At 30.4% G+C, this 119,118-nt stretch overlaps 5 protein-coding genes and 1 non-coding gene across 9 annotated transcripts; 5 read left to right on the top strand and 1 right to left on the bottom strand.

Annotated features, from left to right (window-relative positions):
- The first annotated feature begins 4,708 nt into the window (after positions 1-4,708).
- On the top strand, positions 4,709-9,888 carry Atac2 (Ada2a-containing complex component 2). Of its 2 annotated transcripts, XM_067265394.1 has the most exons (3): positions 4,709-4,868; positions 6,992-9,181; positions 9,731-9,888. In XM_067265394.1, the coding sequence occupies exons 2-3, from the start codon at positions 7,213-7,215 to the stop codon at positions 9,739-9,741; spliced, it is 1,980 nt and encodes a 659-aa protein (XP_067121495.1). In that variant the 5' UTR covers positions 4,709-4,868; positions 6,992-7,212; the 3' UTR covers positions 9,742-9,888. The 2 variants fall into 2 exon arrangements, with proteins under 2 accessions (XP_067121495.1, XP_067121489.1); XM_067265388.1 differs by having other exon boundaries at positions 6,992-9,888.
- A 6,284-nt stretch (positions 9,889-16,172) lies between these two features.
- LOC136971188 (uncharacterized) lies at positions 16,173-17,147 on the top strand. Its single transcript, XM_067265665.1, has one exon. It carries the CDS (start codon positions 16,173-16,175, stop codon positions 17,145-17,147), a length of 975 nt encoding a protein of 324 aa, XP_067121766.1.
- A 19,057-nt stretch (positions 17,148-36,204) lies between these two features.
- On the top strand, positions 36,205-62,839 carry LOC136970867 (uncharacterized). 2 transcript variants are annotated; one of them, XM_067265379.1, is made up of 15 exons: positions 36,205-36,383; positions 36,548-36,730; positions 40,350-40,593; positions 49,181-49,396; positions 51,647-51,771; positions 51,846-52,703; positions 53,402-57,952; positions 58,850-58,986; positions 59,061-59,183; positions 59,267-59,451; positions 60,530-60,632; positions 60,722-60,883; positions 60,950-61,149; positions 61,248-61,456; positions 61,526-62,839. In XM_067265379.1, the coding sequence occupies exons 3-15, from the start codon at positions 40,481-40,483 to the stop codon at positions 61,669-61,671; spliced, it is 7,128 nt and encodes a 2,375-aa protein (XP_067121480.1). In that variant the 5' UTR covers positions 36,205-36,383; positions 36,548-36,730; positions 40,350-40,480; the 3' UTR covers positions 61,672-62,839. The 2 variants fall into 2 exon arrangements, with proteins under 2 accessions (XP_067121480.1, XP_067121472.1); XM_067265371.1 differs by lacking the exon at positions 36,548-36,730.
- An 869-nt stretch (positions 62,840-63,708) lies between these two features.
- LOC136970860 (putative uncharacterized protein DDB_G0277255) lies at positions 63,709-69,107 on the top strand. Its single transcript, XM_067265359.1, has 5 exons — positions 63,709-64,260; positions 65,376-65,596; positions 66,005-66,166; positions 66,238-66,722; positions 66,820-69,107. The coding sequence occupies exons 1-5, from the start codon at positions 64,020-64,022 to the stop codon at positions 68,846-68,848; spliced, it is 3,138 nt and encodes a 1,045-aa protein (XP_067121460.1). The 5' UTR covers positions 63,709-64,019; the 3' UTR covers positions 68,849-69,107.
- An 8,923-nt stretch (positions 69,108-78,030) lies between these two features.
- On the bottom strand, positions 78,031-104,702 carry S2P (membrane-bound transcription factor site-2 protease). Of its 2 annotated transcripts, none has more exons than XM_067265347.1 (9): positions 99,000-99,112; positions 98,834-98,904; positions 98,643-98,746; positions 97,561-97,807; positions 97,236-97,416; positions 89,926-90,014; positions 87,764-87,959; positions 78,417-78,492; positions 78,031-78,331 (listed from the first exon to the last, which is right to left on the bottom strand). In XM_067265347.1, exons 2-9 carry the CDS (start codon positions 98,885-98,887, stop codon positions 78,097-78,099), a joined length of 1,182 nt encoding a protein of 393 aa, XP_067121448.1. In that variant the 5' UTR covers positions 98,888-98,904; positions 99,000-99,112; the 3' UTR covers positions 78,031-78,096. The 2 variants fall into 2 exon arrangements, with proteins under 2 accessions (XP_067121448.1, XP_067121438.1); XM_067265337.1 differs by adding an exon at positions 104,461-104,702 and having other exon boundaries at positions 78,033-78,331; positions 98,834-99,106.
- A 520-nt stretch (positions 104,703-105,222) lies between these two features.
- LOC136971260 (U6 spliceosomal RNA) lies at positions 105,223-105,329 on the top strand. Its single transcript, XR_010880129.1, has one exon. It is a non-coding gene; the product is annotated as a U6 spliceosomal RNA (small nuclear RNA).
- The last annotated feature ends 13,789 nt before the right edge of the window (positions 105,330-119,118 follow it).

Genomic DNA, 119,118 nt, shown 5'->3' with positions numbered 1-119,118 from the left:
GAGTTTTGACACGTAGGATTCGAGCCCACCGGTGGATAAAACTACTGAACACTTGTAGTTGGTCGTGGGTTCGCGTTTCACCAAGGACTTCCTATTTCCCATAGAAAGTCCTTCCAGGAGGCATTGTCCTTTCGTAAGATCACCCATTTGTTGCGTTGCCGTAAACAAATACATCAAACCAAACCGGATTCTATCCTGGTCCCTCAGCACGAGGAGGGACTGCCACTTTCATCGCTTGGTCTTAACTATACGGTAAACTTTGCAGCGTTTGCACACAAGAGATATTAGATTAAGCTTTCCACTATACTAATCATAAATTCCCATCAGATTAGGACAACGTCCCATTAGATTTTTTCAATGATCAAGTTTTCTCGTTCTTCAATATTACAACCTTATGGGACAGATATACAGCTAGAGGTGGGTCAGGTATGGCTGGGAAATTTTGAATCACTCTTTTTTAGAGTTCCAAATAACGAAATCCAGTTTATATATTTATCTAAAAAATATAAACAATAAATTTTAACGTTTAAGTTTGGCACAACAGTACATTTTGTACAGACATTATTTAAGAGTATTACGTTATACTTAAAAAATTTCAGAAATGAATACCTTCTCTCTGTGAAGTACTGTACATGCCCCAAGACCCCCCGGTAAGGCCATCTCAAAATTTGCTAGAGCCACCGTTAGCATAGTCGGCCTAGCTACATCCTCGTTATGGGCCCATTGACGTCTGCGCGGCCGGATGTTATTCGGTTTATGACGTTTTTCACTCTTTCCACTTTGTGGGCAATAAGAGAAAGTCCATTATGGGCTCGACCAGACCCACTATGGGCGGCTGGGTGGTGAGGGACGAAGACCGACATATCCGGACGGACCACCCCCCGAAAAATTCCTGCGGATTTTTCGACCCGTCCGAATTCGATCAGGGTCCCCCAGAGCGGTGGGCTGCCACCTTCACCGCTCGGCCATCCGGCCGTCCTAATTGCGAAGCCCGGAAATAGCCCCCCCAAAAAAGGGATATGTACAAATTTGTTAAGTTAAACCCCAAGATTATAACTTTTATAAGTGTCGAGTCGGAGACACCGGACTTTGACGTCGACGCTCATAAAGAGTAACGGGAAAAACAAAATTTTAGGTAAAGAAAATTTAGAAAGGAAAATATTAAAAATTTAAGACGCAGTTTAGAAAGCAAAACGAAACTAGTGTAAGTTCGCCGACCTTTAGCCCCCGGGGGGATCGTTAATCCCGCGACAGGATGGTCTAGGGTCGTTCGCGTGTGGGTGTGAGGGAGGATGACACAGACAATAAGTGTCTCACAAAGAAACCCGTTTATTTAAATATAAAACAACTCACACTATGCACAGATCGTTACAAAGGTAAACGTTCCAACGTTTTTGTGCCGATGTGTTTCCTATCGTCGCTCGATAGAAGGCCCCGGGGCAGCGGCAGGTGCAGCGACTCGTCGGTTGGCGTCGGCGGACCTTTCGATGGACACCTTGGAACACCTCTTGTCTCCCTTGAAACCTCTCGGAAAAAGTCTCTTGTCCTTCCAATTCGGCGATTACTCCTATCTCTCTTTTTCGTATTGTTCATGTTGATTGGCTCCACGTCCTTCCTTTCTCTTTTCTCGATTGGTCCCTCGCTTGTTTCCAAGCGAAAAACGACCCCTGTTCGAGTCACGAGAAAGAACCGCCTATACAAATCTACTTGACACCCTCCGTTTACTCAGGATAGAAAGAATTGATGGAACTTTGAAACTTGCGCTCATATTTTCCCAATTGTCGTCTAGTCTGAGAGATTTTTGAAATTCAATGCTTTGATATGAAGTTCCTTTTTATTGAAAACTTTTCCCTTTTTCGAATATTAATTGATCTAAATTTCGTATACGAGCGACTTGTCAAAGGTCCATCTATACTGGAGGACATTCGTCTACAATCATTACTCATTACAATTATTGCGTTTTATTTTACATTAGGCCTTTTTGTCTTTCGACATCTTTCTCCTTTTTTTCATGCGTCGCGGTTTCAAATGACTAACGCGTCAAATACGATCTTTGATCGGCTTTTGTCCCTTTTAACAATGGACGATTTTCTACATTCGTTTTAACAATCTTCTAATATAAATAATTAATGTTAACTCGTTTTTGGGACTTCACACTAGAAAGAAAAAAAAAATATCAAAATGAGCCTAGGTGTCATAGTCAATTAAACGCGATCATAGTCTAAAAGATGGTGTCGAGTAAACCTTCTCTAGCCGACCTTTCCCGTGACCTATACGAAGCTCCATTCACACCTGGAGACAGGTGGGAGACCAATTAGGAAGCGCAGAAGAATAATCTGCCCAATTAGCTCCAAGTTAAGCTCGAAAAACTTATAAAAACTCCGACTGCAAGAAAAGAAGACTTCCTCCATAACATAGTCATCCTTAGGAATCGTCGTCCTCTACGCTCCGTGCTTCTGCTCGCCGCTATCTTGTGTTACGTATCTGTGCCGAACTTTAATACGCCGTCACCCCGGGGTCCGTCATCGCTGGACGAAAGAAAACATCTGAAGACATCTAACGGACTGGATGGTGCCTGTAAGGACCTTGTCAACTATATGTAAACATTTTTAGACAAAAATAAACGGTTTCTTTCTGATACGCTTGTCTTTTCTGCCTCCTCAAAATCGCCACCCACATACGTATAATCCTTAGCCATCCCGACGGTTGGGAATAAAACTCCCCCCCCCCCATTTCGGCGAGCTTACATAATCGAGTGGCTGGATAAGGTACAGTACGTAATATTAGGAAGTAGATAGACGACCTCCATTTTATTATTTGCAAACTCGTTTGTATCACTTGAGTGGGCTAGAGCATTGTTTAGCACAAGGAGGACTTTAAATGGAAACAATTTTCGGTTAATGTTACTAATGGTAGCGAACAGGGAGGCTCGTCTCTGAAACAGTGGAGACGTACTGTACGTTCTAACCTAATCTAACATATTCTAATAAATTACTCCTACTCTAATAATTTGGTTGGCAATAATTATAGCAATTTATTAGAATAGGTTAAATTAGAACGTGCGTCCCCACTGTTTCAGAGATGAGCCGCCATGTTCGCTACCATAGGTAACATTAACCCAATTTTCCTTCCGGATATTATTTAACTTTTGGAATAAAGCAATGATGGAAGCAATCCAGAAAGAATTTCTTCGTCACCAAGCTTTCAATATACAATACATAAGCATCATATCAAATTGTCTAAGAGCTTTTGGATTTTATGTTGGAATACTATATTATTATTACGCTTCATGTCGTAATGCTAAAATTTTAATGTTTATTTTATTTATTAGTTTAATTTATCCGCTAGTTGGCAACATTTAATCCTTCCATCTTTTTGTCTTTTAAGAAGCGATACGTTGTAACGGTTGTTATAATAAAAGTTCTTTCTCAATATCTTTTTTTTTTTGTTGTTTATTTCACAAGTGCGAGCTTCTTATCACTCATCCAACATTTCATGCTCGATAAATTAGGCCAGGCTTTATGCAAGCACGTGTCCGGCATTGATGCAAAGTAGCAGTATAATCGGATTTCTTTTTGCTTTAAAGCCTAAGGCCTAGATCTTTTTTCGATGGCTAAATATATGCACTTAATTATCTTCTTGGACAATGCTGTCTTATAGTGCACCTTATTCAATTGCATAGAGGAAACCTCAGCCTCATGATGAGCTGAAAAAACACTCACTATTTTTTAATTTTGTCTTTTTCCGCCCTGTGAGTACAGGAAGACTTTTTTCAATCATTCCTGTCGGGGGTTCAGTCAAGTTCACAATGAGGGGGACCTAATGGCGATGGGTGAGAGCCAGCATATCTAGGACAGACCACACTCCGAAAAATTTCTCTGTTTTTTAAACTGCCCGGATTCGATTCCAGTTCCATACAGCGTTAGGCTGATGTCTTAACTTCTGATCGGCTTCTGGCTATCAAACACTATTGGCCGCTCGAATAGCTGACAGGCAAATAAAAAACCCAGAAATATTTTAAAGATTATCTGTCCCGAATATGTCGGACCCGTTCCTTATCACAAGCCACCCCATTGTGGGCCTGGCTGAATTTACAAACCGGCTTAAAAAAAGAGTTTTCTTAGTGCAGATAGGAAGAGTAAAAAAAAAAAAAAAAAACTCATTATTATAAAAATAGAAAAATAATCAGTGTTGATAGCTTGCATAGGACGGCCGGATGGCCGAGCGGTAAAGGTGGCAGACTACCGCTCTGGGGGACCCGGGATCGAATCCGAACGGGTCGAATAATCCCCAGGAATTTTTCGGGGGGTGGTCCGTTCGGATATGTCGGGCCCCGTCCCTCACCACCCGGTCGCCCCATTGTGGGTCTGGCCGAACCCATAATGGGCCTACTAAAAGAGGCCCTCTTAGTGCCCACAGGGCGGAAAGAGTTAAAAAAAAAAAAAAAAAAAAAAGATAGCTTGCATAGACTTATTCTTTAAATCTATCGAATTTTTAAACCGTAGAAAATTACATTAATTTTAATTTAATTTAATATTTTTTAACATCATAATTTAATTAATTAATTAATTAATTAGTGAATTTTTTCGTTTTTATTAAAAAAATCCTAATTTTTGAAATATCGTTAGAGGGCACTAAGAATAAAGCGTGGTTTATTCCCATTGTAAATTGCCGTGTGTCGTTGGTGTAGTGATATATAATGTATCATATTCCCATTATAGCATAATCTTATTTAAAAGTATACAAAAAATCATAAATTTTGATATTAATAAGATTATTGAACAATTTATTATAACATTTGTTAAAGATTTATAACCTAATAATAATCAATGAGTAAATTACCTAAAAATGTAATGTCTTTGTCAAGGGTATGTATATATATATAATCATTTTTGATAAATAACGGTAAATAACTTATTTTAATATTATGCATAAACTGATTCAAATGGTAAATTTAACATAAATATTTAAACTTCTTAAATTACAAAGTTTACTGTATTTAAAAATTCAATTATAAAGTGCAAAATTCATAAAAGTATAGATATAAATCAATCATTTATTATGAAAAACAAAAAGAAATCTAACTCAGATGATTTGCTCAAGTAGAGTGAAAAAGAAGATTAATTAAAGGGATTGTTCAGAGAAAACAGAGGGAAGTCAATCAATAAAATGTCATAAAAAAAATGAATGAAAAAAAAGTCGTCTGATTTGAACTGGTGGTAATGGTTACAGTAATAGAAAGAATGAAAAAGACTGATATGACTGATAAAGTTTTGCAGATAAATGCTTGAGATGATATTAAATGATATAAGTTTAGCATTGTCCTATTAAATTCTTAGAGCTCTGTAATGGATAACTAATGTATAAAATATATTTTTTCCTGTTATAATTTATTTTTTAGTAAAATCTCCCTCTGATTAATTTTTATATTTCTTTACCTATTATTTATAATTAAAGCTAAAATACAAATTGCATTTTTGTTCCTTCAAAATTTTAATATATAAAATTTTGGTAATGTAGTTTATGTTTGTAAAATAAAAAGAAATGTTTTTTGGTAATACAGTAGAGCATCGATTATCCGACTTAATTGGGGACTGGGGTTGGTCGGATATCCGAAAAGTATGAAAAAATACATTATTAGTATAGTGTATTAGGCATGGTTTAAATACTAGCCTCCCTTTCATGGCAAGCCAGTGCTGCCAGCTAAAACATGCAAAAATTTAACAAAAATAATATTAAAGTAGCCAAGACATAACCAAATATTGTAGCACCACATCACTAGTGGACATTTGAATTTGCCGACTAGAATGCGGTCGGATAATCGATGCTCTACTGTATTTAGGTCTATCAATTATTGAGTCTTTTTAAAATTGTCACATAAGTATTTACTATTATAATTTTTTTTATCAATGTAAAGTATTATGAAAGTAGTTTTAGTAAAAAGAGCTAAAGTAATAATGCATTATAATTTTGGGTTAATGTTACCTATGGTTCCAAGATGGCGGCTTGTCTCTGATTCCAGCAAATAGAAGGGAAACAGTGGGGACGCACATTCTAACCTAACCTATTCTAATAAATTACCATAATTATTACCAACAAAATTATTAGAATAGGTTAGGTTAGGTTAGAATGTGCGTCCCCACTGTTTCCTTGCTGGAATCAGATGAACCGCCATCTTGGAATCATAAGTAACATTAACCTAATTTTGTATAATAATGTAATTCATTAATTTGTATTATAAAAATAAATATAATTTAATATACATACTGACATAAACGACATCCACAATGAAAGGGGGTTAAGCCAAGTCAGACTAAGGGGGTGGGAGGGATTAAGATTGAGCTGCTTATTTCATTAAATTTTATACAGCTCATACATTTTATTATATTTATTTCAGAATTTCTTGTATGTTTCATTTCTGCTTATGGTATCTATCATTCATAAAGTGATAAAGGATTTAAGGTGGGGTCAAGTTTTGTTGGACATCTGAAAAGGGGAGGATTGTTACAGAAACTTGGACAAACTAGGACAAGATGGTGAGAAGAGTAAAAATTTCAAGAAAAATGGAGATGTAATTTATGGACAGTCTCTAATAACAAGTTTGATGTTATGTGATTACCTTCCAGTCTGCTTGTGCAAGAGAAATAGTGAGTGACTGTGTACACGAGCACAAAGAAAGAACACCAGTTTTTGAAGATAGTATCCTTCAAAAAAAGTATATAGAATAGTAACAGTATAGATTAGAAAGGAAAGTGACAATTTTAAAAGGACCCAATAATTGATAGACCATCTAAATATTACTAAAAACATTTCTTTTTGTTTTACAAACTTAAACTACAACATTACCAAAATTTTTTTATTCAATTGATTTATTTAATTTGGTATTTAATAAGTGTACATCTATAAAGATTTGTTATAATTGTTGTTAATGTCAGTTTTAAATAATAGATTTGTATACAACATACTTATGTAGGAATGTCATTTTTTTCAGTTCATTCTAAGACAACAAACTTTAAAGTTATATAAAGATTTTATGAAAGCATTGAAATTAGTAGAAGATAAAGAACAAAGAAAAGAACTTCATATGTGGATTAGAGAAGATTTTGAAAAGAATAAACATCATGCAGATGAGGTAAATTTAAATGAGAAAAATATACGTTTTAAATAAAGTAAAAGTGGCTTGAATTTTATTTGCTACATTTTAAACTCACAATGAGTATGAATCAATCAACTCTAAGTGGCCATTGTTATTGTGGAGCATTGGAAGCTGAACAGTATATGTTGGATTGTCAGAAATGCCGAAAATTATTTCATCTTGGTTGTTTAATATCTGGTCGACCAAGTAATATAATGGGAGATACATACTTTAATTTTACTTGTTCTCTTTGCTCTCCAACTGGCAATGAAGTTGTGGAAAGGAGTAGATTGCTTTGGATACATGCAATATTATTAACTTTATATAATCTTCAGTTAAAAGGTGGTGGAAAATGTGGGTTTTATCGATGGAGAGAGCATATTTGTAATTTTATTGATCGGAATTGGACTACATTTTTTGGAAATACAAGAACAAAAAAAAAGACTTCTACATGGCATGGAACAGTTGCTGGAACATTATCAGCAAATTGTCCACAACTGTTTAGATCTGGTTCATCTGTACTCAAGGAGAATGGCTGGTGGGCACTTGCTGATTCTTCTTTACCAACGCCTACTGAACTTGAAATATTGTTAGCAAATCAAAAAATTGGTCGTAAGAACAAATGTTCAGTTCAAGAGGTATCACCAAAAGTGGAAGGACTTCGTCATAGATCCACTAAAACTGCTATTCAGGCTGCAATGGAATTAAAAGAAAGGAGATCAGTTCTGCAAGAAGCTAAAGAGATCCGAAAAACAAAACAGTTATTTTCATGTCAAGATAATGATATTCCATCTTTGAATGTAAATGAAACTGAAGAAAGAAAAATGGATGATTGCAAAATTGAGACATTGGATAGTTATAGTGGTGCAATTTCTAAAAATGATTCAAATTTTAATTTAGACTTCAATATTATGCAAGATGAAAGTATTTCTGATTTGAATAATGAAATACATATATCTGGCAAAAATATTATTGAGAAAAGTACTGAGCAAAAATTAATTTTTAATAAGGAAAGAACTATAGAAGAAGCTATACAAGAAAATTTATTTAAAGATAATGATATTCCCTCAACAAAAGAAGAAACTGTGGAAGGAAATGTTTTAACTGATTTTTCTTACTTATTACAAACAGATGAAAATGATGATTTTGATATAGATCCAACGTCTATATCTTCTCCATTGTTACATCATCCTGAATTACCAGCTGTTGAAGATTTATTATCTACATTTTCTTGTTCAGATGAAAAAACAATTTCATTAACTGAAGGAGTTGACATTAAGGAAGAACCTGAATCAGATGAAGATAAACAACTAGATGAACCTGATGATCAAATATTTGAAAGTGATGAAGAGGTTGTTACCAATAATCATCCATGTGCATCAACTGTTCCAGAAGTTGGTCGAAAAAGAAAAGCAGTTTTTAAAGAAGAACCAACAAATGTTTCAAAACCATCTAAAACAAAATGTGAATTGATGACTATTTATGATGAGCAGCTTCTTTTAAAAAAGTTAGATGCAATGTATGATACTATTCAAAAATGTCCAACTGCAAGGAGACTTAGGCGTAAATTAATTATTCGTAAATTGAAAAGAGAGAAAAATTTACCTATATTTAATTTAGACACAGAAGTTCAATTGCACTGTGGTCTTATTCAACAAGAAAATGTTGAAAAACCAGTATTTAAATGCCTACCATCTGTGCAAAGTAAACCTGGAAGTCATATTTTAGATCGTTATCAAACTGGTCATTACATTGTATGTGGAACTTCTCATCATCATCCAAATTTTGTAACTAGATTGATGGGTTTTGAAGAAGATCAAGAATGCATCATTAGTCCATACACAGCAAGAATTCTGAAACCTTATATATTTCGAGATTATGAAACAACTCCATTGAAATTAAAATTAATGAATGAAATTATAGCACATTATCATAGATATGATAAGGATTGGAAACCATTACAGCAACATCCAATTGATTATTGTTATGTAAGACCTCAACATATTGCTGTTGTGAATTCCCTTTGTAGGGAATACTTTTGGCCAGGTATTGATCTTTCAGAATGTTTACAGTATCCAGATTTTAGTTGTGTTGCTTTATATCGAAAAGTAGTGATTGGATTTGCATTTATGGTTCCAGACGTAAAATATAATGAAGCTTACATCTCATTTATTTTTACTCATCCTGAGTGGCGAAATGCTGGTATAGCAACATTTATGCTATACCATCTTATTCAAACTTGTATGGGTAAAGATGTCACTTTACATGTATCTGCAACAAATCCAGCATTATTTTTATATCAGAAATTTGGTTTTAAAGTGGAAGAATTTATTTTGGATTTTTATGAAAAATATTTTCCTCCTAATACTAAAGAATGTCGACATGCCATGTTTCTTCGACTGAGTCGATAGCAATTATCATTAGTTAATAATAATTTTTTAAATATTTATTTTTTCAATCTCATAATTTGTAAAAGTAAAGCATATTTTTGAGTGAAATATTTGAAATAAAATTGCATCATCATTAATATTAAATCATAAATTATTGTTTTGATAATGGGATAGTCAAGTTTAACTTCATTCATTTGACTTTCAGGTGGTTATTAGGATGTTGTTGTCTCAGGGACGACTTCAGCTCAGAGAATTGCAGACCACAATTCATTTGGTTAAATAATTTTTTTGTACAGTTTTGTGTAGTTTTGTTATAGTTATTGTATAGTACAAATTACAATAAATATTCAATTATTATTTTTATATTTTTAAGCTAAAATATTAATATTAGAAGAAATTATTTTTATTAAATTTTTACTTTAATATTTTATTTTTGTTAAAAACTAATTTAATAAAACAGTACTTTAAATAAATTGGTAATAATACTGTTTTTTATTTACATATTTATAATGCATATTAAAAAAATTTAGTGATTATTACCCAATTTTAATTGGCTCTGTTCATGTTTTTAATAATTTTACAAATTATTCAAAAATATTTAAATAAAAAAATATCAAATAAAAATGTCATAATTTGGTCTAAATTATAATTCAAAATATTAATATGAAATTTATATATTTTCTATACACTTAATTGGTTTAATTAACTCTGTTCATCTGTTGCATTTACACTATTTTAGCTTTCTTTTCTTTATGCTTTAACATTATAGTCAACATCAAGCATATAGTCATATGCAACAATCAATATTTTGATTGTTTTGGATGTATTATTTTAAATTAAGCTAAATGTAGAGTGCTATTTCTTTACAAAATATTCATTATTAGTAATAATTTATAATTTTCACTTTTAATATTGCTAAAATGGTAGTTGAATTATTTTTAGTGAGAACTCAATTATGACAAAAATTAAGAAAACTATCTCTGTTGTAATATCTTGCCATAAACATATTTTTCTTTGTAACATATATAGGCCAACAGTATTTTTTGATTATTTTTATTTTGACTGTTAATGATTGGAATACATATTTATTGAAATAGAAACACTCAAATAACCTCTAAATGAAAAATATGACGTTCAAGTAAAATGCCAAGTAAAAGTAATTTTTCATCCTGTGTCAAAATATACAAGAGTTAAATTTATAAAAAATGTATTTAATACTGTATATTTATTAAATAGGTATATTTTTTGACAATATTTATTTTATAGAACTTTAATTCAATAATTCTTGTCTTTATCAGATGATAACATCCAACTGAAATTTGAAGAATTCAGTATTTTTTAACTAAACAAAATAAACATTTCTTAATTAAATTTTGATTACTTTAAAAACAGTATACTTAACTATACTAATGAAATAATTAACTACAATTTTATAAATGTTATGGAAGATAAAAGATATATTTCCAAAGATGATGAGACTTCATTGATACAATATACTTCTACTACAAATAAATACAAGGTTTTTTCTAAATAAAAAAAAACTGCCACAATTATACACTCAAACCTGTTTTTGTGCGGTCTTTTTTCTGCGATTTTTTATATGTGCAATGTGTTTTGTGCAATTATTTTTGTGCAGTATACCAATTTGATTGAAATTCATATACCGCACACAAAAAATCACACAAAACAAATCGCACAAAAACAGGTTTGAGTGTATAAGACAATAATTGTAACAGACATGAAGTATTCTTCATTGAATCTACATACAGCTAATCTGATCATAGGGAGAAGCACTACAGATTAAAAACATAGAGACTCTGAAATAGTTGTAGGACAGAAGGAGCTCTGTGTAAGCATGTGTATAACTTCAGTCAGAATTATGTTGATAAAATTTTATCGAGCTGATAGCTACTCAGGGATGTCTTTTTAAGAAATTGAAGATTACAATATGAACTCAGATTATAAATTATGAAATTCTTACAAATATATATATATATTATATAAAGTCATATCTTACAAAATAATATATGTCATATCTCAGACAAGACATGCACAGAAAATGGCATATTTTGCCTGAAACAATACATTATGGATGCTCTTAATACTTACAAATTACTTCATAATCAAGTAACAAAAATTATACATCTAATGTATAAGCACATTATTATATATTCAATACCATACTATAAATATAAACCATAACTAAAAAGCAGGTGATATGAGGAATTTCGGCTTTAATGCCATCATGATTTACATAACTACTATACTAAAAAAAATTATACAAATTGTTTTATTAAGCTATGTAGAGCTCAGATAAAAGAATCTATTACAATAAATCAGACATTATATTCATTGTCAAATAAAATAGAATTATATACATCATAACCATCCCAAACATTTATGTAAAAAATACTTATACTGATAAAATCAATATACCTAAGTTCTCCTTTCATAACTAGTTTGTGATATAGCTAGATGTCATAATATTTCTAGAAGTAATAGATCTTAATTACAACAATCCATAAAACCTTATTTTTAAGTAATGCCAAATGATTGCCAAAATATCAGGCTATTATAATGCTAATTTAATAATTAGATGTAAGTAATTTGACTAGAGGCATGCAGTTAGGCTGCCATTTTGTGATAATTTTAATAATTATAATTATTATTTCAGTTAGTCTTATTACATCCAAATATTTCAACAGATCATTTGGCATTAATTACTACATTTGCATCATAGAAAGATCAATTACAGAGGCAGCAATATTAAACTTGTATTGTATGTTTGAAACTTAAATCCAAATATATACACTAATGGCTCATAAACATTTATTTTTAGCAGCTGTTTTCACTTTGATTCAGCATAGAATTTGTTACTAGTATTAATTTTAAGTATTACATTCACATCATCACTTTAAAAATGCACTTAAAAGTACTAGTTGAAGGTAGCTACAAGATAGACATTAGTGAACAATTTATATATATTTTGTGTGTCCAAATACTTGCATATAAAATAAGAATTTAGTTGCAAACATTTAATATATTTTTTTCTATTTTAAGTTCTGTTGGGATGGAAGAGAGATTTAAAAATAGTAAAAATCCTTATTTTTAAAATCTCAGTTTTAATCCAATATATAACATAAACATTTAATTTTTTTTATTGTAATTATTTTATGAGTTGTAAAATAACAAGTTTAAGAAAGAATATTATAATTTCTAATGAAAGCATATAAGAGTTTTTGTCACTTGGTGCCATACACTATTGTCTCACTAAATTTAGGTATAAATTACGGATATAAGATCAGTTAATCTGCATTTATATGAATATAAACAATTTAAACATTTATATAATGACTATAATAAAAGTTTTATGCATTAGTTAAGAACATAAAATATAACATGAAATTCACAAATTATAAATTGGGTTATAATAATGATTAATCCAAAAATACTTTGTAAATTTAGGAAACTAAATAACATATTTTTCAATTCCCAATGTAAACAGTCACATTTTTTCTGAATGACAAGGAGTAAGCAGGCAAGAATATCATCCAATATATTTTATTACCATTCTTGATATATATGCATTTTGGGCTTTAGCCCCCCTCCTACACTGGTATATGTTTTACACAACATATTTAGTAAAATTGCCTAGGCTTTGTAACTGTTACGTCTGTTATCAGTTTATAGTAAAGGAAGTATGGTATAGTAAACAAGATCAATGTTATATAAAGCATGTACAGTACTGTAGAGCCAAAGCCTGAAATGAATATATGTTAAGAATGGGAATAAAATATATTGGATGTTATTCTTGCCTGCTTAGTCCTTGTCATTCAGAAGAAATGTGGTTGTTTACATCAGGAATTGAAAAATACATTATTTAGTTTTCTAAATTTATGAAGTATTTCTGAATTAATAATAAAAAATATATGTATTAATTATTTTATATTAATCTAGTGAATTTTTAAAAATTATAATATTGACATAAGTGTGATATGATATTAAAATAGAAATCTGCCAACAGATAGATAGCAATGACAGTAAAGGTGCCAGCCTTCTTGCTCTGGGGACTTGGTTTTTAGTTTGGATTAGCAATTTTTCATAAGTAATCTGTCCTGGCTATATCAGGCCCATCTCTCATCACACACTGCCCCATCTCTCAACACAATTGTGAGTTGGCCAAGGCCAAGATTGGTATGATTAAAGGTCTTCCTTAGTACTTAGAGAGCAGAGCTGAAAAATAATAATAATCTAATTACTGGTATATTTTTACTAATTTTTTCTCAAAAGATTTTCTCTTAAAAATTGAAGACAAAGTATAAAAAAGAATTTTAAATTAAAAATATACTATAAATAAATGCATTATAATTTGAATTTGATAGATCTGAATTCCACTAATTAAACTTTCTATACTCCAAATTGTCTTTACATACCTTGTGACAAGTTAAAATCTCATATGTTAATTTTAATGAAATTTTTAAATGAGATGATCGTTTTCAAATATTTTACAAATTGCAGTATAAAATGTATATTCACTATAGTATAACTTAATAAAAGATTAATTTTTATGTTCTATTGGAAATTAATCAAAATGGTACTTTTAATGTATTTATATGCTATACTATTTATTATCCTTCTCATAATTTGTTAATATGAATATTGATATATTTCATATCCATTTATTTATTAAATTAGACAGATTTAATTGCATTATAAGTTTTTTATTTTAAGCTTTTAAAATTTATATTTATTGTATGTATGAACCAATTTTTCTTTTATTATTATTACTACTATAATGTAATTCTACAGTTTTTATCTAGTAAAATACTTTAATTTGTTAACATATTAATTGATTTGTAAATTAACATAAAATTATTTTAATACGTTCTCATAAGAGAGAATATTTATATTCTCATAAAAAAATTACTATAAATATATATATTTTATAACAGTTATATTAAAAAAATGATTTTCTGTGAAGCTAATGAAAAATTTAATTTCTCAAAGTTTTGGAATATAAAAATTAAAATTTGACAGTTTTTGAATACCTAGGCTTATTTTTTTTTTAAATTGCTTTTTAATATGTAGTAATAATAAATTAATTCAAATTTTATCCAATTAATTTAATTTTTTCCAATTGAAATTATTATATAATTTCAAAAGTTGAAGGAAAAATTTAAAAATTTTTACAAATTCTGATTTCCATTTATTATTACTGCAGAATATAATATATGACATAACTATGATTCTAATATGATATAAATATGATCCTAAAGATAAATTGTATGCAATAATTTTTGATATGAAATGTGTAATCAGTCAGTCTATATATATAAAACAATGGTTCTTACTGCTTATAAGTAATGAGTTATCAAAAATTTAATTAAAATGCTACACAATAAACAACTATTCTTTGTTTCATTGTGTTATATGAAGGGTTCAGGTATAAAAGATGATAATTGCAATTTCCATTAGTGTGTAGCTCACATAATGTGAGCTAAGAGCTAAGCAGCAATGTATTTCAATTTGAATATTATATGTGTGTTTTAACTATGACATGCACTTTATTCTGATTAAAGTAAACAAAGCAGGAAACTTTATAAGACATTTTTCCATTTTCTCTAAACTTTCATTATGGTGCTTATCATCTTTTACATGCAAGTTTTTCATATACAGGTACTAAACAGATTTAAATAAAATAATTATATGGATAATAACTATTATTCTCAAATAAATGCTATTTTTATAAATAATTAAATATAAGTAAGGGTGTACTATAGATTACTCCCTATGGAATTTCAGTACTTTGATTATATATTTGAACTCAGGGGACCGAGACGAGTTCAACGGTACCCTATTTTTGGACCGGAGACGAAAAATAAAAAAGTTATCACACTTTTTAAGTTACCATACTTTTTTAATGCTCTCATGCAGACGGCACCATAGTTGCTAGTATTGCCATCTTGCGGTAAAGTCTGCAAACCGTGACGTCGAACTACGGTCATCTCCCGGAGCGTTAAACACGCGATACGAGAGCGGAGAGAGCGACGCGACTTCCGATTCTCGCGCGATCGCCATTTCGGTTAATGTTACTTATGGCAGCGAACATGGCGGCCCGACTGACCTCTCGTATGGGCGCCACCACACGCCACCATGTGCTAAACTAGTGATCGATTCACGGTAGTTCTTGAACAAAGTAAAAAAAGGGGAGAAACGTCTACTAGAGGCAATTTTAACGGCAAGCCACGCGACTCCCGATCGCGATAGCGAGGCCGACTTAGCGACTCCCTATCATCGCGCGATCGCCGGAAAAAGTATGATAACTTTTTTATTTTTCGTCTCCGGTCCAAAAGTAAAGTACCGTTGAACTCGTCTCGGTCCCCTGAGTTCAGATATATACCCAAACACACGAAATTCCATAGGGAGTAATCTATAGTATACCCATAAGTAAAATTTATAATAATATAAATATTCAATAAAGTTTTTTCATAAAATATTAAAATTTTTAATTTGATTACTTATGCTTATTACAAGTACTTTGAAATAATTTAGGAAAAATCTGATAATTGCTTAAAAAAAGAATTAAAAATTCTGCATGTTAATTATACAATAAATGAATTAGTAATACTAAATTAGCAGAATTAGTAATGATCGATATAGACGAAGAAATCAGCAAGATACAAGGAATTAAATTTTACAAACGCTACGTAGACGACATTTTAATAATATATGATGACCAAGAAATTATGATTAATAACATAAAAACCATCATAAACAACATAAACGAAGAAATACAGTTTACTGCCGAAGAAAAGAACAAAACCAATAAGAGTATAAATTACTTAGACGTTACAATTAAAAGGAACGATTACAGCCTTGAATTTAAACCTTATAAAAAACCATGCTCCATAGTTGTAACAATCAGATACGACTCTAATATCCCTTCGTATATAAAACAAAACATCTTCAAAATGGAGTATACAAAAATTATCACTAGAACCAGCAACCCGACAGACATACATACCCATACAAATGAATTAAAAAAGAAATTCGTCCTCAACGGTTACCCCAACAGTTTGATTAATCACTGGGAAAATAAGATAAACAGCAATATGATTAACAATAAAGTAAAGAAGCTAAATACGGATACAAAATATATCAGCTTTCCATATATAAAGGAACTATACGAAGACATCAACAGAGATCTACAAAAAATGAGCATAAAGCTGGCTCCGAAATACGAAAAATTACAAAATAGATTGAGACCCACAAAACCCAACAGAAAACCAGAGAAAAAAGAAGAAACAAGAAACGTAGTGTACAAGATACCGTGCACCTGCAACACGACTAATTTCTACATAGGAGAGACGAAGCGAAAACTAGGCATAAGATTAAAAGAACACATTGCAGACCTCAAATACCACAGACTAAACTCCGTTTTCCACGATCACTGTTTACTTAACGACTGCAACATAGACGAAAATAACGTTCAAATCCTATACAAGGAAAAAGATATGTATAACAGAAAATTTAAAGAAAGTGTTTCCATCCTAACCGCCAATAATTGCATTAATAAAAATCTAAGCATAAAAATAAGCGAAAACTGGTTTAAAATACTGTAAAATACACTGTACGTATTAATATAAGTTGTGATTATCGCAAAAAACTACATCGCTGCTAACCATTTATAATAACTTTGAAAATATGCAAATTTGTACCACGCCGCAGAGCAGAAAACGAGGCCGAAACAGCCATACGACATTAACGAGAAAGAATTTTTATGTTCCCGTGAAAAATCACTTATTATACTTCGTAATACGAATACAACTATAGTTTACACCTTCTAGATATTGTAATAACTGGATATCGCAAAATAAGCAAAAAATTATGTACAGTATAACAGGTAATCAATTAATTTACTTCCTGTCAGTGTTTTTAAAGAATTTTCCATTTTTGGAATATTTTAAAAATATTTTATTATTTATCGCTTATACTCTTATGCATTGTTTTATACCAGATATAAATATCGTGTGTAAAAGAGATTACCCAGTTTATAAAAAATGAGATACATGTGTCGTCTGGGTTTAAACCTTGTATACATAGCATAAATATGTTAATGGTAAGAACCATACCTTGCGTTATTTTGTTTTTGTTTTTATTTTTGTTTGGTAAAATACCTTGTATAATATTTTAATTGTTGTATTATTTAGTTGACTGATGAGGGGCTCTACGCCCGAAACGTGCAAATGCCACGTATCAACTAAATAACGATGGAAATAAAGCCAAGTGTTTAAATAAATACTCAACTTTGAGTTCATAGTCCAACAATTAACAAAACACGGTTTCAAAGAAGAAATATACAATAAATTTAAAATATATAAAAGAAAAATAATAACTAATCAATCAAGAGCAGATTCAAATCTTTTCTTCAAAATGAAATTATTTTTTATTGATATTAAAGTGCAGTCAGCATTGAAATTGAAAATTTCCTTACGATAGAAACTTATATAAGATATGATATGATAAATTGACTCTGATCAATAGGAGAGTTGAATTCATCATGACTTATGTCAACATTTGAGATTTATGCTTTACAACAATTTTACAGAATCAATATAATAAAATTTGTTGATGTTATATTTTATTAAGTTATGTAATTTTGTAAAATGCCTATATATAAACATATTAAAGTTTTCTAATAAATAGATATTTTGTGAACAACTTATTTAGGAAAAATTTTTATTTTAAAAGTTTTAAATATCCATGTAACAAATATGTTATAATTTATTTAAAATATAATTTTTAACTTAAATATCTTTAAAATCTAGATGGCCGAGGTGATAAAATGAATCAGGCTGCTATAGGAGACCTGGGATTGAATCTGGGCAAGCAGTCCCAGGAATTTGTTTTGGGTAGTCTGTCCCAGATATGTTGGCCATCCTTCACAATCCTGCTGTCTCCATTGTTAACCTGGCTAAACTCACAATGGTTATGGATTAAAAATTTGCTTAGTGCCTAGAGGTGGAAAGAGTCAAAAATAAAATAAATTTACTTAAATATCTCAACTATCAAATATAATAAATGCTGCAAGAGTAATCTATTATTACATTAAGCAATTGTAAGTATATACAGTGGACCCCCGATATAATGCGCATGTCCGGCGGGAAACAACATCCGCGTTATACCGAGCGGCGCGATGTAACACGATTCACCTCTTTACTTTAGCAATAATGTCAAGCTTTTCTTTCACACTGTAAGCTTTTCTTTTACTCATCATGCATACAATAGTTAAACACTATTCAAAATACATTCAGGAACTCAATACATACACAATTACTCAATACTCAGTAACAATAAAATGCGCTACTCACTAACGCCGCATGGATCTGTATAAACATGTTTATCGCGTTGTGAACATCGCCCGCGCTATAACCGAGTGCGCGATATAGTGAGCAGCGCTATAACGAAGGTCCACTGAATTAACATTGTTATAATTTAATAATAATAATGTGTAGTTTTTGCAAATTTCACAAAAAAATTTGTTGACAAACTTAAAAATTATAACTTAACAAGTGGCTTGCATTAACCCCAAACTACATTGTTTCAACTTGGAATTGATCAGGAAATCAGATGACTTGCGAAATCTCAAAAGTACCATACATAATAAATTATTAGAATTTATTTTAAATTAAAATACAGTAGAGAACCGAAAATCGGAATCAATTGGGGACTGGGGTTGTTCAGATTAGTGATTTGTTCCGGACCGATTATGTACGAATAAATATATTAACCTGTCCGATGTTCAAATTTTTCTCCGTTGCGTGTCGCTTCGTGTTGAATTTTCGTCGATTTTAAGCCTAACGAAAATTTTTATAATAATAATCGAGGCTATCGTATCGTTAAAAATCATTTCTGCATTTTGTACAAACAAATATATTGAATAATATAAAAACATGACAATTATACATTAGAAGTAAATTTAGTATCAAAAATGTTCGATTCAGCACGACACAGTTCGACTGAAAATCGTTCCGATTACCGGGGTTCCGATTAACGAGTCTCTACTATATATATTTTAAGAGAGATTATTATACTGTTTTATTTTACAAAATAGTTTTTTCTGTTAAAATATAGAAACATGCTTTTTTTCATATTTTTGTAATTGAAAAACATGCTTCAAATTTATTTTACTACTTAAATCATAATACAAGTATTCAAAAATATTCACTATATAAAATGATTAGTCATTCCCATAATAGATTTAATCTTTTTAATGACATTTTTTATACATGTGACAGTATGATTTTAGATGAAAGCAGTTATAACTTTTTATAAATTTCTGTATTATATAAATGTAAGAATAGAACTTTCTTTTTATAATAAATGCAAAAGAGTAATTGTGACATCTTGACGTCTTGAATGCATTTCTATTGTGATTCTGTTTGAAAAAATATTGTGAGATTTTGTGTTATAAGCTTTGAAATAACATAATCTTATACTACAAATTTTGATAGTAAGTAATATTAGGATGCGATTTTAATTATTACATATATACTTTTATATTTATGCATCATATAAAAACAAAAATTAACTTCTATCTCAAAATAAAATCCAGCAACGAGTTGCGTAACTTTCCCGGCAAAAACTTAAAATTGTTTGTGGCGCCATCTGTAATGAGATTTTAAAATAATTTTTATACTAATTATTGTAAAATGGCAAAAAGCTTAATTTTGAGGATAGAGATGAATTTTGCAAAAAATTGTAAATGCTAATAATTAAAATTTTAAGTCCAATCTCACAAGTGATATGACAGGTATGAGCCCTCTATTTTCCCACCAAAATTTAATAGCATCAATGCCTCTAACACACACCTCCCTGCAAAATTTCAGAAATTTTCGATAAAAGGTACAGTAGTTATTAGGCTTCAAAATACTCGTAGGTGAACGAAATCGTGTCACCGCACGCCAGATGTGGCAAACTCATTTAAACAACGGGCCATTAATGCGACTAGTAAGATTCACGCGGGCCACATCACATTTACAAATTTTCTTAAAATTATATTTTGAAGTAAGAATGCAGGAATAGGGCAATTAAAACACATTATGTAGTTAAATACAGTAGAGAGTCGTTTATCCGAACGCTTTCCAGTCGGACTGTCGTGCTGAATCGAACGTTTTTGATACTAGATTTACTTCTAAAGTATAATTTTTGTTTTTATATTTTTCAATATATTTATTTTGTTTGTACAAAATAAAGAAATAATTTTTAACGATACAATAGCCTCGATTATTAAAAAAATTTTCGTTAGGCTTAAAATCGACGAAAATTCAACACGAAGCGACACGCAACGGAGAAAAATTTGAACATCAGACAGGTTAATATATTTTTTCGCACATAATCGGTTATCCGAACAACCCCAGTCCCCAATTGATTCGGATAAACGACTCTACTGTAAATTCAACTCAACAATATACAATTGCTATAGTATTGCTTTTATTTAAACATTTATTTTACTTAATGTACATATTTATAAAACTAAAATTAATTGTTTTCACTGGAAACTTGACAGCGCTATCTTCCTCTTCCTATTTTCCAATATCTGGATTCAAAGACTGAGAACAAACAGATGTTTATCAGTTAATCTTGATCTCTAAGCCGTTTTATTTATTTTCAGAACATCGTGGCCGTGGGCCACGAAAAATCACATCGGGGGTCGCCAGTTTGACACTCCTGACAACGGCCGGATGGCCGAGCGGTCAAGGTGGCAGCCTACCGCTCTGGGGGACCCGGGATCGAATCCGAACGGGTCGAATAATCCCCAGGAATTTTTCGGGGGGTGGTCCGTTCGGATACGTCGGGCCCCGTCCCTCACCACCCGGTCGCCCCATTGTGGGCCTGGCCGAACCCATAATGGGCCTTCTAAAAGAGGCCCTCTTAGTGCCCACAGGGCGGAAAGAGTTAAAAAAAGACACTCCTGACATACGCGCATACATCCATACGTAAAGAAAAAACCCAACTTTTTTTTTTGCATATTTCGATTTTTCAAGGTCTCGAGTTCAAAAATGACAATGATTCTTACAGTTAATCTTGGAATGGCCATTTTTGATCGATTGCTATACTTTCCCTCTGTTATATTTATTTAACTACCGGAAAGTAAAATTAAGAAAACTATATTAAATTTGAAGTGAAGGGTTTTTTTTTTTTTTAAACTCTTTCCGCCCTGTGGGCACTAAGAGGGCCTCTTTTAGTAGGCCCATTATGGGTTCGGCTAGGCCCACAATGGGGCGACCGGGTGGTGAAGTGATGCTTATAGATTACCTGCATTTTTTTATTATATTTACAGGTATCTTTAAGTTGAATTCTATTAAAATTTTTTCGCAATAGATATAAATTTTCATTATAAATTTTATTTTATCTATTTATGTTAGTTATTAAAATAATTCTCGTAATTTCAATTTATCCCATAAAATAATCGAAAAATTAAGTTGACTACTGAAATTTACGAAACATTTCTTCGAATTTTATGATCCAATTTCTTCAGAAATATATTTAGGATATTTGTGCGAGTTTTCATTTGTACCCGCTGCAAATATTTTCAGCTTAAACTATAATTGCATCGTATTGTAAAAAAATGAAGTTTATTTTATTCTACGATTAAAAAGCTTTAGGAAAATAATACGTTTAATTATAATTTTAAAGTTATACTAAAAATTGCTATTGCTTCCTTGTTTAAAATTAAATAGAAAGTTCTTTGGAGTTTTTTTTTAAATGCATCATTGGTTATATCAGTATCAAATTTGTCCATTACCGAACGATTCGAACTGTAGCGGGATCGACAATTCTGAAGGCAAATGAATCTATTGACATAGCTATATAAACTATTTACATTTGAAAAATTTGGTATAATTATTATTAAAAATAGTTAATTAGACATTTTTCATTTGAATCATTTAGGTAAAATTATATACAGTATTGATAGCAATTAAAAGAGCATGTATTTCTGCATTTCATGTTTAAAAACGGACATATTATTATTATGATTTTTACTAAAAATAGAGAGAGAATATAAATTTATAATGGTATAATGTTAATAAATTTAAATTGAAATATATTATTTAAAATTTATTTTGTATACTAGTACTTTCTATATATTAACAGGACTTATTATACTGGAAATTATGGATGCAGATATTTAGTTTTGCAGATCAAAAATAATGTTCTTTATTTAGTTCACCTGAAATTTAATTTATCCTTTAAATATTTTTCTAAATTATAATATACGTAATTTTTAACATCTATTAAAGGTCTATACTTAATAGGATTTTTATGTTTTTACCCTTATGTTAAATTTTGGTGTTCTCTTGTCTTCTCTTTTTATGTAGTTGATGTCTTCTTCTGTTACATGCTGTTGTATTTTTAAATTTTTTAATTCCTTTTCTAACGATTTTATTAGACCATTTACTGGATCTTTGTTGAGCTGTTTATAACTTCCTTCTTGGATTAATTCCTTAATGACTTTATTTTTCTTTTCTTTTTCCATAATTATTATTTGTTTGGTTTTATCCCCTTGAATTATTTCTAAATTACTTTGTGTTAAAAACAATTTAACATTATTTAAATTTCTCTTAAAATTTTTAATCTTATTTTTCGTTTTTTTATTTAATTTCTTATTTTTAATTATATTTTGTATACCTGTTCTTATTTGCTATCTCTTTTCTTCTAAAAACTTCCATAATAAATGTTCTGTAAAGACTGCCATATCTTCAGTTTTCAATGTTTCCGGTCCATTATAGTCTAATCCTTGATTTAATTTTCTTCTGACAGGTTCTGGTATCTTTACGTCTGTCATGTTTAATATTAATTTCCTTTCATATTCTTCTTTTTCTTTTAAGGTTGGATATCCTATTTTTTAAACCAATTTGTTATATTTATTTAAGAAAAACTTACCGGAAGAGTCCTTCTGTTCTTGTTTCTGTGTGTCTGTTCTGCTGCCAGAATTTTCACTTCTTGTTTCTTCGTTATTTCTTTTGTTTTTTCTTCGTAATTTCTTTAATTTGTATTAGATTTTATTATTAATTAATTTATTTTTTCTACATCATGTCGTAAATTTTTGCTGATACTCAACGTTGGTAATTTTATGGCTTCTATTTTACATTTCTGTAAATACCATATTTCTGTTTTTAAATTTGTTATTTCTTCAGCTGTATTCCCCATTCTCTGCGTTCTCCATAGTTTCCAGTATAATAAGTCCTGTTAATATATAGAAAGTACTAGTATACAAAATAAATTTTAAATAGAGTTAAAAAGGACACAAAGGCATAATAATTAATAAATGAAATATATTATGGTTAAAAGTATTTATAACCATAATACATTTACCGGTAGTTTTGTTGTGCGATTTTCAAGATTAATAGTTTTCTGACATTTCCGCGTTGCTATAAAAACCAGCTTTGTGTTCAACATGATTATAAAATAACAGCTATAGCGATCATTCTTGGAAACCGTTTACCAACATTTTATAGAAAATTTATAGGAATTCGCGTCAGGAGGAAATCAAAAATGGGGAGAGAATTAGATACTGCAATTTTTCGGAAATTGTATGTATTTTATAATATTAATTATATATATATATATGTTTAAGAATAATTTACTTTAAATATCAATTTTAAGGATATTTTTAAATATTAGAAATAATAATTTTAATCATTATGTTGGATAATTTGTTTTTGCAACAATGAACAGTTGGATATGGAGTTTTATTAATTAACAAAGTTATTGCGCTGAGTTAATGTAACTATTACGTTAATTAGGCGTTATTTTTACATTTTCAAATGTGTAGACAAGTCGTCAAGTTGATTTAAAAGGAATACATGTTTCTAACAAAACCATATCTATTTCCGATTTGTTAATGTTTAATTCCATCATCGTCACTAACCCATTTTTTCGTGCACAGTTTACCAGTTTGCAAAATCATATTTCATGATGTCAATATGTTATCCCACAGTACATATAACAGTCTGCGTGAAAAATTTTCTGTTCACAAACTTTGTTCGATTATACAAAATAATCAGATAATTCCTATATACGATAGTACCCTATTTGGCGCACCGTTTTATAATAAATTTCAGTTAGCTTTTAAAACTAATCTTATTACTATAAATAACAAAGTTCATAATACAGTAGTCCTATATAATTTTATTAAACAATAATGCTGTTTTAGACATTGTTATTTGTGTACGCAGATTTTAAAGTAATAGGAAATTGGAACGTTTCTGTTAAATTAGCTACAAAAAAAGTCAGGAATTTAGACCAGATTGAATTTGGGATTCCATTTTTTAATATTTTATCTCTATTATTGTCAGTAGTACTTTTTATGCGTAAATACACCATTATATGTATATAAAACTGTAGGAAAATAATTTTAATATCTGTTGTAGAATATTGCATAGGGAAAATTTGGTGATTGGTCAAATTTTGACCTCCCGGATTTTTTGCATTTGTATGTGATGGCGTCTATTTTGCAATATAGGAGTATCTCAGGGCCAGATGAACAAGGCCCCAAAAATTTTGAAAGTTGACAGGGTTATTTCTATATATGGGGTATTGATGCTTTTAAATTTTCATAAAGGTCAAAGATGTATCATAGTATCGATTGGGGTCAGATGAAAATTTTACTTATTACGGATATTTAACATTTTTGTTTTTTAAAACTCATCTCGTGTCAAAATTAAATCTTTTGCCTTTTTTATAATATAAAAATTATTTTTAAAATGAAATCTCAACAGACGGCGTTACGTACAATTTTAATTTTGTGCTAATGTGTCTTGGTGTTTATTTTTAAAAACTACAGTAGAGCATCGATTATCCGACTTAATTGGGGACTGGGGTTGGTCAGATAACTGAAAAGTCGGATAACCGAAAAGTATGAAAAAATACATTATTAGTATAGTGTATTAGGCCTGGTTTAAATACTAGCCTCTTTTTCATGGTCGAGCCAGTGCTGCCAGCTAAAACATGCAAAAATTTAACAAAAATAATATTAAAGTAGCTAAGACATAACCAAATATTGTAGCGCCACATCACTAGCGGACATTTGAATTTGCCGACTAGAACGCGGTCGGTTAACCGATAAGTCGGATAATCGGTGCTCTACTGTATTTAAAAGAGAAATTTATAAAAATTCAAGAAAATTACTCACTGTAAGGTTTTGCTAGTATTTAAATTTTATATCATACTACAAATGAAAATTATAGTACTTTCTGGCAGCGGCTTAGCTAGGGTTCTCCGGGTCGGCGCGGAACCAGATTTGTGCGCCCCCCAAAAATATTTTTCGGCAGGGGTATGCTTTTTTCGTAATGTAATCGGGAACGTTCAAACAAAAACAAGTAATTTTTTCTGTAAATTTCGGCTTTTGAATTTATTTATTCCGTTTTGTGCGTGCTAAAACAAATAATATTAGGATACATTTAAATTTTAAAAACTTACTTTACTAGCTTTCTGACTAGCAAAATCAGAAATTACAGAATTGAAATCGATGGAATCAGTAACTTCACGTTCAATGGATGAAATGGCAAGGTTCGTCAATCTCAGGTTGCTCATTGTCCATCTCAGGTAGTTTTTAATTGGCTTCAGCTTGGAAAAAAATCTCTCACAAGTTGCAACACTAACTCCGATCGTTAAGAAGATTCGGAGACCGATTTCTATATTCGGTACCGAATCGATCAATTTGTATCGATGAATAAAATTCAGAAGTTCCATTGGTCCATCTTGACAAATCAGTTCCAAAGATAGAACAGCAAAGTCTTGAAGCCGTTTTCGTTCAAGAGCAAATTCTTTTTTGTCTATTTCTTCCGGAGTGTTTTCAAGGATCCAGAAAATTGCGGGCGTTATAAAGGCGTATTTCTTTCGTTTGATGAATCATGCGTTAGGTATTTTTTGTTTTGTTTACGTATACGGATTAAAATATTTTTGTGTAGTGGTTTATATAGTGTATAACTAGATTAGAGTTGAGTTGCTGGTTTTCCTGTGTAATAGGGACCCCAGCAGCTCGAGCAGCCAAATGCCAAATTTTGCTTTGTTGTGATTGTCGTGAAAAATTTTTCGGGTCTTTTTTCCCTGTGATTTTGGAGCCCCCATGGGCCTATCGCTTTCCAAAAGTCCAGTACGGACCGTACCTACCGTATCCCACTGCTTCCTGATCGTCTTAATTTTCTGTTCGAGTGCCGGGAAAGTCCGACAATAGTCGTTGTCAGCTTTTTAAATAATAATTTATCTAAAATCACAGTAAATTTTGTAATTTTTTTTAAAAATCATCATAATATATTGATTACTTTGAGAAATGATGAAAGAAAAAATTCTGGTTTCTGCAGCGAAATTTTTGATAAAAACTATTGATATCACAAATTACCGATGATATACCACAAAAATTTTCTGCTTATTTCTTATATTACCATGTTGGTAATGTGTTGATATAAAACCACAAATTTTACTATGTATATCAAAATAAGCTTTAGATTGATGCTGTTATAAAATGGATTATTATTTATTTTTATCAATTTGTTCTATAATCATCTAGACAATCTTTTTTTTATGTCCAGTGGCAGTTTGGCGAATAGAAATGCCAAGTGGCAAATTACAGATTTCAGCATATCCGGGTTATGTGGTAACCATGAAATAGTTTTCAAATCCTCGGATTTTAACAAGATTTTTCAGAGATGCATTTTCTGCTTCGGTTATCTAACTGGAAGAAATGGAACGGTAGATTAGTCAAATTTGCATTATCTTTAGTGTATTTCTACCAAATCTGTTGTTATTAAAATAAACTAAAATAATGATAATGGAGTTACGTACACGTATCAGTACATCTAATTTATAAAGAAAGTTTGTTAATTTGTTCTTTACACATTTCGACACGGTTTGAACAAATACAATAAAACTTAAGGGACCCTCCTCTCATCCAAGAGGAAGTGAACGATTGCTTTTGGTCGAATAACCTTAACACCCCTCCCGGAATATGCTATCTTCCTATATGACCAGCGTGATGTTGGCCTTTGAACAGGAAAATAAGTTAATACAAAGTTACCAGCGAGCACAAATTATGTTTTTAGGAGTTTCGAGGGTATCGAGTTTAAATATTTGGCCCATTTTTTCGAGAAATTCGTTTGTTTGGCCGATTACCGTTTCATATTCGGCTGTGAATAGGATGTTAGAGTTAACATTAGAAAAAAGTTGGATGCCTTGAACTATCTTCTCGTGCGGCGGAAGTCAACAAATAGTTTCTGTTGAAAAACATCAATTCTTGTCTACCTGACTAATGAAATTGCGCCATTCTCTACCATCCGAGTATTGCCATAAACACGATAATGGTAGGTTAAAATAATCAAACTCTTAATATGATTTTTATTTTAATGTTTGTTGTTTTTTGTTTTTTCCCGGATATACCTACGTATCTACTTACTACTAATGTGTATATATATATATAGTCAAACCTGTTTTTATGCGCTCTTTTTATGTGCGATTTTTATTTGTGCGGATTTTTTTGTGCGATTTTTTATTTGTGCGGTATAGTTGGCGACTAGTCTCGTGCGATTCGTCATGTCTCACGTTGACTTATTATAGCATAAATGCACTTATTATAGTAATATTATTGCATGAATATGCGAAAAATGAAATAATTTACTTTTTAAGTCAACAAAACACCACCTGGACAAAAATATGTAAAACAGACGATAGACCAGACGATGCAGTCAAGTGCTGACATCTGTTGTCAATAAATTCTATTTCGTACGGTTTTGAGTTATTTTCTATGTGAGACTTTTTTTATGCGGTCAACAGGGACCGCATAAAAAAAAATTTTTTAATTGTGTTGCGAAAACTATTATTTACAGCCATTCGTGAAGTTTCGTGAGATTTTTTTTATGCGTTTTTTTTAATGCGGTCCCTATCCCCCGCATAAAAACAGGTTTGACTGTATATATATATATATATATATGTCGTATTATTTTGCAGTCGTAGTCGTGGGGTCGAGTGTAGGGTTAGCAAGACAAAAGAAAATTGGAGACCATAAAAACACGTCCGTTCACTTTCAGGTCCTCACTCGAACTCTCCTTTATTCTTTATTGGTGTTGTTAACCTCATTCCAAAAGGGGCGAGATTAACAAAGTAAATTACAGAAAAATATACAAAAATATATACAAAATTTAAAATATGTTAAATGCCCCCCTCCTGAAAAGGCGACATCATGGAGCCTCAGGGAGGTTGGGCTGGGTGTTATACAATTTATCGGCTTGAACTCTAAAGTTGGTTGGATTATAATACGGTATAATTTTATCTACATTTACAATATCAGTTAATTTATTTAATGATTGGACAGGTCTGTCTATTTCTACGTTACAAGGAGATACTATCTTTAATATGGTGAAAGGTCCATGATACTTTGGAGCAAGTTTTCCTTGGTCGGGATGGAAAAAGGTTTGTAGTAGTATTTGGTCTCCTACTTTGAAGTTTGGAGTTTGGTGTTGACTATTATATTTATCTCTGTTTCTTTCATGAGCTATTTCGGTTCTTTCAGTGGCAATCTTACGTGCTTCACTGAGAGGGGGATAATTCAAGTTGTCAGGTGAATCGGGGATTTCTCCGTACATTAAAAACATTGGAGGGAATCCTGTTATAGTATGAGGCGTTTGATTGTATTCTTTCACAACGTCACGTAACATTTGAGTCCAGGATCGTTTTGGATTCTCTGAATATTTTATTCTTAGTCTAGAGACAAGTGTGGCGTTTAGTCTCTCAACTATCCCGTTGTGCTGAGGTCGCTGAGTACTTGTTAGATGTTGTTTGATTCCATTCTTTTCTAAATATCTTCTGAATCTAGAGGAGGTAAATGAAGGTGCTCTATCTGTTAGTAGACGTTTCGGGCTGCCTGTCTGTAATATTTTGCCTAGACAATCTATGTAGGCGTTTATAGAAGTAGATTTGGATGGAAAACACCAAGCAAACCTAGAAAAGTGATCGATGGCAACATGAAGGTAGCCTTTAGTAGATCCGTATCTTTGCATTCCAGAGACAGTGTCCATAGATAACATGTCAAATGGAGCTTTTGATGAAGGTAAATCACCTAACAAGCCAAACCTTTTATGGTTGTATGTCTTTGCTTTCTGACAAGCATCACAATGTTTAACAAACTCTACAACATCGTTGATGACATTCGGCCAATAGTAACGTGGACTAATTAGTTTCAGCATCTGTGTTATACCTGGGTGACCATAGTGTGCATGTGCCCTGGATAGCACCTTGTATTGAAGCGATGGAGGTATGACTTTCTTTGTAAATCCCTTCTTTCTGATACAGATTACATCTTCACGATCTCGGAAGAATTTGGGTGAGGTGAGTAATGAGGTATCCTGGTTGGAAAGGACTTCCTCAGTGGTAACAAAATGGCTCACGGGGGCTCTGGATAAATAATCAGCTTCTACATTCTGGCTTCCCTTCTGATGTTTAATATCATACTGATACATGCTTAGTTTCAAAGACCATCTAAATAACCTTCCAGATGGGTTTTTTATACCTTTCAGCCACTGTAAAGCCTGATGATCAGTGTGTATGGTGAAATAGATATCATGAAGATAAAAGTGAAACTTTTCAATAGATGCTACAATTGCAAGGCATTCTCTCTCACTAATGGTGTAGCTTTTTTCATATTCACGTAAGGACCTGGAGAAATAGGCAATAGGAAGTAATCCTTTAACAGGGTGTTCCTGTTTCAAGATACTCCCTATACCATCTCCGCTAGCATCTGTATAAAGATGTGTAGGAAGCAAAGGGTTATACATGTTTAAGATGGGTCTGGTGATAAGTGCTCGTTTTAATTTCTCAAAAGATTCTTGACATTTAGTCGTCCAAACCCAGTTTTGATTTTTCTTTAGGAGCTTATTTAGAGGAGCTCTTAAATTTGCATAATTTGGAATAAATCGATGGTAATGGTTTATGGACCCTAAAAAGCCCTGTAATTGTTTGATATTGGTTGGACATTTTAACTTTTGTATTGTTTCTATATTTGGTAATGAGGGGGAGTAACTTTCTGGTTGGATGTTGAACCCAAGGTAATTGATTTCAGATCTAACAAACTGACATTTTTTAAGATTTAAGTAGAGACCCTCCCTTGAACATAATTCAAATACTTGTGTTAAATGTTTTAGGTGTTCGTCCACGTTCTGACTAAAAATTAACAAGTCATCAAAATAATTGATGAGAAAAGGAAATCTATATTTATTTAGGATATTTTTTAGAACTAGCTGAAAAATCTGGGGTGAAGTCTTTAGGCCAAATGGTAAACGATTCCACTGGAAATGACCAGAATTCGTTACAAAGGCAGTTAGTTCTTTGTCTTCAGAATGGAGAGGAACCTGCCAATAGGCTGACAGAATATCTACCGTAGAAAATATTTTCGCACCTATAAGTCTATCCAGTAGCTCATCTATTCTGGGAATAGGTTCATTGTTAACTTTAATCCTCTCGTTTAATTTCCTATAGTCCATACATAATCTAGTTTTTCCCTCATCTCTTTTCTTGGCTAATGTGACTGGGGCAGCGTAAGGGGACGACGATGGTTCAATCAATCCCGACTTTAGCAATAGTTCCACCTGTCTATCAATCTCTTCCCTATCACGGTAAGATGCTCTGTAAGGTTTTAAAGTTATGGGTCTTTCGTCTTTAAGTAATATTCTAGGGGAAGCTATTTTTAGGGCTGGCACTGAAAACTTCTCAGCAGAAAAAACTTCCCGAAATCCTAAAACAATGCTCTTTAGCTTCTGCTTCTGATCATCCTTCAGATTAGGGTTAACAACATCCCTAATGTTAAAAATATTTAACAGAGATTCCTTTAAGGAAGTAGAACTATTCCTACCCCTACAAGTTCCTGCTGCATTTTGAGCCAAAGGAGGTGGGAAGACAAGGTTAGGAGCCTGAGGGGTCTCCTTCTGATCTATCTTATATAAGCTATTACTATTTTTACTTATTCTATTACAAAAATGATTAATGTCTCTACTATAGTAACTATTTGTGGAACTAGAGTGATTTGAACGTACTTCAAAAGTATTAGGATCTAATGCTAGGATAGTCTGATTTTGGGAGATCTGATTAAGACTAGAATCTATGACAAGACTAAATTTTCTAATGTCTGGATAAGATAAAATTAAATAAGGGAAATACCTGGATACTACATGTAAAGTAATGTTTTTTGTCAGGTTTCCAATCTTAAGAGGGATTGATACATTAGCCATGCTTGTGGTAGATCCTGCAGCTGTAGTGATAATCTTCACATCCGATTGGTATTGAAAGTATTTGGATAAAGTATCTAATAGTTTTTGGGATATAAGGCTGATGGAACTTCCTGTATCGATGAGCGCAGGCATCGTCTTGTTCTCCATTGAAACAGTTAGTAGTAGTCAAGATGGTGAAGTTGGTTCTGCCTCATTTGCTTCAGATACCTTGTGGACGTCTCTGTGAATAGGAGCTGAATATCTTTGGGGACAGTCTCTTCTCCAGTGCTGTGCTGGTAATCCCTGCTGATAGCAAAAACGGCAAGGGGATGGCGGTCTGCTCATGTGATGTACCAAATTTCTGTACTGGGGTTGACCCCGTGGTGGAATCCAAGATGGCGTCGTTTTCTTTGTGTGCGGCCATGACAGTATCTGGTTTTTGGCAAAGTGTTGGGATCCTGTGTAATTTTCTCGATTCGGTTTAGTTGCCGGATGATTTTCTTTCTGGGTCTTCGGCGGATGATCTGCTTCTTCTTGAATTTTTATTAATTTAGTAGCCTTCTGAAGCCATTCGACAGCGGTGGCTGGCGGTGCGGCTATCATATATTTTCTAATTCCTGCATTTATGCCGGCATTGAGACCTGTAATGGTCTGTTGCATGTTTAACTTAGCTTTTTCCGCCAAGGAGGTTTTTTCCCTATAGTAAGTTAAGACGTCTTCATCTCGCTGGTGTTGTCGATTTACAAAATCGGTGAAGTAATCTTCTTCTTCCTGTGGAAAGTACTCGAGTAATTTTTGTTTAATTTTGTTCCAATCCGTTTCCTCCACTAAATTTTCACAAAAATAGTCGAAAGCTTCATGCTGTAAATACTCTGGTATGTAAAAGTGGAGCTCTTGTTCGTCAATCCTTTGTCTCGCCGCTTGCTTCTCAAACAGTCTCATCCACGAAGTTAGACTTAGCTTTCCACGTGGGTTAAACGGAATAAGATTTAGTTTAGGAGGAGAGGTAGAACTACCTGTTTCTGGGATGGATTTGTCTCTAGATTTACTCATTGCTGGATAAGGTAATCCTGTCGACTCTTATAAATTGTCGTATTATTTTGCAGTCGTAGTCGTGGGGTCGAGTGTAGGGTTAGCAAGACAAAAGAAAATTGGAGACCATAAAAACACGTCCGTTCACTTTCAGGTCCTCACTCGAACTCTCCTTTATTCTTTATTGGTGTTGTTAACCTCATTCCAAAAGGGGCGAGATTAACAAAGTAAATTACAGAAAAATATACAAAAATATATACAAAATTTAAAATATGTTATATATATATACACACATGCATATACGTGCCGCACAGTGTTGGTTTTACCACTAAGCATCACAAATAATTGCCTAGAAACGCCTCCCCGTCCCTAAAAAAAAATATTGATCAAGGAATAACGAAAGATTTTTTTATAGGCTCTAAGGAGTCATTACCACTACTCGTGTAATGTGCATGCACCATACAAATGCATTTATTACAGTGACAAAAATTTTATTTATTTTATACCTATTCATCTTAAATTAAAACAGACATGCAGTGGGAACACCGAAATAATTACCTAGAGGAGAACTGTTTCTAAACGGTACCTACACCGTATTTAAAAATAGCAACATATGGTTCTATCGTGAAGATCAATTTCATTTGGTACTATTTTTCCCCTTCCTGACGTTTGTATAACCTCTTAGAGATATATAGAAACATAAAGTTATTGTCATTATAGCAATTTCATAATATCCTGCCAAAGTTGAAATATATTAAGTCAAAATTTATTGAACTATTCGCAATGTGATTTGTCTGTTCAATGAAAACCAAATAGAAGATAGAGGCAATTCAGCATGGTAACTAGAGTTTCTCAAACGAGATTCCGGCATCCCGGTTGTTTTTTTAACCCGGGATATATCCCGGGAAATTTTTCTTATCCCAGGAAATCCCGCAAATTTCTTAAAATTCACTTTTTTCTTATTTTGTGTTAAGGTTGAGGAAATTTTACAAATAAAAAGTATAATTAACTCATAAACTGTCAGAATACATTTGTATTTATTAATTTTAAACCTACTTATTAGTTTTTTAAATTTTTGCTCGTTATGGCATGTCACAAATGGTCAATAATCAATATGTAGCTTATTTGTGGCAGGACTCTCAAAATTCTTTACTTGTCAGAACCTGTAATATCTGGAATAATTGTGCTTATGCTGCCTTAATTTTTAACCATGCCCAGTAGCTTCAATAACTGTATTATGCCAGATTGTGCAAATTGGACAAGGATACAAACGAGTACGAAGTCTGCAAGTATGAAGTTTTTCTTCATAAACCTGATTATTAAAGACAAACGAACTGCCGAATTATTGGGCTATGATGTTTCTATTAAAGCAGTCGAGGTAGACAGATCAAGAATACTAGAGAGCAAAAGAAGTACTACAATCTCGAAAACGAACTAGAAATCTTCCAGGCTACAGGTGAAAAAACACATAACATCTGTCTTCTCTTAAATGCATTAAACACGATTCCATTCACATCAATTGAATCGGAAAGGGCATTCTCAGTAGCGGGATTTTTCATGACTAAAATAAGAATCAGATTGAGTGATCGGAGTATCGACCATCTTTGCTTTTAAAAATCTTATTATAAAAATTTACAATAATATTTTGTATTATGTTTTATTTAAAAAACGAAAATTACCTTTTAAGTTAGACGTTTGATCTAAGTTCATTTTTTTTAATTTTTAACTCAATTCAAAGCAATTTCTTTTTGTTGTTGTATGCAATTTCCAGCAAACTTTAATAATTTTTTTCTATTTGTGAAAATTTCTACGTAATTCAAAGGCAATTTTTAATATATATCTTACACAGCATTATTAATATGATTTTGGAGGTTGCAAAACGTATTAAATTTCTTTAAAAAATGAAAAATAATTATATCACTTGATTTCAAGATATTTTGTATATCTTAATCATAATTAATTCTATCCAGGAAAACAGTTTACTTTTATCCCGAAATCCCGGGACAAGCAAGAAACCGAGAAATGAGAAAGCCTACTTTCCTCGCCTAAACCAGCTGGACGCATGGTTTATGAATGAATCTTTAAGAGAAATCTTAAAAAAATTTAAGTTAAATTTTAAAATTACTTTAAAAAATATTCATTTTCACGACTTTCAGAAAACTTTGAATTATAAAATGTGATTGGTGTGTTTAAATTATAATATACCAATCGCATTTTATGATTCCTTACGTCATATTTACGGATATGAACAAACTTATTTTCCACTTTATTTTTGTCTCATTTGCACTTGCTTTTGTATTTAAAGCGTAATTTCGTAAATGATATTTCATAGAATAGAATTAAATACACATCAGCAAATGATTAATAAAAATATACAAAATACCAATTATAGTATTCGTGAGATTGGAAATTCGTAAACCGAAACCCATAGATTCGGTATATTAGAAATTAATGAACATGGGATTTAAAAGTCATTTAGAAAGTTTAACGGCTATTTTAATATGGTACAGTATCTGTCCGAATCTCTCGCATGTAAAATTTTGATTGGCTTATACGATTTATTAATTATTAATTAATTAATTTAATAATTTCGATTGACTTATGTGTCATATTTTATTTCTAAAGATATACTTAAATTTTTTAAGTTAAGATATTTATTTAATCCTTAAGATTAAAATATTCCGTAATTAATTTCTTTCTTCTTTCATTGTAATTGCAAGCATTAATTTTATTAATATAATTAATATTTACTAAAACTAACCAAATATAATTAATAATGTCATAATATTATTATAAATTATATTAGCCGAAACGTTGGAGTAAAAATGCTATTTGTTTAATGTAAAGTATTATCCGAATTTTTGTTTAATAATTATGTATATATTTATGTTTCGTATTATTAATAAATTATGTAAAAAAACATTAAAAATTGGTTTTCTAGCTTATGAAAGCGTTTATTTTGCTTAATCATACGCATGATGTATTTTGATAATATAATTAAGCAGAAATTCTACATCGCAAATGAAGTTCAACTTTAAATAAATTATACCTTGCGGAATACACACAAATAAATTAAACCAAAACACATCAGTAAGCAATTAAATTGCAGAGACTCTTAACAATTTCCTGTTTCCATTATCGCAAAAATTAATTCGGAAACGACGTTTGTTTATCTTTTTAAAAATCGATCACGTGACATTCAATTAGTGACTTTTCTTCTAAGTATATCAGCATTAAATAGATAATTATTTCTGAAAGTTTTAATATATTTTAAAACAAGCGACGTTTTATTAATTTAATTAAATTAATAATTAAGAAAGCTATTATTATTATTATTATTATTATTATTATTTTAAAATTAAATTGAAATTTACATTTTTCTCAATTATACTTTAATACTAATATTCAATTTTAAATTTTAAGAAAACAAAAAAATATTTTAAACAGTTTTATTTGTACGATTATCGTTTACGTTTAAACATATGTAGAAAGTGAAGACAAGATGGCGGACGAGTTGCATGGCTACCACGTCGGTCCTACGGGAGAGGACTGGTAGTTGAGTATAAGGTAAGTTAACTTTTTATTAATAGTCAAAACTAAGTAAATGAGTATTTAATTTAGGTCAGATCTATTTGCACCAGTCTCTTATAGCAATATTAACTGATTAATGGCTGATGTGATTTGTAAACAGTACCTTTCTACACTGGAGTTTTTTTTTTATTTTTTGACAGATGGAATGTGGTTTTAGAATATCTGAAAAATTTTCTAGTTAACAACTTTATTATTATTATAAAATTTTAACGTATACACTATATGAAAACCAGTTATTACATCCTCAGGCTGTAGTCAACTCCTCCTCCCAATATCTAGTATAAACTTCTCTGTAATTGGAACGTAATGATCATCCATGCTAAGTAATAATCATTATTTCATGTTTTTCTCAATATAGTTTAAAATCTGATCTTAATCTTTCCCTTTACATAACTAAATTCTCTTAAAGTGGATTATTACTTTGCTTAATGGTTAATTTGATAAATATAATTTTTCTAGTTTGTTTTTCAGTTTATATTTTTTTTAAAGGTACATATTAAAAATTTATTTTATTTTGTAGGCTAGAGCAGTGATTCTCAAAGTGTGGGTCGCGACCCCCAAGGGGGTCGTGAATAATATTTGCGGGGTCGCTGAAAAATTGATGCCAGATCAATTTTTTCAAATATTTTATAAATTTACTATGGATTCATGTTTAGAAATAATAGAAATAAAAAATATATAAAATAATTTTTACTTAAATAAATTGCACGTAATAAATAATATAAATATTTAAATACGAGCCTAACCCCCTCCCTCCGGGATGTTTTTCGACACATTCTTCGGGGGTCCTTTGAAATTTTTAAGTGCAGAAGGGGGGTCGCGGTCCAAAAAGTTTGAGAAACACTGGGCTAGAGTATATGATTTCATGATAATGAATAACACTAACAAGTTGTTGTGAGGTTCATAATAATGGTTTTATCATTAAATATAAATTGTTACATGTTTGATTTAATTAAAGGAATTTTTCTATACACAATATACAAAAAAAAAATATTTTCTTATTTTAAGATAAAGTAAAATAGTCAAAACTTGATATTAAATATTTTTTACTTTAAGTTAGTGCTATTTATTAAAATAAAACAATTATCAAGGGTGTAATTATCAATTTTAATATTCTTAGTTGCTTTAATTCAATATAACAAATATATTTTAAAGATATTAAAATCACTAAAGTTTTGAACATTTTTAAGAGTAGCATCCACAAAATAAAAAAATAAGAAGCAATAAGGAAGCTATTACAGTTTTTAAAGTTATAAATCGTAATATAATTTTTATTTGCAAAAATCACATATGTCTGATATTTCTGATTTCTTAAAAACTTTGTTACAAAGATGCTGTGAAGAAATAAAAATTTTCATCTGATATTAAATATGATGCTAAAACATACTTATTTTTCTTATTTTTATCTATTTATTCCTTTTTATTTAGATTATATTTCATATATAATACCTTCATAAAAATGATATTAAAAATAATTTTTTTATTTATTCAATAGGGAAAACATAGCAATTTTATAGTTTATTATAAAAGATGAATATTAATGATAGATTATATAAAATACAGTATGTCTTTTTCATATCAGATAAAAGAAGTATATTATCAATGCTAAAAGTAAAATAAAAGTTCATCGACGACAGTTTTGTTTGAGTTTGAAAATTATTTTTGTAGCGAATATAATTAATAAATTATATTTAATTAAATACTAATTGTATCTGTTAATTTATAAAAAATTTAAATGTGTTAATATCAGATCATCATCCAATTTATCCAAATACAGTATCAAGAGCTAATATATTAATATTTACTAATGACTTTAAAATTTAGTTTTATTAGTAAATAAATTTAAAATTACTTTCTGATATATATTTAAGAGTTAGAACATTTAATGTTAACATTACTAAATTATTTACTTCAATCATTTGATTACTAGAATTTAAAAAAATATTATTTTCAGTATTATTCAGTGAATAATAATACTATCAATGATTAAATATATTTGTAGTATAAATTAATTTCCAAACAAAAATAAAAACAATAATAAAATGATTGAACCAGATATTGTTAAAACCTGTAAAGTGTGATTAATACATGATGCTTTTTATATTTAAATTATCTTGGAGATATTTTTATTTTAAAATTTTTTAGCTTTACTGTAATAATGAATTTTGACAAGATAGATAATCAGTTATTTATGTATATACAGTAACATTGTTGTAGTAAATATGTTAATGAAAAATAATAAAAATAAAATACTAGCATTTAACTAGTCATGACATGAAAATTATCCATTGTTATTATATCTTAAGTATTTTATCAAGTGGTGTAATAATAACCAATTAGGTAATATAATATGAGTAATTAAATTTAATAACAGAAATTTGAGGTGTTTAAATGTAAAAATATTACAAAATAACTTTTTTTTATTTTAAATAATTTTATAATAACTTAAAATAATAATTATAAATATTTATTACAAACAGAATATTTTCCCTCATAACAGCATTAATTAGACGAAATAGATTGTATTATTTAGTATTATATCAAATGGCAGGTGAGTCCTAATTAAAAAAGAAAACATGTTTTTAACTTAAAAGTATACAAAAGTTTTATAAAAATATTTAAAAATTTAAAAACTTGTTTCACTTAATTTTTTAATAAAGTAATCTCAGTTATACATTTCTTTATTATAATTTCTTTTCACAAAGGAAAATTTTCCATGAAAAGAAATATTAATATAGCTTGTTTATTTTGATTATGTTGGTTTTTTTTTATATTAAATAAAATAATATAAATTCTACATTAAAATATATATAGATTGGAAAACAGTTGTAAAGAAAGTGAATTTACATTTCTCATAAATGAATAATCATTTTAAATATGTACTTTTATAAAATAAAAATCCTTAAAGTATAAAAATTATTAAATTAAAATAATTTCAATTCCTTATGTTATATATAGTTTATTTTATTTTAATATAAATAAAAGCATTTAAGTTTTTTTTATAGTTTATTTCTTTAGTCAAATTTTATCTATTTGAAATTATTTTTAACATCATCTATATTGTCATTAATACTATCTAGAAACAACCCACATTGTAATTTTAAATTGTCTTCAATTATACATTAACATCTTTAATTCTTATATTAATTAATTTTTTAGTTATGAATGTTAAATTGGAATGCATATTAACATGTTTGTTTAATTAGAAAAATTTATGTGGGTACAATTTACTTAATAATAATTATATAAAAATAATTTTTTTATAAGTCACAAATAATTGCTACAATTGTAATCTGTTCTTTCAATCAATAATTGTTTTCTTGAACTGAAAACAACAAATATTGATTGCATCATCTAACATATGATAGTTTTATTTTTATTTAAGTTTGTTGAGGTAAATTTTAAAAATGATTTATGTTATTCATCCTTTGATTTCAATTATTCATGATAAAAATTTATTTTTCATATAACTAATATTCAGAAATGTAAAAAATGGGAGAAAATAAGCAAAAGAAACTTTTTTCAAGCTTTTGTTTACTTGAAATATTTCTTAGGTGTCTATACTGAATGGTTTAGTACCATTTTGTTGAAGTTGAAAAGAAATTTCTTGTTCAAGAAAAATTGTAAATTTTTAACCTTTGAATTATTTATTTTGAAATATTCAATTAAAATAATTATTTAACAATTTGCTTTATATTAACTATTTAGCAAAAATACAAAATATTTACTATTATAATATTAAAACAAATTTAAAATGAATCAATCATTACTTAAAAATTGGAGAATATTTAATAGCAAAATTAATTTAATTTTGTATCATATACTGTATTACAAGTTTGTGAACTGCTTAATGTAAATTAGCATTTAAATTAATATATATTTTTCTTAATATTTTGAAAAGAAATAATGCAATATTTGATGAAAGTTTTCACTTTACTATAGATATAAAGAAAAAGAAGAATGTGAACTTGAAACTGGTTTTTTATCTTCCACTTCTGTGCCTTATCTATTTGATATTTTTGTAAAGATATATTTTTTGCAAAGCAAATATTCTGTTTAAAAAATTTATTACAATGGCAATACCAGAGATAGATCTGACCAATTTAGACGAAAAAGAAGTTAGAACAATTTCTAGAGTTTTACAAAGAGACAGAACTTTAAGGATTATTGAAGAGAATAGATTATTGTGAGTATTAAATATTTTACTCATTCAAATTTAAATTTATATTAATTAAATGTAAAGATAAAACTTTTAATGTCTTTTCAAGTGATGTAACTTGTTTAAAAATGCAATTAGCTATCTTATTTTTTGTATAATAATAATAATAATTATTATTATTATAATTATAAAGAATATGACCAAACATATTTATTATTACTAAGGTTTCTGACATACAGTCTTATTTAAAAATACTTTAAAAAATTAATAAAATAATTAATATCAATTAACCATAACAATTTATATTGATATATATTTTTAAAGTACTGTAAATAAATTTTATTAAAAATTAACAGAAAATATGTGTTTTAAAATTTTCTTAATAAATCAATATTATAAATATAATGTATAAGTTTATTGAAGCAATGTTTTCATTTTTTTTTTGCTGTAGTATCTAAATTTATTCTTTTTACAGAAATTTAAATATCAATATTGATTATAGTATAGGAACTGCAGTTACACATGTCAGTTTCACAATGGTAGTTTTATGCCTCAATATTTATACAAGTACACAGTAAGAAATAAACTATAAATAACTACTGTAGCAAAAAGATAAAGGAAAACACAAAATAACAATTTGTTTTCACTTGAATTTCAAACTCTCTCATTACAGAAAGATGTAAAAAGGAAAAAGTTTGCAGTATTTTTAATTTTTTTTCAACAAAAATAATTTTTGTTATTAATTAAATATGATTTGAATTAAAATATAATATTATTGTTACATTATAATTAAATTGAGGTAAAATGAAGATAATTCATTAATAAGTTATCTTCATTTATTTTGCCTTGGTAAACTTTGGTAATCTTTTACTAATTGTAACTATAATCTCAATAATTAGAATTGAAGCTAACAGAGTTTTTAAAAACTTTTTACAATAATAAAGCAAGCATATATTTTTAAATTTAAAATGAGAAGTCTTTTTAATTTTATTAAGTAAAATAAACTTATTTTTGTAAGTAGTTTTTCTTTATTGAGTACAAAAAGAATAACAAATTATCATACATGATTTATTCATTAATATTTGTTGATAAAATTACTGAAAATTTTAATATTTCTGTTTTCTAAAATATGAATAAAATATGAACTTTTCTAATGAAGAATTTAAATGATATTAATAATTAATGATCATAATTCACAAATTTAATGCATTTGTACTAAAATAAAACTCATGACAATTCATAAAGTTGTTATGTTGATATCTTACAATTAAAATGTTAGGAATTTTCATAACTAATTTAGTTATTAAATATTTTTACAGTTTTAGTTATCTTAAATTTTTCGTAATCTTAAATTTTTTATGTAATCAGAATGTAATTTTATTTTCCTAAAAAAATAAAATAAAACAAAGTTTACTGAGTGTAAGAAATTATAAAATAATTTTGTAATGTTAAGCTCTTTCCAAAAACTTTTCTTTTTGGAAAGAGCTTAATATTACAAAATTATTTCGAAAAACTGTTTTTGGAAAGAGTTTAACTTTTATTAAAATTTTATTGAAAAGAGATCTTATTTGAATTAATCTGAAATTTAAGTATAATTAAATATAAAATTTATAAAATGCAGTTATTTATAAGAGAAAGAATTTTAAATAATATGCTCACATAATAATTCTATGTAAGAATATTGTCTATAGTAGTATGATTTAATCTATGTCCTAATATATTGGTTTATTGCCAAACAGCAAACAAAATTTTTCTCTAAAGTTATAATGATAAATAAATAATAATTGTTATAATAACTTTTATTATAAATCTGTACTTGGTTCTAATTTATATCTGGAACAAATATTTTAAGATATATATTAATTTCATATATTTTCATAAATACATTTAATTAATCATGCTTTTAAAAATTTATTAAATAAAATAAAAATGTTACTCTTTGGTTTATTGAATGTATTTTGTAATTTATAAGAAGAATTATCAAATTGATTTCCCATTTTAATGTTTAAAATACAATAATCATATCATGAATAATTTCAAGAAAAAAGTTTTAAGTCTTTAAGAACTATTTTCTTGCAAAAACTTTCAGAAATTTAAGTTATTTATATTATATTTGAAAAAAGAATTTTAGTTAACTGATTAAAATCAAGTTTCTCATATATATTTGTAGATTCAAGAATTACTCACTTAATCATTCTAAAAACAATTCAACAATTATAAGGATGATCCTTAGGATTATTAACTGTTTATTAACTGATTATTAACTGTTTATAACTGATTAATAAGTTATGTCAGTGATGTCAAGTTTATTAACAAAACTAAAATAATTAAAAGTATTTTGCAACTCATAATTTGATGTTATCATTGTTAAATTGTAAACATAAAATTTTCATTGAAAATTCTCAAAAATTCAAAACAACTTTTTTGAAAAAATATGAAATATATAAGGATAGGATAAATATTAAGAAACAAACTTTGGCATGGTAACTTTGTGTACAAAGGTTGTATGTACCTGTACTTTGGAATTTAGCATAAAGTTGCTATTGAGAACAAATCATACAGGAACATTCCTTTTGATGGAAAAAGTAGATTTATTTTCTATAATTTACAACAGAATAAATAATAATTGTTGTAATTACTTTATAACAGTTTGAAAATAAATCTACTTTTTCCATCAGAAGAAGAGTTTCTGTATGATTTATTCTCAATAACAACTTTATGCTAAGTTTCAAAGAACATACAACTAATTGAGAGAACAGCAAGCAATCAAGTATTTATATACAATGGGTATTCATGCTATTAAATTTTGATGGTTAAAATTTGATGGAAAGTGGGGAAATAGAGGAAGGTCATGTGTCATATCTCAGATGGGGTCAGATTAATGAAAATTATAATCATTATTGGCATTTACAACATTTTTAAAAACTTGTTACCCTCAAAATTAAGTGTTTTGTCTTTTTATTATAATTATTATAATTATTTTTTAAATAAAATCTCATAACATATGGTGCTACACACAATTTTAAACTTTGGTAATGTGTTTCTTAAACATAAATATTGTTCACCAGGAAAATTATTCAACCTGTTTCTGGATTTTCTTAACCATATTTTAAAACTATTTTTTTCCTTTTATGTAATCCTGTAATATATCTATGTTAAATGGAAAATATCTTGATTTTAATGATTTAGAGTTAATATGAAAGGTATGAGAATGCATGAATTTTATAACTTAAAGAACTTTGTCTCAATTTGATTTTAAAAAGTAATAAAAGTATTTAAACTCAAATATAAGTTAACCTTAAAAATTATTTTATCCTACCATGGAAATAATGAGAAATTTTTTCTTAAAATTGTTAAAAATAGCAAAATCAAGACAAAATGAAAATTCTTATGGTAATTAGTTCAATCTATATTATAATAAACATTTTTGGGATGCAATTTGAAAAAATTGTAGACCTATAAATTCCCACTGTCGTCAGTCTGTCTTTCCTTAATCTTGAGAACGGAGTTAGATAGATGTAATCTGAGAAACCTTAACATATTAGAAAATTATAACATTTCAAATCAGAAAGAAGTGCTTTATTGGAGTAGGATCTTTAACTCAAATATCCAAGTGCTTTCAGACTTCTTTGGTCAGTCCTCAGGGATTAAGACACTGTTGTTTCTAAATTATCCAAAAAAAACCTTCTTAAATAAGTTTAACCAAAAACTTGTGAACATGTTTTATCTGATATTTGTGTTAAATATTGTACCCTAATAAAGAAGTTTTCTGATTTATTATTAGACTTTTGGAGTGTTAATGAATTTATATAACGTTTGTGATTTAATATGTTTACCAGGAATGACATTTGTAATTAACTGGATATAAAGTGTGATTTATTCCAAAATCTGTAGCTATTTGTGGCCTACAAAAATTTTTTGTAATTTTTTCCCTTCAATTTTATCTAAAGGTATAAAGCAGTGATTTAAAAAAAAAATCAAACTATGGAGGTTATCAAAACACATGATTCAAGTATTATTCTCTTTAAACAATAAAGTTTAGAGACACTTCAGACTTTTGAAGAAATTGATGCTAAAGGTGATGAAATTCATATCTGTTCTGATATCTGATATCAATAAAGTACTATTTTTCTGATGTTTCATGTTAGTATTGATACATTTATTATTGTTATTACTTCAAGTTGATTGAGATTTGGTTATTTGAATACGATACAAATATACGTAGTATTATACAGTAGAGTTTAATTTATTTATTCAAAGTTAAAATGAGATAAATATTTAGGGAATGAATAATTAAGTTGAAGATACAGGTTCATCTTGGTCAGGATAATGTATTTAAATTCAATTTACAATAACATATAAAGGAATTATGTTTGTTTATATTCTTTGAAATCTGCAAGCATTATTAGATCAATGTGGGAGCAGAATTCAAAATAAAAGGTTCACAAATATACAAATTCAGTTATTTTAAATTGAATTTTATTGCAGTGTAGATTAAGCATCTGAATTGAAAATCGCCTTTATGCTAATGTAGTAATTTGAGTTCAGTGTAATTTAAGCAAGCTATCATTGAACTCAGTATGTAGATGTTGAATCATTTTCCATAAATAAATGAATGAAAATTGAATAATGGAAATGAGAAAATTGAATTTAAAAAAAATTGATTTTTATTCTTTTTATAAAATATTAAATGTTTTATATCACAATTTGATATAAATGTTTGTAAATTTTTATTTTGTCAATATTTACCCTCTTTATATAGATAAGAGATTCAGAAAGAAAAATAATAATTTTTTTTTTTTTCTGAAATTTAGTTTTCTTTATATTGTCAAAGTATTTTTAGTTCTAATAAACCTTTTTAATATTTGTTAAATTGGTAAAAATAAATTTGTAAATAGTCAAAATGTGTTGTACATTTATTTTGAAATGGCTACTGAAATATATTCATCCCTAATATTCATCCCTAATGTTCATGAATATTTACAATTTCTTATTTGTTATATATTCTTTAAAATCTTTATTTGGTAGAATTAATAAGCCAATTACTGTATTTTATATTGCCAAATTTCATTTAAATAAAGTAAAATAAATAATTAATCCTAAGTTGCTTGTTATATAATAATAATAATAATTAATATATACTTACTTAACAACATAATAATGTTATATAAATAAGATACCAATATTCGTTATAGAGAACAAGTTACAAAATTAAAGAACAGTTCATATGAATTATATAAAGGATGATTTTTGTTTAGATCACGGAAAAAGAAACACTAGTATCATTAATTTTTACTGTATGGCAAGCAATTTAAAATTCTTAATTATTATATAATAAAAGTGACAATTGTTTTAATGATAACAGAGAATATATTTCAGTTAAAAAATTGGTGAATTTGCTGTCTGTTAATAAAATAATTGATAATGTTATCTTTGTAGTAACAACATAAATTTATATTTCTATATCAATATGTTAACAAATTATAAATTATTTGAGCACTCTTAATAATATATTTTCAAGATAATTGTTATTTTAGATCATTGACTAGATGAATTTAGACTTTTACTATTAGCAATTATATAACATTTTTGGTTTATAGTACAAATTTTATATTTTAAAACATTTTGTTCTCTCTGCTCTCAATTTTAAATAAGATTGTTTTTTTAATAATAATTTTGATTTTTTAATATATTATTAATGAATAATGGATGGTTGTGTTTATTTTTAAATAAGTTTTTTTATCCACTTTTTTTCTCTTTTGTAAATAGACTGTTAATTTCAAATTGATCTATTTCAACTAAATGATAAAGTTTTAATATATATTCAATAGATTATAAAAATTTACTTAATTTAATGATAATTAAGTAAATTTTTATAATCTATTCAATATATATTAAAACTTTATCATTTAACATTAAAACTTCATTAGTAAAATGATAATAAATCAAGTAAATAACTGTAAATTTGCTATTTTTAACAATGAAAAAAATTCAAAAATTATTGTTTTTGCTAGTAAATATATATAAATTTATATAATTATTATTATTATTTATCAATTAAGATTGTTCTTTTAAATATAATGTTTGATATTTTTAGCATACTGTATATATTTTAGTTTAAAGTTTCTAATAATTTACTATCATTTGTATTTAAGTAATTATTTTAAGAAAATGATCATACCTGTTTGCTTTCTACAATTATAGGAATGATCATAAAAAATTATTTTTATTAAGCAAAATAAATATACCTTTTTTTTTTTTTTTAAGGATTATGGTTGAATAAATGTCAAACTTGAATTGCTTTTACAAGTTGATTAATTACTGAAAAGTTTTAAAAACTGTTGCTAATTTTTTTTTAATTATAATCATAAAACATTGATTTTTGACTGAATTCTATATGTAATAACTTAAGAACTAAATGAGTATGTAGCAGCTGGCTGTGACATTTGTTGTTAACTTTGTACAAGTTTTGGTTTTTATCTAACTTGTAAGAAATTTTAATTTAGATAAACCTGCATTCTACAAGAGGAAACAGCTGAAAACTTTGATAATTGAAAGAAGTAATACAATTATTTTTAAAATAAACTTCCTTTGGTAAGAAAGGAAGTTTATTTTAAAAATAATAATAGTTTCAAGAATATTTAAATTTGAATTATTTGTTTTATTTAAATTCTAAAATACATGTATTTTAAATATATATGTTAAAGTTTTAATTATTAAAATAAAAATTTAAGAAGCATACGTTACATAAAATTATATATTTTAATGTAATATTTAAAGTTTTAAAACTAGAAGTTTTTAACGGAAATGTTTGTCATTTTGATCATTAGAATATAGGATCATCAATTAAGACAGCTGTTAACTCAACTTTAATGTTTAGAATTTAAAATTAGTGATATATAATAATTTATTACTTTTTGTGCTTTTTAAAGTATAGAAGTAAGCTGAAGTAAGTGTGTAAAGGAATATATAGGAAATATATAAAATAATAAATGCTTAAGGGTATATAATAATGAATTGAGTTTAGGAAATTCACTAGATTTAACATAAGTACAGTATATTATTGTTTAAATTAGAACTTCAAATAAATTTTGTATAGTAGGCTTAAAGCAAACTTTTACACTTTGTTTTCTCTGAGTTTTTTAAACATTTATTTGGGAGCTAGTATAGAAATGAACATGACAGCAATTTTGGACACAAGTATCAGAACACTGTTACTAATGATTGTTGTTATAAGAATAGGTATTGTCATTGGAAACATTAGTCATTAAATTACATATGAGGGTAAATCCTTCATTATTAATTTGAAAAATTGCAAAGATTTTCTCCCATGATTTTTCTGTATTTTATCTATGATAAACTCTCTTGCAGTTGAGAAACGAAAAATTTTCTCTAATTGCAAAATTGGCTATTTCCTTTTGTAAATTAGTATTTTTATGTCAAGTGCAAAACATTCGATTTTATTGCCAATAATTATTTCAATGTACTGTACAATCTGAGATAAGTAAATGTTTTCCGCGCTCATTGTATTTATACACCTCCTTTACACACCTCCTTTAACAATTCTGATAAAGTTGCGTGTTATTCACTAGAAGTTCTAACTCAAAAGTCCGTATAATCTGAGAGCTACTATATTACATAATATAATAAATCGTTCTCCAGAATAATCCAGTTACAGATGAGAATTTTATGCTATTTTCGGAAAGTAGTAGTATTTTTTTTCTAACCTAATTTTATTCACGTATTGAAATATTTGTGGGTTGTTTTTCATTTTCTGTTTGAATAATTACCACAATTATCATTTTCCTGTCCGTAATGATTGGGCAGACTTAATGGATCCGGGTATTAAATCACGTTCTATTTACACAAATCAATATTTACAGCACTCATTTTCTTTGGAATTTTTGGAATTTTAAGATATAATTTATTTATTACATTTTACTTGTGAACTTAGATTTTCTAATTTATAATTTAAATAGAAAACTGTTCATATATATTACTTCAAAGACGTGAATTGTGTTTATCCATACCGACAACGCAAATTGCATCAGTTGTCATTCTTGAGTAAACATAACTAAATTAATGCCGTATTGCGTTTTTATTTACCAAAGAAAATTTTTTTTTTTTTTTTTATACATTTGCATAAATAAATTAGATTTTATATTTTCGAATCTACACAATTTAAAGACTGCTAATGGAAGAATTTCACAAAATAATAATGAAGAAAATTTTCAAAACAATAATCACTAGAAAGAGAAACGGTCTTTTATTAATTATTATATCGCATAATTATGAAGGTAGAAGAGTTTTTTTTTAAAATAATAAACTGCAAACATAAGTGTTTTGTGCCGTTAGGGTAACTTTTACGATCTCAGTTTATATGTATAACTTTTAGACAGCAATCTATAATAAAGTAATTGATTAAAACATTCCATAAGAAACGTAGTGCATATGTATAAAAAAATGCATTTCTTGTGTCATGATACAATTAATCTTAAACCAGTTTAGTAAAGCGACACTAGCTGCTCCATTAAAGCAAATCTACAAGTTGCTTTCTGCATATTTGTACTTGTATTTTTTATGTTTTCATTATTTCTTCTCTCTTTCTTTGCAGGCCACTAAAAATGGAACTCCAGTCGCTCCGCAGGCGCGGCGCGCTACGCCAGGGAATCGACACTAGCAGGTGTTGCGCCCGCTGCACAAGTGAACTGGGCCGTCTGATCAACCGCGGTGCACTGTGTGCCGTCTGTCGCAAGAAGGTCTGTAAGGCATGCAGGCAGTATGGCGACGTCGACAAGCAGTGGGTGTGCGTTGTCTGTCGAAAACAAATGTAAGTAACAATTTTAGATCAATACCCGGCGGGCTTACGGAACAAAAAATATTATAATAAAATAAGCGGAGTCGGGGCTAAAATTGCCGTCTTCATTCCCGAACGCGTGGTCTCGACCTATGAAAGAATATTTATTTATTTATTTATTTTTATTTAATTAAAAGAAATCATCATCATCCTTTGATGATTTTTAAACACTAGGGGGCGTAATAAAAACATCATCGAGTGTGACGTAGAAACTAGTGTACTATTGTCTGGTTTCTTATTACACTAAAGTGAACGATTAAATTGTCAGATTTGTTATGTCGATCGATTAAATAATCCTCCGGTTTCATTTCCCGAACGAATGCTATTATCAATATTATAGTTATGATTGATTGGAATTTTGGAGGGAGAGTTCGCATCGTCTGCTTTACCTGTTTATCGATCTTTGTACCTGTTGAATCCGTCATTCACCCCAGAAAACAAAACCTTCGATATATATATATAACATTGAAATCGAACAGTTTTTTAAATGTCTTACAACAGTTTATCGATAATCGATTATTTTTATGATTTAATGACTAAACTGTTCAAATGCGTTTTAAGATAATTTAAAGGTTGACTTTGTTATAAAAATTCGATCATTTCAAGAAGTATTTTATGTTTAAATTTGATTAATAAAAGACAAAACAAATTTAACGTATCCGTTTTCTTAAATTTTGGTTTTAATGAGAAATTATTTTTCTTTTTATTAGAATGCATTAGTTGATTTTTCTTTCTTTCATTTGAGACCGGCTTAAATTTTGTAAAAACAAAATTATATTTGTTAACGACGATTTTGTTATGGTGATATCCAGAATCGAATAAGCTAGAACTTTAGCTTAGGCCCTAAGCCTTAGGGCCTCTAGTAGAGGCCCCTCGTAGCGTGTAGAGAAAGGGCGCTCTTTTATATTGCAGCGCAGGACCGTAAGTCTAATCCTGCTCTGGTGATGTCGGTGAACTATCCAGAATGATCTTATATTAATCTAGATACGAGATAAGTCTAATTATCGAAATAAATAAGTTTTATTGTAAAAATATAATAAATTTTTTTTTCAAGAAGTCATTACTCTTAAATACGAATCTCATTACGTTAAAAATAAATAAAATGAAATTCGAAACAATTTTCTTTGTTTTTAAACTTTCGTCTGTACAATTGCGTTACTCAATCGTTACTAAAGGCAAAGTTAAAACGATTTTTTTTATTTAAAACTTGAATAAAAAATCGTTTAAAATTATGAATTATATCGAGTTTTGCGTAGTCTTTCTTTCGATGAATTGGGCTCTATTGTAGTGATGATCCCGTAGATACAATTTTAGCACATTATTGGATTATTTCTAATAAGTATGATTAACAAAATATTTAAAATTTGGCAGAAATATCTTAGTTCTTACAGTAATTTTTATTACGGGTGTAGTAGCATAACTGTAACCTGTCGGTTGCAGTACACGTTTTAAATCGTTAATTATAAATTTTTGATAGTGTGTAGTGACGTTTTAAAAATTCATATTTTTTATTTGAATTTGGTGTTTAAAAGCCGAAAAAAATTTTTTTTTGCCTTCAATTATCGTAGCGGTTTCGATTACTTAATAGGAAACCATTACTTAATTAAATATTGAAAATGCAATCGTACTATTTCGTTTATGGAGTTATGCCTAATTGTAAGTAAGTTTTCGCCATAAAATAATTTCATTTCGAACAAATAACCCATTGTTTTGTTCGGTTGAGTGGGTAAGTCGATACCTGGAAGGCGAGATTATGACGGAAAATTAAATAGAGATTAAAGATGATGAGATTGCCATTTATGAATTACATTTTTCGACGGAAAAATATCAAGCTTAAGGCATTTTGTAAAGGTTAAGATTAAATTGCTTGTTAATTAGAAAATCATCTTATTTGGTTATTTTAACTTCGTAGCTGATTTCATTAGCTAGAAACAAGTTTCGTTTATACACAGATTTTTTTTTTGTTTTGTTTTTAATACGCAGAATGTTGGGAGAAAATATATTACGGGGATTTGTAATTAGAATCAGTTTTTGCGGGTTAGAGAAAAAATTATTTTGCGAAAAAGTTCTCGAGCGAATAGTAAATATTTGCATTTTACTGAAGAATAAATTAAGACCGATTTCAATGAAAGGTTGGTTATTTACTTAAGGCGAAAAAATTTTCGGTGGTGCTGTCGATTTGATTGGTATATATTTCTTTTTTCCCCTCGGATTCATAAAAAGGGAATTTAAAGCTGCTTCGGGAGAATGGATGCAAGAATTCTGTCGTCGATCGAGTAAAAGAAGAGTGCGACACGCTCCCGCCGGTGACTTGTTACTCAGGGCAATCCTCGAAGCACGTCAAAAAGGTAGGTCTTACGACGGTTGCTTTTATTGAAGATTTGTGTATAGGAAATAATCTCTTACCGAGGATTCCAAACAGGTTCTATAAATAGAGATCGCCATCGAGTTAGAAACGCAGTCAACTTAAAATCGGCTGATCTCGAAGAAGCAAAAGTTGGAGAATCCGTTCGGGATCAGGTGGCAGACGGAAAGAAACAATCGGAATTGCCTTTTACCATCGACATCCGCAAACAATTCAAGAAATTGGAACTACTGCCGTTAGACGGCAGATTGTTTAGTAATTTGAAGCGATCCGAATCGCAGCCGGCCCTAGATGAAAAGACTGGATTCCTGCCGATAAACGAGATTACGAGCCACTGGAAGGGTGCGGATAGCAACCTGGTTCAGGAAATCAGACGTCGCTTCGGGCATAACGAACCGGAATCTGAGCCGGTGGAGCCGATTCCCGAGTCCGCGCGTTTAAAGAAAATCAGTAGGTCGGTCGAGACGTTAGCGGAAATCAGCAGGAATTATCATTCGGAAGAGATGGAGAAGACGAATCTTATCAGGAAACTATCGAAACCGGAAAGCGGTAGCTCGTCCAGTTCAGTGTCGCCCGACGGCGCGCGCAAAGCGACGCGTCGACGCAATAGTCCGAACGCCAGGTCTCGCTCGGCCAGTAGCGAAATCGAGGAAAGATGGTGCGGATCTCCCACTGCCTCTTCGACCACTAAACGCAGTCCCACGCTTAAAGAGAAATCGGGAGGAGATACGGATTCGGCTTATTCGACGTCACCCAGGGCGACTCATCTGAAACCCGTTGACGTACGACCCGCCAGCGGTTCCACCTCGAGTATCAGCGAATCGGAAGTGGAGAAATCGACCGGGGTCATATTCAGAAAGGTCACTCTAAAGAAGAGAAAGTCGAACGAAGAAGAGAGGGAAAGGGCGCACAGCGGTAAGTTTTTGCTATACGCTATATAAATGTAACTCTCGCTCGCGATAATGCCGATCGATAACAAAGTTTGCACGTTAGTCTATATAGTACCGCAGCACTGCTTTAATTATGTTGTTCGTGTGCGGTGGTGGATAACAATGCACGCAACACGCTACTGGTATTTCTTTTTTACTTTTTTATTTATGTTCTTATTTTTTTTACAAATCCGGTCAAGTTTGTTATCGTCTATAATACAAATGACACCGCGATGCGGGGGAAGATTAAAAGTGTTGTTGTGTTTTTCTTACATTTGAAGTAACCGTAGCAGTTCCGCCTGACAGGTCGAGTAGGGCCTACATTGATTTATAGATAAGACTACAGAAACGGAATACTAAACAGAACCTTTTCAGTTCCTCTTTTCAAATTTACTACTCCCATTTTGGCGTGTTAGACCTTAATTTCGGTTCCGCCCGTTTTCTGAAGTGCCATGTCCGCCCTGTTTGTAACCAAACAATGCCCTTTCTGACTTTTATGCAGACCTAGTTCGTTCGGGGGTATATATATATATATATATATATATATATAAACAGTATATAAGTATATTGGGCGTTTTATGTTAGCGAAACGCAATTGGATCGGCATTCTCGCTTTAGTTACAAGTACGTTTCTCTCGTTCATAAGTTTTTATAGTTTGTATGTATTTATTTTTTAATATGCAGCACTAGATAGTCCCTATAATGCAGGCTGTGCCATTAACCATTCTACCCCCATTAACGAACGAATCCCTCTAACCATCCCATTCCCCGGTGAAGGTTATGTCTTTTTAACATTCTCCCATACTGACACACAGCTTGAGGGGACAGAAGACTTGGAAAGATACAGATTAAATCTGGATTACTACAGAATTGTTTACATCGAAGACGAAAACGAAGACGAAGAGACCGAGAGCCCGAAAACGCTGCGTGTGACGTCACGATTCCAAATGTACGGCAGCACGCTGTGTATCGAAGATAGCGATTGGGAGTTGTGTAGTGACTGCGACAACGAGTTTTCTCATTACAAGAAGCGGAATTGTCAAATTACAGCTATAAATCTCTCCAAGAACCACTTAGATGCAAGTCTATTGTTTAATGGCGCCGCCGCCGCCAACCGGTTTCACTCTCGTATCGAGTCTTACTCGTCGAAGGAAAACGGAAGTAATAGCGCTCTTTCACTTACAAATGCGCGGGAAATGAAAGGTATCGAATTAATCAGACCAGATCAGGAAATAAGAGTAGCTGCGAGCGAAGGGAGTAGTCCGTCGAACGTCCTAAATTCGGATGAGAATAGGACTATTATAGAACAAAGTCGGCAGCTATTGGCCGGAAATCTTAACCAAACGACCTGTAACGTGGGATCTATATTGCCATCTGACGAAGCTAACGTAAATAATGACGAAGAGACGACAAAGAATGAGGAGGCACTGCCCTTTGTTGTTAGTCACGGATTGGACCAAGCCAATAGCGTGTCCGTGGCGTGTAGAGGGGAAAACGACGTTGTGATGTGTGAACAGAGCCCGGTGGAGAGCAGTACACGTGAGGTCGACAGACTTAACTCTGGGGAAGCCAGATATGAACTACAAAAACGATTGAATGCCACATGGGAAACTGCAGCTGTTATGGAAGTTGTTAAACATTCTAGGAAGACTTGTGGGTCATGGGAAGATTCAAAACAAGATTTAGAAATACAGTCTGGTGGAGAGGAGTTGGATAAACCCGAGTCAGACACTGATTCTCAGGACACTGTTATAGAGAGTGAATCTTATGGCCGCATGAGGAGTCTAGCTCTCAGAGAAAGAATTCTTCAGGCTAATGAGGAATTGATGAAAATGGATAATTATCAAGATGAAGATTCTAAATTTAAAATGGAAGGTGTTACAGAAGAAACCTGGTCATTTCCTTCGGGGTGTGAATCTACTTCCCGTGAAAAGGAAGACGTAAACGACGGTGTAATGAACTCTATGCATGAGTTGATTAGTTATGTAAAGGCAGAAAACTGTGAAAAAAGTTGGCATTTTAGCAATGATGATTTTCGAATTGTAGAAGCAGACAATTTAGAAGTGGATCGTTTTAATGACGAGTTTTGTGGAGTTTCTGACTCATTAGCAAGTGAACCAAAGTTGCCATATGAAAACAAAGAACAGGTTATTATTTCAACAACTATCACTGAAGTAGAACAGTCATTAGATCAGCATGCTGTTGAAAGTTTACAAGGAAATAATGAACAAGAAATAAATGCTGCATTTTGTACAAAATCAAGTGAGAGTAACAGTGAAGAAGATGTGTTTCTCACAGATTCATCTTCAGATGAATTTACATATAGTTCCTATGCATATAGTAATTATGATTGTCATCCACTGCCACATATTTTACATACAATTACAGAGGAGAGCTGTGAAGAAAGTGAGAAATGTTCTCCACACATTGTAACTACTAGTAATTTAAAGAGATTAAAAGATGATAATTTAGAAGAGCCAAAATTATTGTTAACAGCAAGGAAAAATGAACAGGATTTAGATGAAATTGATACCAATTCAGAAACCTCTGAATCAACTTATAATGAAAATAACAACAGTAATAATAATAGGAGTAGAGAAAATCTTAAAACTCTGGCAATTTCTAGACTAGAAAAATATTTTTCTTCAGGATTATCAGAGGCTGGCCATTTCTGCTATCCTGATGATTCAGAATTAACTGATGAGAGTGGAGGTGTCAGTAGTGATGATGAAACTTCTATAAATAAAAGGACACGCACAGATTCAGTTAGTTCAATAGGAACAGAATTGTCTGAAGGTGAATTCTGTAACCAAAATTTACTTCAAAACCCTACAGAAATGCCCTATAAAGAGACATTATCAGATAATGAAGTGACAGAAAAAAATAAATTGGATAAATCTCCAAATAATCCTCCAAATAAGTTAACGTGTTTGCCAGAACAGAAGAAATTAATTATCGAGAAGGAAACAAATCAGATTAACAAGACAGAATTACCAGTTAATTTTTTAAGTACAGGTAATCATTTTAATTATGAAAAAGAAGAAATTTTAAATGATGTTCAAACTTTATTTAAAGAACTGTTTGAAAATGAAACTAATCAAGTAAGTAATTCATTGATAATGGATTATAAATATCAAAAGAATGTTAATAGAAATTTAAGTTCCAGTATGCTTAATAAATCTTATGAAACTAACTTAGATGATGTAAAATATAAATCAGATGTTATGAACAGATCTAATAATTGTCTAGCAAAATTTAATTCTACAAAATTAATTGGAAATTTATCTGAAAATGATTCTTTAAACTGTAATAACAATGGTTTAGATAATTGGAAATTGTTAGAATTACAAATTGCAAAGTTAATGCAGACAGTATCTCCTCTATCCTTATCAGCTGAAGAACCAAGTAGTAGTAGCTGTAGTAGCACTATTGGAAGTAATAACAGTGATTATGGTAGTGATACATTAGAATCAGAAGAAGAATTGACAGATGCAGAAAATAACCTCTCTGGCTACAAAAATTCATTGCTGCATCCTGAATTTGATTCAAATAAAACATCACTTCAAAATAATTTAATGGGTTTGACAGAATTTAATAATGAGTCTACAATCTCAGAAGAAACTCTGTACATATGTAAACAACTGATGGCATCTTTGAAGAAAATAACTTCAGAATCAATATTTGATTCTAGTGGAAATAGCCAAAATCAAGAAAGTGATATGATTCATGCTAGACAATACATTAAAAATCAAATAATAGCTCTTATGCATACTGTTAGCGTTAGTCGAAATAATTCTCCTTTAAGAGAAAGGCGAGAGCGTCAACTTTTGAATAATGTTGAGATGTTAAACAATCCTAGCGACACTCAAGATAGTTCTGATGTAGAATGTTCTAAACCTGTAGAAAGAAAGAGTTCCATCAAGAGCAAAACACCTTCTGAATCTGGATCAGAAACAACAGTATCAGCTAGTATCAGCATTCCTAGTTTTGATGATTCAGACAATACTCCTACTGAATCAGAAATTTCTCATGAAATGGATGAACTATTTGCCCTTTTAGAAAGTTCAAATGGTAACTTACCTGAATCACTTGTTATGAAACCCCACATAAACTCAGAAATTTCTACAATAGAAGAAGATATATCATTTAGCAGTAGCAATACTTTGGTAAATTCCAAGAATAAGCCAACAGCTTTAACAGAACAATTGATTTTAGAAAGGGATCATACAAATAGTGAGAAGTGCAATAATTTTTTATTATATCTGGATAGTAATTATGATCCAAATGAATACTCAAAACATCAAGTTCCTATATGGAGGGATAACATGTGCAATAGTCTTAAATCACAAGAGAATAAACATCAAAATATTGAGGTTACCTTTATTAGTTCTGCAAATGCAAATAGTGAAACTTCTGAACAAGATAATAAGTTTGATTATTTATCAAAAACTGAAGAAACAAATAAAATAAGATCTCAAAATATGGATTCTTGTTCAAATATTTTCACTGCCAATATATCTAGACAATCATCATCCAATTTTACTTTTATGCCAGAAAAATCATCCAGTATTCAAATTAGCGTTCCTACAGATAGAGTAGAAAGTGTTGAGAGTATTGATGCTCTAGAGGAAAATAGTGATGCATCATATGATATTAGCAGGCAGTCTTTTGAATCTGTAAGAGAGATGCCTATGAGTGAAACACATGAAAATAAACAATGTACCAGGATTTCTGTTTCACTTAATAATAAAGAAAAAGCATGTAGTGAAAATGATTTATTATCTGTAAATTACAGAATAGCTAAAAAGAATGCAAAAGTGTTAGCAACAAAATCCACTGGAAATATATCGGAACTAGAGACAGGAAGTAACAAAAGTGCATTCCGTGACACTGGTTATTATTCTTTTAAATCTTCAGAAGAAAGTATTTTAAGTCTTGATGATCTTCCTAACAGTCCAACATCATCCACTTCTCTCACATTTTATAGATCACTCACATCTACTGAAGCTATTCCTGAAGTAGATGAAGAATCTTCCACTTCCAAATCAATGCCATCTATGTCATTAAGTTCTGGTAATATTCCAAGAGAAGTTTGCTCCTCGTCCAGTAAGTCCAGCACGCTCCCACTAAGCATTCGTGCAAAGCTTTACATGCCTCCCGCAACTCGACCCCGACCTTTCACTTCTTCATTCTTTTCAACATCAGGAGTTCTTAGAAAATTGACTGCACTTAGAGGTACTTCATTTTTTTTTATATATATTTAATAATTAAGTTATATATTATCATCAGCTTTTAAAACATTATTCCCTGATTTGTTAATGGTTTATCCCAATTTCCTTTAAACTGTTAGATAATTTCCTGTACTAAAGGGCAAGTTTAGTGATATAGTCATTATCTCAGTTTAACACAGACTGTAGAAAGTAACATATTGATTAAGCTGTCTTAGCAACAAAATGCAACCTAAGGATTGTATCAACCAAAATACAGTTTCAAAATTTAATTGGTTTCTTTTTTGCTGTCCTTGTTTGATGCTTATTAACAGAAAAAAAAATGCAGGTAATTTTTTAGAACTAAAAATAACAGTAATAATTGAAGTCTGATTGATATGAAAAAATAAAATTTATTTTGAAAAGTTTGAATTTTAACTTAGATATAAATGTTATTGAATAAATCTAAGCAAAAAGAAATTGAACAGTAAATAATTATTTAAATAATAATTAAAAATATCAATTTAGTAGTAAGTATATATCTAATTTAATATTTTTATGCAATTTATTTTTTGATCATTAAACTTATCCAAAGAGATGTCAAATTTTTTATTAGTTTCTTCTTAAAGGGATAAAAATAGCATTATTGATTAGTATGTATATAGTTAATAGGCAAATAAATGAGCGTTGTCGGTTTTTATTAAAAAATAAGGTTGCTTTTGACATTTTTAATTAGATTAAATTAATTTTTTATAGAAACTCATTTAAAAAAAATATATATATATATACACACATATATAAGTAAATATATAAAGTATTTGTTATATTATGTTACCATCAGTATTTGTTACTCATGAAATTCTTCTATTATTATTATTATTGTTTTAAATTATTAAAACAATGACATAATTATTCTCAATTTTAGATGAAAGTAGTCTATCACATAAACCATCTCCACATGGAAGATTAAGAGCAAGGGGAAGATCATCATCTGGTGGTAGTGATGATTGTAAGCAAGAAAATGTCAACCTTCCTCAAATATCAGTCTGTGATTATGCAAAGGTAATTTTATACTCGGTAGAGATGATATAGAATGAAGATTTTGCTAGCATAACTGATAAATTTTAAAATTTAAGAATGCATCAAGGCAGAATAGTGGTGCAAGTTCTGATAAAGATAGTATTGGCATTCAAGATGATGATGTTGATCAAGTATTCAGCTATCATAGTAAGAGTCAACTTTCTCTGTCTTCATTTGTGGTAAGACAATAAAAAAAATCATTTTTAAGTTTTGGCTTATATATATTTAAAAATTTTTTACAAATTATTGTTAACTTACCCAGGCAAGAAGTGAGAGTATGACTAGTGTGTACAGTGCAGCTGGAGGAGGGCGATATGGAACAGTAGTGGTCAGTGGAGAAGTTTTATTTGGGTTGAATTACAATTATAAGGCCTCGTGTCTAGAAGTACACATAAAAGAATGTCGCAACATAGCTGCTGTTGACACAAAGAAAAACAGATCTGACCCGTGAGTTCGACATTACAGTACTCTTATTACAATAATTATTTTAATTTATAAAATTATATAAGAAATGATTCTTGACATGTTTATCAATGTTTTAATTGTTGCATGACTGGTTTTGATTTAATTATGTTAATCTTTTATGCAATAAATGACATTAGATATGATTCAGATCTGATCCATCATATTTAAGTTAAATTTTCTTGATAGTGGTTATCTTGTTAAAAATAATCATTTGATATACTCTTATCTATTAATTTTAACATTGGAACATATATAAAAACTGTAACAATAATTTTTTTGTTTATTATTATTATTATTATTATTATTTTTTTTATAACAACTTTGATTTGCATCTAATACTATAAGATAATTGCAGAATATACTAGTAAGATGACTTAATCAATTGAGATAAATACTGATACAGATATTTGAGATGTTATCTGTAAACTTTTGTGATGATGTTATTGTCTTGTTAAAACTAAATTAACCATTTAAAAACAAATAAGAAGACATAATTTAAAGATGTTTTATTTCTCATTTTACTTTCATGGCTCTGTTATATATAACAGAGGAAAAGAATGGCAATTGATCAAAAAATGACCTCCCAAGATTTTTCAAGGTTCCAAGTCCAAAAAATGTAAACATCAAGAAATGCAAAAAGATTTTGTGTTTTTTTTCTGTATGTATTGATGTTAGTGTGTGGGGAGAAATGATTTTGTTCACCCTCTTTGAAGCTTAATAACTCCAGTGCTTTTTGTGCTATTAAATTTTGGTAGTTAAAGGTTGGTGGGGTGGGGAGATAAAGGGAGTTGTGTGTCATATCCAGTAAGGTCAGACTTAATAATGATTTTACTTGTTATTAGCATTTGCAATTTTTTATAAAACCCGTCCCTACCCTCAAAATTAAACTTTTTAATAATGAAACATCATAACAGATGGTGCCACGTGCACAATAAGTGTTGCTGGGGAAAGTTAAGCAACTTGCTACTGGATTTCTTTCTATTATCTTGTTATTTAATTATCAAACTTTGATATTAAAAAATGTCTATAATCATTATTAAATTCTGAATTTTTTTTATAGCTATACCAAAGTTTATTTATTGCCGGATAGAACGAAGAGTGGTAAAAGAAAAACTAAGGTGAAGAAACATACATTAAATCCAAATTTTGATGAAGTTTTAAAGGTAAATTGAAATTTTCAGAAAATCAATCAATATTTTTAATGAAATTTGAAAAACTTTATGTTATAATTAATAATGTGATTTAAATATAGTTTCCAATGACAATCAGTGAACTTGAAACACGCACATTATGGCTTTCTATCTGGCACAGTGATATGTTTGGGAGAAATGATTTCTTAGGTGAAGTAATGTTGCCTCTAGGTTATGAAGTTTTTGACAATCCTGGTTTAAGATGGTATCCTCTTCAAGAGAGAGTTAGTATTTTACAAATATATTTAAACTTACTAATTAAATTACTAAAGTTTATTATATCATTGTAGTTGGAATCATTAGATTCTCCAATTAGTTATAAAGGAGACTTAAACCTTGCTCTTAAATATGTTCCATTTGATGTTACAACACAAAAACCAAGCAAACGTTCTGGAAGGCCTGCGAAAGGATCATTACATGTTCTGGTTAAAGAAGCAAGAAATCTAATGGCAGTTCGTTCTAATGGAACATCAGATCCATTTTGTAAAAGGTATTTAGTCCATGGAAAAAGATATATATATATAAATTTTTATTTCTAAGTAGAAACTGAAAGTGATTTTAAAATATTTATTTATTTGCTTTTTCTAGTTATTTACTACCAGATAAAAGCAAATCAGGAAAACAAAAAACCCATGTGATAAAGAAAACATGCAATCCAAAATGGAATCATACTTTTGTATATGACGATGTGTCTATTGAAGATCTTCACGACAGATGTCTAGAACTGACAATTTGGGATTATGACAAAATCACCAGTAATGATTTTCTTGGAGGAGTGAGGCTGAATCTTGGAACAGGTAACAAATTTATACAATTCATCAAATATATTTATAGGATATAAATTAATTTATTATAATTTTTAATAGGTAAATACGAAGGTCGAGACGTCGAATGGATGGATTCTCAAGGAGAAGAAATAATTGTTTGGCGTTCAGTATTAGAGAAACCAAATATGTGGATAGACTGTTCACTTCTATTACGTTCTTCGATGCAATCTCGAAGAACATTATGATTGTCAATATGATATAAAACATTCCATCTCAATTAAACCATCATTAATTCTACAAGATCTCTTTTACAATTTTAATGGAAAATTATAGATTAGAAGTCCTTTACGAAAAGTGAAGATGGAAAAAAAATCAAAAGTCATTTTCTCGTGTTAATATCAAAACTCATATCTTTTACTAGCATAATATCATTATTTAATTTTTTAAACAATACATATTACATTAAAGAATATTTTTTGTATGCCAAGTAAGATCATGCCATCTAAAGATTTTTTAGATTTACTATGGAATCATTTTGTTTTCACATTGTGCTTAAAATTTTTATAAGCTTCAAAGATATCTAATTTAAACATCATGAATATTAAACATGTCTATAATTTAAAGGTTTGCAATTTTGCATGAACAGTACAAATATTATCAACTAATTCTCAAAATAATTGATACTTAAGGTATCAAACATGATAAAAAAAAATACTTTAAATCTTTTGATCTCTAGCTCATGCATACTGTGTGTGTATGTTCAGTATTATTTTTGAAACAATTTGGAAAGAATGCCATCCAATATTAATCCCGATATTCTGCGAGATGGATACACTTTTTCGCACTCTTAAACAGGAGTAAATTGATGCCATTTCCCACCGGCCACATTAATTTGTATGGGAATAAAATAAGTGACCATATCACTAGTTAGATTGCGGTTAAATGTTGTACATACACACACATTCTATGCATGTTGTTTATGTTCCTAAGTAAAGAATAAACACGTAATGTGTGTCGTTGTACAGTCTAAAGATAACATATCACAAAAATTTCAGTGGTGCCTTTTTACTGTATGATTCTGGATATTCTGTACAAAAGATAACTAAAATAATATCACAAGTATTAAAATTTTTTTATTCTTTGTCTTCCATTCCAATCATTAATGCACCAAACTCTATCATTTGTGATCGGAGCCAGATCGGACCAAATCTCGCACGACTGGAATGAGAGAGAGAGAGAGAGAGAGAGAGACGTTCCTCTGGGTGGCCAATGCGATTTGGCGATAATTTTCTCATTCTTTATTGTATGCCTTATATTATACATGTACTGTACAATGTTTTGAATATATATTTACTTTTATTCTATGGAAAATTGCTGCTGGTTAGCAATTAAAATATTTAATATTCACAGGAATTTTGAGTATGTGTGATTTATTTAGAGCATTCATGCACTTTTTCAGCTTCTATGAACTATATGTTAGGGATACCTATAATAAACAACATAATTCCAATTAAATAACAAGTAAGGTGCATATAGTTATATATACAGGAAATTATAGTCAGCTAAAATGTAATATAGACACAATTGGAACTAACATATTAACTACAGTAAGGAATACAACTTATAAGTCTGGATTTATTCCAGAATTTCAGATTTAATTCTACAACTTAATTAATAATGCACATCTACAAACATGTTGATATAATATCCAGTGTTATTAATTAGCTATTATTATTAGTTATAATAAAATCCCGATCATTTATATCAGCACCGATTAATTATGAATAAATTATTAAAATAATTTTAATCCAAATAAAGATTATTAATATATTCAAAATATACTGTACATTAACTGAAAAATAAGAGTTTGATTGATAAATAAATAAAAATGAAACGACGCTAATTTTTAAGTAATCGTATCTTTAATTTTAGTAGGAAACCAAGAAAAGTAATTTTAAGTTCCAGTTCAATTAGTAATAATTATGATGTTGGTAGATTTTTTAATGCGGCAAACAAGATAGGCAGAAAATTGTCTAAATGGTGTAACAAATTTATAAAATTGCAGGACGTTGTTTCACAATAAACGTAATCAGTCTGAAGAATAGGGGAAAAAATTCGGAAATTATAGATGCTTACCGTGTAATCGCGATTAACTTCGTATAAAAACTACGTTAAAAAATAGCATATCGAATTTAAACATTTTTTTTTTTTCCGTTTTAAAATTCATAGGAGGATCAGATAAAAGTTCCTATAAATATTCAAAAGACTAACAGGAAATGTTGAAAACGCGTTCGTGACGCGAAATTTATCACGTCGATGGTTTTACTTTATTTATTTATTTATTTGTTTTTAAGAAAATTTTAAAGGCGGAGAAAATCGAGAGAGCGAAAATATCCGACATCTGGCAAAGTTGTGCTTTAGTCAGAGAGTCTCACTCTCCCTTTAGTGAAGTTAGCCGGAGGGGTCTCAACAGGACGGGGTCACATTGCCTCACACGCTACTACCCACCTGTCTGCCTTCTTAAAGAGGATAAAAATGGCGTTTTCTAACTACTACACAGGTGATAGTCGATAAAGTTAAGTCGACCGGAGAGATGCCGGACGTGGTTAAGACCAAAATCGAAAGGAACAGGGATGCTTTAGAAGATAGAACCAGTGCTAGATTGATATCTGTTATCCAACAACTAGCTTATGTAGTGTACATCGCCGAACGCGTGTTCGCTGGTATCTGTTTAGAGTGCAAAGACATCAACAGGCGTACTGATAGGTTGAGAAGGAAAATACAAGAATGCAACGAGTACAGCAAGTCTATCAACGCTAAAACCGTTCCAGTCCGTAAGTTTATATACCTTTTTTTTCGATTATAAGTGTAAATTATATATATAAATCAACGCTATAATGATTAGAAAGAATGCTATTATAATAACAAAACTAGTTGGGAATGCGTTTTACAAAAAATTAAATAGTTGAGATGCCGTTAAAAATGAATTTAACACTATAAGGTATATTTAAGTGCCGTTTTAATTAAAGTATCTTTTAAGTCAAAATTTGAATTAAAGATAAATAGTTCCGTTTTCTAGAATAGATTTGAAAATAATACGAATTTTTATTTTTTATTTCCGTGTTAAAACTTTGGTTTAAATTACGGCATCGACCTTGTGTAGTACTAGTAGATTAACAACTCTATTTAGTTTCTCAGGTAATGGGACAGGTGTAAAGTTTTGAATAGAAACTTGAATAAAACTCGTCTCGGATGGGGAATTATAAAGGAAAGGAATCGGATTGTCTTTATAATAAAATTTTATTAACTGTTTCCTTTGTTATAACGAAGACGACGACAAAGAAGATTGGTGTACAGTCGAAAAGCACGTGACCTACTTGCACACTTGTAGCATTAAATCACGTTTCCCGTCTGGATCGTGAGCGGCGTTAAAAATATTATTAGTTTATTAAATAATTCTCGAAATATGAAGTATTTTTAACTGAATTCAAACAACAACAAAAAAAAAAAAAAATCTAGATTTAAACTGGTTTAGGGTGAGGTTAATCGATGGCAGTTATTCGACAAATATGTGATATTTGTAAGTTCGCTGGCCATCTGTCGTTTTGGAACACGTGATAATGGTAATAATGGGAATGTATGCGATGTCCCGTTCCCACTGGCGCTCCTCTTACTCGCGGCAGATCACGCTCTTCGTCACGCGCTGCGAGTCACCCATTCTGAAAAATTAATTCTTAAAATGGTTATTATCCGATTTCAAGGTTTCTGTCAATTTTTAATAATGTGTCATATGATTTTTTTGTATGTATAAAAAACATTTTGACCTTTTTCGTGAAAGCAGTTAACCCACTTATGTATTTTTTTTCTGTTTTTTATTACGTAACATAAACGTTAACCTTGTTAGATTGTATGACTGTGCAGTTTAATTTGATGATTTGTATTTTTCTAGCCGTCGGAGATCTGACGGGGACGAGGTTGGATCGGCATTTTCGGACCGTCTATCCGGAAGAGCGGAATTTTTTCGCCCCGCCTTCCAGATCCGAGCACATTCGAACTCTCTATCGTGGAGCCGACAGCATTCCCGGTCATTTTAGGAAGCTAGAAGATGGGTTCGGTGCCGGTTCTTCTCTGCTGGCAGACGAAGCAAAAGACGACACCAAACAGGATGGTGTAAGTCTGTTTTTGTCGGGAAATGTACTGGCAATTGATATGATGAGTAGTGATTTATCGTGTCTGTATTACTTAGTTAACAACAATACTTTCCACCCGGTTAAAGAATTAAAGATGGGTGAAACTAATATAAAATGTAATAAAATGAAATCAATTAATTTAAGCTCAATTCTGATGTCAAACTTTAACAAGTTACTAGTTAAGCCAATAAATTTTGGTAAATTAAAGTTTGATATTTGCTCTAAAATATTTCAATAGCTACATAAATTAAACAAGTCTGGCTTAGAATTAAAAACTATTCAAATAATCCATAAATAATAATTACAAAATAAAATTAATGGATAATAAAACAGTATTCATTCATTAAATTGATAATTTAGTTTTTAATTTTGCCTTTATTTTTTCCAGAAGAAGAAAGGCAAAGATATATATAATAAAAGATCACGAGACGTGGGAAGCCATCGACAGAAACAAATTTCGTCGTTAGATTGTCCGTCCAGTCTTGTTCCAATTGATGTCTCCGGTTCCAATTTTCAAAAGATGTCAGCTTTTAGACGATCTCTCATTCATGTAAACAACTATTTTTTTTTTATGGTATGCTTATGTCTCAGAAAATATTTATTTGGACTTTATTCTTACAGTTTGATTTCCTCATTAAGAGAAAAAAGAAACGAAAAAATAAAAGAAACATTATCATCATTAATCAGGAAAATAATGTAATAGGGGACAATGAGAAACCGAGTTTGAATTTGGAATTAAATACCGAGTGTAATAGCTGTAATGGCAAGAATGAGGAGCAATCGAACAAAACAGTAAAGAGTAATCAAGAAATTAAAAAAGTAAAAACCAGTACGGAATTAAGTAGCTCGAAGATGGCTTCTAGTAACCTGACCAACAAATTGGGTACGAGAAAAGGACGCAGTTTTCTGCCGATATCGACCCTATCTGCGGCAATGACCGTTGCGGTAAAGCTGAGAGAGACTTCGACGACCAAGAGTGCCGAGCACTCGACAAATGAAGATTTGGATGCAGAAACCACTAATGGTATTTGTTTACGCCATTTTAAAAATTCCTCAAAAAGTTCTCTGGGAAGAGATTCTGTGTCTTCGGAAACTCAAACTGATAGGTTAGTTATTTTTTACAATTATAATAATGATTAAGAGAAGACAAATTTTTTATATTCTGCATAATATTATACAATTTTCTGTGCTTACCTTTTGTAGATCTCAAGATGGAACATTGACTGGTTACACATCAGATGATTCTGCAGCTACTGCTACTTTAACAAGCCAAAAAAGATCAATAACTTCAAAAAATTCCAGTTGTGGCACAGATAACAGCAACAATAACTTGGATACACTGACTTCTGGGAATGATTCAAATTATTATAAGAATTATTCGAGAGACCAAACTATTAGTGAGTCTGGAGATTCTTTAAAAAGTTTCCATACAGGTTGGACAATTAACAGAACATCGTCGGAAAGTAACAGCTTGAACAGTTTTGGCTCGACAAAAACATATGGATCCTGCAGTTCTTTGGACACAATAGGTAATAACAGCATAAACAGCTTATTATCACAAAGTGCTACGGAAATCTCATCCGATTCAACGAGTTTATTTGGAATAACAAAACTTCCACCTCTTCCTCCGCTACGAGTTTCTAGTATAAAGAGAGAACAAAGTGAAGAATATAATCAAAAATCGTCTAATATTTACGACACTCCTCAAGATATACATAAAAATGCACAAGATGATAAACCCAACAGAAATTATGAAAATTATTATCTTTCACCTATTGTAAATAACTACCAGAATGGTTTAAGTGATTCATTTCACAAAGTTGTAAGTGACTATAAGCCATCATTATCGTCATTTTTATCTAATAAAAAAGTAATGAATGCAGATCGTACAGAAAAGAATTGTGAACATAGAAAAAACAATATAAACAACTATGCTTCTGAAGATGCAACTAATCAAATAATTCAACACAAAGTGCCTTTATATGAAGAAAATTCTAAAGTTCCTTTAAAATATGTTCATCATGTCACTGTTACACCAATTGTTAGAAGTAATCAGAATAAAACATTAATTGGTGGAAGCATTGGTCACTCTGATTTAAAAACAAGAAACTATGGTAATTTCCGATCCTTGAATTTCCCAAAATCAAAATTATACCCAAAAGGAAGAATTATTTTCAGTTCAAATTCATTAGGAAGACGAAGGGATGGTCATCCGATGAATTACTTATCATCAACGTCTTGTGCTCCCGAACATAAATTTGCTACTTTACCATTTCGGCATTCCACCTCACCCATGTCTTCTTACGGTGCTTATGTAAAATTGAATCCCGACGGAAAAGTTAATTATTGTAATACAGTGCCACGTATAAGACACGTATCACAAAATCATTCCAACTCTATAATTTCTAATGCAAACAACAATTCAATTTATCAAGAAAATAAATCAAAAGATATTAATGATAATAATTCTGATTATTCTCACTCACAATTAATTGTAAAAACTTCACTTGCAAATCATGCACTTCAAGCATCAAACTTCCATCAAATAAATTACACAAATAAAAATTCTTTATTGAACAGTGATAAAAATCGATCAATGTCTCCAGAAAACCTATTTGCAGTTATCCACAGTAGCAAAAAACGTCATAATATTAAAACGGATACAGATATATCTCCGTCAAATAATTTAATACCTAAAAAGGGTGGCTATGTTAAAACTGGATGTCACAATTCTGAAAACACAATTATCAATAGAACTAATCAAATGAATGAACCTACTAGTGTACAAAATAGCATGCACAATGGAATTCTAAATCCATCGAAATCAACAAGTATACAGAAATTCAAAATGCTTCTACTGCAAACAAATAATAATCTCCAAACTGGCCGCCACAAATCTGCTGTCGAACAGTTAAAAACTTTACCTTGGTACCATAAACCAAGTGAATACAGTTCCACCATTTCATCCTTAGACTGTGCTACTCCTATGTTCCAAAATCAAATGACGCACGTCTCTTCTACGATGCCGTTTAGGAGAAATTCGAGAATGAGAGCTTCGTTGCCCAATCATCATATATGTCCTCCCATCTGGGAAGACCACTTAGAAGAATCAGAAATTGTTAATTGTAAAAAATATCTAAACTGCTTGCAGTCGGAATTGTCTCATAACAGGACCGAAGAAGGCAAAAAGAATCCGTGGATTCCACCGCACAGTGCCAGTGCATGGGTTTGATCTTTTTGTTAATTAACTTATTGATAAATTTTTCTAATGAATGTAAAAACTTCTAAATGTTTGAAAAATTATCATATTCATTTTACAATGTTACAAGTTAAATTTTTGTTTGTTGAAATCGTTTGTTGTATTATGGATTCAAAAATCATAAAATAATTGTGCATATTAAAATGCAATTGTAATTTGATTGTATGACATCAATAAGAATGGATGCAATTCAGATAATTAAACAGTAGTTATATTAGAAAAGAAGTTATAATAGTTTATAGAAAATTTTATAATATAAAATTTTAAGATTCTTTTTAAATGTATATTTATATACTGGTTTCAAAAACTATCATCTCTCTTTTTTGTGTGATATTGCTGAAATTCTCTATCATGTTATAACTCAGAGAAATGGAAGTTTCTAGTATATATCAAAATACATAGATTATAGGTATAAAAATGCATTTCCATTGACAAATTATTAAAATAATTTTTTGTACATTTTCAAAACTTGTATTTGGGCTTAGTTGCCAATTCTCTTAGACTTGGGAGATTTTGAAGTTTGTCCTTCCCATATTTACTAAGCATAATGATCAACTTTTTGGTTATTTTATTAAATCAGATCAAAGCTTAGATGACATTTTATTTTGATATTGGCGAGAGTAAAAAGATCAAATCTGAAATTGAAAACTCCTGGAACCAACTTTTCAGAAAATGGCTAACTTAGTCTAAATACTGACGACGAACTTTTCAGAGAAGAAAAAAGAACAATTTTCAATTTTAAAATTTACAAATTTAAATTATTTAATTTTTTAAGTAAAAATCAAACTATTAACAATAACTAAATGATTATAAGTTAAAACTTTTGTTAAGAAAATAAAAAAACTTAATTTTTATTTTGCCAACTTTTCTGATAATCAATTGTTTACGGTGTCCCATGTAAAATTGGTTCCTCTCACTGGAAATAATACAAATGAATTCAGATAAAGTTTCTGACAGGTTTCCTTTAATATTATCTAAACATACAGAAATTTACAGATGATGCTGAAACTGTCCTTGTGTATCATGCACCTTTGTATATGCATAATCATGTTCAGACTGACCTTATATTAAATACTGATAGCCACAGCTTTAGTACTTCTGAGAATGCTTTCCTTCAGTTTACTTCTATTTCCGGAATTTGTATTATACACTTTCTCTTTTAAATATCCTTTATAAAATTTACATCACTAATGTTTCATCATCTCAGTTGGACTGATTTTAAGTGGGACACACTGTATGTATATTTTGTTATAATGACAAATTTGTAAACTTTAACAATTATGATGACATTTTTAATGATAGAATTATGCACTAAAGTTACACTTATTTTCATTCAATTATATTCTTCATTTACAACTTGTGTCATGTTTATGTTAAATTTACTTTGCTATTACAGTATTTACGCAATATTTTTAATATAAAAACTTTCTATTCTACTCATTCATTAGTTCTACTTATACATGCTTATTTAATTAAAAAAGATCAAACTAATCTTGAAGTTGTATATTTAATCAAAAACTCTTAACTTCTTCCATATAATTTTACATCTTTAGACTGCAATACTTTATCTACACTTTTCTTTTTGTTCTCTATTACTACTATCCTTTTTATTGACCATTAACTTGATAGCAGTAATATTATAGGAAACAATACTGATAGCCATAGCTTTAGTGCTTCTGAGAATGCTTTTTGAGCAGTTCACATTAGAAATTAATGCCATCCTTAACAAGATCTTTTCTGTTTGCACATTTATATATCAAACAAATTATTTGTGTTAATAAAGTCCCAAAATCTGTTTATAATGCTGGAAACAGAATAACAATGAATCGATAATAGAATGTTTTAATTTTTTACAAAAATTTAAATATGGAGATGTATAGTTTAATTTTATATGAAATAAAAGATGTATATTACGTTATGATCATAATATAATTTAATCAATTTTTTTAATGGTTTAAATTATATTATTTATATAATTTAAACCATTTATATATTGTATAATTATATACAAATGACTCTAACAAATGCATTTTGAGCAGTTCTTTTTTCTTTAAATTGATTTTGATAATTCAAAAGTAACTATATTAAAACAATAATAATGTATTCTGTTCTTTGATAGTTGATGATGACCTAATAAAAGCAAAATGTTTCTAGGTTAATGAATGGTTTCAATGTCCTTAATAAGTAGATATGGTGACTATATTTAAAATGATTAAACATAAGTTTTTTTAAAATAAATTTTATATTTAGTTACTTTTTACAGTAAACTTTTGGTATTTCTTTATTGAAATATGAAATTTTTTTAATATGCCTTTATTATAGAGTTAAGTTATAGAGCAATGAAGACAGAATTCTGAATGAGAATATCCAGAAGTTTATGACAAAAATGGAATAAACTTTGTGCAATCACTCAGACTTGTCTTCATTAAATGATATCTCAGCTGCAATATGTATCAATACATTGTTGTTATATATATATATATATAAAATTAATCATCATCAAAATTGGCATTTATTTTTTCCATAATAATTAATATTAAATATTTATCACATAGTAACCATAATCTATTACATAAAAATAATATGTTTAATTCATAATAATTGGTTAAGTAAAAACTAGTCATAGCCACTCCACTGTAATGAAGCCAATGTAACAGAATAACTATAGTATATAATTATGATACATTTCTAAAAACTATCACATTGCTATATAAATTTATAATTGACATTTCATAGTTAACAAGAAAATATTAGTAATACTCAACTACTAATTAGCGTGACTATTATTGAATTTGATAGCTGAATTCCACATAAAATTATGCTGTTTTTGTATTTTGATTTCTTTAGAAGCTATCTGATATCAAAAGGACTTTTAACTTATTCTGCATGGTTAAGTTTTCACAATTATTAATCACTAAACTTTACAATTTTTGCTCAATTATTCCTTTTGAAATACTTATTAATAAATATCACAATATTAAATTAAATATCTTAGAAAAAGCAGTCAAAGGTTATAATATAATTATTTATTTTAATAAATAGTTAGAACAATGAATAAAGGAAACAAATTATTTATTAAAATATCAATTAGTTTGATTATTTATAACTAAATTTTAATGGGTACACAAAATTTTTCATTATATATAAGTTATTTATTGAAAACATTGAGATGAAATGCTAAATTAATGTTTATCATAATTACTAAATTAACCATTTCATTTTATGATATAATTTAGCATTTCTTATACTGTATAAAATAACGAAAATTTGGCTATTAAATGATTTAAAAAATTTATTATATGTGAAGGTATTATTGATTTACTAGTCACAAGCTAGATTGCCATCAGCTATGACAATTTTGATGGTGGTTTTCTCTTGATCAATTAATGGCAAATGCTTGTACTTAGTAAATTTATTATTGATTGAAAATTTTTACTAACAAAAGTTCCTGACTAGTATAAAATATCTTTATATTGTTCCATTCTGATTAATGAAAACAAGCATTTGAGAGAAAGAATAGCATTTTTCTTTGAATTAGATTCTCCATGTAGAAGGACAACACGTTTCTCAGGAAATAAAAAAAGTGAATGTTTTTTTTAATCCATTGGAAATCTTTCCAAGCAAATTTTAAATGCTCTAAACATTGAAAAAACAATATATTATACTTACTAGACTCACAACAACCTTTGTTTATAATTAAATATTTTACTGGCGACATAAACGTTTTCGACCGTAAAATTTCCGGTCTTCATCAGGTTAAAAGCTCTGAGATTCAAATAGCCGTTGTGCTTGAAGATTTAAAAATTTTTTTTAGAACGTATGTAACGTTGAACACATTTGTTTATAATTAAATATTTTACTGGTGACATAAAGGTTGTTGTGAGTCTAGTGTATAATATACCAGTACCTATAAAGTAGTGTGGATGACCTGGTTACAAGATATTATACTTATTTGTTAAAGCAGAATGATGTATAGTAAAACCAATTTTTATCATAAACAAAATGATATAAATGAGTTAAGTTTCCTATTGGATAGTGTTTCAAACTTCCAGCATTTAATTCCACTTCTTAAAATCAATTTTACTGTTTATAAAGAAAATTCAACAGTAATAATTGTAAATGATACTTGTGTGCACTTTGGACATTCTTGTGAACTAGGACCTGTTATACTGAAGGAAGAGAAACATACAATTTCCAATTAAAATATATTTATTGTAATGTTATCTTGTTACAATAAATACAACATTCAAGTGAAATTTAAAATATTTCCATCACTACTATCAAAAATTTTAAATTATGCATCCTTTATTACTTTTTTCATATATACTGCAGACAAACTGCAAGTAACAAAATATTCTTAGAAATCATTTTTGTGATACTACTGAAAATTAATTTTATTCAGAAATATTTGCAATACAGTAAATTATAACATTTCATTTTATCTGTACATTTAACAGCAAAAAAATAAAGTGATGATTTCCAAAATACTTGATAAATTATGAATTTATTTCATCTAATGTTTAATATGTATCAAATACATTTATCTACACTTGCAAAATTTTTGATTAATACCCATCATATTCTTTATTCACATATTATAAATTCAAAAGTTTTATAAATGATTTACTTTAATATTTTTTATTTTAAATGTTAACAATATATTTGTACAAAATTTATTTCAATATAAGAAATATCTTTAAGAGTCTTTCATATATATATAAGACTATTAAAAGATTGTTTATTTTTTTCTTTCTAATAAACTTCTCAGATATAAAATAACTCCATATAATATGAAACATTATAAGGAGTTATTTTATAAAAATATAAATACTTTTACTTTACTCCATATAATATGAAATATATGGAGTTACATAATTTAATAACTTTTCATTAGCAAGAGTGTACTGTACTGTATACATGTAAATAATTATAAAATCAAATTTAAGTTCTGAATGTTTTCCTTCTGGTTGTCTTCTTTGTTTCCAGTTCCAAAGAACATCAATAGGCTCTTTTTCTATTTATACAAATCAATTGTATGAAAACACAAAATAACAGTTTGAAGAACTTTACATAATTTTAAAAATAATCACAAAACCAAACAAATCCTGGAACGTGGTCTCAATTCTCCAAATCAATGCATTAATTTCAATCCTCTGAACTCTTTTCTACATTCTAGAAAAATAACTTTGCACAGTATGTTCCAAAAAGTCATATTTTACAAATTCATATTGTTGGATTCTACTGAATGTTAATATCAAACTTCAATTAATCCAAACCAATTTTGTTTGTTTTCCTACTAAATGCTAGTCGAAAGCAAAAATTTTGCTTTTGATTAGATTATAGATTAATTTTATGGATTTGTTGTTTTTAAAAATAATATATATTATACATTTTAACATTTAAAGTACTACAGATAAATACAGTACATATATTTGACTCCTTTTGTTGTATACATAAACCTACTAATCTGAACAATTTCCCATATATTATTATTATATATAGTAATATATGTTATATATATGTATTAAAAAATTAATTTATGAACTATATCAATATAATATCTCATTCTGAATAAACTAATGTATTTATGTAAATTTATTCTAAACTTTTTTTTAGTTACAGTTTTTATCATCATTTTAAAAGATAAAAACTGAAAACTCAAGTATTTTTGTAATTTTTTCTATAAAAATTTTCTAGTTTTTGACACAGTTTTGCTTTGTATACAGTAGATAATATACTAAATCAAAGCTGCCACACAAAGATAAAAGACACACTCAAATAACTGTGAAGAAACAGCAAAAATTTAACAACAGTAGATAATATATTTTTTCCACTTAAACAAGAAGAAAACCTAAAATTTCTGACTCTATTTTAAAATATATAGCATCTAATGAATAATTTTTTTGGAATTTCATTAACCAAATTATGAATATGTAACAGGATGATAAGTTAAAAATATATTGAATCAAAGTATAATCCAATTTCAATTTGTTTTTCTTTATTTTAAATATTTAAAATGAAATAACAAAAACAACAGTGATATAAATAAATCAGAAAATGTTTAATTTAGTTTCCTTTCAGAGTATTGCAATATAATTAATCACATATTTACAGTTTTTTTTATATGAAATTTTATTCTGAAGTCAGTTGCCATATACTAAATTTACAATTCTCTAATGTTAACAAAAATATGCTAAATGTAATTAATTATAATGTTATAATTTCTTATTTTTAAATTTGCATAGTTTTTCTTTTTTTGTTCTTTTAAATATGCTACTAGTTTTCATTTATTAAATAAAAAACAGAATAAATTTTGTTATGGCCTGGTGCACACATCTTTATTTAGTTAGACATGTGGTGTCACAGTGATGCCATATCAATGCCTAAAAATTTAATGCACACACTGTATTGTGATATAGTGAAATGCACAGTTCACAATCAACCATCATCAGAGATGGAGGTATATCACAGAAAATGTGTAATTTTTGCCTATCTTACACACTCTTTTGCAAAAAAATCAAAGCACCATAAAGGAAGTGTCAGATTACAATGAAATTCATTATGTTCAATGTACAGAGTAGAGATAAAGAAATGATTACAATTTCAGTTATAGGATACTTTAATAGTGAACAGTGATAGAACATGTACAGATTAGTACATTGTAAAACTTCTCCAGCTGCAATTCATGCTGAGATACATTATGACATGGAGTCATACAGAGCCCTGATGGCATCTTTTCAAAGATTTGTCTTGGAGTTTTGCAACTGCTGCTCCAGATCATGGACATTCTGGGCTATCTGTACTTGTCTGCCCAACATGTCCCACACATGCTCAATGGGTGAAAGGTCTGGGGACCTCACTGGCCAAGGAAGGGTTTCAACAGCATGGAGACATTCCTGGGACAAACACATTGTATGGGGCCAGGCATTGTCTTGTTGGAAAATGATTACGGGCAGATGTGCCATGAATGGTAACAGATCTGATCACAGGGTGATTGATGTACTGTTGAGCTGTTAATGTTGTCTGAATGACTAATAGGGATGACCTGTTCTCATAGGCAATAGCACCCCAGACCACAACAGTAGGAGTAATGGATGTGTGATGCTGCACAACACAAGCTTCTTGGAAATGACTGCCCAGTCTCCTCTAGACACAGACATGATGGTCATCTGCAGGATGAAGTGGGAATTGTCGCTGAACACAAATCAACAGTGACACCATTCTGCATTCATGCTGTTCATGAATCATGGGCATAGCACCACTCCAGTCAGAGCAGTTGGTATTGTTTGGTTAATGGCAGACATCTTAAAGGATGACTTGAGTTCAATCCTGTCTCAGATAGGTGTCTTGTGATAGTATATGATGCTGCTGGGTGGTGTATAGCAGATGCTACAGCCTGTTGTATTGTGAACAATGATGCTGTGGGAACTAAAACTAAATCAGAGCTGTCTTGTAAATATAAATAAATTCACACAAAATCTTGAAAACAGCAAAAATTTATTAACTATAATGTTTTCACATTTTTAATGTCCTTCTTCTTGTAGAATACTTAAATGCAATGCCAATTCAAATGTAAGATTGAAAATATTCAAAAATACAAAGATCATCGCATGTGAGATAAGCCACAACTATTCCAACAGCATAAATAATGCTGTTGGAACAGTTCTGGCTTATCTCAGTGGTTCTTTTGGATCTTCCAGAACCTTCCCTTATTGGTACATACATTGCTGCAACTACTGCTGCCAGCACTTGCAACAGTAGTGTCTGTATGGCTGATTGCTGTGTTTAACCACCCTGCTTCCCACATCCTGATATGCTCTCTCTCAAAAATCATCTAATTGTGTGTAGAGTTTCCAGGTGCATTGTAATGGCATTGCTGGTGGTGAATTCAGTTGCCTCTAACAACAACACTCATCTGAATGATCACAGTCAGCATTTAGAATTTACTTTATATGATGTTAGGTCCACATTTGTTGTGATCACATTTCTGTCTGTGACAGAAGATGCATGCAAGATGGATATGCAATGTTACATTGTCACCAGAAGTATGTGTGTATTGTCTCATTTACCTATACTATTCTCAGACTGTAATTCTGGCATCATTGTGGAAACATTTAAAACATGGATGTGTACACTGAACCTAAAAGTTAGACTAAAACAGCTAGAGATAAATTTACATTCATTATATTTTAAATTAACATCAACATTTTAATTAGTTTTTTAGAATGTATAAATTTATATGTTTTTATAGATTGGCATTTATGGGTTTGAAAAGATCATAGATGGTATATCAACATTGATAATAAATGTAAATGTATATGAAATTTTTTCCATAGTAAATTATCATATTAATAAAATTTATTAAATGAAAGCAGATAAATTTTTTAATATAATTTAATAAAAAATTAGTAATAATGAAATTTCTAAACAATTTATAAAAAATATTTTTTACTAATGTAATGAATGATTGTTATATTTTGTGAAACAGAAAAATAAACAGTTAAAGTATGATAAAATGATATTTTTTCATAGAACACATAGACAGATAAGCTATAATAAGGGATAGGTTTGGACAAAATAATATTGATAACTATATTTCACATCAAATAAATTCTAAAGATAATCAACATTTATTAAAATATGATTTGGAGACATGATCCTGACTGATGTTTACAATAAAGTTTAATAATATGCCATAGTTAAATAACAGTCAAATGATTAAGTTAAAAAAATTCAACTAATAACAAGACTATTCAACAGTCTGCATTTAAATCCTATAGAGAATATAGAATTATACAAAAAATATATCATATATAGTTCAGTATTTTGATGTTTTGGAATGCAACAGTTTCAAATATATATTTAACACTATATATCCATTTATTAATTATTTTTTAATTGCTATTTGGTAGCTAACAATATTGCTTAACAGAAATTGCTAAAAAATTTTTTTATTTTTTGCACTCTAACAGCTTAACTACATCATAAATAACTTATGTTTTTCATTTATTCGCTTTTTAAAATCTAAATGAACATCTAAAATTAGTAATAAATCACATATCAATATCCATTAAATTGTTTGCTCTAAAATATTTTAAAATATTTGTTAATATTTTATATAAGATTGATTTTATTAAAAATATTAATAAAAATATAAATAAATTATTAAATAATTTTGACAACATATTTTATTTCTGAAAAATATTTACACCTTTCTACAATTATTTTATCATTATTAATATTATTAGACTTAATAATATATTTATAACTAACAGCAACATTCCACTAGATACTATAATTAATGTAAAATATTCCAGATGACGCCTGTTTGATATAAATTTTATAAAATTTGGTAAAATCAATTTCATCAATGTGTTAGTTATCCAAAATCCATCTAATAAAAATCCTGGAACAACATTCAATATTGCAAGTGCACTTGAAAATGAAATTACATATCTATATAACAGTTAAGGTATATTATCTATTTAAAAATATTAATTAAAATTAAAAAACATTAATCATTTAACAAATTAAAGGATACCTGAGGAATGTTTCATACATCTGAATGGGTGGAATTGGAAAAACTGTATTTCTTGGTATCCAGCTGCTAACTGACACTTCGAAAAATATTTTAACTCAATCAATTACTTTATAATTATATTTTATCTCATTATGATGACTTTTTATTTAAGAATAAAATATGCAATTATGTACAAAGGTAATGAATCATTATTTAATTTTTAATTAGCAAGTTCTTAATTTAAATACAACTCCTAGACAAAAAATTAGAATATTCACCTAACTGAAAGTTTAGTGTACATTTTCTCATGAACAACAGAAAGTATGAAACTTTTTTTGTGACACTACATAAACAATATCTATGTATATTTATTATATCCATTAATCAGACAAATTAACTCAAACATTTTTTTGTTACAAATGGAAATGAAATGACAAAAAAATAGAATAACAGTTTGACTATGACAAAAAATTAGAATATTAGCAAAAACAGCCAAACAAACAGCAATAAAAAACTAAATTGTGATACAAACTTACATATTGCTGGGCAGAGCAATATAACTGTAGAACATGGGGTGTAAGCAGGACATCAGTGACAAAACTAAAGACACTATCATAGCCTTGCACAAAGCAGAAAGAACACAAAAAAAATTGCAAATTATGTAAAGTGCTTGCAGCCAACAGTCTCTAGAATACTGAAACACCAAAACCGTGTTTAAGTTTTAACTAACAAATGCCAGAAATGTGGACATAAACAAGCAATGACTGCGAGGGATGAGAGAAACTTGAGAAGGATTGTCATGCAAAACCGCTTTAAAAGCATTAAACACTTGCATGTACAATGGAGACCAACTGGAGTGAACATTAGTAGCCAAACCACATGCCAAAGGTTGCACAACTTGCACTTCAACTGTTGTGTTCCCAAGACGAAGCCATCTCTAATGAAAAAGCAACGACAAGCACATGTCAGATGGTGAAGAGAGAGCTTGTGTGGGGACAAGACGACTGGAATAATGTTCTCTTCAGTGACAAATCCATGTTTTGTCACCCATGTGGTGACCAAGGCCCACGTGTATGGAAAACAACCAAACAGGCGTTCGAAAAGATCCGTGAGGTTTGCATTGTCTGTCATGATCTGGGAATGCATGCGTGCTAACAGTGTAGGACAACTGTGCATTCTTTGGGAACATGTCAATGCACAGACATATCAAGACATTTTAGAGACATTTATGATACCATTAGAAGAAGATTTAGTTGAAGAAACATTTCTATTTCAGCAAGACAAGGCATCCTCTCATACTGTGAAGTCAATGATATGTTGATTACAAGAATGACAGATTGCAATCCTGCCTTGGCTAAGCAATTTCCCAGACTTAAACTCCATTGAAAATTTGTGGAAAGTCATGAAACGACAACTTAATGAACGGTGCCCAATTCTAAAGAGGAAATAGTGATGTGCATTCAACACATTTGGAACCTCTTCACCAGAAATGAATGTGAACCATTAATCTGCACATGCCCAACAGATTGCGAGCAGTAATTATGGCAAACGTCAACATCACAAAATATTAAGTTTATTTTGTTGTATTTCCTATACGTAACCCACATTTAGCTAATATTCTAATTTTTTGTCATGATCAAACTGTTATTCTATTTTTTTGTCATTCATTTCCATTTGTAACAAAAAAACATTTGAGTTAATTTGTCTGATTAATGAATATAATAAATATGCATAAGCACTGCTTATGTAGTGTCAAAAAAAGTTTCATACTCTGTGTTGTTCATGAGAAAATGTACACTAAACTTTCAGTTAGGTAAATATTCTAAGTTTTTGTCTAGGAGTTGTAAAATGTTTATCATTTGACAAAGTTTGAATTATAATATTTAATAAGATTATTAGATATAGTAAAATTACAAATCTTATTATTCAATGTTCATTTTTGTATAAAATGAATAGCCAAATAAATTAGGATCAGTTTGAAATACTGAAAGTTAAAATTTAAATTGACATTTCAATGTACAGTGGAACCTCTATATTCGCCATTAATTTGTTCCTAAGGATCTAACGAATATGGAAAATGACGAATGTAGAAACAATTTTTCTCATAATAAATAACTGATATTCAATTAATCCGTTCCCATCCTAAAAAAAAATACAAGAATAAAAATTTTGTTGTTTGTAAAACTTTACTGTATTTATTTAGTACAATAAAGATATAGTGGTAAAAAGGGAAAGAAGAGTAAAGTTATTATTGTTTAGAAGATGTACCATCAATTAAAACATTAGGTAATTCCAATTATGATCTCAGCATATTAAATTCTTTGGCTAAGTTGAAAACGCTAGAAAGGTTGTGTCCGAAGTTTTCATCTCTAAAATGTGAATGTTGAATGTTGAGGACCACCATCTTGTAAGCCTAGAAGTTTGACAGTGGCGTTTGGAACATCATTGGAATAATGCTCGACGTTCCAAACGCCACTGTCAAATTTCTTACAAGATGGCAGTGCTCAGTGTTTGACGTTCATGTTTAGAGATCAAAACTTGGTCCGAAAATGGACCAAGTTTTGATCTCTAAACCTTTCTACTTTCTCCATTTTCGGACTTAGAACAACAATAGAGAGAAAAAAATTATGCTAACAGCTTTCCTTCTCTTCAGTGCACTTTGTTGGAGCCATTGGAACTTGAGATTTTGAAAATAATCAATGCGAGAAACCAAGAACACACGATGACTGCACAAAGCACACTGATTAACTACAGCTAGCTGACATAGTGTTGCCAACTCAAAATTCAAATTTATAGCTAGACATTTTAATAAAAATATTCAAATCGTTTGATTTTTTTACAGCTAGATAGCATTATAAAAATAGCTAGGCCATTATAATTTAGGTAATTTGCATAGCTAGATTGTTCATAAATCCACTAAATCTAGCAAAAAAATAGCTAAATTGGCAACATTAAGCTAACACAGCGATCAGCACTGCATGCGATTGTAGTGTCACTGCCGGTATTGGGAATAATGACGAATATAGAAAATACTGACAAATATGGGGGGAGGAAAAAGTCATCAAAATGTGACGAATATCAAATATTATGAATATAGAAGTTCCACTGTAATAAGTTTTAAAAAATTGTAAAATTTAAATAAACAACAACTAACCCGTTACATATAAAGACACACAACTGCCGAATTATCGGGCTAGTAAATGGCTATAGAAATATTAATAATTTAAGTTAATTTGATACTAGAGTTAGGCGTTAGGCGCCATCTCTTGCTAAATTTAATAATTAGAATTTTAATTAAATAATTTAAATAAATTTAGGCCTAACTGGAAGAAAAGAATCGGCCCGAAGTGGGATTCAAACCCGCAACTTCTGCTATCCGTGCAGACACGTTACCAGTTACGCTACCCGGACCTTCGGTCCGATCTTCCCTTCCAGTTGATATAAGATTACCGTACAACCATCGACGGTCATTACAATGCCGGCTGGGGACACATTAATTGCCCACGTCCTCCCAAATTTTAATTAAATAATTTATTTAAATTATTTAATTAAAATTCTAATTATTAAATTTAGCAAGAGATGGCACCTAACACCTAACTCTAGTATCAAATTAACTTAAATTATTAATATTTCTATAGCCATTTACTAGCCCGATAATTCGGCAGTTGTTGGTCTTTATATGTAACGGGTTAGTTGTTGTTTATTTATATATATACGCCTTGCCGGGGTTTGCGATGGCCGGTTGAGTGCCTTTGGGAGGACGTGGGCAATTAATGTGTCCCCAGCCGGCATTGTAATGACTGTCGATGGTTGTACGGTAATCTTATATCAACTGGAAGGGAAGATCGGACCGAAGGTCCGGGTAGCGTAACTGGTAACGTGTCTGCACGGATAGCAGAAGTTGCGGGTTCGAATCCCGCTTCGGGCCGATTCTTTTCTTCCAGTTAGGCCTAAATTTATTTAAATTATTTAATTAAAATTCTAATTATTAAATTTAGCAAGAGATGGCGCCTAATGCCTAACTCTAGTATCAAATTAACTTAAATTATTAATATTTCTATAGCCATTTAATTTCTATAGCCAAATTAACTTAAATTATTAATATTTCTATAGCCATTTACTAGCTCGATAATTCGGCAGTTGTTGGTCTTTGTAAAATTTAATTTATTGATAAATGTAATGTAATAGCTCAAAATCCAACAAAATAATATTTGAGACTAGTCACCCTCTATAATTTGATATTACTTCAGTAATATCATTTTTAATTTGTAATGAGGGCCAATTCAAGGAACATGGCTGCACAAAGCACAAAGCCACATGCCTTGAGTTGGTCCTCATTACAAATTAAATTCACATGGGCATCAACCAGAAAAGACAAAAGAGAAAAAGGGTGCCTTCATTGATTTTTATTTATACTTTGCTGCATTAAACAACTTTCATATTACCATTTTTTATTATAAAAAGCACTTAAAATAACCATCATAACTGTAACAGATCAACTGGAAACTATTCAAAATTTTGAATTTTTGTCAATCAGTATCTGTTTAGAATAAGTGAATACTAGTAGTGTTAGTGAAGGGCTGGATAGTTGATCCTGCAACTCAGAATGACTTAAATAAAATCTGAGTTAGGAAACTTTTTAAGATGTGTTGAGTCCCATCCTTCAGCTGTTCCCCATTATGGACCTGCTCAAGCCCTTGATGGGTATGGATAAAAGACCCTAATATTACTTATGAAAGGAAGTGTAAAACAAAAGAGTTAGTGAAACTTGTTGTTGCACATTTTTAATAACCTAATATCATTTAAATTTTGTTTTAACATTTTTAGTACTTTTGAAAAATTTAAAGGTAAGTTTTGGAGTATATTGTTTTTGTTCCTTTAAACCTGTTAATTTTCTAAAAACAAAAACTATGGATGGACCATGGAATCAAAAATTGTGTGAGACAATAAAATACAGACAAAAACAAGTTTGAAGAACACACCAGAGATTACAATTTGCCTAACTAGAAGGATAGAAGGATTCCATTTACTATTTAGTTTATAAAAAATTTTAAACTACAAAAAAATTAAATAAAGACATTAGACTTTTTTACATACAACAAAATTTTCAATGAGCCATCCCAGTTTGTAACATGTGACCTTATATTATAGATACATAAATTAAATGCAGTACTAATTATATTTCTAACAAAATGACTTTTTTTATAATTATAGCAGACAAACACAATACTTTTAAGTGGAATATTTGATTACTATTAAAGTCTGTCCATTTGAAACATCACACTAAGGTTTTTGCAGTTATTTCATTAACAGTTAATCTAATCATGACCAAAATTGGTATGCAAAATAGCAATGAGGATGTTAATTGATGACAAATAAATGGAGCATTCCATTACATCTCAAAGATAAAAGAGCAATTATAAAGCATTCCAACTGTCCAATAGAATTATCATAAGTCTCATTTATATAAAATAATTTGAAAAATATTAAATCAAAGAGAATGAAAGTACGTATAATACTTTGTTTAGCTAAACTGAATTTAACTTTACATTTGAATTTCATATGAAAGAACTCTAGGAGTATGGAATATAAGAAGAATCTGACAGATTTGAAGAAATGCCAAATTGAAGCTTATCTACAGATGAAGAAGACATCAACTGAAATTGTTGGTTTGATAGGTTGAAACAGAAGTACCATAAACAAATACATGCATCATAAAGATGAAAGAATTTGAAAAAGTAACAACAAATGTTAGTCTAAAGTGATCAATTGACAGAAGCACACCACTTTGCAACTTGCCATCAAAGAGAACAAGTCAATTGACAAAATCAAGAAAGAACTTGCATTGTTCGTTTGTCAATCTACCATCCACACATAATGTGCTAACTTTTGCTGAAAATGTGAATTAGTCAAGATGAGACCTGTTACCCTGCTGAACTCAAGGCACAGTAGAGTAGCAGGGGGGCAAGAGGATCTATCATGCCCCGGGCTCCACTCACAGAGGGGTGCCAAATGGTCTCTAAGACACAAGATTTTCTGGAAAATCTCAATTGTTATTTTAATCGATTTCTGGGAACTATATTTCAAATTAATAATCAATGTAACATAATTAATTATTTCATTTCTTGATTTGTCTGATAAAATACGTTATAAATATGTGCAGTAAATCAATCAAATGTCTCCATATACAAAATGTTCTTTCTTTCTGAACACTTTATTTTTCTAAAATAGTGATATATTTTTATTTTTTTAAACGAAATGCATGTACAGGATAGTATGTCCGATTTTTCCACTGACTCACACATTTCCGAATCCAATCCTAGTCTTGATTTTTTTAACTAGATTTTTTGTCTCAAATTTAAAGCCTAACCTGAGCCTGGTCCCTATCTATCCTGAAAAACAGTATAGTATTTTGTAGAAGCACAGTTAGGTAGTGACTATTCATAATATATTATAGATATTTTAAGGTAGGTACTACATTCTATTATTATTTGTATTATATTCTTATTACAAGTAAATTCTATATATTATATTACTATGTGTGTTTCTGCAGGGGGATGTCAATAAAGTGTTGTGCCCTGGGCGCCAGTTATGTTTGCTACGCCACTGTCAAGGCATAAAGAATCTCATATGGAATTTGCTTGAAATCTGTTCTCAAATGCTAACTATTGTCATAAAGTTATTTTCTCCTATGGGAAGAAATTCAATCTTGACAGTTTGATAGTTACAAATACAATTGGGCTGATAAAAGATTGGAACCAAGAAAACAGGTTTCGGATGGTAAATCAGTGATGGTTTTGGGGATGTTTGGCTACAACAGGCTTCCAAATCTAGTAATCATTAAAAGTCAAAACAACTCCAAGAACTACCAGGATATTATAGAACCTCAACTAGATTCATTTGGAAAACTGATTGCAGGATTTTGTCTTTCAACAAGAAAACACAACATTCCATGTTTCAAAGTCTACCAGAAACTTCTCCAAGCACATGAATATCATGCTCCTTGATGACCATTTATCTTGTTCTTCTGATCTGAATCCAACTGACTGAGAATTTGTGACCTGAAGTTTATAACATAACTATAAACTTCATGGCACAATTCGCAGTCACTATAAAGTTTATGACACAAATTCCCACTGTTACAGATTTGATAACTGAAATCCTTGATGCATGGGAGAAATTGGACATTACACAGTTACAAAGCCTTATTGATTCAATGAAGGATCAGTTGTTTGAAGTTGTAATAGAAAACAGTGATAAATCCAGCTTTTGAACTAGTTTTGTAACAAAAAATTAATAAAATGTGATAATTCAAATACACAATTTTAATGTGCCCATTTTCCACCTTTCTAATTTTCCATGAACTGATTTTGATCACTTTTGTACTACAACAGATATTCCACACATATATTGTGTTTAAAAATATGAATTCATTCTGGTGTGTTATTAAAAAGTTATTTGCAAAAACTTTAGTTTGATATTTCAATTGGACAGGCTTCATAAATAAATCTGTTGACAACTCTTTTATCTGTTGAATAAATTTTTTATAAATGCAATTATATCAAATATAGTAGAAAATTGTATCAAATCAACATTATATAATATAGTCAAACATCTAATAATATCCACCTCTAAACAGCCAATCTTTTTTCAGGAAATTTTTTAAACAAAACTACATAAAAATAAATAACCTCCAAACAATAGCCATTTTAACATTAATAAAACTAGTAAATAGCCAGGATGACAATACATTTAAAATTTACAAGAATATTTTAAAACATTTTTCACAAGAGGTTTAACAGTAGAAAACACAGGGCTTCATCATCTTATGTCCTTTTCACACCTCAGAAACAAACAGTCTTACTTATGGCAGAGTTGACTTTTTATTGTAGACTCTGCCTCAATATGTATAACACACAAAAAATTTTCCACCAGCAATGCCTAAAATCATAAATATATATGTAATAATTAACATTAATAAAACTATTAAATATAGTTAGGATGATACATTTAAAATTTATAAAAAAATTTTTCCTGAAGTATGATAAGGATGTAAGATGAAGAAACTCTGTTTTTTCTGTTTAACTTCTCATGAAAAATTTTTTTGTAAATTTTAAATAGCCATTTTTTACATTCCCATCAGTGGCCATTGTTCAGTGGTTTAACTGTACTATAATACAAGAATAGCATTACACTCTGTTCAGAAATGAAAGTACCATTCTGTAATATTGCATTAATAAATTTATAACACTATTTCATAAAGGTTTGTGTTCCATATTACTCAAAAACAAATTGGTAATGAAAACTGAAAAATTTATGTCAAGAATGACATAATTTTTCTAATATCAGTTAAATATCCTCTACCTGAAAATGAAGGCATATCGCTAATTGGCAATTGCTAGAATTAGTCATTTCAAAATGTATCATTATACTTTTTATCTTGTTTATTGTAAAGAAATTTGAAATTCTCTAATTTAGCATTATATTTTCATTAGTTAGCTATTATTTTAATATTGCAAATTTAATCAATGAGAGAACTTCCATTTTGTGATATCATTTACAAATTATGTAATTGATTAACATTCAAACTGGAAAACTATGCAGAAGCAGAAAAGTTAAAATAGTTTCAATTCTATTTTCAGTTAGAATTATGTCTAAGTGAAATTGCAAAAAATCAGAAGTTGTATCATTTTCAGTTTTAGTTATATTTTCAGATAATGTGGAGCTTAGGCCTAAGATATACTCAGTATATTGTTTCAAATGAAAAACAGTATTCTTCATCATATAATTTCATTATTACTATTATATGTCTGGTAATGTTCCATTATTGTCATTATTATTACTAAGTGTTATTAACTCTTTTTTATTTGTAATTTTAAATTAGAAAAGGCCATGGCTATCTGTTTTATCTTAGTTTTCAGTTATATAAGATATATATCCAAGGTAGCAATAGTCCAAATTACTTTGGATAATCAGGGTTCTATTGTAGTACAATAATATAATGTTAAGAAATATTAACAGCAGTAAATTCCTGAAATTTTTTTTGCTTATGTTGTATCAGTGATGCCCAAACTCTTCAACTGACAGGTCAAATTGCACATAAGTCATAGGTAGGTAGGCTATATTTTGTTTATCTATATGTACTAAAAGCAAGCATATTCCTATCATTTATAAGTGATGTGTCAAATATGCTTGCAAGTCAGAGTAACATGTACTGTACCATGGGCTGGTATTGGCTTAGGGGCTGTATTCTGGGCAACACTGTTGTATACTGATAGAAATTCCTTTTTTTTTTATTTGGTTATTGATCCAAAAAAATCTTTATAATCTTTACTTATTTTGAAAGATTAATTAAAACTGCACCATACCTGAAAAATATAATTCCATTGGACTTCCAATGAAAATTACTGAATTCTTTCCATTCCGATATAATTGTAATAATCTTGTGTCATTATCTATTTGAGGAATAATGCAAGTCCATGATCCATCTTCACATTGTTCAGAAGTTTTACACATCCCTCCTGACTGTTGCAATAACTTTCTCACAGGTAAACAGGAGTATTTCTGTATAAAAACATTTTTCTTATAATAAATATTAGAACTTCTAAAGAATGAAATAACGACTTCATATGTCAATGCAGTTACAGCTTACAATTAGGTCTAATTATTTCACTGAAATTTTATATATTTTCAAATGCCAACTGTAATATTTCTTTTTATTAATTATGTTACTAATGATAGGATTAGTTCTGGGAAGGTTTCAAGAAATATCAAAAAGACTTAGTTATAAGTTTGGAAGTTGTGATTGCAAGCATTAAAATATTAAATTAGTTTTCAACATTAGTTTAATGTGCATTTTATAATTAATAAATAACATTTAATTTAAAAACGTTTACATATTCTTAGAAATATGAATTACTTTATATTTGTTGGAAGTCATTTAATTATTAGTAATTTCATATAGAGTTTACAAATATATTTGATTTTCACTGATAATTAAAATTAACATTATTTTACAAATAAAAAAATAACTCCAAATTCTTTTAAAATATAACGAAACTTGGCTTTGTTGGCACTCATCCTAATTTTCAGTTTTCCCAAGCACTTTTAGGCAACCAAGCCCATTGTCAGAAAATGACACACAAATGAGTCACCTAAACTTGTGACTTGACTACTGAACCGATTTACTTGTGTGTCTTCTGATGATGGGCTTGAGTGTCTAAAAGTGCTTGGGTAAATTGATATTTAAAGTGAGCTCTAAAAAAGTAGAGATCTGCTATATAAAGATTTTAATTATATTACTAAGTTCCAAATTCTTTTGATAAATTTACTCAATGCAGAAGAGTTTTAATAAATAAAATAATTAAATGAAAAACCACTGTCAATTAATTATAAACATTTTTTCATTTAATGTTTTTTCTTTAAATTGTACCAATATGATTGTCATTATAACAGTTTCAGTTGTATTTAATAAAATAGAATATTTTTTAAAATGCTTATTTCTAACATCTAATTTATGATACAAAAGATTTTATATATTTTATAAATTTAAAAGATATTTTCTTTAGTGATTAAATTATAATAGAAAATTTGTCAAAACATCAAGAATTATTATTATTATATCTATTACTTCAATTGATTAATTTTTTATATAATTAACCAAATTAAACTGGCTAAATTTTATATACACTCAACTGACAAAAAAGTTACACACCAAAAAGAAGGCATTGGAATTGAATAAAACTTTTATTAGTGTGAACATAATGAAACTGATTATGGTAATTTGTGATAAAATATTGTAGCAAAGGGACAATTTCCTGTGAAACAACTATGATTTAAAAGAAACTTTATACCTTGTAAGACTGGATATATGATGCTTGCCATTTATATGAATCTTCATATTTCCTGCCTTCAATATACAGTTCTCCTCAGTCAGTCAGTCACACTAGCCCAGATGGCAGGCAATTCAACAAAATGACCATCCTGCTTCCATTAGTTGGATGATGTAGCCTTTCTCAAACTCCATCAGCTGTGCATAATGTCTTTGACTATGCTGCACAAGCATGCCTGCCACGCAAAGATCTCTAAATAACAGGCCTTTGAATGCCAGTAAAAATTCTAAACACAGTAAGCCTCTGTAAGCCTTTTTTAAAATAGAATACTGCAATACTGATTTTGAGACTCTCTGTGACATTACCTAGCATGCAATTATCTATCGGCATACCTGTCTGAGATTTAACTGTATGCAGAGATTTTCAGTAATCAGACAATTCTATTTAGGAGCATAACTTTTTGTCAACAAATGTATTAACAATTTTACTATAAGTAATATTATATAAATATATTTCTAATAATTTTAATTGAATAATTAATTAATATTAATATAAATGAAAAATTCTCTACAAATTTTCTACTGTGTAAATTAAAATATAAATTCTATTTTTTATTCTTAATTATTTTTCATGTTTTCAATTAAAATTCTCAAGTAACCTTTCTCATTCTATTACATTTAAAATATTTTATTCCATACTTCTTGATCATTGAGTGTCCAGTGATGAAAGCAAAGTTCATTCTGGGATTCTTTATTGCAACAATCAAACATAGGATTATTTGATGAACCTAGAAAATATATTTAAAGTTTAAAAATTATATATATCAATTTGGCTATTATATTTTAATAACAACAATAAAAATAATTTAGTAAGAAGTCCAAAAAACAATGAAAAATTAGAAATCAGAAAGCAAGATGTGTACAAAATCTGATATAATAAAGTATTAAAATAAATCATTTTAGCTCAGAAAATTATTAAATCAATTTCAATTTTTATTAATATTTTAAAAAATAAAACACTCATAAGACAATTTATAAAAATGCATTTATTCTACATCAATCTAAACAATTACGTTGTTTTGTTTAGAACTGCCACTGTTTAAAAAATTTTTAAATAAAAATTCTTATTTAAAAAAAATATTTTCTTCACTCTTCTAATCTATTTTATTTTCATTATTTTAATGTGTTTTAGTTTTTCTCTTACTAAAAATTTAAACAATTGATAAAATGAAGCCTTGTTCAATATTGTTATTTTAATGGAAGATCAATGTTAACAATCAATTAGACTTTACAAGAAATGAAAATAAAAATATAACACAACCATTTTCCTTCCATTAAATTTTTCTTCTACATAGTTTCATCTATTTATACAGTTTATAGATATTTAATGTAATTTATACACAAATACATTAGTCCTAAACATTTTAATTTATAAATAATTACATTTCAAAAAAGTTATATAATTCTTCATATTTCATTGTGTTTCAGATTTAATATTTGATCAGAATTGTGTTCTTAGAAACCTCAATAAATTTATTATTATTAAATCAATTTATATATACAGGAAATCCTTGTTAATTTGAACTCAGATACCATATTTACTCGTGTATAAGATGATCTCACATATAGGATGAGGTATAACTTTAAATATCAAAATAAAGAAAATTAGATTTATTAATACAGTTCTGTTTTTATTTCATCTAATCATAAATAAAATATCAAATGCATGTAAATGCACACATTGTCCTGTAAAAATTACTGGCATTTTAAACTTTAAGGAAAAATCTTGTACACTTCATGCATTACCACACCATTTATCCAATTGCCATGAAACTTTGGGAAGTTGTTTAATACATTCCCGCGAAGGTTTGTGGCATATGTGAAGATCACCATTTCCCCCCTTTCAATAATATATTTATATATGGATTAAGGCTTTTATGTCCAACAGATGGCGCTAACTTCCGATGACCTAAGTTTGCTTTTCTGTGAGGCATTATGCTTTTCTGTGAGAATGGACCTAAGCAGATCATTTTCTACCTATCTATATAAATAAAATACAACGTTTGTTTCTTCCTACAGATTCCTTTGAAATTTTGACACAACGTTGCATTCAAATATGCACGTGTTTTTATATAATATACATCTCGAAATTCTCCCTACGGAGGGAGATGGATGGGATTAAGGCTTACCGTGAAGAACTCGGCTTCTATTTATACTATTTTACATGCGGTTTTTTGCGTTTTTAATTGCGTTTTAATAGGTGACGTCAACAGAATATACACTAAAAAGGGATTTTTCGATATTCTCCAGCCGGGAAAGAGACAGGATTAAGGCTTACTGTGAAGAACTCGGCTTCTATTTATACTATTTTACATGCGGTTTTTTGCGTTTTTAATTGCGTTCTAATAGGTGACGTCAACAGAATATACACTAAAAAGGGATTTTTCGATATTCTCCAGCCGGGAAAGAGACAGGATTAAGGCTTACTGTGAAGAACTTGGCTTCTATTTATACTATTTTACATACGGTTTTTTGCGTTTTTAATTGCGTTTTAATAGGTGACGTCAACAGAATATACACTAAAAAGGGATTTTTCGATATTCTCCAGCCGGGAAAGAGACAGGATTAAGGCTTACTGTGAAGAACTCGGCTTCTATTTATACTATTTTACATGCGGTTTTTTGCGTTTTTAATTGCGTTTTAATAGGTTACGTCAACAGAATATACACTAAAAAGGGATTTTTCGATATTCTCCAGCCGGGAAAGAGACAGGATTAAGGCTTACTGTGAAGAACTCGGCTTCTATTTATACTATTTTACATGCGGTTTTTTGCGTTTTTAATTGCGTTCTAATAGGTGACGTCAACAGAATATACACTAAAAAGGGATTTTTCGATATTCTCCAGCCGGGAAAGAGACAGGATTAAGGCTTACTGTGAAGAACTCGGCTTCTATTTATACTATTTTACATGCGGTTTTTTTGCGTTTTAATAGGTGACGTCAACAGAATATACACTAAAAAGGGATTTTTCGATATTCTCCAGCCGGGAAAGAGACAGGATTAAGGCTTACTGTGAAGAACTCGGCTTCTATTTATACTATTTTACATGCTGTTTTTTGCGTTTTTAATTGCGTTTTAATAGGTGACGTCAACAGAATATACACTAAAATGAGATTTTTTGAAATTCCCCCACGAGGGAAGTGTTACACATTTATAATAGATACATTTTGAGCCACAACAACGCGTGGCCGGGTCAGCTAGTCACAAATAAAATATCAAATGCATGTAAATGCACACATTGTCCTGTAAAAATTACTGGCATTTTAAACTTTAAGGAAAAATCTTGTAAAATCGACAACATAATTTGTTCATGTAAAACTGGACAATTGGGAACCTTTTTTGCCAATTCTTAACAGTCAAATCCACTCTCCATTGATTACACTTATGAGTTTCTCCAAACTCTGATTTCTGAATCATCATCTGTTTTCATGTGGGAATGGATTAAAACTTATATCAGGCTCCCATGTAATTATGGAATTTCAATTTGGAATTCGAATTCAAAAACTTTGCTTTTCCTATTGCTATTCATCTTTACTCCTAACAATACACAAGAATGATTCGAACAACCTAGATAAAATACTTTTGTTTTTAAACATCGGAGGATGAGCATCCGGTAAAAAATAAGAATACATGGTTCACAAAAATTATTGCAAAAATGTAAAATATCCTTCACTTGCATGTATAGGACAACCTAGATTTTTGAAGTTGTGAAAAATGAATAAAAACCTTGTCTTATATGTGAGAAAATACAGTAGTTTGAAATCCCATTTGTTTGTAACTGTATATTAGTCTTGGCCAGGAATATAGGGATTTACATATTAATTAAGCAATCCTATTAGTTTGAAATACAGCTACTTCATAATTTGAAGTGAAAATTCTGTCTGAACTGTGATATGGCTATGTTAATTCATTTGTTTAGATTGAAGTACCTCCATGCTATAAAAAACAACAGACCAAGAACAACTCTAATCTGGTCAATATGACTGCTTTTACAGTAATGCATTTTTAGGTATCACCTAACATATGGACTACCCCTTTTTTCTCTTATTTCATAAAATACAGCTAGATTTTAGAATTGTGAGATTGGGCAATGAATACCAGAGTGAGATATTTGTAGGACTCTAGAGCCATGGTTCTCAATCTTTTTGAAGTCGGGGAACAATATAATTGTTATGATTCACGATGAATCTAACGAATCATATAATGTATCACTATAAACTTTGACATCTTATTTTTACGGAACACTTACAATGCATCAACTTTAAAGCAGGGGTGGAAAACTTTTTTGAAATCAAGAGTGCACTCAGTCTAGTTTATGACATCATTGGCATTTGATGATTACATTTCCATACAAAAATTATTTTACATTGTATTGATATTTCTTTTGCAACAATTTTTAATTGTTTATTTGATTTTTTCACAGAACACTTGAAGTGGCTTCACGGAACACAGATTGAGAATCATGGCTCTAGACTACTACTTTTTGGGCCACTTGAAAAATAATTTGGGCTATGTTTTGAGGAATTCTGCTTTACTTTTTATAAAACCTATCTGGCAAACTGTGTAGTTCTCACTAGACACATGCTGTTTGGAGTAAAAGCATTCTAAATGATTTTAATAAACATGTTTCGTTTCTTAGTTAAAGAAAATATTCTATCAATTATAATTATAACAATTTCAATCAATCAATTATAACAATATATATTATAACAATTTATCATCAATCACTGCACGGAAATGTGATTTATGGAAGACTAATAAGTAATGCATAATACAATTGAACCCCATTTATACATTTTTCACAATTATATGTTAAATATTTTTTTGCATGGTACTTTCTCCATTATAAAATTCTTCAGTTATGATTTTGTACTTATACATCCTATTTTTTAGGGCCCTAAGGCACTTTTCCCCTCATTTATGCATTATTCACTTTAAAATGGAAAAATTTTAAACAATTATTAAAAGTGAAAAATGTATTCACTTCAGATTAGTACACACTGACAGTAAATTGCAAGCAAATGCAAACAGCGGAGTGAATAATACAGTATGTAATGAGTGACACCATTTCCAATGAATTTTCTTGTTTAGCAAATTGCTCCTCCAGTCCAACAAATTGAATATTTTTAAAATATAAAATATATAAAAATATAAATTTATGGAAATTATAAAATGTCTTCATTTTCTGTCATTCACAATACCAGTGACAGCCCAAAACAATTTTTTACTTACAGAAACAACCTTTTATTTGAGGCTTTGGTTCTGAAAAACAACAAAAAGTTCTGTGAATGACAAAAAATGAAGACATTTTGCAACTTCAATATAATTATATATTTTATGTTTTAATGTAAATACCATTGTCCAAAAATTTATAAAAAAAATCAATTGTCATTGTAAATTATAGATGGAAACACAGACATTTGAATTTGTGTTCCATTTAAGAACCTGACGATGATCTAACGATTAGATCGAAAACGTTTGTTCGTTACATTAAAAATCTCTCAGCAAACATATAAAAGATTGTCTCATTAAGTGTTAATTATTTTGGACTGTCACTGGTGATATGAATGATTGAAAAATGAAGACATTGTAGCATCAATAAACTTTTATGTTTATATATTTTATATTTTAATGCATATTGGCAAAAATGCTTAATTTTGAAAATTTTTGCTTTTCACTTTTTGTAGTATGAGCCAATTTCATTAAGTGACTAATACTGCTTTCTGGTTTCTCATTTGTTTTCACTATTCATTGTTAGTGTAGCTAACCTTTACAATCACTTTTCATTCTTTCATGTGACTGGAGTTTCAGTGGGAAGAGACAACTGATATCACATACTGTACCAGAATATGACAAGTCCATGGAAAAAAACAAAACTTGGTCAACTTTTTAAAAGTACAAAACAATTTAACATTGTTTAACTTTTCTTTATATATGTTATTCAAATGTATTGTATTTATAGTATACTGAAACTTCTTTGTTAAGAATTACTTGTACAAATTCAGTTGTACAATGTTGTAGTACAAATCAGTGTTTTGCAATTCAGTCTGAAAGCAATTTGTAAGTAGTTTCATTTGTATGTTTCTTTTCATTTATATGATATTTTTCTCAGTTTTCTTGAAAAACATATAAATGACTGTATAATTAATTTTTCCCCTGAAGAATAAGAATTAATCTTGTTTTTTAATGATCTGGCTTTTGAAAATATTTTATGAAATGAATACAAACATTTGAAATGATTATATATATATTCTACACTGTATAAAATTAAATTAAAATTATTATAAAGCAATACAGTAGAGCATCGTTTATCCAAATCAATTGGGAACTGGAGTTGTTCGAATAACTGATTTTTTGGATAACCGATTATGTACGAAAAAATATATTAACCTATCCGATGTTGAAATTTTTCTCCATTGAGTGTCGCTTCGTGTTGAATTTTTGTCGATTTTAAGCCTAACGAAAATTTTTATAATAATCATTGAGATTGTTGTATCGTTAAAAATTATTTCTTTATTTTGTACAAACAAAATAAATATATTGAAAAATATAAAAACAAAAAAAATTATACCTTAGAAGTTAATCTAGTATCAAAAACATTCGATTCAGCACGACACAGTCCGACTGGAAAGCTTTTGGTTAACCGACGTTTTGGTTGACCAGCTTTCAAATAAACAATGCTCTACTGTAATTTAAGTTTTCCTAAAATTATTATTAAAGTTTATTATTTAAAAGTTTTAATATGAGTCCAACACCAGAATGTCATTCCTTGATCTAGAGATACATAAATCTCCTACTCTTCAACTTTCGGTGTATCACAAAAACAATAGTATACCACAAATTATTCCTGCTACTGCATTTCAACCAAAACACTATCTCAACTCAGCTATCACTTCTCTTATGAGAAGAGCATTCCTTCTTCCTTCTAAGCAAGGTATTCATAGAACAGGAAATGCAACTTATCAACAAAGCAATGATAAAAGCGGGCTACTCCCAATCAAAGTTTTATTATCTTCGTAATTGAATCAAAAACAAATTATATCCACAATCTTTCCTTACCAACGAAGACGACCCAAGAATAGAACACCCCCACTACCATTTTTGGGTCCCGTATCACTGAAAATTGTACACCTGTTTAGACAAAATGGCCACATTCTACCGCTATCCACACAGCCAACATTGAGAAGATTGCTAACTAACAACAGAGATGCCATCGATCTTAAAGAAAAATTGGGAGTTTATCTTATATCATTAAATCATAATGGATCAGGAGAAGAACATGTGTTATATAGGAGCCACAGCTAGAACGCTAACTCGCCATCACAGAGCATCAGGATGACATCCGTAATAATCATCCATCAACGGAATTAGCTAGGAAAGTCCTAGATCAACACTATCGACCGCTATGGGACCAAACGAAATTATTGAAAGGATGCAATAATCAAAAAGAACTCTTTATTTGGGAAAACCTGTATATTTCGACGCTAACACCATGTAATACCACAACTCTAGAAATTTCTAAAACATGGACTACTTTATTTAAACATTATAATTTAGATTTCTAGAGTTGCATGGTCGCATAGCAACCATTGTTAGCAAATGCATACAACATTCCGTTCCAATTCAAAACATTTTCGAACTGTACGAATTTTTCAAATTTGGTGTTCCATTTAATTGCACCGCTTTTTCAAGAAGTGCTATAACTCTGATACAAAAAACTGTAGTATTCATTTTCACCTGAAGATGGTAACTGTATGTCACCAAAAGTGCTTGTGAACATCTTTATATTTTAACAATTCACCGTGGTAATGCCACAACACATAAGTGTAGTTTATGATAATTATAAAGTCGGCATGAAGTGATAACCAGTTTTAATATGATAAATTGTTATAAATTATGAAATAGTTATTTTTTTATTTTACTCAATTTTTAATAAATTGTTTATTACCTTTTATTGCTACATCTTCTTGCATGATAAATGTAATTGGTACACAATAACCTTGAGACGGTTGATTTATTTTATCCTGTAAGCATTTTTTCCAATGTTCTTCGGTTTGAATGGAACAAGACACAATGGCTGTAATAACATCACCAGTCTCCAACCCTGCAGGACCATCCACTCCTGAATTCTTAATATTCAAATACAGACAAAATTAGTTTTAATAGTTTTAATAGTTTAATAAATTAGTTTAATATTTATTCTTTAAAATATTATATTACATTAGAAAATAAATTAAATATAATAGTAATTTCTAACTATAATCAATAAATACCTCAGCAATATATGTGACAGTTACTCCAGAACCATATTGGTAAAATGGAAACAGCAGAAATGCATTAACATATAATAAAAATGATGCACATAAAACCAATACAATATTATGCCAAACACCTGCACAATATATCCTCAATTGTTGCCATGGCGTTAACAATGTCATACTTTCAGTTGATAAATCAACAAACGCACCAGGAAATATTCCAAAAATAAACAAACCAGAACCATGAATCTTGACATTTTCTCTAGACAGAAAAACAAGCAGTTTATATTCCTAAATATTAAAAAACAAAGCTACAATCAAATTCTAACTAACTATATTAATCTTATTATATATTTATATGTTCATAAATTGTAATATTTTGTTTATCTAAACATTCATAGAGAAATTTTTATCTTATCAACTATAAATAGAAATAAAGATTTTATGAAAAGGTTTAAATAGAAAATACCATAATTTTTTGAGTGTAAGCTGCAGGAGGGTATTAGATCACTCTTCTAATCTAATGAACAGATAAGCTGCACTTTTATATTAACTTCATCAACTTTTAATTGCTGATAAATATTCAATGTTAAAAACAAAAATGACTATTAAAACAACAGTTGCAATTATTATTCTAAAATATTAATCACAACAAATGAAGTTCATTGACGATTTCAATTTCAAAGTTCATTAGCATTGGGCCATTAAATTAACTAACTTTGTAAATTTTGATTTTTCCTGATATCATTAATAATGAAGATCAATAATGATATTAGCCAATATTCATTTTTCTAACTTTGATATTGAAAAATACTGTATTGATAGTCAATTATTTAATAATGTTGAACACTAGTTCAGATGATGCAGCAATTTGCAAAGTGATTCATAACTGATGTAAAATTTTCCAGAGATAAGTCACAGTTTTGTATAAGCCATAACCTCTCCCTTTTCCAATGTAAAACAGCATATAAGCTGTGGTTTCTACTCGAAAAATTATGTTAGATTAAAATTTCTAAATGCATGTTAATAATTATATATAGTAAATTATGATTTTAAGATTTTATAATACAGTATATATATATAGAATTAAATCTTACCTTGCAGCAGCAAGTGCATGTCCTAATTCATGAAAAATACTACACATTAGTAATGTAACAAAATAATATATTACATGAGACAATGGTAAATTCACTCCTGGAAACTAAAACAATAAATAAAATACCAAATTAACATTACATATATAACTTTAATTAATAAATTTTAATGAAATAGTATAATCTTAACTTACTACTGGTTGCAAAATCTGTTCTGTTTTGATATCATAGCTTAAGGAGTCATACATATTCTTAGCAGTATATGCTAATAGAAATAATGATGGTATGATTAAAATACTTGTAACAAGAGATCCAAAGCTGAACCACTTCCGAAGCCATCGAGCTTTATAATTACTCAACTTTTTAAATAATCTGTTCCAACGACTTGTATACCATTGTAATTGGCATGGTTTGAATGTGAGATTACTTTTTTCTAATAGTACCAAATATGGATGTAACATGCATGACTGAAAAATACATAGAAAAATAAGAAACTCAACATCACCTTAACACTGGGGGTGAAATCAACACTAAATCCGGAACCTGTACTGGTGTAAATCGTGTGAAAAAACCTTTCTTCACAAACATTTACAAACTTTCTAAGATAGTTCTTCCTCAGGCAAAAAATCCGATGGAATGCTTCAAAAAATAGAACGTGGAGATTTAAAGGGCCACCTCAAGATTTAAAGTTTCTTGTTCATTTACTGCTGGAATTAGCATTTAGGTGTGAATTTTGTTATGAGATTTAAAACAAAACCGAATGCTTGCATAATGAAACTCGTTGAGATGGGAATGCGCACTTGTGGGTGGATGAGTGGAAAAAAGCCCTTCTAACCAGATTATTAAAGGCTGCAGCCTTGTAGGAGAATGGGTCGCATGAACTCACCGGTATGTATGTAGAGGCGGCACATGGATTGTGGTATACCAAGATGAGGATGACGGATCCTTCCACTTTAATGTTTATGTCCAAAAAATGGACTTCAGTATTGCTAGACTGCTCAATGTCTAGCATTAAGCCATATAGGTTATCATTAATGGCTTGCACAAAAGCCGAGATGTTAGGTACTGTCTTCCACATGATGAGAATGTCGTCTACATACCTCCTATAGAGAATGTTTGGGAGGAATGGTGGAAGAATCTTTTGATTCAAGTTGCCTAATGACCATTTTGCAAAGGTCTCCAGACATTGGGCTACCCATGGGGATGCCTCTTTTTTGTTTGTAAACAGCCCCATCAAATGTAAAAATAGAATTATAACAGACCAGATGAGCCATTTCAAGTACTTGTTGGTGTAATACTTGTTCTTGACCAAAGTAAGCAAAAGTCCTTAAGGGAGCAAAAGGCTGGAGGGAGCTCCACGGAAGGGTAAAGAGATTTAAAGTCCAAGACGGTAATATACTGTGGTGCCAAGGATAGATCTTGAAGGAGGTGGACGAGCTCAACCAGGTGGAGGTGGAGAGAAAGCAGATTGTGAGTGGCCTTCTCCAGTTTTTGTGTGGGAGCTCTGGCTTTATCCACAATCAGATGTAGTTGCTGGCCTATCTTGTGTGTTTTGGCAAAGGCAAAAAGCCTTGGTGTATCTGGGGAATCAACTATTATGTTGCCCAATGCTAGGCGTTTTGCTAACTTGAAGCTTGCGAATCTCTTGACCTTATTTTATATTCTGTCCACCATGTCCTCGTTCTCGCATTGGGTGATATTGATGGACTCCTTTAAACCTTGGTGGTAGGTGTGGCGTTTCATGAGGACCAGCAACTTAGATTTATCTGCCCTGGTCCAATTTTGTTGCATCCATTTGCCAGCATGTCTAAGCTTAGTTCTTAGCTCAGCAACCTCGGGTTGTTCCTTAGATTTTTTTGATTCTTAGTGTGGTTAACCATCTGTAGTACTCTTTTTGCGTGTCAGGCAGGCTCTTTATTAGGAACTCCAAGTCTGGAATGAGGTCCCTATATCGGAGGAATTTTGCCAGATTTTTTGCCTGAGGAAAAACTATCTTAGAAAGTTCAAAACCATTTGTGAAGAAAGGTTTTTTCATGATTTACACCAGTAACAGGTTCTGGATTTAGTGTTAAAAAGGAATTTTTTGAGTTGGCTACTTTTGGGCTACTTTTTAGAAAATTTTTGGCTACAAAAGCTCAAAACATCTGGCCGGCTGTCATACTTGAGACAAAAAATTGGCACTTAAGCAGTTTGAGTTTGACACCCCTGATCTAGGCAATAAAGCCCAGACCAATAGAATTTGTGATAAATCTTCCTGCCTGATGTTCACCATTGATATTTTTTTGTGTAAAATCATCTGAAGATTGAATAGAATAAATCTCTGAAAAATGTACATGAATTTAAAAACAGACTTCTTAAGATGAAAATATAATTTTTACTCTTGTTTAAACTAAGTAGTTAGATACTGAAATCAAAATGATTAGATATGTGTAATCTAATTGAAAGAAATGAAAAAAAGGAAAAATTGGAATATTTTACAGTAAATTCTGTAAAATATCTGTATTTCAGAATCTGTATATAAATTCAGTAATATCTGTTTTTTAAATATAATTTTAAAGTTATGTGACCTAATGGCCCAATCTTTTATAAGGACATCACTGTCTCATAGCAGTAGTAGGCAGAAATGTTCTATTGTGTACTGCCCCAAGATAGTACTTTCTGAGTGGGAATTACATAAGAGGAATCAAAGTATGTGTGCATAAACTGCTTAAATACAGTATGTAAGATGCATAGATGTGATAACAAACTTTTACCTTAAATGCAATATGTAATATTGGTTTAAAGGCACTTTTTAATGGTAGAATGAATAAATAAGATAAAGTAATAACCAACATTTTTATTATTTTTGTTGGTTACAGAATGTATCTTCCTAATTTGCATGTATTTGAATGGAAAATGCTTTTACATGAGATTCTTAGACACACACAAATTACTCAAAAACAGAACACATTGTATCTTGTCAAGTGTTATTTCCTAGATCTACAGAAGTGCTACTTGAACTGGTCCACAATAAGATTTCACTTAAAATTTCATAATTTTATATATTATGTTAATGAAACTATTTAAAAAAATGTCTTCAAAGTCTATTAAAACATGTTTTTTATTAATTTCATTTTTATTTATTATTTTAAATATTTAGTACCAGGAATGGACTGGCATTGAAACAGGCTTAGGAATTTCTTGAAAATGGTCCACAAACTCATTTTTTGAAAATAATTAGAAACAAATTTGTTATTGTATTTGTCTTACTAATTCAGTCTAAATATAAAAATAATAAAAGAAAATGCATTTGAATTTCAATTTTTTTATAACTGTTTTTATTTAATTTCAGAAAGATACTGCTCTGAGCATAATTGGAATGAAAAATCTTGTCTATGAACACAAAAAATTTTAGTAGTACTAATCTATAGCTATATATAATTGATCAGTGATTCTTTTGTATATCCTTTTGGAATGTTTGTGTGTATAGGGATGGCCTAAAATCCTAATAGAGTGCTGATATTATCTGGCACAGTTTGTACTAAGCTACTACAAACTATGGTTCCCAACAATTCTTCCAAATTGTTTTGATTATACCAGATTACAATAAAACTTTATCTGTAAAGTATTCTCTTCCTGGTAAAGTTTTACAATCTGTTATTGTTGTAATATTATTTTCTTTTAATTTTCATTTGTTGCAAGTAGGTAGATCCAGGTAGGTACTCCAATGGCAGTACTTCCAAGATTATTATTTGGCCCATATGACTATGCTGTCTTTGAGTAGCTAACTTGACTGTTCATGGAGTACTTGATGTTATGTAGTTTTAGGGGGTGTGGGGACTCGCCCCCACTGAGGTGCATGTCTAAATGCAAAGCATGTAGAATAGGCAGTAGACTAATGTGTGTTAAAAACTGGCCTTTGTACCCCAGGGGCGACATAAGCGCAATTTTACGGTTGCAAGTACAGTGGAACCTCGCTTAATGAGCATAATTCGTTCCAGAATCTTACTCATAATGCAAAATTCTCGTTAAGTGAAACAATTTTTCCCATATAAATTAATGTAAAATACAATAATGCATTTCTTGCTGAAAAACTACTCAAATGTTTTACGTATTATGTTTATTCAAAAAAATTATACAATATACATTGTTAAGGAGGGTAAATCATCATCTTCTAGCACGGAATGAGCCAACCTGAAATGTGAATTCGATTTGTAGAAAACAAAAAAAAATCACAGATAATATGTCTGATAAACACACCAAATGATATACCAAATTCTTGGGATATATAAAGGCTATAATTAAATATTAGAAATTAAATAATTTGATTACAGGTAGGCAGTTATGCTGTCATCTCGTATTAAATTTAATAATTATAAATAATTAATTTTTAATTTAGACATTTCTAAAATTTAATTTGAAATCGGTCATTAAATTTGGGGATACTATAGATTACCACCTATGGAATTTTGGGAGTTTGAGTATATATCTGAACTGAGGGGACCAAGACAAGTTCGATGATACCCTACTTTTGGACCAGAGACGAAAAATAAGAAAGTTATCATAGTTTTTTAATGCTTTCATGCAGATGGCACCATAGTTGCTAGTGCTGCCATCTTGCGATAAAGTCTGCAAACAAATTAAAAAAAAGCACTCTGAAAGGCAAGAAATTGCACGAACAGTCGAATGCCACTTCCTTTTTTTTCTTTTGTTCAAGAACTACCATGAATCAATAACTAGTGACGTTAAACAATCAGCGGCCTGCCAACAGCTCCCCTTCTGGGGGGAGTCTGTCAGGAGCATGAACAGTCGAACGCCAGTTCCTTTATTTCCTTTTGTCTAAGCATCACGACTCCCGATCGTGGTAGTGCGGTCAGCTCGTAGTACTAGCCGACCACGAGTGATAGCGAGACTGAGGAGCCGTAGCCCCGGGCGTGAGGGTGTGCAAAAAGGACTTAACTTGAACTGTAGATGATCAGTGTGCTCGTGGATCAACATCTGCCTTTGTTGAAGGTGTATATGGCTGACTTGCCGGACTGCCTGTTAAACACGCGATAGGCTTAACAGAGAGAGCGACGTGACTCCCGATCATCACGTGATCGCCGAAAAAAGTATGATAACTTTCTTATTTTTTGCCTCCGGCCCAAAAGTAGGGTACTGTTGAACTCGTCTCAGTCCTCGAGTTCAAATATATACACAAAGTCCCAAAATTCCATAGGTGGTAATCTATAGTACACCCTTAAATTTAATATGAGATGGCAGCATAACTGTCTACCTATAGTCAAATTAATTAATTTCTAATATTTAATTATAGCCTTTACATAGCCACAAGAATTTGGCATATTGTTTGGCATGTTTATTATATAATGGGCTATGGTTGTTGATGTTTATACGTAATATGTGTGAACACTAGTTTCGAAAAATGTGTGATTACAAGCAACACTAAGATGCTAGCGGAACAAGTGCTAAACACAGACTGATGGAGCATGGGTACAATCCGGAACTTCCCCTCTCCTTGTCACTCATTAAGGAGTCATTTTTTTACAATTTGTTTGGATTGTTATGCGAGGTTCCACTGTATATTAAGATCTACATGTTTAATTGTACTCGTCAAATAAATGATGCAGCTAATAACTTGTTTGTGAGATCGGACTATAAATGTTATAGATAGTTATATTTTAATTAGTTTTGCATACTTGTTAAAATGACCCCTCTGGGTGGGATCAGACCCTCATTCAGAGCCAGAATCTTATCTATTAATGTAATAAAAGAATCGCTTCATAAAAGAAAATTGTGTACATACAAACATAATAACAATATTCGTTTATGAATGAATAATTACCTTAAATACAAGATCAAAAAATCCTATGACGATCCAAAAGACCGCAACGACAATCAAAATTGTTATAAACATTTTAAATCACAATAAAAAACAACTGTTTATATTTGCAAGCCTAAACAACATTTACATTTGAAATTTTGAGTAAGAGAGTTATGACGAAAGAAATAAAATATACGACAAATTCAGGAATAAATGAATGCAGACGATTTTAAACAGTACACAAACACCGCCTCATCTGCCATCTTAGTGATTAAAACGCCCTCTGTTAAAATATTTATATATAAAACGAAACAATAACAGAAATTTGAAAAATAATTTTGTTTGTAAATTATTTTTAATCTTATAAATGTGAGGCTCCGGAAGTGAATCAGAACCATACTTATAAATAAATTTTGTTTAATTAGTTATAAAAAAAATATTTTGTAAAGCCGCTAAAAGAAAAGGAAAGACGGAAATTTATATCCATAAAAGGGCATATTTAAAAGTAATTCTTAGAAAAATAAACTTCTCAAATTAAAACAATAGAATGATGTAAGTCCCAAGATCGACCGTCTTCGATTGGGATCGAATTGACAGACGATGTTGACTCATCCTGCTATCTGAGTTCCGATCTCGTTCCACTAAGTAACGAGTAGCGGCCGGATAGCCGGCGGTCAAGGTGGCAGACTACCGCTCTGGGGGATCCGGGATCGAATCTGGACGAGTTGAAAAATCCCCAGGAATTTTTCGGAGATGGTCCGTTCGGATATGTTGGGCCCCGTAGTATTCGCTTCGGCGATACATATACTAAAATTGGAATGATAGAGAGAAGATTAACATGGTCCCTGCGCAAGGATGACACGCAAAATCGAGAAGCGTTCCGTATTTTTTGGGTCGTATGTCCCGGTGCCTGCCAGTATACCTAAACTTGATTCTCTAGTGCTTGTAAACAATCTATTCCCAATACGTAAAGACATCTACAGTACTATCAAAAAGCTTGAATCAAAATTAAACCAATGAATCGATCAAACAATGTCGGGCCCGTCCCTCACCACCTGGACGCCCCATTCTGGGCCTGGCCGAACCCATAATGGGCTTGCTAAAAGAAGCCCTCTTAGTGCCCACTGGGCAGAAAGAATTAAAGAAAAAAAACTAGGAAACGAGTAAAGACTAATTAGAAAGCGGAATGAGTAGGATCGACCGATCGGAATGATCGGTCAGGGATCCGAAAAAAATTATAAAAATGATCAATTGGAGAACTTCTCCACCGGATTTTCATACTGTGTGGCATCCTCCACAGTGAAAATATTCTCCGTTTTTCCTACTTTGAAACGACGCATATCCATATCCATTGTCACGGACTATCCCATAGCAACGCCCCGAGCCGTCCAGTTGCCCAGCGGACCAATGGTCAGTCACCTCACCGTCATCCAGATATTCACATAGACCCGTTCTCCAACAGAAGATACTTTTTTTTAACTCTTTCCACCCTGTGGGCAATAAGAGGGTCTTTTTTTAGCAAACGCATTATGGGTTTGGCCAAGCCCAAAATGGAGAGGTCGGGTGGTGAGGGACGGGAACCGACATATCCGAACGGACATCCCCGAAAAACAGATCGACCCGTACAGATTTGATCCCGGGTTCCCGAGAGCGGTAGACTGCTAACCTTGACCGCTCGGCTATCCGGCCGCCGACGGAAGGTACTAGAGAGCAGCGGTTCTTAACCTTTTTAGTGGTCAGCACCCCTTGAATATGAAAATAAGCTCTTGCATCCCCTTAAAAAAATGTGTGTATAGTTTTTTATTTAAGAAAAAACATTTATTGCATAAACAAATGCCGTGTTTATTTACAATATATATTACTATATAACATAAAAAGCAATATTTAAATTTTAATGGCTAGGTTGTTGTTGTTTATTCGTAATAATTCTATTAAAACGAGGCTCTTTTTTGAAAGAGCCACGCGTAAGTCATCAGATACATTTAAGCGATTTCTGGCTTTTGTTTTGATGTGCAAAAGTGCTGAAAATCCCATTTCACAATGGTAGGATGGTGGCAAATGGTAAAAATGTCTCTAGTGCTGCTTTTGCCAGTTGTGGATAAGCTTCTAACCGTTTACACCAGAACTGTTCTAAGTCTAGTTTTTCAAATTTTATTTTCATACGCGCATTAGCTATTCTTTTTGAAATTTTTGAAATTTCTCTCGCCTGGAAATGCTCTCTCGCACCCCTGAGGGTGCGTGCACCCTCAGCACCCACCGATCATTCGAGCAACCTCTCTGGCAGTGGTTCTTAACCACTGCTAGAGGTTGAGGCCGAAGTTTTCATCTCTAAAACGTGAACGTCGAACGTTGAGCGCCGCCATCTTATAAGCCTAGAAGTTTGGCAATGGCGTTTGGAACGTGGACCATGATTCCAATGACGTTCCAAACGCCATTGTCAAATATCTAGGCTTACAAGATGGCGGCGCTCAACGTTCGACGTTCACGTTTTTAGAGGTGAAAACTTCGGCCGCGACATCTCTAATGTCCCGGTTTCTGTTTTTGAACTTATGACAACCATATATAGGTTAGATACTGAGAAATTTTCGTGCATAGGTTTCCTTCAGGAAAATCATATCGACCATTATGTTGAATCTTATCTCTTCCTATCCAGCTACCCTTTTGTGAACCTGGCCGAATACAAGATAAGCACCAGAAAAATTCTCTTAGTAATTTACTCGCATAGTGGAAGGATTTTAAAAATATATAATAATAATAATAATAATGAACAAATGAATTAAAAATAAGTGAAATTTGAATCAAAAAACTTGATTTATTAATTTAAACATTAACTTGATTTATCAATCTTATAATTATATTATTAACTTAATTTTTTATCAATTTTCCCAAAATTGCTTTGAATAAGTATTAAAAAGTAAGAAGCGACGGTTGTAAAAATCTGAAAGGAAATATAAATTCTGGTTTTAATTTTGTTATATAAAAATTATAACTTTAGAATAAAAAAATGAAATTACCTTTAAGAGAGTCCCTTTTGTCATAATAAACAGATTTAATACATGAATTCCGACAGTGCTTTCTTCTAATTTTTTCATTAACATTTGAATCTAAATAAAAGCAACAATTATGTTAAAGATCAATAACGACTTTTGTTTCTAAAAAAATTTCAACACTTACATTAAACTGATTTTGTTGATAAAATTCACCGCCTTCAAATATTAAATTATATACCATGTACAAAGGCTGTTTTGTCTGGAATTTTTTTTTCTATAATATCTTTTTTATATTAATTAACTTTGGAAAAAAAAAATACTTACAGCAGTCACAATCTGGGCAGCCATAAAATTTAATATTATAAACATAACAGTTGTGGCAATAGTTATACAACTTATTATAAACTGAAGCATAGGTTCAGGAGAGGGGAAAAAATACAGATAAGCTAATAGGAAATTACAAACAAACAACATAATGAATGCTGTACTAAACATACAACTGCAACATGCATCTATCTTTCGTACAAAGTTACATAAAGAATTATGTTTATTTCGAATTTCAATAATAAGAGAAGTAATTTCTGATTTTTGATCGAGTTTAATCTTAAATTCTTTGAAAATATCTTTGAAAATCATATCGACCATTAAACAAATTATACAAAACACTGAAAAAAGATACACAATCAAACCAACTTGATTAATATATATAAATGACATTGAAAAGTTGCAAAAATAAAGCAGCCAAGAAGGCAAAGAAGAATAACGAGATAATATCACATTTCCAATAGAAACAAGTAAACTTATCAAAAACTGTGTTATTATCGAAGCAATCAATATTGATTTTTCAATGTTAATTAACGAATTCTTAAGAGCGTATCTTGAAGTCGCATGCTTCAGCCATGACATATTTACTTCTTTAAAACGTACGTTAAAGATAGAAGAGTTGGAATAAGTCAAGAAGAAAGCTGTTATAAAATTAAACGAAGAATGCAAAAAACAATAACATATACCTGTTTGTCTCAGTTTTTCCGGAATAAAAGCAAAGAGAAACTGAATTTTCCGATAGATAAGAATAGAAAGTCATGATGAACCGAATCCATAATAATATGCACAAGAATATGCCATAATAAGACTTTTCGTATTTTTTTGCTAAATTTGGACATCCAAAGATTCTTAAAATACTGAAAATGGGGTTTAATATACAATACACGCAAACGCAATCCATTGCCGACCTCGAAATAATGAATATATTGACTAATTTCCATTAATCGATTTATTTATTTTCGCATTATATAAACTGGGATAAGTAAACTAGACACTGCAAACTCTAAATATAAAATTTTATACAAACAACACTATATATAATTATTTTTTGCATTTCAAACGTTCAAAAATATTAGTTTTTAATATTAATTAATTTTCCAAGCTTTTAAAAATGATTATTATTTGAGATATATAGTTAATGCAGGTATACTCGCCTTACGTCGGTAATTGGTTCAGGAGAGGCGACGTAAGTCGAATTTACTTGTTTCCGAATTTACTTGTCACTAGGCTAAACCACAAATTACCACTCCCAGTTCTGTAATTTATTTATAAATGCATTTTTAGTAATATATGGTTAAAAGAATCTATTTTAAGCATACAAACAAATAAATTTTAGTTTTTAATATAGTACAGAAAAATAATAACCTAAATTTACGAATACATGTGTACGTAAAGTAAGTACTGTACATACTTGTAAATGTATTGTACTGTACATGCAGGGCCGGATTAACCAATAGACAAATTAGACAAATGTCTAGGGCCCGTAATTCGGAGAGGTCCGGCTTCAGTGCAGAATCTTTCTGTTTTAAAACGAGTTAAAAATTATTTAAGAAATTCGATAGGACAGGAAAGGCTCTTTAATTAATAATGCTTACTAAAGAAAAAGACACTCTCAAACGGCTAGATTGATCAATTTTCTGAAATGAAAATCCAAAAACGAAAAATTTAAATATTTTAAAGGCTGATTAATGACTAAAATTATATACATTTTTCTTTGTACCAGAAACTCTTTTGTTGTACAATTATTTTTGTATTAGTGTTTGTATTCTCTATTATTAATAAAAATTTTAAGTGACATTATTTAAGATTTGTTTAGAAGCAACTTATTTAAATGAGGCCTCAATTTAAATTTTGTCTAGAGCCCGCTAAAGGCTTAATCCGGCGCTGTGAACATGTTTACAATTTGGTGATGTTTACAGTACATCGCGGACTCTTTATTTGTGAATGTGGTTTCTCTAAGACATTATAAAATAAGATGATTTTGTAAGGTTAAATAACAAATACAGTTATTAAAATTATTTTGTGATAGTAGAAAATAAACTAATTTATATTAAATTTACCAATATCGAGTGGCGCTGACAACGATGCCAAATGGTAGACATTGGAACTACCGTGGAAAACGTCAATAATGAGCACTTAAAGACCGCTAAATGAGACGACAACACAGAAACACAGTTGTTTTCATGTTTTTCTCTAGGATTTATGATGATTATATTAACAATTACGGTAAATGTACATATTTTAATATGATTTTAACGCTTTTCTATTACGACTTCAATATTTGTAGCGGACGGATGTAAAGTCGGAATAAAATGACATAAACTTCATTTTTTATTTTTTCATATACTTATTGACAAACGACGTATAATCGAGAACGACGTAACTCGAGGTATACCTGTACATCGGTAGAGGCATTGTTGCCAGTTTTCGTAGCAGTGCTGGAAGGCTTCAACTAGAATCGCCTACAGCAACGCGGTTACACTCCTTCAGATGTTATCAGCAGTATCAAGATGACGTCCTTTCAAATGGGTTTTGATCTTGGGGAACAAAAACAAGTCACACGGACTGAGATCAGACAAATATGGGGCCTAGGAAACCACAGAAATTTCTTTTCCTGCAAAAAAACTGGTTGAATGGAAATGGCCGTGTGAAGTGGGAGTGTCATGGTGGAGCATCCAAGTGTCCGCAATACCTGTCTGTTTGTTTCTTAAGTTACGGCAACGCAACACTTGGGCGATCTGCTGAAGGGGTGCTTTCCGGGAGGTCATTTTAAGGAAACTGGCCCCTATTTAGGCGTTACAGACGTGGAGAAAACCCGGAAAAACTCCCGCAGCCAGCCGTCCGAGCGAGGCGCGAACCCACGACCGAACTCCCAGTGTTCAGGGTACGAAGACCGCTTTGCCATTGGAGCGCCCAATGTTCCGTCTGACTCGAAGCACTCTTTTTATGACCCTTGCAGGGAGCCCTCACTCATTCCATACTTTCCGCAGTTTTCGATGTTGAATGCCATCCTGAGTGAGGTTCGTCTTCTACTGCTTCTAGGCCCTCCAAAAAATGCTTTGTGCCACCGAAAAACTTTTGCTCATGATAAGAAATGTTCCCCATAGGCTCGTTGCAAATTTTTGTAGGTCAAACTTGCGGGTTCACCAAGCTTAATACAAAATTTGATAGCACACCGTTGCTACAAATTTCTCTATTCCATTTCCGTAACGCAATACAAAAACAATACTTCCCTTATCACGCACTCTAGGATCACATAGTTACCGCATGAGGTTGAAAGTGTTAAGTCAGTGCGATGCTTGCAGGAACTCCATCGCTCACTCGTATGGAGGTTTGCAGCGGCAAACACGTGCCCGCATGACGTCATTCGAAACATTTAACACGACTAAATTGTATCGAAAGCTTGGGTACCCAGTCAGCATACATGTATTGTGTACAGGGCGGATCTACATAGTGGCTAATAGAGCTTAAGTCTTGATCCCTAGTGTCAAAGGCCAACAAAAATTGAATTATTATCATAAATTTTCAATACTTTTTCATTATAATATATTCCGTGTCAGTGCCGTAACTAGAATTCTGGTCGCCTATGGCTAAAACTGGCGGTTAATGTTACCTTACGTAGCCAAGATGGCGGCTCGTTTCTAATTCCAGCAAGGAAACAATGGGATGCACGTTCTAACCTAACCTAACCTATTCTAATAATTTGGTTGCTAATAATTATGGTAATTTATTAGAATAGGTTAGGTTAGGTTAGAACGTGCGTCCCTACTGTTTCCTGTCTTCTGATTGCTGGGATCGGAGACGAGTCGCCATCTTGGCTACCTAAGGTAACATTAATCAAAATGGCGCCTTTTTACTTTTTGTTATTAATAAAAATAAAAAAAGTGGTTTATTTTTGAAATATATGTACGTAGAAATTACAGATCATAAATACTATATAAATATAAATGTAGAAGTGTTTTTGTTATTAATTTCGAATACATATTATTCCGAACGTTCTCGTTGGCGCCTTTATTAAATCGGCGCCTAAGGCGGGGGCCACGTTGGCTATATTCTAGTTACGGCTCTGTAGCGAACCGTTTCTAAATGTTTGATGCAAGAGATCGCTGCAGCAACGATAAAGTAGCTTTTACGTCAGCTACACGTGTAAAGTAAAATGTATAATACGATGTTTATGCTGTAAAAATAAAAAAGTCGAAGTGATTGTTGATAAAAATATTATGTAAAGATTAAGAAGAATTAGATTTTATAAAATGACTCTGAAAGTTATCTAAAGAATAAGAAAATAACTGATTTTTTTTTTTAACTCTTTCCGCCCTGTGGGCACTAAGAGGGCTTTCTTTTAGTAGGCCCATTATGGGTTTCGGCCAGGCCCACAATGGGGCGAACGGGTGGTGAGGGACGGGGCCCGACATATCCGAACGGACGACCCCTCGAAAAATTCCTGGGGATAATTCGACCCGGGTCCCAGAGGCGGTAGGCTGCCACCTTGAACGCTCGGCCATCCGGCCGTTCAGAAAATACTGGTTAATCGTGCTTAATTTTTTTTTCAATTTATAAAATTTGGGGCCACCAGAGTGGTGTATAAAACCCGCCGAACACTGTCGTGGGTTCGCATCTCGCCAAAGATGAGGCATTTTCCGGGTTTCTTTACGTTTATAACACCTAAATATGGGCCAGTTTTCGATAGATATCTCTCCCAAGAGGCATCGCTCCTCGGTAGATCGGGTTCCCGCATCGAAACAAAACAAAACAAACAAATATAATTTTTATTTTATAAATAATTTTAAATGTTTAATCCAGTGGTAAGTAGAGCATGCCGAATCTGGCATTGACATAGATGCACTTAAAATGCTTCTGAATAATGAAATCGAATTAATTTTTCAGTATGGCTGCTAAACTGACGTCACATTTATCGTTGTCCATCAGTCACCGAACACTGGTATTTAGTCGCGAGTTCGCACCTGGACACGTGAAGGTTTCCGGGGTTTCTTTCAGGTTTGTAACACCTAAATTTCCCGCAGAAAGTCCTCCCAGGATATGTTACTTTGCCTTATTCCATCAATTCAATACAATCCACATTTACTGTTATTTTTTAAACCAGTTTTATAGTCGGTTTACAGATTTAATCGAGAATAGAATATTATTGTATGACTCATTGACATATTTTGCCTTGTTCTCTACAATTGTAGGCGCCTACTAATGGATTTATAATTCCACTTTTTGTCTTAGCCATTAATGTAGATTAAGATCCTTCATTACTATTATACTAGCAAAGAATGCCCAGCGTTGCCCAGGAACTCCGGGAGAAGGTTGAGTTGTCCTCGTGGCAGAGAGTAATTATGCAAAATTTGGTCCACATCTATCAAAGGGTTTGGCAATTTGTGGGGGATGAAATCAGAGGAAGAAATGAGTTTTAAGGTAATGTATGTTTTTTGTAGGATTGTAGAGAGTAACTGTACAAAATTCGTCCAGATTTGGGAGATATGAATTGGTTTTTCACGTCATTTTCTTCAACAGAATCATTGATTGTTTATATATGATCAAATGACACTCATTTATCTCTTCACCTCTTCGACCATAAACCATCAAAAATTTTTTATTATTAATACTCCCTAATACACAAACCTTCTTGCAAAATTTCAGAAATTATTGATAAAAGACAAAGGAGTTATTAAGCTTCAAAGAGGATGAACAAAAATCGTGCCCCCCACACATGCATCCATACATGCAGAAAAAAACCCTGGATTTTTAAATTTTTTTTTTTTTTGCATTTCTCGACCTTTCAAAGTCCCCCGAGTCCAAAAATGTAATAATCTTGGAGAGGGGGCTCATTTTTTGACCGATCACAATACTTTCCCCTGTTGTATGTAACAGAGCCGGGAAAGTACAGCAACTAATATAAAACTTGTGAAAATTGCTTAAACTCGGTTGGAAGATTGCATCCATATGAATTGCCCGTATGAAAGGTTGACAAGAATCAAGTGTTTTAATCCCTTTATATTTAAAAATAAAACATGGAATTTTTATACGTAATCAAATGAAAAATTTATTATCTTCTATTGTTTAGATACTTATAAATTCATCTTATATCATTTTCAACAAGAAAAATCGTAATATTGTTAAGCGTTATAACAATTATTAAATAATAATAAGATATAAATAATGTCTTTAGTCATGAAGTTTTTATTCCTTTTAATAATTCTGGAGAAGTCTTTCTCGTTTCCTGTAAGTGAAAAATCGTACAGCAATCTACTTGCTATTGGAAACGAGCGGAGTTCAAACATGGATGACTCCGAAGAAAACAAGAGATATGATAGATATAAAAAAATTATAGAAGATATAGAAATAATTCAAAAACTCATTTCGGAAATTAAAGCAAAGAGAAAGATCGAAGGACTTAAAAGTGGACAGTCCCAAATAACAACAGAAACACCCGTGTTTGATACCAATGTAATAAATGTCATTATAATCGTCGGATACTGTTTAGCAATGTCTGCCATCTTCATAATAGGATTGTTCATCCTCGTCAAATCGAGTAAGCGCATGGTAAAAACTGCGGCATCCCCCGAAGACACCATCGCACGGCAGAGACGAATTAGTAAATCGCAAGCAGAAAAGATAAAATCGAAACGCATCGTCCACACTGAACCTTCATCGTCTATGCGAATGCCATTCGATTCTATAAAGGAACAACAAGATAACGAGGAATTACAACTGTTAAAAATTTGTATGAAGGACGAAGACATAATGAGTAAGAAACATACGGGTATTAAAAAAGAAAACGTTGATCTTCAAACTAGTATCGGTGAAGAAGATGTTAATATTAAAGGTGAAACGCCTTTAAATGTTTTAGAAGAATCTATTTACGAATATATTGAACAACCTACGAGTGAAGAAATTAAGATAAGTGGAGAAGACGAAGGCAACGAAGAAGAATCCGAATATGAAATTTTAGAATACGAGTATTTTGAAGAAGAAGTAGAAGGAGAATATGACGAGATCGATGAAATTAATTAATTATAAACTAATAAGAAAGAAAGTGAATTTAAACCAAGTAAATATCATTAAAGAAGAAAATCAAATGTATCGTTTATTTCATGATTTATGCAAAAAATTTTTGTAATCAACCTCTTTAAAGTTATAAGTACTTGAACTGATTCAACAATGAATGTAATAAGATGAACTGGTGATACCGAATGATATTATTACAGTTATGATTAATGTGAAAGATTTTACTTGTGGATAGCATTTACGCTGTGCTATAACATTGACATCTTCCCTGGAAATTAAGTCTTTGTAATAATTAGAAATATATAAAATTTATATAACAAAATGTTATAACAGATGGCGCCACGTACAATTTCATTTATTTGTTTTCATTGACAATACGAACGTTCTCTCTAAAATAAAATCTCATACAAGCCGGAAAAGTTACGCAACTCGTTTCTAGATCTTTTCTTTATTTAAACTAGTTTATGTGGGCACTAAGAGGGCCCTTTTTAGCGAGCGCATTATGGTTCGGTCGGCCCACAATAGCGCATTAGGTTACCCGACATATTCCCGAAAAATTCCCGATTTTTTCCGGATCCCCCAGCTGCCATTTGGCCTTCTTTATAAATTTTATGTTAATTAATCACTTAATAAAAGCCGTGTTTCGGAATATATCCGATCTTTTTCTTTTCTGTTTATTTATATAAACCCAATAGAAAATTTCTGTTGAAATGCACTAAGGAATTTGTCCATTAATTCATTAATTCGTAAACAATAATTTCGATAAAATTCATTGTTGGTAAATACACGGGTAGGTGTGTGCGTGCCAAATCCCGAGGGTGCGATACCGTTATGTCAAATGCTTTTTTTGTCGCATCACTAGTATATCTCAAAGGACGCGACAGGGTGTTTGTAATTTTAAACGTTTCTCACATAGCTGTAAAAATCTAAATATGTTAAACTTAACAGATTGTCCGTCGTTCGTTTTCTAACTAATTCGTTTTAGGGCCAAGTGTCCACGAAAATTTCCAAAATTTACAACTTTTTCGGTCACTCTCATTGAACTGGAAAAATTTTGTCTTTATTACATCTATTTATGAAGAGATCAGTCCCACTGTACTCGGCAGAGATTGGTTCGGTTAAGCTTCTGTTTAAGTAAAATTTCGGCTCTTTCATCGGGTTTTACTTATGTTTCTAATTCCTAATCGCTTAATTATTTAACTACTACTTAAATAGAAATAAGTCGAAACCGGTTACTTTGTACTTGAATATCTGTAGTCTTAGGAAAGAAGTGGAAAGAAATTTTTATGACAACGGATACATAAATCGTAAATTTAAAGAAAATAAATTCTAGAGCTTTTTTGTACCATTGTACAGTACGTCTAATTCATTAAATTTGGTTGTAAATGATGCTGCCAAAGTAACAGTTAATTTTTTAACACTGTACTAGAATTGTACACGTTTTTTCTGCATTCCTCTTACAGATGGGACATACTAAATCGTAATATCACCGGTTTAACATTGAAATCCGTAAGTAATATAAGATGGGAAAGCGGAATAAACGCAGAATAAATATATCAAATATTTTAATGGATTTTTTTTAAAACTCCTGTCAACTATACGGAACTATCATAAAAACAAGCCAGTAAACTTCTATCGGTTGGGTTAAGTTATAAATCTAGTCTAGGGTGGGCAACCTTTTTTATAACGTGGGCCAGAATAAATTTTACGTTATTTCCGCGGGCCGTAGTAGTTAATTGACGCCTTCTTGTGACTTGTAATTTTTTTAAGTCTGCAAATATGAAATAAATAAATAAAAAGTTAATTACTACATTTATTTCTCTTATCGTTTTCGAAAATTACAAAGAATTGGAAAAATAACTATTAATTAGTTATTTTTTCCAATTTAATAATCTATTAAAGATCTCGCGGGCCGGATAGAAACTTTTCGCAAGCCGTAGCTTGGCCCGCGGGCCTGGGGTTGCCCGCCGTTGATCTAGTCTACTTCATGAATTCACATAATCGGGCGAGGGGGCCGAATATCTAGCAGGCAGGCGGCTAACAGCTCAGAACCGGTCCGGGATATATAAATTAGATGCTTTATGTGTGAAGCATCCACCAGCTAATATCGGGTGAGGTTGGTGCTCTGTAAACCGCATGTGCCAATGCCTATATAATCTGGCTGATTGGAAACACCTGGTTTCGACATTCCTTCCGCCACTAAATTATTCGAATATACAATAGCAACCTTATCGTTTTTTTCACATGTGGTATAGAAATTTGTAAAAGATACATAATGCAGTTATAATAAAATATTAAATTTTAATTAATTGCAAAGCACGTTAAAATATGAAAATTTATATTTTATAAAATACAAGGGAAGGTCATTGGAAGGTGGAATCGGCGCTTCCATCGCTTCCAATGACGGCACGCCACTGGTATCTACGTTTATATACAGTTTGTGTGTTAGGTTCCGCCAATCAGCTTCGCGAATCTGCGACGTTTTGCTTTGGAGGAAAGTAAACAAAGAAAATTTCCTATTTAATCAGCTGAAATATTTACTTCCTCGTCTATCTAATTTAATAAGTATTTTAGCTATTTTGAATTATTAATTTCACATTAAACGTGTAAGTTATTCAATCTTGTATGTTTGGATGAAAGCAGAACAATTATTATAATGCATAAAATTAGATACGGTAATTATTATTTGGAGTAATAACTTTCAAATATTATAATTTAGAAAGGACAAGAGTGTGAACGTGTGCTATTAAACAATTGAATTATTTTTCTTATATTCTATTCACACAAAATTGACTCATCCATTAAAAAAGCATATCAGATCGATTTTTTATCGTTTGGAGAAATTCAACTATAAATACCCGTCACACGATGACGACGATGATCGTGATGATAATGATGATGACTTTATCCGAAGAGATAAGTTCGTTATATCGGATTAAAACTTGTCGGAATTTAGTTATAATAGATTAATTTCCTTAGATAATAATGAAATACGCTCATTTAATTTTACTTTCCCGGCTGTTTTGTAATCGTATCAAATTTGACCATCCGAGTCTTTTACAAATTTGGACGATTTGTGATCCCCTGAGCCAAAAATTCAAAAAATGGGAAAAATTCTCGAAATATGAATGTGTTTGTGTGTTGGTGTCTATTTCGTTTAATATCTCAGGATGGGGTATAGATTAAGAAACAAAATTTGGCATGGTAACTTGTATATAAGGAGCATTAAACTGAAGGGGAAGGGAGATACTGGAAGGTCACAGTCAACTGGGAGATGGTGAGTGGGAGATGGTCAACTGGGCTACAGTCAACTGGGCGCCGAACATATCGGCGACAAAATAACAAATCAATAATAGACAAAATACAAATTTTTTATTGATTTTCTTTATTAAAATAACTTCATTACGCTTTTCTATTGATCTAATATCCGGTAAATTTAAATAATATTATTCAAGAAACTATTTAAAATAACGATTTTGTGATATTTATATATATTTTATTTATTTATTTTTACAAGTAAATATAAAAGTCCCGAATGACAGTTGATATCTACCCTAAAAATTAACAAAAATACATAAAAAGAAACACAACAATTACATAAAGTTAAAAATACATTACGTTATACATTAAATACAATATAAATTAAATCAAGAAAGAATAAATGTTCCTGGAAAGAATTTGTTTTGAAAGAACTGATTTTCGAGGCTACAACAGTACGTTGTTGGGCTGCAGTTTGAAAAACTTGTAGACGTATAAATTTCTACAATCGTTTGCCTTTCTGTGCGCCTGTCCGCCCGTCTATCCCACTGTCTTTAATCTCGAAAACGAGAAGTTATATATGATGTAAGACTGACTTTTGAGGTCCATTCTATGTCATTTCGTTACTGGCATAGATACTGTTGCAGTAATAAGATTTATCCAGAAGTTACTGCATTACATTTTATTTTATAAAGTAATTTTTTGTATAAATATTTAAAGTTAAGACCATGATATGGAATCCATGGGAGAGAGACTCCAGATTAAGTATATACGAACGTTCTAACACTAACCGGAAGTCGTGCTATTTACTTCAAAAAATTTCCTCTGAAAAGAGTTAGTTCGATGGACCGACACAACTGTTATTGCTAACGGAAAAGGACAAGCCACTTACTAATTTGAGGTGGAGACAGTGGCGAATTTAGCACTTGAGCAGCCCCAGGCCGCCAGGGGCGGATCTACATAGGGACTAATAGGGCAAGTGTCAAAGGCTTACAAAAATTGAATTATCATCATAAATATTTAATACTTTTTCATTAACGATGAGCACTTATTGTATAGTAAAAAATAGTTAATATTAATAATATAATAATAA

This window comes from Centruroides vittatus, unplaced genomic scaffold (genome assembly GCF_030686945.1).
Source record: "Centruroides vittatus isolate TY-2023 unplaced genomic scaffold, ASM3068694v2 contig_1050, whole genome shotgun sequence".
NCBI lineage: Eukaryota > Metazoa > Arthropoda > Arachnida > Scorpiones > Buthidae > Centruroides > Centruroides vittatus.
Note: the sequence above shows the minus strand (reverse complement) of the source record. Positions and strands in the feature narration are given on the sequence as shown.

Bases quoted from the DNA above. Each gene is read 5' to 3' on its own strand.
- Atac2 (XM_067265388.1), top strand. From the start codon at position 7,213: ATGAGTATGAATCAATCAACTCTAAGTGGCCATTGTTATTGTGGAGCA.
- LOC136971188 (XM_067265665.1), top strand. From the start codon at position 16,173: ATGATCGATATAGACGAAGAAATCAGCAAGATACAAGGAATTAAATTT.
- LOC136970867 (XM_067265371.1), top strand. From the start codon at position 40,481: ATGGCAATACCAGAGATAGATCTGACCAATTTAGACGAAAAAGAAGTT. The intron at 40,594-49,180 runs GTGAGTATTAAA...CTTTCTTTGCAG, and splicing joins ATTGAAGAGAATAGATTATT to GCCACTAAAAATGGAACTCC. The intron at 58,987-59,060 runs GTAATTTTATAC...TTAAAATTTAAG, and splicing joins CAGTCTGTGATTATGCAAAG to AATGCATCAAGGCAGAATAG.
- LOC136970860 (XM_067265359.1), top strand. From the start codon at position 64,020: ATGCCGGACGTGGTTAAGACCAAAATCGAAAGGAACAGGGATGCTTTA. The intron at 65,597-66,004 runs GTAAGTCTGTTT...TATTTTTTCCAG, and splicing joins ACGACACCAAACAGGATGGT to AAGAAGAAAGGCAAAGATAT. The intron at 66,167-66,237 runs GTAAACAACTAT...TTATTCTTACAG, and splicing joins TTAGACGATCTCTCATTCAT to TTTGATTTCCTCATTAAGAG.
- S2P (XM_067265337.1), bottom strand. From the start codon at position 104,532: ATGTTTATAACAATTTTGATTGTCGTTGCGGTCTTTTGGATCGTCATA. The intron at 98,747-98,833 runs GTAAGTTAAGAT...TTATTGTTTTAG, and splicing joins AACAGATTTTGCAACCAGTA to TTTCCAGGAGTGAATTTACC. The intron at 90,015-97,235 runs GTAATAAACAAT...TATATTTTCTAG, and splicing joins AGAAGATGTAGCAATAAAAG to GTTCATCAAATAATCCTATG.